The following is a 144,179-nucleotide window of genomic DNA, read 5'->3' as shown; positions in this document are numbered from 1 at the left end:
GGCGACAGAGGTCAGTTCACCTGGAGAAAATGGCCACTTTGACAGTTGGACTCTTATGGCATTGAAGTCCCTCCCCTCCCCAAACCCCGCCCTCCTCAGGCTCCATCCCCAAAACCTCCCACAGGTTGCGAAGAGGGTCCCTGAAACCCTAGGAAGCTACCCCAATTCAGCCTTCTAAAGTTGAGGAAACAGCATGCCATAGTTATATGACCCTGTAGTTTGGTTGGACCATCTACTGCCAATACTATGGATTCTTGCAGCTTGCCAGAAGTCAATGAACACATTAGTGTGTTGTTATTGGAATACAATGGTAAAAATTAAATGAACACAGTGGTAACAAGTTTCTGAAGGAGCTCTTATAAATCAGTGGGAAGACCCATGCGGGCACATCTAATTAGGCTTCTTCCTTTCTCAAATGATTATGAAATGAATCAGGCTGCATAAGGGCAAAGGAATCAGCGGCCATCTTGAGTTAAAATGCACTTCTTCGAAGACTAGAGGCCCATTAAATACATTCCCAAATTGACATGCAGAACAAACTGAACCACAGCAGAAGAAGAAGAAGAAGAAGAGGAGGAGGAGGAGGAGGAGGAGGAGGAGGAGGAGGAGTTGGTTTTTATATGCTGACTTTATCTACCAATTAAGGAGTTTGATTCCCCACTCTTCCACATTAGTGGCGGACTCTAATCTGGTAAACCAGCTTGGTTTCCCCACTCCTATACATGCAGCCTGCTGGGTGACCTTGGCGAATCACAGTTCTCTCCGAACTCTCTCAGCCCCACCTACCTCACAAGAAGGGAAGGCGATTGTAAGCCAGTTTGAGACTCCTTAAAGGTAGAGAAAATTGGGGTATAAAAATCAGCTCTTCTTCTATTCCGATTTGACTCTAAAATTGACTTACTGTTCAAATCCTTGAAAACCCATGTATTTTGCCTTTCTCTCATACCAGCTTTACCACTGGGAGGAAAATAAAACAGAATCATTTCACTTGAAGAGAAGACTAGTTTATTTTCTACAGTTAACACTGGGGAATCATGAAAATACAAAAGTACGTTTATTTTCTTGGTTGCTGTTTTTTAAGGCACATGTTAGACCAGATGGTCCTCCTCTCTCTGGGAAAAGTTTAGCGAAGGTCATTTTGCATATTTTCCAACACAACATGTTCAATAAGTTAAAAATTATACCCAATTTTCTCAAATTGTCAAACAAGGCTCTCTTGATAAGAAAGAAATTAATGTGTGTTTTCTGGACCTATTTTGAAGCTTTAGATTTGAAATGTTAGTTTGTAAGCAAACAACTTGTTTCCTTGGTAATGTTAAAGTTCGCAATGTCAGAATCCTTGTTTGTGGCAGTCACGGGAAGGAACTAGAAAAGATTCTTTAGTGTAAGGATGTGACCCTCACTGGCAACCAAGATCAAGTTAATTTGCTCCCATAGTATTCCCTATTACTATGTATGGGTGTGAAAGCTGGACATTGAAGAAAGCTGATAGGGAGAAAGTAGATTCCTTTGAAATGTGGTGTTGGAGGAGAGTGTTACGGATACCGCGGACTGCCCAAAAAAACAAATCAGTGGGTTATAGATTAAATCAAGCCTAAACTGACCCTAGAAACTAAAATGGCTAAATTGAGGCTATCGTACTTTGGTCACATTATGAGAAGTCAAGAGTCACTGGAAAAGACAAACATGCTAGGAAAAGTTGAGGGCAGCAGGAAAAGAGGAAGACCCAACAAGAGATGGATTGACTCTATAAAGGAAGCCACGACCCTCAGTTTGCATGATCTGAGCAAGGCTGTCAAGGATAGGATGTTTTGTAGGACATTGATTCAGAGTGAGTTGTAAGCGACTTGACGGCACTTAACACACACAAGGGGGAATTAAAGGTTCTGAATGCTCTCTGCTGCTGTTTTTAGGGATCAGGGTGACTGCAAAGTGCGCCATTGAGTCGCGGCCAACTAGGCATCCATCTAGATTAGCATCCACCACTCATGTGGGGGAGTGGGGAATCAAACTCCACTAGCACATTCCCTAGTATCTTCTGTTCTTTTTGTTCCTTCATGGTTCAGGATATAGGAGCACGGCAAATGGCCATTGCTTAAGCAATGTTTTGAACATACAGTATTTCTGAAAGCCAATTTCAGCTAAAGTGTATTGAGTGGGCATGCTTGAAATGCAAAATAAATGCACTTTAACTATACATTACAAAAAAACACCACAGGGAAATCCACAAAAAAAGGATGATTGAAACACAGTTTATACAATACAGAGCACTGTTCTAGGAGACATGGATGGAGTTAGCACATTATCTCTTGAACGCAAAACATTCACTTCATTGCCTTTTTAAAAATAGCACTCTAGCCGTCGAGGAAGCCTTTTATATGTTTCCACGCAACTCAACAGTAATGCTTTCTGTAGTCAAGTTGCATTTCTGTCAAGCATAAACTGTGAAACAGCCCAAATCAAACTATGACATTGCCTTAAAATGTGAGATTAGTACAAATAAAAGATTATGCTTATCTCACCTTGCCTTCTGGTTTTCACACCCCTGAATGGACAGTACTTGCATTTGTCCCTTTTTTCCTCTTCCTCCCACAAACTCCAGAACTGGACAAAATTAATAAAACCAGCCGATTTTCATAGAATCATAGAGTTGGAAGGGACCACCAGGGTCATCCAGTCCAACCCCCTGCACAATGCAGGAAATTCACAATTACCTCCCCACCCCCCACATCCCCAGTGACCCCTACTCCATGCCCAGAAGATGGCCAAGATGCCCTCTCTCTCATCATCTGCCTAAGGTCACAGAATCAGCATTGCTGACAGATGGCCATCTAGGCTCTGCTTAAAAACCTCCAGGGAAGGAGAGCTCACCACCTCTCGAGGAAGCCTGTTCCATTGAGGAACCACTCTAACTGTTAAAAAATTCTTCCTAATGTCTAGACGGAAACTCTTTTGATTTAATGCTTCGAGCCTTCCAAGTTGGCAGCTGTCCAAGTTGGCAGCCATCACCACATCCTGCGGCAGGGAGTTCCACAGTTTAACTATGTGTTATGTGTCCCACTTAGAGTGGGAGATCTCCAGCTAGTACCTGGAGGGTGGCAACCCTACTGCAATGCCCCTTTGCAACAGTCTAACTGGCACGTCCCGCTCAAGAACTTTACTTAGCATTCTACAGCTTTCTAAAAAAAAAGTCTGGCACAAACTCTATAATCCCTTCCAGTCACGTTAGAAAATGCACTCCGGGCTTGTCTGATATTTCACAACTGCGACTCCCTCCCGCTAAGCTCACTTGAACTTTAAAGCCTGTGGATAAGCCCCAGGAACCTCCTCGGAGTTTTAAAAGCCCGTCAGCACGTAGTTGGCACTGAACAGATGTCAAAACTCGAGCGGCAGCCCCGCCGCCATCTCTGGCGATGCACTTGACGCTCGCCTTGTATCCCCTCTGGTGGTTTCAAACACTATGTGGCAAGTGGCACAGAGCATCTTCCAAAAGACTGCAGATGGGCGAGAACAAGGGCTGGCGGCCGGCAGCTGTGCCGCCGGGGCAGAGAAAGTTGGCTTCTGGTGAAGCAGAACGCGTGGGAAAGTTAATGCTTGGGGCGCACCAGCAGGTTAGACTGATAACTGTCTGACCAGGTTGATAACTGCACACATCTTATATGGGAGATGTGTACAGCCCAGCATAACAACTTGAGACAATCTTACCAGATGTTTGTGTAATTGGTAATATATTATACAACCTATTACATGCCAGGTCTGTTTTATATTGTCTGTATATGTATATTTGTAGGACATTGATTCATAGGGTGGCCATGAGTCGGAAGCGACTTGACGGCACTTAACACACACATATGTAGATGTACGTGAAATGCGTTTTGCATGTGGTTATAGGTTTGGAAATGCCATTGTGCTGTTTTAAAGTTTTTAAACAGTTTTAATTTTGACATAGCGCTTCTAATAAATTATATTTGCATTATTTATATATGTATATTACCCCACCCAACCTTGGATACCCATCTTCTGTTTTCTAGGTTGGGTATTATTCCCCTCTTTTTTCTTCTAATACTGATAACCCCAGCCTTTTGAATTAAGAAGCCTGCATCTGACAGGCCTTCTCATAGCGTTGCATACTTATTTTTTCCCAAGACACTGAAGATATTTATGACTAATAACCAAGTACTTTTATACTTTATGCAAGTACTTATATACTTTATACTTTTATACTTTGTACTTTATGCAGCTGCGAAATATCAAACAAATCTGAAGTGCATTTTCTGATGTAACTGGGATAGAAGAAGAAGAAGAAGAAGAAGAAGAAGAAGAAGAAGAAGAAGAAGAAGAAGAAGAAGAAGAAGAAGAAGAAGAAGAAGAAGACTCCAACCATTCAGTCCTAGTATACAAGAATGAGAGCCAAGCATGGTTAGACTGGCATCCGGGACACCTGGGTTGGAATCCCTGCTCTGTCACAGAACCTCTCTGAGGAATCTTGGGCCAGTCACTCTTTCTCTCAGTCTCACCGACCTCACAGAGTTGTTGTGAGGGCAAAATGGAGAAGGGGAGAATGTTGTAAGCCACTTCAGGTCCACACTGGGGAGAAAGGTGGGTTATAAATGAAGTCAGATAGATAGATAGATAGATAGATAGATAGATAGATAGATAGATAGATAGATAGATAGATAGATAGATAGATAGATAGATAGATAGATAGATAGAGAGAGAGAGAGAGAGAGAGAGAGAGAGAGAGAGAGAGAGAGAGAGAGAGAGAGAGAGAGGGAGAGAGAGAGAGAGAGAGAGAGACTTCCCTCCCCAAGCCAAATATATAAAGTGTGAATGCTTTTTTAAATAACCCCCCTGTGCTTGACAAAACTGCAAGCACATCTTGTGGTTTTTTTTTTACTTTTTAAGCATTTCGACTCTACAAATTTAATTTCATCATGCATTATGCTGTTACGTCTTCAGATTTCATTACCCATTACAGTTGTGCACCTATATAAGTTATCTTGTAATGGCTTTTGGCTAGAGAAATGAAATTTGATTATTATTATTATTACGTAACCCATCGTGAAAGGGAAAAACAACAACTCATCTAACACACTGACATTTCTAAAATATATTTTATCTATGAGTGTGGCTATCCATATTCTGAATTCTGTCATAAAATTCACAAACTGATGATGTGAAGTCTAATTGCCAGACTTCTCATAGTTAATTTCTGAATTTTATGATAGAATTCAGAATATGGATAGCTGCACTCATAGATAGATACATTTACATATATATTCTATAATGCAAAGGGGCTCCTTTAGTTTATGCACCCTTTAGTTTATGCCCAGGGAAGACAGCAAACCCTATGGAAGAAGAAGAAGAAGAAGAAGAAGAAGAAGAAGAAGAAGAAGAAGAAGAAGAAGAAGAAGAAGAAGAAGAAGAAGAAAAGTTGGTTTTTAGATGGTGACTTTCTCTACCACTTAAGGGAGAATCAAACCAGTTTACAGTCTCCTTCCCTTCCTTTCCCCATAACAGACAACTTGTGAGGAAGGTTGGAGACCTCAAGGAGAAATGTGGCTAGCCCAAGGTCACTCAGAAGGCTTCATGTGGAAGAATGGGGAAACCAACCCAGTTCGTTGGTTTAGAGTCCACTGCTCATGAGGAGAAGCAGGGAATCAAACCCGGTTCTCCAGATTAGAGTCCACCGCTCTTAACCACTACACCACGCTGGCATACTATGATGACCCCACACCTTCCTATTCTCCCAATTGCCAGTAATCAGTATTTGGTGCTGAGTGGGAGAGAGAGGGATCACCTTACTTCTTGTTATTTTGCCAGAGGGTATTATGTGGACATGGTTTTTCTCCTTCTCCAGTCCCCGCCAGATTTTACCTTAGGGAGAAATAGGACACAGGCGGCTTCTTAAAGATAACAAAGTAAACAGGGAAATGCATTAAACAGTATTCACAAGATGTATTTGGAGGCAAGGCTGAATTGGAGGGGAAGCCCAAAACCGATATATCTCAATTTGAGTTTCTTCAGTTCTTAGGTTACAAGCTTAGTTCTGTTCCTCAGAACTCACATAGATTCAGTGTCACAGACTCTGTCCCCAGCCTAGCAGGAAGGAAGAGACTGTCAATCTCTATTCCCAGAGAACAGCAGAAGTATGAGGATTTACCCAAAAATCCCTCTTCCAGTTCTCACTGAACGACCCCACACCAGTGGCAGTAATCCTCCACACCACCCTACAACCGGAATAGCTCTGTCCCTGAGACTAATTCCCCTTTGTGACCTGAGAAAGGGCCCTTTCCCACCCAATCTCAATCCTGCCACTCCACAGGTTGTGTCTTCCACTAGCTCTGGCTGCACCGAACCCTTGGGTTCACAGAGTTGTTCACAGCTTCCTCTCACGCCAGTTTGAATGACTGCTTCCATTAAACTTCGTAAGAGTTTGATTGATTGATTTAAGATATTTATATCCTGTTTTTCTCCCTCATAGGGACCGAAAGTGGCTTAGAGCGCCATTCTCCTCTCCAATTCACACCCGTCCTGTGAGGGAGTTTAGGCTGAGAGAAACTGGCTGGCTCAAGGTCGCTCAGTGAATGTCCATGGCAGAGCTGGGATTCAAACCTGGATCTCCCAGATCCTAGTCTGACACTGTTGACATTGATGTTAATGAAAAACAATGTGCACGCTTTCCATTCCTAAAATATTGTGGGGGGGGGGGACTCTCCCACATGTCGCTTTTTTATTCCCAATTTCTCATCCAGAGGCCCCTCAAGACAGGTATAAAATGGCAAAAAATAAATATTGGGATTGTTTCCCTGCGGTTGAAGCACACCCCATAAGAATTTTCCTGTGTCACAACTACCCTCCAGTTGCACTTCGCTGGGGTTTAGGGCTGTTTTAGCTAGAATCTGGAAAATATGGGCAAAATGTGCGGGGAGAGCGAGGTGACCTCTGACGGGCGGATGAGGCCCGCAAAATCAAAAGGAAGCCCCGAAGCAGTCGGCGGGGGTGACAGCGGAGAAACATCCCTGCATAAAAGGCCTATGTTTGCCTAACATAGCATTCGTGAGATTGTTCAAGCCGGTTTGGTGGCTTTTGGCTTTGGACTGTGTGTACCTATGATCACTATCAGTACATTGTGGGATCATTTTGACCATCTTGACCATTTTGGCTAATGTGGCCACGTTGTCTTTTGTATATATTGTACATAGTTGCTGTTCAGTACCTCTTGTGTGTTTAGTCATATCTTTGCATGTTATCATATTGGTTAGTTAGTCATGTTCTATAGTATGATTCATTTTCTATAAACTCTGCATGTTTAAATATTGAGAGTGCTGTGATTTGTTTTGTTTTGAAGTTCCCATTACAGCACCGGGTGATTCTTATTTTTTACTACTTACCACCTGGAGGTTGGCAAGCCTATATTGTGTGGATTCCTGGTTTTGGATTTTGCTTTGGACCGACCCAGATACCTGCAACTTCTTTCTGATTTGAGTATAATATTATAGAAAATTGGGGCAAAATATTTTCTCCAACTTATAATTGGAAAGACAAGGAAGTAGTTACTATACATGGCAAGATCTCAGTACAAAAAAAAGAGGTTTTTTTTTTACAAGTTTTCATACCGGACTGTTCAAACAGGGTATGTACGTGCGAGAGAATTCGATCTGCTATGTAATCAAAACGGTTTCTCCCTCTCTCATACTTTTATTGTCAGACAGCTGCAGAGATACAGCATAGAAATCTACATGTGCCTAAGGTTTATTTTTACTTGAAATCTCAATTATTGCTGTTACTGCCAGAATAGGCATATAAAGATTTTGACTGTAAAAAGCAAAATCTTATACCTTGAAATGACGACACGCCAGCTGGAAAAGAAGGGCTGTTATAAGCAATAAACCTATCTTCATGCAAGTGCTTTGCTCAAAAGAAAACAGCAGAAGAGACTTTTGTGCTACATAAGCATCTTTCTTGTAAAAGATATCCCCAAACTCTTGTGCAGTATAACAGGAAGTTGGTAATGGGAAGTATGCTTCTGTGCCTAGGATTGTGTGTCTCGGGACAATACAGATGTCTAGGCTGCATTCACAAACTTTCATAAAAACCAGGAAGAATTGGATCTAGATGATGTGAAGAACTTCTTAGCCAATGAATGAAGAGCTCTTTTTGTTTCTTCCTTCCACTAGCCTCAGTGAATGCACAGTTCAGACAAAAACAGAACTAACCATTGATCTTGTAACCATGGTTCAGAGATTGGCAGTATGGCATCAGTCTGGGTTCTGTCCCCGCCCTAGGGTTGCCAGCACAACACATGAACACATGAAGCTGCCTTGTACTGAATCAGACCCCTGGTCCATCAAAGTCAGTATCGTCTACTCAGACCGACAGCGGGTCTCCAGGGTCTCAGGCAGAGGTCTTTCACAACACCTACTTGCCTGGTCCCTTTAACTGGAGATGCCGGGGATTGAACCTGGAACCTTCTGCATGCCATACTGATGTTCTACAGACTGAGCCACAGCCCCTCCCCTGGCAGCCGGTGGAAGATGCACTGTGAAAGGGGGGGAGACATCATCGATTGGAAACCCTATTGGGTGGGTGGGTGAGGGTTGCCAGATCCAGGTTGGGAAACTGCTGAAGATTGGAGGATGGAGCCTGGGGAAGATAGGGGCTTCAGTGGGGTACAATGCCATGGAGTCTACCCCTCCCAAAGCATCCATTTTCTCCAGGGGAACTGATCTCTGTAGTGTGGAGATTAGCTGTAATTCTGGGGGATCCCCATCTCCCACCTGGAAGCTGGCATCCCTACTAATTCATATGTGCATGACCCAGCCCATTGTCAGGTTAAGATTTCCTATGGTTCTTCAAAGCCAGATCACTAGGGGTGCCAACATCCAGGTACCAGCTGGAGATCTCCTGCTATTACAACTGATCTCCAGCCAACAGAAGAAGAAGAAGAGTTGGTTTTTATATACCAATTTTCTCCAACACTTAAGGAAAACTCAAACCGACTTACAATCACCTTCCCTTCCCCTCCCCACAACAGACACCCTGTGAGGTATGTGGGGAGGAGAGAGTGTGACTAGCCCAAGGTCACCCAGCTGGCTTCATGTGTAGGAGCGGGTCAACAAATCCAGTTCACCAGATTAGTCTCTGCCGCTCATGTGGAGGAGTGGGGAATCAAAGCCGGTTCTCCAGATCCGAGTCCACCGCTCCACACCACCCCTCTTAACTACTACACCACGGTAGATCTCCAGTTCTCCTGGAGAAAATGGCCACTTTGGCAATTGGACTTTATGGCGTTGAAGTCCCTCCCCTCCCCAAACCCCACCCTCTTCAGGCTCCGCCCCAAAAACCTCCCACCGGTGGTGAAGAGGGTTCTGCCATCCCTACAGATCACAGAATCCAGTGATCCAAGTTCAGGTAAGGCAGGCCAACCAAATGCCTGACTGTAGTAGTTAAAGCAATATACATTAAGAAAGGAAGGACCACTATAATACTCGTTTGCTCAGATTGGGCCCCAGTATATTCTAGGCTGTTCAAACAACATGTTGGAAAACACAGATCAAAGCCACCGAGAGGCAGAGGTCCTTAACCTGCTTTTAAAACATTTAACAAGTGTCAGTGCATAACATTGCTCGCAAACAAACAGAGTTTTGCTGAAGAGCCCCTGGAAATGTATCCTGCTGCTTTTATTTGAAAGATTAATTGCCCTTTTACGATATGTCAGTAGCAATACGATTTACGGCGTTTGTTCCACAGTGAAAACCCTGGGCGTTGAAGAAACAAGTGCTGTATTATTAAAAATTCAACACAGCCTTGTCCGGGGCACTTCCATACATGTCACTTCAAGTCCGTGCTGTCTTCTTTTTATGACCATCTTATGCTTCCCTGTTCTGTCCTGTGTTTATTACTGTCAATCTGATCCCCGGTGCACCGCAAAGTCCCTTTGCAGCAAACGGAACTTGTACTGACCGAGCCGTTTCAGCGAATGCCCATTTCCATTAGAAACTGTTTATGTATAGCTTAATATCTTGATTTTAGGGCCGCGTATTTTTTTTTTGTCATCGCGCTGCGTTGCTACGAACCGCAGAGACGACTTGAAATACTGTGCAGATGGTTATAGGGTACGGCTCTTCGTCACCTTGGCTACATCCGGCGTCCTCGATAAATTTAAGCACGGGTCTCCTGAAGTCTCCGAACGCTAATAAACGTTTCTCCCTTCCTTCTGGATTTATTTGTTTACACTACTTTAAATTACTCGAGATCATAAAGGATAAGCCCCTTCATCCTACATACAATGACCTTTCTGAATGAGTCTCTGACATCAAGGAATGCACGGCGGCATTTCAAATCTTTATGGCAGTGTCTGGCTGACTGTTCTTTCAACAGCTTGCTGGTTTCCTTATGATCTCTCTTTCGGCTCTGTTTCCTCAAATCCATTTATTTTCCCCCATCTATGCTATCTACCAAGGACATGTATGTTCAAAGCAAAAAACCTTTTCCCTTCTCCTTTTGACTGAGTGAAAGGGGGGTGGGGAGTATCAAATTATTTCACGATAGAAACCAAACTGCCGTCGGCACAGCAACGTGACGCAGTCAGAAAAGTTTGGTACGGTGGCACTTGAATTAAAGAACTTCTCAAAAGCAGACTTCTGTCGTGATTCATCCTATGCCTCCCCCTCGGTTCACCAGTCCCTTACATTTCCTCTACTGAAGAAAAGGCCACCTGTGAATGAGAAAACCCCCATTTTAGGCCTCGGTTACTCTATCTACAAGTTCGGCAAGGTTGTCACACAGGTCTATTGTAACAAAATGCAGAGCTGAAAGGGAAAGGCGGGTGAAATTGAGGAGTTCAGATTCAAAAGCAAATTGTATACCCCTGTGCTTGGACTCTGTGAGAACTGGAAATGCATCCGCTTTCCTTGAGGTTAATGCTGTTAAAGCTGTCAAGTGAGGAGATCGTCTTTTCTCTACTCTACCGTAAAAGTACTCCAGAGGTTTCCTTGACAGGTTTTGCTGGCTGATGGCTTGTAGCTAGGGTGGCCAACCTCCAGCTGGTGGCTGGAGATCTCATGAACACATGAAGCTGCCTTATACTGAATCAGACCCTTGGTCCATCAAAGTCAGTATTGTCTACTCAGACCGGCAGCAGCTCTCCAGGGTCTCAGGCAGAGGTCTTTCATGTCACCTACTTGCCTAGTCCCTTTAACTGGAGATGCTGGGGATGGAAGGGGGACCTTCTGCACGCCAAGCAGATGCTCTACCACTGATCCACAGCCCCTCTCCATGGCTCTCCAGGTTCTCAGGCAGAGGTCTTTCATGTCACCTACTTGCCTAGTCCCTTTAACCGGAGATGCCGGGGACTGAACCTGGGACCTTCTGCATGCCAAGCAGATGCTCTACCACTGAGCCATAGCTTCTCCCCACTGCAGGTAAAGCCAAGTCTGTGGTCCATCAACGTCTCACTGATACTGAGTTTCAAAATGGCAATGCTCTTAACTACTTTAAAAACCTCAGGTCATGGATAGTTATTCGGCCCCTTATCCAACCCCAATAACATCCCCAACATTAAGATGGGCCTTTTCTAAGACTCAATTTGATGCCCTTCCATCTGCTGTACTTTCAGGAAGATTTCTTCATTGCCCAAGAGAGACACATAAATGCTCTTGTTCCGTGGATACGGTGGAGACCCTAGCACATATTTTGCTCCATTGTGAACATTATGATGATGCCAGAAATCATTTAATTACTCCCCTCCTATCTCGATTTGTATGCTCTTACACCTCTGAGGCCTCCTTGGTAGAATATCTACTAGAAGATAGGGTGACTTATATTTCATATTCTGTAGCAAAATTTTGCTCTTATGTTTGCTGGAAACGGAAGGCACTTATGAAGAACAAAGGCCTTATGGGCAAACCTTCAGATTAATTAGTACGGACGAGATGCTGTAAGTGGAAGCAGTATAATTTTATCATAGGATGTATATTTTATATTTTATGCTGGCCTTTGGTTGTAATAAAATTAAAGAAGGAACCTCCAAGTGGTGGCTGGAGATCTCCCGCTATTAGAACTGATCTCCAGGCAACAGAGATCAGTTCACCTGGAGAAAATGGCTGCTTTGGAAGGTGGACTCTATGGCATTATGCCCCATTGAACTTCCTTCCCCTCCTCAAACCCCTCCCTCCTCAAGCTCCACCCCAAAATCTCCAGGTATTTCCCAAGCTGGAGCTGGCAACCCTATTTTGAGGTAATTCTGCTAAGGCCAGAACTTACCATTTTTTATCCAGTTCTTAGTAGGTATTTCCTCACCCCAATTGGGGGTAAGCCCAAGGACAATGTTTTAATTAACTCTAATGTTAAGCAATTGTTTACCATTAGTTCTATCAGAAAAACAAGTACGAAATGCTGATAGGGCCTTCTGCTATTCCCTTTTGACCTGACGGTATTTGGGATGCAAATACCAGCACCTGCGGTGGCTCGTTCAGAGCTGTACAAACACCATTTCGGCAGCGCTGCCTTCACACTACCCTTTAGTGCAAACAAACAACTAAATAAAACATATTGAAAACGACTGAGCGTCTTTAAAAATTAAAGGCGACAAAAAGCATGCATCAGAAACAGAGGCGTCAAGAGACCCTGCAGGAAAGTTGCTCAGTGGGGGGGGGGGATTCCTGATAGGTCAGAGAAAACGCAAATCACTAGAGATCAGTTTGGGAGGCCTAAGAGCCAAACTAGATGTTTTGGTGGTCAAGGGTCCATCCCATAATACCTAGAGGTTAGATGGCCATCTGTCAGCAATGCTGATTCTGTGACCTTAGGCAGATGATGAGAGGGCCATCTTGGCCATCTTCTGGTCACTAGGGGTGTGGAGGGGGGAGGTAGTTTGAATTTCCTGCATTGTGCAGGGGGTTGGACTTGATGGCCCTGGTGGTCCCTTCCAACTCTATGATTCTGTTATTCTAGTTTGGCCCTAAGTTGAGTGTGCTTGCGAAGTCATCCCTACCCCACACCAACCACCCTTTGTCAGTGACAGAGCGTATGTTTTGTTGGAAGAAAGTACCAGGTTCAATCCCTGGTCTCGGTGGAGCCTGAGGAGGGCGGGGTTTGGGGAGGGGAGGGACTTCAATGCCATAGAGTCCAATTGCCAAAGCGGCCATTTTCTCCAGGAGAACTGGAGAGCCAGCGTGGTATAGTGGTTAAGAGTGGTCGTTTGTCCTGTTGCCTCTCGGAAGCCCACAAACAAGACGACTGCAGCAGCATTGTCCTGCCTGTGTTCCACAGCACCTAATATATTCGACATGCTCCTCTGGTACTGGAGTGAATAGGAATGCATCATGACTAGTATCCATTTTGACTAATAGCCATGAATAGCCCTCTCCTCCATGAATATGTCCACTCCCCTCATAAAGCCTTCCAAGTTGGCAGCCACCACCACATCCTGGGGCAGGGAGTTCCACAATTTAACTATGTGTTGTGTCAAGAAATACTTCCTTTTGTCTGTTTTGAATCTCTCACCCTCCAGCTTCAGCAGATGACCCTGCATCCTAGTATTATGAGAGAGGGAGAAAAGCTTCTCCCTGTCCACTCTCCATACCATGCATAATTTTATAGACCTCTTATCATGTCTCCCCTTATCATATCTCTCCTACCAGGTTGTTCCTGGTATTGGGTCATTGTCAGCTGAGTTGGCATACATCCCACAGAAAGCTTGCTTACAAGCTAACTCTTTGTGATTCTCAGCTGCACTCTTTGGTCTGAAAAGTGTTGAATCTCCTGCAAGGGTGACGTTATCTGAAAGTTCCATCTCTGGCAATTGCTTGTTCACACAAGCAACTTATTGATCGCTACGACTGATGGGGGACGAGCAAGCATATTTTAACCAGCCTGATGAGTCTGCAGAAGATTATGGATTCGTACATTCTGCCTCTGTACTAGTTTTTTCCACAGTCATTCATCATTTAACAATATCAGGAAACTCTTATCTTGCAGGTAGGTGCTTTCAGTGTGTACTCTGAGCAGTCCCTTTAGGTGCAATACAGCGTAAGGCATGTGTAGTGAATGGACACAAAGCTGCCACTCAGGTGTATGTCAGATAGCCGATCCAGGTTATTTCTTGCGTGATGGCTGCCACGAACAAGACAACTGCAGCAGCAGCATCCTGCCTGTGTTCCACAGCCCCTAATATAATAGGCATGTTCTTCTGATAATGGAGAGAATAGGCGTGCATCATGGCAGGTTACATAAGAAAGCATAACAAAAAAAGCCCTGCTGAATCAGACCAAGGCCCACTTGGCTGCCAACTTGGAAGGCTTGAAGAGGGGAGTGGACATGATCATGGAGGAGAGGGGTATTCATGGCTTCTAGTTAAAATGGATACTAGTCGTGATGCATACCTATTCTCTCCAGGATCAGAGGAGCAGGCCTATTATCTTAGGTGCTGTGGAACACAGGCAGGATGGTGCTGCTGCAGTCGTCTTGTTTGTGGGCTTCCTGGAGGCACCTGGTTGGCCACTGTGTGAACAGACGGCTGGACTTGATGGGCCTTGGTCTGATCCAGCATGGGCTTTTCTTATGCTTTCTTATGTAACCTGCCAAGGCCCAAACCGGTTCACTCCCATGAGACTGCAGTTGATCTTCCAGGCCACAGCAATGCAAACAATACCAGGCCAACTATCTACAATCTGTAGTCAGGCAAAAAAAAAAAAGTGAAAAGTGAAACATGGTTCGGAATTACAGGAAAAAAAAATTTTATTTATTTATATATATATATATAAAACATAAAGCAAAAACAAAGAATAAAAAATGAACAATACAAAAGGATACTACAAATTATTACAAGTTCGTAATAACATAAAATTACAGGAATTACAGGAAAATTCTAAGATGGAGGCTGTTGCAGCTCCAGGCAGCTGTCAAAGAAGGCTGTTCTCAGGATTCCTGGGTTGTTTAAATTATTTGGGTCACAGATTTGTATTTCTGCTGTTCACATGCTGTAAATTAGGGGTGTGCACTGGAAACAATGTTGTTTTAATTACTTATCATAATTTAAGAAACTGGAATAAATATTCACAACTGATCTTGATGTTTAACCTCCTCAAACCCACTATTAAACACTATGGACTACCTTGGTAGTGGTAATCAAACTATCACGAACACATGAACACATGAAGCTGCCTTCTACTGAATCAGACATCAGGTGATGTGAAAGACCTCTACCATGAGACCCTGGAAAGCCGCTGCCAGTCTCAGCAGGCAATACTGACTTTGATGGACCAAGGGTCTGATTCAGCATAAGGCAGCTTCATGTGTTCATCAATATCCTCCAAAACATCCTATCCTTAACAGCCTTGCTCATATCTTGCAAACTGAGGGCCGTGGCTTCCTTTATAGCATCAATCCATCTCTTGTTGGGTCTTCCTCTGAAATGACAGAAGTCAAAATGAATATAGAAGTGAGCCAAGATTTTAAGTCTACCCTAATTGTGGATAGCATAATCAAATCATAATGAGGGTGCAGTGGTATTGCCCAAACACAAGGGTGCTGAATACATAAACTGTCTTTTTCATTAAAAAACTTCAAGAATGGCCAATGGCATTTGCTCAAACCTCAGGCAAGGCAAAAAACATATTGATCCAAGTAAAACAATCCAGTTTAATGAAGAAAAGCAATACAGACCTACTGGAACAGATAGAAAAATAAAACTCAACATATTTATGGTGATCCAATTATAACTTGGTTTGTCTGGGTTCACAGCAGCCCAGTATCTTAAAGGCTACATATCTGGAACCCCCAGAAGAAAATTGCCTCTGAGTGTTACAGCACGGCTACAAACTAGTCTTCTTTCTCCCCATCAGACATTTGTCACAGATGCTGGCATAGTTAGAATCATAGAGTTGGAAGGGACCACCAGGGTCATCTAGTCGAACCGCCTGCACAATGCAGAAAATTCACAACTACCTCCCCCCCACATACACACACACAGTGACCCCTACTCCATGCCCCCAGAAGATGACCAAGATGTCCTCCCTCTCATCATCTGCCTAAGGTCATAGAATCAGCATTGCTGACAGATGGCCATCTAGCCTCTGCTTAAAAACTTCCAGGGAAGGAGAGCTTACCACCTCCCAAGGAAGCCTGTTCTACTGAGGAACTACTCTGACTGTTAGAAAATTCTGCCTAATGTCAAGCCGGAAACTCTTTTGAATTGCAACACGTTGGTTCTGGTCCGACTTTCTGGGGCAACAGAAAACAACTCGGCACCCTCCTCTATATGACAGCCCTTCAAGAACTTGAAGATGGTTATCATATCCCCTCTCAGTCTTCTCATCTTCAGACTAAACATGCCCAGCTCCTTCAATCTTTCCTCATAGGACTTTCCTCATAGTTCAAAGAAAGTTCCAGGCCATCTCCTGCTTGACTACTCTTATACAATCATAAGGGTATCAATGAACAGAGAGGGACCGGTTGATGATCTCTGACCGATCCCAGACCTTTGTCTCAAGGTATTTCATTTTCCTGAATATAAGATGTAAGCACTCAGTGAGAAGCATAGATGAAACGAGAGCATGATATCAAAAGGAAAACTAACACGCAGCTCTATTCCTTGCCTCCGCGGTTCGTAAGCTTTCATAAGTCCCTGGGCTTCTTCTTCCCACCAGCACATTTCCCTTCTTTTTCTGTTTTCAACCTCCCTACCTCTTTAATTATGCTCTGCCCCATTCATACTCTCTCCACTTTTTTAATCCAAAGACATCGGACTCCTGGGCACGTAGCCATGGATTGTTCGAAATAGGGGGTAACTCAGAGGGCTTTGATTTAAGTAGGTGGAAGAGATTTGGGAAGTTAGAATCCTGTTAGGGACAAAGCTTGATTTTGTTGTGATGTAACAATGTATCTTTAAGACTGCTACTGATAGAAGAAGAAGAAGAAGAAGAAGAAGAAGAAGAAGAAGAAGAAGAAGAAGAAGAAGAAGAAGAAGAAGAAGAAGAAGAAGAAGAAGAAGGAGGAGGAGGAGGAGGAGGAGGAGGAGGAGGAGGAGGAGGAGGAGGAGGAGGAGAGAAGGAAAAGGAGAGTTGGTTTTTATATGCCAACTTTCTCTCTACTTAAGGAAGAATCAAACAGGCTTACAATCTCCTTCCCTCCCCCTCCCCACAACAGACACCCTGTAAGGTAGGTGGGACAGAGAGAGTTCTGAGAGAACTGTGACTGGCCCAAGGTCACCCAGCAGGCTTCATATGGAGGAACAGGGAATCAAACCTGGTTCTCCAGATCAGAGTATGCCGCTCTTAACCACCACACCACTGATGGTGGTCCTGAACCACAGACATTAAATACAAAAAGATATAACATTTGAGTGGGCCTACAGGGTTCTTTTACACTACATAGTAAATGGACAGATTTCACCTCAAATTTGTAAAAGAGTAAATCTGGTGGCATCTTTTCCTTTTATACATACAGCTATTAAGTTACTGCCAACAAGAGAAAAAGCGATAACCTTAAACGGAGGGCAACGTTCTTCTACTATTGTTTAACAGCACGACTGAAATAGAGTCTCTGTGCCTATGACAGAGAAGCCCTAACCCCAAGACTTAAATCCAGTATAATTATCTTTGGGTCGAAAGACGTCCTAGTATACAACCCCACTTGACAATTCTAGGTTGATAGGGACAACCTGACAAACGCTTTGGGGATTAGTTATAAATGCTCTGCATATGATTACCAAAGCCTGTGTCTAAGGAGACTGCCATTTTCCCAAAAGTGACTTCATTAGAAACAGAGACATAAATTGAACCATAATCATTCAACACTGGGAACGTTACAGCCTAATGCATTAGCAGTCCCGACGTATGCATGCTTTCTCACAACTAAGTCTAAGCCGCATAAATCTGTTGCCCATATTGTAACAGGCCAATTCCGTCTGGATATTTTTTTTCTAAGGAAATTAAAAAGAACGCTCCTGCAGTTTTGGCCAGGGAAACCAAAAACCCTGTTAATATATCCAGAGCCTCATGCAGTTGTATTTTTGTTCCATTCTTTTAACTGCTCCTAGAGGGAAGACACCTCCCTTGGCTGTTTTCTTGAGAGATTTATTCTCCTGCTAAGGTTGTTACTTTTTTACTGGCTCTGTTTCTATAGCACCCAGAAATACAGGATGCTTTTCCCGATATGTCTCTCTGTATCATGAACAATTTCTGTATGTTACACTTCTATATTTCAGTCCATTGTTGGAAATGGACAAGCAGAACTAGTACAGAAACCGGCAGCTCCTGCTCCAAAGGGAAAAACCATCCAAGAAAGTTGATGGAAACCAATCTCCCCCAAGAACATATTGCTGTGAGTGGACACACCAGGGCATGAGTAATATTCCCGCCTTTAGAAGCCACATCAGTATTCCTATGCTTGGGTAGGAAGGTGGACAGAATGGACTTCAGAGGTTGGGTGGACTGAGTCCAGGAAGCCTATCAACTGGAAGCCATACTGGAAGAGTGTCCGTTCCAATATTAGAAGCTTAGAAGCATATACATAACTTAGAAGAACAGAACTTCTTACTAAAACCATGTGGGGTGAAGGGTAAAAAGAATGGCTGTGACAGGTAAAAAGAATGGCTGCAATAGAAGAAGAAGAAGAAGAAGAAGAAGAAGAAGAAGAAGAAGAAGAAGAAGAAGAAGAAGAAGAAGAAGAAGAGGAGGAGGAGGAGGAGGAGGAGGAGGAGGAGGAGTTGGTTTTTATATGCCGACTTTCTCTACCACTTAAGGAAGCATCAAACCAGCTTACAGTCACCTTCCCTTCCTCTCCCCACAACAGCACTTCATCAGGTAGGTGGGGCTGAGAGAGCCTTTATAGAAGAAGAAGAAGAAGAAGAAGAAGAAGAAGAAGAAGAAGAAGAAGAAGAAGAAGAAGAGTTGGTTTTTATATGCTGACTTTCTCTACCACTTAAGGAAGAATCAAACCAGCTTACAATCACCTTCCCTTCCTCTCCCCACAACAGCACTTTGTCAGGTAGGTGGGGCTGAGAGAGCTCTAACAGAGGTGTAACTTGCCCAAGGTCACCCAGCTGGCTTTGTGTGTAGGAGTGGGGAAACAAACCCAGTTCACCAGATTAGCCTCCGCCACTCATGTGGAGGAATGGAGAATCAAACCCGGTTCTCCAGATCAGACTCCACCGCTCCAAACCACCGCTCTTAACCACAACACCACGCTGGCTCTAAGGTGCTCCTGGACTCGAATCTAGCTGTTCTACTGCAGACCGAAATGGCTACCCTCCAAAAGTTCTTAAGTATTTTATCCTAATTTTCGGAGAACAAATGTGTTTTACACTGAAACACGTGGAAATTGAAAGAAGGCTAGAGAAACACAGTCAGCACACGTGAAATAATTAGAATGATGGAAATGAATCAAAAATACAAAAGAATTCAATGAACTTAGGTCAAATACATATTACATTTTGCTGAACTTCGTTCTTTTAAGGTGGAGCTCTCGCGATGTAGCCAAGCTTCTGCAACCCACCGAGCGCAATTTCCTGTTGATATTTTCGGCACTGATTTTTAAACGACAGAACTGATAGAAGGAGAGAGAGTTAATATCAAGGAAAAGGAAGAGGAGCCAGTTATTCTAGCTGCCTGTGCCGAATGAATGCAAAGTGTCAGAATCTGACACGGTAGGCGTCTTTCTCTCTCTCTTTCTCTCGATGGCTGATTTCTTTATATATATTGTCAGTTTATGGATTCTGCCTCTGAAAGGTGTACTTAGAGTGTGAAGTGCTAGCAGGTAAACAGTTGTAGGTGGTAAGGGGGTGGGGTGGGAAGAGCCAGCTTTCCTTCTCAATCAGGGGTTGGCTTTCTTTGAGCCTTCAATCATTCACTTTGTGCTACGGGCTGTGAAATCTTCCTTACTGACTTCTATGAGCACCTAATTGAGCTGGGATTTTTCTCTGGAGGTGTCTAATGTTCTGTTCACACACAAACAGTCAGAAGCGTTTAGCTGAGAGAGTCTAGCAATTGCCCTTTTGAAGAGCCAAGGAGAAAAAGTTGATTTCCTCTGTTTTCCTCTTATACTGGGAAAAGGAAACAGCTGACCAGGTTACTTTCTTACAGTTCAGTAATTTGGGGAATGGCGTGAATGTCTGGCCCCGTTTTGGGGTGCTACAGATCATTGTCATGAGAAGAATTTGGTTGGAATAAAATGTTAAAATATTTTTATAAAAAACCCAGCAAACTAGACTCACGTGGATTTCATTGCATAAATTGGTCAGGACAAAAGAATTGCTGGCAGTACTTGTTTTAACAAATTAACAGAATACGCAACTACAGCAAAATTGACATATTTTATACTTAATAGGCCGATCACAGAATTTAGGGGGAAATGAATTTTTTTTTTTAATTATATACTGTAGCCTAGAAATTTGGAACAGAACGGAATCAAACTTAGATAAAAGAGCTTTAGGTAATAAGTAAGTAACAAATGTGCTAACTGATATGGAACGATATGTTATAAAAAAGAGCAATGTGATTTAATGAGGTTGACAATAGAATTGCAATTTTGAATGGCAAGTTTCATATATATTGTTATATTGAGTTTACGTATTCATGTTTTAATGTGTTTGTTAAAATAAAATGTTGTTTCCAAAAAGAAAAAAAGTGAATAAGGGAAGGTTGGAAAGATTTAGCTACAGCTGAGGAGCTAGCAGTGCTTTTCATAGACTAAAGGTAAAGGTCCCCTGTGCAAGCACCGGGTCATTCCTGACCCATGGGGTGACGACACACCCCAACATTTACTAGGCAGACTTTGTTTACAGGGTGGTTTTCCAGGGCCTTCCCCAGTCATCTTCCCTTTACCCCCAGCAAGCTGAGTACTCATTTGACTGATCTTGGAAGGATGGACGGCTGAGTCAACCTTGAGCTGGCTACCTGAAACCGACTTCCATCGGGATCGAACTCAGGTCGTGAGCAGAGCTTGGACAGCAGTACTGCAGCTTACCACACTGTGCCACGGGGCTCCTTAGGGGGCCAAAAAAAACCTGTAGCCTCCAACAGAATATTTGCTAAAAAAATGGCATGGTTGGGATGAAGGCCAAAGGCAGGTGGAGAGAAAGAGAGGGAGACAAGACAAAAGCAAAAGTATGTACATTTAAGGGTATCTATCACTGTAGTGATGGTTGTAATTCAGGGATACGTCCTTATAGGAAGTTAAAGGATGGGAGTTTCCAAATGATCCCTGCTGTCTAGGAGGGAGAATAGGGTTGCCAACCTCCAGGTGCTAGCAGGAGATCTCCCGCTATTACAACTGATCTCCAGCCGATAGAGATCAGTTCCCCTGGAGAAAATGGCTGATTTGGCTATTGGACTCTATGGCATTGAATTCCTTCCCTCCCCAAACCCCGCCCTCCTCAGGCTCCGCCCCAAAAACCTACCGCCGGTGGTGAAGAGGGACCTGGCAACCCTTCTCCCAACAGTACTCATGGTTAAAGTTCTTTCTAAAGGAAAGGAGACCTATTTAGAATGGCCAAACTGACACATGATAAGCTGTTTGTAGAGCATGATAGACTTGTTCATATTAGCAGCTCTGAGGATAAAATGGAGGCAAAGATAAATAAATTGCAGGTTACATTCTGGTGGAGATTTGTGAAAGAACAAACTGCTCTTCATGATAATCATTTATAAACTTGTCTCTCAGAAACCCAAGAAGCTGAACTGCCCCAGAGACGTCGAGAGGGCCCATCAGATTGAATTAACGCACCGAGCGTTTACATCTCCTGATCTCTGAAAAACGTTGGCTCTCAGACATCTTTCGCTGCATCGCTAACGGATCCAGCCAAGGCCCTGCTTTCAATCATCCAGACGCTCTGGGCATTGCAACTTTCGAAACTGCAATTACTGTGCACAGAAGGATGAAAATTTTTGGAGCGATGGAAACCTCTGTGCGTTGTCTGATTCAGAGAGGCACCAAACAAAGATACCTGCAAGACTAGCTGTTCAAATTGCCAGTTTGAAGCAAGTCATATCTAGCTGAGTTTTCAAGGCTCTAGGCTGCACCTAGCAAGGGGGAAACACATCCTAATAGCTGGGTACGTCGGGGGAAAGCGGGAACAATTAAACATATTTCCCAAATCCATTGCTTGCCACTTTTAAGAGATGGTGACGGCACAGCCGAATAAATCAGCCTTTGCTAGAGTTGCCAGCTCCGGGTTGGATACAAAGGGTTAACTTTCTTTTTACACACACCGGTTACACACCGGTTACACACCGGTAGCTATTTAGCAACTAGTAAATTTCATGGCTGGAACTGCTACACTTTGTATCCTTACCCTCTGAGGGACGTGCACTGGTTTTTTACCCTTCGTGGGATATACAATGTAACCTACAATTTGAAAATTAAATATGTAGAAATATATGAAGGATGCTGATTGTAAGTATATTTATTAAGATATTGCTTGTTGATTAACGTTGCGGAATTTATGAATTGTATACTATGATTGTGATTGTATATTTTACATTATTTATAATATAGGAAGGACTGAAGAAGAATCACTAAATAGCTAAGAATTTGAAACGGGCGTATCCTCCATAAACTGGTGGCTTCTATCTTACTACATGATATTTGCCTTCAAAGGAAGAATTTGTACTCATACCTGAGACAACCTTGAAAAATCACTCTTATTGTACATATGGACATTTATGGATGGCTTTTGTAGGTCTTTTGTGTACATTTTGTCTTGTGTTGTCTGTATATTCATGTAGTAGCTTATAAATAGTTTTGCACTTTGTTTAAATTGTTTTCGCTCCTGTTCTGATTTCCAAATCTCCAGATACGTGTACAGTGGTGTCTATTTTCTCCCCCACCACCTGGAGATTGGCAACCCTACCCTTTGTGTCGTTCCAGAGAGGCCAATACAGGGAAATGTCTGCTGATACTCAAATGGCAAGAAGTCAAGAATTAAGAGACTTATCAACTGTCCATGTAGTACTCAGGGAATATCAATACAACAGACTGATTTCAGTTTTATACCAGTTCAGTTCTCTTGGCTTCCTTGAAGGAATCCTGAGGATAGTAATTTTGTCTCTCAGTCATCCCTCCCTCCCTCTAAGATTGCCAACCTCCAGGATGGTGGCTGGAGGTCTCCTGGGATTACAGGAGATCTCCAGGTGACAGAGATCAGTTCACCTGGAGGTTGGCCCCTTCCTTCCCAAAACCCCACCCTCCTCAGTCTGCCCCCAAACCTCCCACCTGGGGTGAAGAGGGACCTGATAACCCTAGACTCACAAGAACTATAGCAGACCAACACTGAGCCAAACACACTGATCTCCATAGGTTTTGTGTGCAAGTTGAATTTATTGATCGTGGAATATGGTTTTGCTTGGCTCAGAATTTGAGTTGTTTATTTGAGTAATCCCAGTGAGCTAAATAGTTGAAGGGAGGAAGCAACAGTAGGAAGAAGCAGGTTGACAGGTTCGAAGATGTCAACCCGGCAAGTTGAGTTGAGAGCTTCAGTGTGGTCCAAGAATGCATTCAGGCAGGAAATGCAGCTTGAATATGCTGCTCACACTTCTAAAATACATAACAATCTCATACTTGGTATTCCTCATGAGTGTCTTTCATGTTGCCATTAAACGCTACAAAACACTTGAACTGCAGAAACCAGAGAGTACATTAGCCATCTCTGTAAGGAAGAGAACACTAAACACATTAATAATTGCAGGCCCCTTGCAATTTTATCTATGTTATGCAGACAGCTAGAAAGGCAAAGCACAATGAGGATGCCCCCTCTTGATCCAAAATGGATTATAATACGCCGACGACCCTTTATAAGCATCTGAATAATCAAACTGCTGTTGCACCATCAATAGCAAATGCCTTCAGGGGTCACTTTTATGATTAACAATGATGTTGCCCATTATCATTATTAATCACTTTCATAGAGCTTACTTCATCCCACTGGCTCTAGACTCCTGCAGCAAGAGAAAAGCAATTTGATTTAATCCTTAGTAGAATTTCAAGGATTTTAGTGGTGGCGGGGGCAGGAGGGGAATAGTTGACGGAACAGACAGGGCAGTAAGGCATCTCTCAATATGAAAGAAAAGCCCAGAATGCACCTGGGCAACTTACCCATCCTTAACTGATGGAGGCGGGGCATAAGTCCTATGTATTCGCCAAAGGAAGCCAATGAAAGGCAATTGCACGTGTGAAGTTGCTGAAACCAGGAATGGACTGGCGGGAAGACAAACCCGAAGGAACACAAGTGAAAAAAGTAGAACAGTTTGAACAGTCCAGAGAACAAAATTGCTCATGAAAACACAAGGAATCAGGAAACTTTCCAAGTGCCACCCAGTTGGTACAATGATTGGCAGAAAGTTGTGCTTTCTGTGCACAGGAATATCGAGCGAGATGATCCTATCGTTTGGATAATATCCCTGCTAAGCACTCTCTGCTTTCACTGATGCGTCCACCACCCACGGCTTGCAAAACTGAAACCAGAGAAAGAGCTGTCAGAACGATCTTTTTCACTGCTTCACTCGCCGTCCCCCCGCCAATGACTTAGATTCTTTGTGTTGATTATGCATGCCGTTTCTGACCATCATGGGTCGCCTCGCTCTCCCCCTGCCTTTCCCTGTGTTTCATCCGCATTTTGAAATTTGAGATAAAACAGGTCTCTGAAAATACGGGCAAAACACGGGGAAACACAGGGGGAGAGCGAGGCGACCTCTGACGGTCGGAAACGGCATTAGGGTGGCCAGGTCCCTCTTCACCACCGGTGGGAGGTTTTGGGGGTAGAGCCTGAGGAGGGCAGGGTTTAGGGAGGGACTTCAATGCCATAGAGACCTATTGCCAAAGTGACCCTTTTCTACAGGGTAGCTGATCTCTATTGGCTGGACATCAGTTGTAATAGCAGGAGATCAAACGCTAGTACCCGGAGGCTGGCAACCCTAAATGGCATGCATAATCAACACAAAGACCCGAAGTCGTTGGAGGGGTGACAGCGAGTGAAACAGCCATGCATAAAAGATCAATGACTGTCAGAAAGTTTCCAGCAGCTTCTAAACTCTGGGAATGACTCTTGTTGTGTTCAAAGCATTTACAAATGGCCCTGGCTCGGATCATATCTTGATTAGCGAAGCTCTGACTGCACATTCCTAACGGAAACATTCAAATCTCTGCTAATGAGCTACAGTTCTTCTCAAAAGTCTTTTTTCCTTTAGATTGGCTGGGGCTTTCAGCAAAGCTGGAAGGCCTTGGGAGTACTGCAGTTTTTCTGTCATATACAAACCTTCCGTTCCCTGAACCATCTGACAGACCGCCGGCTTGGCTTCAGGCTGGACTGAGAAAACAGTAGCTAAATAGCCCAAATTATGATTTTGCACTCCATAAATACCACGCAAAAGCACAAAACCTATGCCTATCAGGTGTTTTCATATGCTTTCCTCCTTAGTTTTTTCCTAAGAACAAAGACACTGTCCAGAATGGGGAGGGGCCTTGGCCCAGTGGTAGAGCATCTGCTTGGCACACAGAAGGTCCCAGGTTCAATCCCCGGCATCTCCAGTTAAAGGGACTAGGCGAGTAGGTGATGTGAAAGACCTTTGCCTGAGACCCTGGAGAATTGCTGCCAGTCTGAGTAGACAATACTGACTTCGCTGGACCCAGGGTCTGATTCAGTATAAGATAGCTTCATGTGTTCATGTGTTTAAGGGTTACTCCTGGTGCCAAATGCTCCCAACCTAAGCACCAATAATTAAAACAGCATTCCCATTAAGTTGAAAGTAATGCTACATTGTTTACTCTTGACATTTCTTCAATTAAGTTTCTCTAGCATTTGAGAGATATTAATACTAAGAGCCATCTTCATTTTTCTTGGCTCAGATGCAAATTAAAAATTCTGTTCTAAGTTACGGCCTCCCGTGTAGGATATTCTATGTCTAGCTTCAGATTCAATAGCTGCAATTTCATCCATAAAACGGTTATCATGAGAAGCCATCAAAAGCCCCGTTTCTCTTCCTTGGACGGGTTTCAATTTTTATTCCTTCTCTATCAGATATTATTATCCAGATGTTCTCTATGTGCATCGTTACTATACAGAAAACATAAGAATTTATGGGCCAGTTCAGGACTATTTGACAAATATTATTTCCATCTCAAATAGATAAATCAACCAAAGTGCTTTCAAAGAAAGGAAAGCGTCTCCCAGTGAGAAGCTAGATCTCTTGGAAGAACTTCCATACTTTGCTTTCGAGAAATTAAGTTGTTAACACTGCAAGAAGTTGTATCATGTCAAATTGTTCTCAAAACATGCTTTTCTTTTCAAACCTTTTTCTTACAACTGAGCTCCATTATGTGACAGTAAAGTAGCAAGCAATTTAAAAAAAAATACCTTGTGTAGTCACTAAAATTATTTCTAATACTGCTCCAAATACAGTAAAATTTTGTTATCCAGCACTCATGGGGAAAAGGTTTGCTGGTTATTCGAATGTGCCAGATACTGTACTTATACTTATTGATTTTGCCCATCCCCTTATTGCAGATATTTGGTGAATATACCAGTTTTGCCCAGTCATAGAAGCAGGATATTGAGTGCAGTACATCAATCCTCCAAAGAATTATATTGCAAAAAGTAAAACTTACATTTATTCACTTACATTCTGTTCACATTCAGCATAAGAACATAAGAAAAGCCCTGCTGGATGAGACCAAGGCCCATCAAGCCCAGCGGTCTGTTCACACACAGTGGCCAACCAGGTACCTCTAGGAAGCCCACAAGCAAGACGACTGCAGCAGCATTGTCCTGCATGGGTTCCACAGCACCCAATATAATAGGCCTGCTCCTCTGATCCTGGAGAGAATAGGTAAGCATCATGACTAGTATTCATTTTGACTAGTAGCCATGGGGAGCCCTCTCCTTCATGAACATGTCCACTCCCCATTGCCTCCTCCACAGGGGTTTAGCGCAGACCTTATTGCAGGAGGTGCAGTTCCAGAAAGTTATGCTAAATGCGGGTTCAGGAATTATCCGGAGCCCAAGTTGCTGACCCGTGCAGGGGGCGGCTGGAGAGGGCACTCGTGGAGGCGAGTCTGGGTGAGTCAGCCTGTACTGGGTGACGGTGAGTGCATCTCGCTTCCCTGAGTCTGATCGGGTGTCCATGCAATGGAGGCAGCTGGCTTTTCGCTACTGCGGCTGCGCAGGCTCTCGGGCGGGAACTTGCCTGACTGCCGTTTGCCTCCCTGCAGAAGCCCTTATTCAAGTGGGCCAATCAGGGAGAGCTTCGGGGAGGGGGGAGCGGCCAGCGGATCACGAGCCTGCAGACTTCACTCAGGTCCGCCACCCGGATACAAATTTGGCCCCCTCTTGCTTCCCTGCTGTTGTCCTCGCTCGCCTCCCAGCTCATCAACATCTCAGCTTGTCCCACCCTCCCTCCCTTTACCGGGCATCGTGGTTTGTTCTTTTTTTGCTCTTTGCATGTCACAACGTATTGGCGGTGTGTGCATGGGGCCGGATCCAGTTGCGGGGAAAAGCCGGTCTGTGTGCCCCTTTCCCCCATTCTGGGGATCCCCTTAAGGGATTTTGGGGGAAGCCTGGCAGGGGACATGCCCAGCTCGGGGGCTGTCGGGGCAGCCTCCCTCCAAGTGGCAGGGGAGTCACATAGTGGCTCATGTCCAAGTGATGGCCCGCATACTGCCATCCCAGGCTACTCCCAGCAGGCAGGCTGGGAGTAGGTGGTCCTCCCAGGCTACTCTCCAGCAGATGGGCTGAGAGTAGGAGGTATATCATCGGTCTGCAAATGGGCCAGCCGATGCTCTGGATCCTGCCCCTATGCTAAGCCAATGCCCTTACGCTGTAACCAATAAAAATTGTGGCCAATTTCATCCAGATACTTTGTCTGTGTTCTTATTTGCATCCTAGAGTTTTGGGTGAGTTGGATTCTTTGTAGCCGGCTCCAGCTGCTCCCCAATTAAGCACTGGGTCAGCAATTGCCTTCTAGCCAGCGTAGTGTAGTGGTTAAGAGCGGTGGTTTGAAGCAGTGGACTCTTATCTGGAGAACTGAATTTGATTTCCCCACTCTTCCACATAAGCAGTGGACGCTAATCTGGTGAACAGGGTTGTTTTCCCCACTCCTCCACATGAAGCCTGCTGGGTGACCTTGGGCTAGTCACAGCTTCTTAAAGCCCTCTCAGCTCCGCCTACCTCACAGGGTGTCTGTTGTGGAGAGAAGAAGGCAAGGTGATAATAAGCCGGTTCTTCTTCTTCTTCTTCTTCTTCTTCTTCTTCTTCTTCTTCCTTCTTCCTTCTTCCTCCTTCTTCTTCCTTCTTCTTCCTTCTTCTATCTTCTATCTTCTTCTTCTTCTTTGCCACCAATGCTCAGAAAGAAAGCCAGGCTCCTGTGGGGTGCCAACCCCAAAGCAATTGCTTGGGTGGTTGGGCCAGACTTAACCAGCCTGCCCGGAATAGTAGTTCTCACAGAAACCCAGGAGGCAGACTTCTCAGTTGTCAGGCAATTCTTACTTTTTGCCAATCTGTAAGGAAGCCTTCAGTGAAAAGAGTGAAGTGGGCCTTCTATTTCACTTCAGGGGGGAAAGGAACCGCCTCGGTTGTCAAGTGTTAGAGTTAGAAAGAAATGGGATACAAAACCCCTGGGTGATTGCTTTGTGCTTTTTGACAGGGGGCATAAGCCAAAAGGCAAAGTTATTTGGGTGGTATGTTGAGGGGACGACGACAGGTCTATTAGGCTGAAACAAACAAGTAATCAGAAGGAGAAAAGGGAACGCATTACTTTCTGGCCTTTTTATTAACTGGGATCTTATAAATTCCCAGGTGGCTGGACTGTTGGTTTCACCTGAAACACCCTCGCTGACAACACTTGACACTATGTCAGATCAACGGCTTTGTCACTTCCATTCCTGCCGCCATTTAACCCATAACTTCGGACACTTATTTAGTAAGAGATCATTCTCTCCTTAATAAAAAGGCCTACAGCTTTCTTCGAAAGAATCTTTGATCGCAGGCGCTAGGCACAAGGGTAGCACAAATTGGATCTTGACTCTGGGTTTTTTTTACCATCAAATCAGGTGTTTAATATATAGTTTATAACCATAAAACCTAGACATTTTCTTTGTTAAGATATAAAATCATTAAGCTATCGAGGCCAGCCCTTTAACAAAAATTAAGTGGAAGACAAACACATTCTGCCCTCTTTCTGGCATTTTCTCTTGCAATACTAACCCTAACTTTTCAAATTTTACTTCATACATTCACAGGGAATTTGCCCTATCCTTAGGGTTGCCAACCTCCAGGTATGTTGGAGATCTCCTGCTATTACAACTGATCTCCAGCCGATAGAGATCAGTTCCCCTGGAGAAAATGGCCGCTTTGGCAATAGGACTCTATGGCATTGAAGTCCCTCCCTTTCCCAAACCCCACCCTCCTCAGGCTCCATCTCAAAAACTCCCCGCTGGTTGTGAAGAGGGACCTGGCAACCCAACGTATCCTTTACATCTTCTCCCCCCCCCTTGCCCCTCTCAGACCATCACTCACCAGCCATCAATTGCCTTCCAAATGAAAAAAAACCCTTTCTCTTCCATACAGCCAGTCCCATTTGAGAGCCAGCATGATGTAGTGCTAGGTTTGCCAACCTCCAGGTAATGGCAGAAGATCTCCTGCTATTACAACTGATCTCCAGCCGATCTCCAGTTCACCTGATCTCCAGTTCACCTGGAGAAAATGGCCACTTTGGCCATTAGACTCTATGACATTTAAGTCCCTCCCCTCCCAAACCCTGCCCTCCTCAGGCTCCGCCCAAAAATCTCCCGCCGATAGCAAAGAGAGACCTGGCAACCCTATGTAGTGCAGGGGTCCCTGAACTTTTTGAGCCTGGGGGCACATTTCAAATTCTGACATGGCATGGTGGGTGCAGCAACAAAATGGCTCCCACAGGAGGCGGAGCCAGCCACAAAATGATTGCCAGGGCTTAACTTCAGTGACACAGTACAGATCTTCGTGTTGTGGTGGCACCTGCTGCCAAAGCAACATTAAAAAAATTTTGCACAGCCAATCAAACTTCCATTAGTCAATCAGAAGCCTTGCTGGGCAAAAGCCCTTCTTGGCCCCACCCACTTCCTAAAAATACTTGGCGTGCCAAGAAGAAGAAGAAGAAGAAGAGTTGGTTTTTATATGCCAACTTACTCTTAAGGAAGATTAAGGACGATTCCCCACTCCTCCATCCACATGTGTGGCGGATGCTAATCTGGAGAACTGGATTGGTTTCCCCACTCCTCCACGTGAAGCCAGCTGGGTGACCTTGGGCTAGTCACAGCTCTCTTAGAGCTCTCTCAGCCTCACCTACCTCACAGGGTGTCTGTAGTAGGGAGGGGAAGGGAAGGTGATTGTAAGCCGGTTTGATTCTCCCTTAAGTGACTGAGAAAGTCAGCATATAAAATCGAACTCTTCTTCTTCAGTTTTTCACTATATAGGTCAATTGTTCTTCTTCTCTCTTGCTGTAAGACTGCACAAACACAAAAATGGAGGTGGAACTATGCGTGTACCAGATAACATTCATGGGAGATACGAAGAGTGAGAAAATGCTTTTTTCCTCCTTCCTTAGTACCCTCAGCAATAAAAATAAAATAAAGGGCCGTTAGATTTAGAACACGCTTAATCAAAAAGGTTCCAAAAATTTACAAATGGAGATAGTTGAAAGTTAACCTGTTGGTGAAACGGGGCTCAACATATTGTAAAAGGATGGATCCCTTCAATGGGTAAACCAGGTTATTCAGCCATAAACTGCATTGTTATCATTCTAACCTAATTGAAATGATTGTAGTTAAATTAAAAGGTGTGGTTGACTGATTACACCTAAACACAAAAAGACCAACCTAACGTTTTTTCAATTAAGCAAGCACGTTCTGGTACAATACCATCCATAGACAAATGATGTAATTTAAGCAGAAATACGCTACTAATTCAGCTGGAAATATAAAACACTAGGGTTAGTGTGCCAGGGAGTTGCTTGTCATTTCTAATCTTTTTTTAAAAGGATGAAGATGGATAGAAGGAGAGAGGAAATGCTCCTCAAGGATACATAATGTTCTTCCTACCCAATCAGATAACAGAAAGGTGGATTCGTTCAGTTGTAAACATGGACTGCAGAAGGTAAAGATATGTTCACACCTAGAAGAAAATGTTACAAAAGCAAATGCAAACTTGAATCAAAGGTGAAGATACGGATCGCAACCCATCCAAGACAGAACTGTGTAGCAACCCAAATCTATGGTGCATGCGGCAATGAACACCCATATGTGTGATATAGGATTTCAATAGGCTGGCCAAGTGAAATACTCATCCATCTACAAAGTGGATCAAAGTCAGTCATTCCATTCTTCATTTACACCAATGACCTTTTCAAAACACTAACATCTGATGTTCCCATTCTATGATGCAAATCTGGCTTTATTGTAATCAAAGCCATTTCCAGCCCTTATGTTTAACTTAATTTCAGCTTAATTGCATTTAAATTAAAATGATACAGGCACTTAAGAAAATCTGAGCCTCTCCGAGTGATTTAAATGTAAGGTTTTTTTCCCCTTTCCCAATTCATTTGTAAATTAAAGCTGTTTTTTTCTTTTTATCTAGCAAAAAAAAAATGTTTCATTACACTTCACGACTATGCGTGTGATTCTTCACTGTCTTATCCTCCAAATCAAGACGAGTCGCTTGGAACCAGTGCGTCTTGACTGCTGAATGCTTCCAGCATCTGGATGCGCACACAGTGCCTTCCGCCTGCCAAGAACATGTCAAGAGACATGCATTACACAGTTCACAGGTCTAGGAGAGAAACACTTGCAAAGCATTAACCTCTCGAGCCTTTAAGCTCCTGCGTCAGTCATCCGACATGGGCAAGCTTGAGCAGTTCACTTTCTGGAAGATGGACTGGAGCTCAGTTTCTTGAGCCCCTCTGTGGAAAACTAAAGGGCTCCTCCAGCTTCAGTGGACTTAAACACTCTTAGCTTGGCTTCTTCCCACCTGATTTGTCTCTCTCTCTCGCTCTCTACATACAAGCAATTTTTCTGTGTCCTGCAGAAACTCTAGCTGTTCCATGTTATCTATAATTCCCTACCAAAGCTGTGAACACTAGACACATCTAAATTATGCCTCCGTTAGACCTGTAGAAGAAGGAGAAGAAGAAGGAGGAGGAGGAGAGTTGGTTTTTATATACCAACTTCCTCTACCACTTAAGGGAGAATCAAACTGGCTTACAATCACCTTCCCTTCCCCGGTCCACAACAGACACCCTGTGAGGTAGGTGAGGCTGAAAGCTCTAACAGAGCTGTTACTAGCCCAAGGTCACCCAGCTGGCTTCATGCATAGGAGTGGGGAAACAAATCCAGTTCACCAGATTAGCCTCCGCCCCACATGTGGAGGAGCGGGGAATCAAAGCCGGTTCTCCAGGTCAGAGTCCACCGCTCCAAACCACCACTCTTAACTACTACACCATGCTGGTTTGAGCCTAATGTAACCTTAAGGGCCTGAACTTTTATTTAGGGCCTAGGTCTCTTAGGCCTCAGTATCATCATCAAGCTGCAGCCAACTAATGGAGTTCCACCTGATGGGTTTTCAAGGCAAGAGATGAGCACAGATGCTTTGGCCTTTGCCGTCTTCTGCATATCTCTCCCATTCTTTCTTGGTGGTCTCCCATTCAAGTACTGACCCTCCTTAGCTTCCGAACTCTGACAAGATTGGTCTAGTCTGGGCTACTAGGGATGCTACAGGTACTGGTATGTCATTAATTGCTCAATAAAACATTCTCTCTGTAGCACACCTGTAATGTATTTAGTTGGTGCAAGGTAGGGCTGTCAATTCGGTTCGGTCCGAACTGAAAATCAACCGAATTTCCCCTGATTCGGTGATTTTCAGTTCGGACGGATCCGAACTCAAATCTGGCGGGCAACCGGGGGGGCCGAATTCAGCGAGTTCGGGAGTTCGTGAATAAATTCGGCCAATTCGGCCCCCCCTTCAGGGTAGCCCGCTGAAGGGAGGCGGGCTGTCATTGAAACTCATCTGCGCCTCCCGCCCGGGAGGCGCAGATGAGTTTCAATGACAGCCCGCCCCCCTTCAGGGTAGCCCGCAGAAGGTAGGCGGGCTGTCATTGAAACTCATCTGCGCCTCCCGCCCGGGAGGCGCAGATGAGTTTAAAGGGCAGCCGCGCCTCTCCAGCGGGCTCCGCTGAAGGGGGGCGGCTGTCCTTTAAACTCATCTGTGCCTCCCGGCCGGGAGGCGCAGATGAGTTTAAAGGGCAGCCCGCCCCCCTTCAGCGGAGCCCGCTGAAGGGGGGCGGGCTGCCCTTTAAACTCATCTGAGCCTCCCAGCTGGGAGGCTCAGATCAGTTTAAAGGGCCTCCGCGCCCCTTCAGGGATTCCCTGAAGGCGCGCTTCGGCCGAATTTTCCCCCGAACTCCGGATTCCCCCGAATTACCGGGGATCCGAAGCGGGGGAGTTCGGACTTCGGCACGTACCGAACCCACAAGGGTCAAATTCGGCCGAATCCGAACTGTACCGAATTTTTTTTTTTGACAGCCCTAGTGCAAGGACTATGCTGAACTGTTGAACTCAGCTGTGCTGAACTGTGTTGAGTTTGAGGCTCAGCTCCAGGCTCCATCATCTGTTTCTCCTATTGGACGGTGGACTTTGGCTGTCCAACCACGGACTGGGGTGGTGGCTCCAGAGGGTTGGGGACTGTATATAAGTTGGGGTGTTTGCAGTTAAGTTTGTTCTCTCTTCTGTGTTATGTGAATAAAGCGGTTGCTGTTGGAACTCTGCCTCCAGCCTTGTGTGTAACCTACAGTACACATACATAATAACACCTACCCACCCAGGAAAAATGCTCTGCTTAATATATAGGAATTTGCTTTCAAGTAAACCTGCTCAGGGCGAAACTGTAAAGCTTCTTGATTTGATGTCTTGGCACTTTGGGGATTTCCCTTCTTCACCATTTGGACTGAACCTTTGACCTTGGATGACCAAAGGTAACGTCCCAAGGCCTAACCAAGTTCCATTTTTAGAAAGTTGCAGTGGTAAGTGGATATTTTTGATAAATGGGTGTTGGGCCACCAGATCAGCACATTCAGCAGACTTAATCCTGACATCTTTCAGCTGAATCCATCATTTATTCGCTTGTCTAGTTGCCCAGATAACCACACAGCTTCAATCCTACAAAAACACGATGCAAAATCTACACATTCCTTTGTCCGTTTTTCAAATTAAAGTCCCCCCTCCCTTCAAATGACATTCATTAATATTGTGCGCCAATAGGCAATTTTTTTGGGGGGGGGGAAGCAGCTGGTAGCTTGTACGATGCAATTTTGGCAAGACTGTCCCTTTCGCTGTGGCCATTCTGCTGTACCACAACAAATTAAAATTGGATCAAGAGGTCAAACCTTCATGGATTCTAGCAAAGGGCCATAATTGTTCCGAGACATCTGTCTCTCTGCAGTCATTACCTGGATAAAACAGTGGCGCGTAACCCGGCGGGGACGAAACTGCTGCTTAAGATGCTTTGGAAGTGTCCTCCGGAGCGGTGACATTCAGAACCTCTGATTTAGCGGAATACGTTTTCAGTCCTGACAGTGCCCCGTAAAGGCAGAAGATCAGCCATTTACACCAGCAGTGACCTTTCAGGGTCGGAAAGGCAGAAAAGTACGTCATCAGCACAAAGGCCTTTTTAGTACCACGTCCGAATCTACAAGCCTTCTGCTTGATCGTCAGATGCGACTGTCTGCAAGGTAAAAGTCCTATTGTCAAGGCAAATTAAAATCTCTGCAAGACGACAGACGGAAGGCCGTCTCTTTTCAGGGGCAACATTTCAGAAGTCTTTCTATCGGCAATACCCTTTTGTGTTAAATTTATAACAGCTACGTTGTTCGGCAATGAGCGAGACTAAAAACCCCATGTATCACGTGAGCATTTTGACAAATGAGGCCTCTTTAGAACTGGCTTATCTCGGTCCTCTATGAACCATACAAATGGAGAATTATCAATTTTTTTCCAAAAAGTGTCTCCAAAAATATAACCCTATCTCCTTAATTTCTTGAAACATAATGCTGGATATCTCATACCAACAGAGAGAGAAGGCTGCCACCTACTGAAGCAAAGGAATCACTTATTTCAGAGAAAAGCTAGATTTGAGTCCAGTTGCACCTTAGAGACCAATAGGGTTGCCAGGTTGCCTCTTTGCCAACAGCGGGAGGTTTTTTGGGGTGGAGCCAGAGGAGGGTGGGGTTCGGGGAGGGACTTTGATGCCATAGAGTCCAGTTGCCAAAGTGGCCATTTTCTCCAGGCGAACTGAACTGTAGCAGCTGGAGATCAGTTGTAATAGCAGATCTCCAGCTAGTACCTCGAGGTTGGCAACCCTACTCTGCACCATTTTCCCTTCCAAATTCAACTTAGAAAACTTAAGCAGCCTTGTGTACTTAACACATATTCCTGTACCACAAGATCTTGTGTTGGTCTAAACTAGGGTTGCCAAGCTCCAGGTACCGGCTGGAGATCTCCTGCTATTACAACTGATCTCCAGCCATTAGAGATTAGTTCGCCTGGAGAAAATGGCCACTTTGGCAATTGGACAATATGGCACTGAAGTCACACCCCTCCTTGAACCCCACCCTCCTCAGGCTCCTCCCCAAAAACCTCCCACCGGTGATGAAGAGGGACCTGGCAACCCTAGTCTAAACCTGCAACCATAAGCTTACCAGTTCATTACATCTGAATATTTTCTGTCTGAACTAAATGCCATGGCTAAAAGCTAGCAGAATGGAACAATTGCCAGAATATAGCCTTAATAGTACCTTTTATTCTAATTCTATGTAGTTGCTTGATAAATCTGGATTTAAATATATTTGCCACCCAGAAATATGGTCTCGCATTTGCAGTACCTTCAGGCTTTCTGGGGTAGATGCTTCCAAGGAAGAGACAAGATATCTTTCAACAAGCTTAAAGCATTGTATGAATTTACACAGAAGCAGAACTGCAGTGCACTTAAGAGTACAATTTATAAAAACCAATACACCATTTCTGATTTAGTATCACAAAGCAAAATGTGCTGTAGCTGTGTCTCAGTGGCACAACATCTGCTTGAGGTGCAGAAGGTCCCAGGTTCAATCCCCGGCATCTCCAGCTAAAAGGTTGAGGTGGTAGGTGATGTGAAAGACCCCTGCCTGAGGCCCTGCAGAATCACCGCCAGTCTGAGCAGACAAATCTGACCTTGATAGACCAAGGGTCTGATTCAATATGACAGCTTCATGTGTTCAAAATACTAAAGAAAAACTTTTTTGTTAAGCAAAATGAGGTTTTGTATCACCAGCTGAGTTGCCAGCTTTGGGTAGGGAAATTCCTGGAGATTTAGGAGGTGGAGCCTGGAGAGGGTGGGGTTTGAAGAGGGGAGGGACCTCAGCAGGGTATAATGCCATAATGCAAGAGGGACCTGGCAACCCTACCTTGGAGGTCTATGTGCTGGATCTAGAGTTGAAGGGAAAAAAGGGGAATGAAACCCAACCTGAAAACAAAAGCTGGGTACCCGAGGTTGGATGAGAGGAAGATTTACAAATATAATTTATTGGAAGCGCTAAAATTCTTTAAAAGCATTAAAATAGCACAATGGCAAAACTTAGGTTGATATCTATAACCACAAACCCAAATGTGTTTCAGCCTCTAGGGCCTTCATCAGTGGTTAGTTAAAACCTTTTCTTAAGTTTGCACACATATATAGAAATACAATGATGTAAACAAATGCAAATACAAACAGTTTAAAACCCAACCCAACCAGGTAAGTGAATATGGTGTAAAGTTTATTCTCAATTATTCAAACAACTGGTATATTGGGTTGTTGTTGTAGTACTGGTTAGTATAAGTCTCTCGTATATTTTGTGTGCAGATATCAACCTGGTGAAGCAGAGGTTTTTTGGGAGGAGCCTGAGGAAGATGGGGTTTGGGGAGGGGACTTCAATGTCATAGTGTCCAATTGCCAAAGCAGCCTTTTTCTCCAGGTGAACTGATCTCTACCAACTGGGGATCAGTTGTAATAGCAAGAGATCGCCAGCTACTACCTGGAGGTTGGCAACCCTAGCTGGATCCCATCTGGTTCCGATGATTGTAATGTAATGTGCTTTATGCATGGCTGTCCCTGAAGACGGCTCTGAAGCTTCAGCTGGTATCAGACGAGGAGGCCAGATTGCAGACTGCAACCATAAGCTTACCAGTCTCCAATATGGGTCACGATATTTACTCCACTATGACCTGAGAGGGCGAGGAGATTGGAAAATATAGAATTAAAAAAAAAAAACAGGCAAAAGAAAGGGACCCAGGGGCTTTAAGGCAGTGATCCTGCCTTGGGGGGTCCCCGTTTGGCTAATGCTTTAATCCTAATGCATACATAAAAAGGTAAAGGTCCCCTGTGCAAGCATCGGGTCATTCCTGACCCATGGGGTGACATCACATCCTGTTGTTTCCTAGGCAGACTGTGTTTATGGGGTGGTTTGCCAGTGCCTTCCCCAGTCATCTTCCCTTTACCCCCAGCAAGCTGGGTACACATTTTACTGACCTCGGAAGGATGGAAGGCTGAGTCAACCTTGTGCCGGCTACCTGAAACCGACTTCCGTCGGGATCGAACTCAGGTCGTGAGCAGAGCTTGGACTGCAGTACTGCAGCTTACCACTCTGCACCACGGGGCTCCTAACGCATACATAGCATCATAATTAATGTGCTTCTCATTGCCAGTGAGGATATAATTGGATATACTGTTGGATTTGCTGAGATGCAGCGCAGAGGCAACCTGAAACAGTTAAAGAAGAAGACGAAGAGTTGGTTTTTATATGCCAACTTTCTCTACCACTTAAGGCAGAATCACACCGGCTTACAATCGCCTTCCCTTCCCCTCCCCATAAAAGACACCCTGTGAGGTAGGTGAGGCTGAGAGAACATGACTTGCCCAAGGTCACCCAGCTGGCTTCGTGTGTAGGAGTGGGGAAACAAATCTAGTTCACCAGATTAGCCTCCGCTGCTCATGTGGAGGAGTGGGGAATCGAACCCGGTTCTCCAGATCAGACTCCACTGCTCCAAACCACCGCTCTTAACCACTACACCATGCTGGCTCAAAGGTGAATTTGCAGCAATCCCTTATAACTTTATAGGAGGTCAGCCAGACTTTTAAAGAGATGCAGTTTGGCCATTAACTCTTGTAAGGGTTAGGCAAAACTGTTCTGCACTACAATTAAAAAAACTTAAAAACCAAGAATGGTTGATGTTATTTTATGCACCGTTTCACAATCCTGGCTTGTTCCTGAATGACACACAAAAAAAATTGTTCTTGAATTCCATCTCTGGAGGCAAGGACACATGAACACATGAAGCTGCCTTATACCAAATCAGAGTCAGCATTGTCTACTATTGTCCATCAAAGTCAGTATTGTCTACTCAGACCGGCAGTGGCTCGCCAGGGTCTCAGGCAGAGGTCTTTCACGTCATCTATTCACCTGGTTCCTTTAACTGGAGATGCCGGGGATTGAACCTGGGACCTTCTGCATGCTAAAGGAAGCTGGTGTGGGATCACGCGACAGAGGTGTCACAGTGCCAACTGGTGTTCCGCCATTGAGACAGGATCTGCTTTGTACAGAAGGAACATCAAGGCGCATAAAAATTGTTTCTGCTTTTGTTAGAAACTCCGGATGGAGTCGCCGCAGCTTGAAAAAAGGTCCACGAGGGAAATCGCATTCTACACGCGGGAAATCGCGTTCTACACAGCAGGGGGCTTTAATCAATTACAGTATTTAAGAAGTCGGCAAGGGAAGCATGTCCAGCTCAACAACATTGAAGGGTAAAAAGAGAGTTTTGCTAGAGCATATCTGAAATTTCCAGCTTTCTTTGCTAATGCGGATAACAAGATGGAAAGGGCCGTGGCACACAGAAAGGTATTAAATTGCTCCCTCCAGGAAACCAGGAAAGAGAAGCCTACTCCCCCTGGGCCTAGGAGGAGGAAAATACCAGAGACGGGGGAAATGCTCTCAGAACCGGTATTTAAAATACAACCACAAAAGATGATTCACAAACTTCTAGGAGGGTTTGATACTCAGGGAGGGAGAAATCTACCTGATCCATCACAACAGACTCTGGGAAGTCATAAGCAACCACTATTGCAAATAATAACCACCAACAAATCTCCTGGAATTTTCCAAGCCAGAGTTAGCAACCCTGCAGCAACCCCCCAAAACCGCACCGCTTTATCGGCCGGCAGAAAAACGAAGTGACAAATTGCCATCGGCAATTACTTCATAAATAAATGAAGTCAGTAAGTCAGTAAGTCTGCATTGGAGGCTGTGCGCCACGATATGTGGGTTTGTGGGCTGCATATATCCCCTGGCTGTATGTGCTCTACCCTGATCTAGCGTCTAGATGTGCTGAAGGGCAGAAGAGATATGAAATTGGAATGTGCCTGAATCTTAGCAGCATGACAGCAAGCAAGCTGCTCATTTATGTACGTCAAAAAAAATGCTGGTACTTTGCAAGATGTTCCTTCATGTCATAATTTGGGCCACCAGCCAGAGAAATATATATGGACTAAATTTCCTGTATGGCTCCTTCCCACTCTATGATTCTGTCCCTGTAGTCTAGAGATGAGTTGCAATTCCAAAAGAACTCCTGCCCCCGAGATTACCTGGAGGTTGGCAAGCCTACGTGACTGGAGAAATCAAAAGTTTCTGCGTTACCCCAGACTCTTGTGGCTTTTATAGAAATAATGGAAACTGTATATTGTTAGATTGATAATTTTCCCAACCGTGAAAGAGGGAGAGCAATTAATTCTCATCTGTTAAATAGCACTGAAGCTTTGCAGAAGATTAATTCCAGTAACAAAAAGACCCAGAGAGGGGAAGCTTGGCTGAGTTTACAGGAAACTTCCCATCATTTGGACAATATGAATGAAGGTAGCACTCGAGGGGGAACAAGAATAAATTCCAAAGAGTAATTTCCCACAGCTGACCACCTACATCAAGCGCCGAATGTGGCGATTCTTAGTTCATGCAGAAGGAAATAAACCTAAACTGGGGAACATTTTCAAGGCAAAAAGAACTTTATTATCCCACGTAAAGGTGGAAAAGGTGACCGTCGGCCCGCAGAGAATGAACAAATCGTCTGGAGCCTTCCTCAGTTGTTCATAATTTCTCAAAGAGCCAGCGTGGTGTAGTGGTTAAGAGCGGTGGTTTGGATCAGTGGACTCTGATCCGGAGAACCGGGTTTGATTCCCCACTCCTCCACATGAGCGACGGAGGCTAATCTGGTGAACTGGATTTGTTTCCTCACTCCTACACACGAAGCTGGGTGACCTTGTGCTAGTCACAGCTCTCTCAGCCCCACCTACCTCACAGGGTGTCTGTTGTGGGGAGGGGAAGGAAAGGTGATTGTAAGCCGGTTTGATTCTTCCTTAAGTGGTAGAGAAAGTCGGCATGTAAAAACCAACCCTTCTTCTTCACTCTTCCACATGAATGGCGGACTCTAATCTGGAGAACCTGGCATGATTCATCCCTCCTCCACATGAGTGGAGGCTAATCTGATAAACCGGGTTGGTTTCCCTACTCCTTCACATGAAGACAGCTGGGGCCAGTCACACACTCTCAGCCCCACACACCTCACAGGGTATTTGTTGTTGGGAGGGGAATGGAAGGTGATTTAAAGCCGATTTGATTCTTCCTTAAGTGGTAGAGAACGTCGGCATATAAAAACTAACTCCTCTTCTTCTCCTCCTCCTCCTTCTTCTCCTTCTTCTTCTTGGCTTGGGACTTTACCTCTAACATCTTCACTGCGCTTTTGGAGGCTTAATTAAAATTAGCAGAAACAACCTATATTGTGACTTCTTCTTCACTTATGGAAGGGAAAAACACCTACGACAATCCGTTATGAGTTCTACCTCTAAATATCAAGGTGCTTTCTCCCTCTGCCCCAGCATACAATTATCATCACAAAGGCCGCTAATGGTCCACTCGCCAAGAGGCAGCAGATGTACCACTCCTAATTGCAGTGGCTCCAATTCCAAACAAAACCTTCAAGTACCAGAGAGATAAATTGTTTGGCTTGGCGTTCCACTTCAGATTTCAGGAATAGGAATCCAAGCCGAGGCCCACTCGTTGGCGAGATTCAAGGTTAAATTGCTAACATTGAGATTAAATTGCTCAACGTCCCTAAACATCAACATGGTGGGGTTTGTTTTCTTTTTGTCTCATTGTGCTGTATCAATGTGATCCTCACAGATCCATCCTCTGCCTCTCCTCTTGGTATGATGCAAAGGGAGTTGCGCTTTCAGCAAGCAGACTCAAGACACAGGCCCACACGTACGTATGCCCTAAATCTACAAACTTATATTTATAACCAGGGTTGCCAGCCTCCAGGTAACAGCAGATCTCCTGCTATTACAACTGATCTCCAGCTGATAAGAGATCAGTTCCCCTGGAGAAAATGGCCGCTTTGGCCATTGGACTCTATGGCATTGAAGTCCCTTCCCTCCCCAAACCCCACCCTCCTCAGGCTCCACCCCAAAAACCTCCCACCAATGGGGAAGAGGGACTTGGCAACCCTATTTATAACTTTAAAATAGGCGTGACTTTGGCAGACTCATTTGTTCAAACTGGGGTAAACATTTAAGTGAGAGGCAAAAAGCTAGCATGGATGAAAGGAAAGGAAACTCCTTTCTGTCTATCACTTATTTCTAGGGATGCCAGCCCTGGGTTGGGAAATACCTGGAGATTTTGGGGGCAGAGCCTGAGGAGGGCGGGGTTTGGGGAGGAGAGGGACTTCAATGCCATAGAGTCCAATTGCCAAAGTGGCCATTTTCTCCAGGGGAACTGATCTCTATCGGCTGGAGATCAGTTGTAATAGCAGGAGATCTCCAGCCACCACCTGCAGGTTGGCAACCCTACTTATTTCCCCATACCCCCTTCCCACAAGCAGTCTTCTACCCCCCCCCCCTTACCAGCCAATAGCTGGCAACCGCAGGGGCCCTGGGAGGTGGGAACATGTGGGGGATCTCCATCACATTGAATGATATGATGTCATTTCTGGGCCAAACCCAGATGTGATGTCACACCGCTCTATGAACAGAAACTCTATGATCTTTCAGCTGAAGTATACTGTGGCGTGATGTCACTTCTGGGTTTGGCCTGGAAATGAAGTCAAGCCATCGACATAATGGGGTTTTTTTTCTATTATTTTTTTCCTCACCAGCCTAACAAGCCTGCTTTGGGGAGGCAAGCAATAAAAGGGTTTAGCACCCCTGAGAACCCCTTTTTTATATATTACATATTTATTTCCTTGATATCCCCACATACACACACACACGTTTCTCCCCAATGGGGACTACCAAAGCAGTTCGTATCATTTGTAGGGTTGGCAGGTCCCTCTTCATCACCAGCGGGAGGTTTTTGGGGTGGAGTCTGAGGAGGGTGGGGTTTGGGGAAGGACTTCAATGCCATAGAGTCCAATTGCCAAAGCGGCCATTTTCTCCAGGGGAACTGACCTCTATTGGCTGGTGATGAGTTGTAATAGCAGGAGATCTCCAGCTAGTTCCTGGCAGTTGGCAACCCTAATCCTTTGCCATTAGGAGAAACGGGTGAGAACAGAGATGGGCATAGGATTGGTCTGGAAGCCCCATTAACACAGAGATTTTTAAATGTCTTCAGTTACAGTCAGCATTTACAAAGCGATGCTGCAAAATTACCACCCTTTCCTTGAATACCAGAGTGCCTTGCCAGAGATACCTGCCTGACTTTGACAACTGATGACAGCTTAAGTATAAGCAAAGAAGGTATTTGTGCAGGATTCAGCTGGGGCTTTTGACAGATGGCAATTTGGGTGCAATTTCAGTGACATCTTAATTAGGAACATTTCTCATGTTAACCGAATGCAAAGGTTGCTAATTTATTAGGGGAAACCTACAATGGCCATGCTTTACTGTTTACGCAGTAGTAGCCATAGTAGGGGCTGAGGCAGGGACTCTGACAGAGAAAGAGAGACTAACAGTGCATTCCTAAGGAGAGTTACTCCAGTCCAAGCCCATTCATTTCAATGGGCTTAGACTGGAGTACAGTAACTCTCCTTAGAAATGCACTGTAAGAGACACGGTGGCCATTTATGCATGGCTGTTTCCACACGGTCACCCCACCAACTTCTTCGGGGCTTTGCTTTGATTATGCTGGCATTTTCTGAATGTTAGAGGTCGCCTCACTCTCCCTGGGCGTTTCTGCACATTTTGCCCATATTTTCTGGATTTGTATTTAGCAAGCATCTAGAAAATGCAGGGGAAGTGCGCAGGAACACGCGGGAAGAGCGAGGCGACCTCTGAGGTTGCGTTGGCGACCTCTGAGGTACTAGCTGGAGATCTCCTGCTATTAAAACTGATCTCCAGCTGATAGAGATAAGTTCACCTGGAGAAAATGGCCACTTTGGCAATTGGACTCTACGCATTGAAGTCCCTCCCCAAACCCTGCCCTCCTCAGGCTCTGCCCCAAAAACCTCCCGCCGGTGGTGAAGAGGGACCTGGCAACCCTACTCTGAGTGTTGGAAAATGCAAGCATAATCAAAGCCATTACCCCAATGTAGTTGGCGGGGTGCCGGCGAGGAAACAGCCGTTCTTAAATGGCCGGGGAGTTCATGGCACACCTGGGAATAGAACCGGACATTTCCTAGATGACTTTACGCACTCTAAGCCACTGTTTGGAGCCAGTTCCCAGTGTAACACTGTCTAACTTTCCCAGTTAAACACCACTGTAGGCACATAACTTCCCATCTAAGAAATATATTTTTGTCCTTAGCTACCGGCATCTTCAGGTCAGGTCAGGTCACACAGCAGACCTTCTCGATAACTATTTTTCAAGTCACTTCCATAAATTTGATCCTTTGGTATATAAAACCAGCCATGATACACGAACTGACGGAGGAAAATTAAAAGTGAGGGTTTTCTCTCTCTTTTATTAAAGGTTACGGTTTTGGTGCTAAACCACAGATTTTTAATTATCACCGCTGATCTTAGATTCTCCTCTGGGAGACTGGTACAGTTCATATCAGTGCCCTAGAACTTCTGTTGCCTTCAAGTACCCTCTACAAAGAATTTTTTTCCCCTCTTTTTGTTTTTTGGAAATATTTCTAGCCTGCCCAGGATGGGTTAGAAAGGCATAAAAGAATGAAATGGCAATAAAACAATGAGACTGTAAGCGTATGTTGAAAGCATGGACATTTGGCACTTTCAAATCATTTCCAGGACCATAGGGTGTGATCAGACAAAGATAAAAGGTTGTTTATTCTTAGTCCATTAACGCCCTATGATAAAATAGAACAACATTCTAAGTACCTTTGCTTCATAAAAGAATGAGAGGAAACAAAACACAGGGGGTCTGCAGAAGACAAGAGAGAGCCAGAAGGTCCACGTGACACACAGAGTGGTGAAAATGATCCTTCAATGAACACTTCTGCCCTGCTGAAATGCTTTCAGCAGCGTGGTGTATTGGTTAAGAGCGGTGGTTTGGAGTGGAGGACTCTGATCTGGAGAACCGGGTGGGATTCCCCACTCCTCCACATGAGCGGTGGAGGCTAACCTGGAGAACTGGGTTGGTTTCCCCACTCCTACACACAAAGACAGCTGGGTGACCTTGGGCAAGTTACAGCTGTTTTTTTGAGTGGGGGGGGGTTGATTGTGAGCCGCTTTGAGACTCCTTATGGTAGATAAAAGTGAGATAGAAAAACCAACTCTCTTCTTCTCTCTGTCAGGAGGTGAAGCTAAGCAAAAGTGTAACGAAGCCTGTTAAGTAACTAATCTAGGAAAAAAGCCATCTGTCCTTGTTAGCAGACACACACAAAAATCCTCCTGGACAATTTTCTTCTTAATCCAAGACCGCTGGCAGTGCTGGTGTCTTTGTAAGCTCAAAATGTGCTGTCAGTTTTCTAACTCTTGGTGTTTGAGGCTCCTTCAAGCCCAGCTTCGTAGCTGTGTATTTCATATCTTGCCTTTTTTCTTTCAAAACTATTTTCTGATTTTAGATTTGACAGCGTACAGAGCAACATTTCTGCTGCTTGCGTCACCCCGGAGGGTTCTAGCAAGCTCTTTGTAAAGCCCAGACATTGCTGTGGATATTTTTAGTTCAAACCCTTTTGAAATGTACCAAGCCTTTCGTTGCATCCTTCCTCTGCTGCCCTTCTGTGCAGCATGGAAGGACCCAAGATGCTCCAGGATTTCATGGATTATTACTTGGATTCCTTACAGTTCTCAAGGACTGTTGGTACGGACTTCACTATGATAGCCCGACACAAAGGAAGCAGATTGCTTCGTTTCCACATCCCTTCAGCATCTGTTTGTTTTTATGGTAGCAAGAAGAACAATGTTGGCATGTACACTCTTCTGTCCTACCAAGTCCAAGATCATGCTGGGCATGTCACAGTACTCAGGAGCATCACCAACCACGTTGCAGTTACAGGCAACCTCTGGAAGAGCCCAATCCAGTGAGCGGTTGCTGCAGTGTTCATACATTGCCTTGGGCTGTCTATCAGTGGAGGGGGGTTTGAACACTAAAGAAATTCCCAGAGATGTTGTGTGCGCCATCAAAGCAGCATCCACACAATCCATGGAAATCAAACTCCAGTTGAACAATCATGTCCTTTATACGAGTTTGTATGAAGTTTGCACACCAGTGAATCTTGGTGAATATTCAGTGAGTTGCTCTCTACCCAACGTAGATAATAGAATAGAATAGAATAGAATAGAATAGAATAGAATAGAATAATTTATTACAGTCAAACACCAGCAAAATTAGACAAGCTAACATAACAATTCAAGAAGAAGAAGAAGAAGAAGAGGAGGAGGAGGAAGAGGAAGAGGAAGAGGAAGAGGAAGAGGAGTTAGATTTTATATGCCATCTTTCTCTCCCTTTTAAAGAGAATCAAACCGGTTTACAATCTCCTTCCCTTCCTCTCCCCACAACAAACACCTTGTGATGTAGGTGGGGCTGTGAGAGTTCTCAGAGAACTGTAACTAGCCCAAGGTCACCCGGCATGCTGCATGTGGAGGAGTGGGGAAACCAACCTGGTTCACCAAATTAGACTCCACCGCTCATGTGGAGGAGTGGGGAATCAACCCGGTTCTCCAAATTAGAGTCCACCACTCTTAACCACTACACTACACTCTACAATAAAAGGTACAATAAAAAGTTTACAGTATAAAAAATATAAAAACTATACACTGAGTCAGAACTGTACCTCGGTAGACTCTGGTGGCTGCACAGAATCTTGCAACTGTGGTCCGAGGTTCCAGGCTCTAGGTCAGCCAGAAGAAGGGAGGTGTACCATTCCTCCAATCTTCCTGCAATTTGGGGGAGGATAGGCTGCATAAAAGTGTGTCTGAGGACATCGTATAGCGGGCGCGATGCTGCAGTACCTGTCCAGCTGCTTTGACTTGCTCAGTAGCAATATAAGCTGGTCATCTCTGATCACATCTGTGGTCCCATCAGAGAGATTCCAGAAAGACTCGATTTCACCTCTTTAATGATGTCACATTGGAGCCTTTGAGACATAATTACGATTAGCTCATTTTAAATATCACCACTCAGCCTTTTTCCTCTTTGTGTCAGCTACTTTCTAAGGCAAGCAGATGTTCGGAGAGTTCCTCCAGAAGGTCACACATGAACACATGAAGCTGCCTTATACTGAATCAGACCTTTGGTCCATCAAAGTCAGTATTGTCTACTCAGACTGGCAGCAGCTCTCCAGGGTCTCAAGCAGAGGTCTTTCACATCACCTAGTTGCCTGTTCCCTTTAACTGGAGATGCCGGGGATTGAACCTGGGACCTTCTGCATGCCAAGCAGATGCTCTACCACTGAGCCACAACCCCTCCCCAATAAAAATACCATTTTCTATGGTGGTCCTTTGCAATGCTTGACCTGTGAAACGGAGGGAGCACACAGAACAAACTGTAGCATGTTTATCTTTTGCCGTGATGTTCATTGTCCTCATTCTGCTCATTCAATTTATGTGTTTATCAATTCTTCTGAACCAGAATCTATTTTTATGGTATTAACCATACAGTGAGCAATGTCTTTTCCCCCTTACATTGTCCTGGAAGAATTTTTTTTTAATCCTTTTCTTTTGCATATAGATTTTTAATGCAAAAAAAAAAAAATCAGCACATGCTGCAAAAGAAGCTATTCTGTCACGATGATTATAGAACAAAAAATGAATGATACATTTTTGCAGTATTTAAGTGGCGCTGTCCTAGATTTTCCATCATAAGTGATGGAGTGTTATGTAAAGTATAGTTATATAGCTGCTGACAGTTTATAATTAAACACAAATGTAAAAAAACCCACACATAATCTTGTTCCTATATGTTTCCTTATAGGTAAGACTATGTATAGTTCCTGCTATTACATCTGATCTCTAGCCAATAGAGATCAGTTCACCTGGAGAAAATGGCTGCTTTGGCAATTGGACTCTATGGCATTGAAGTCCCTCCTGAAACCCCGCTCTCTTCAGGCTCCGCCCCAAAAATCTCCCGCTGGTGGCGAAGAGGGGCCTGGCAACCCTATGTGGAGGAGTGGGGAACCAAACCCAGTTCTCCAGATTAGAGTCCGCCACTCTCAACCACTACATCATGGCGGCTCTGAGCAGGGAGGATTTGACGCTTGTTTTCAGAGGAAATTATAGCGAGGAAAATGAAGCAGAGCCAGGGAGAGAGAAAACTGAGAGAAACCATTATGGTATGATTGTGAAGCCTTCCGGAGTCATAAAAAAGCCTCCCGTCAAGGTTTGGATTAAACCAGCAAAACGCCTTGCAAGCTTATGCCTCTTTTCTTCATCTTTGCCTTCCTACGGTTTAAGTAGCCTTCGTGCCCCATAAAACTGTCTACGAAAAAACATATTACAGCTAACTTCCTTCCCTATATAGTGATTCTCAAGGCTGCAGAGCCACGTTCAGGTAGCCTTGTTGCTGTTCGTGGTGAGAATTAAAAACATCTTGCTGTCCTTCCCCTCTTCTGCCCATCGCTCTCTGTCCTCACAGGGTAGCTCAAGATTTGATGAGGTTGTTTCCAGAGAAGGTGCAAGAAACAGGAACTCAGGAAGGCGGAGCCCTGTTGCTTAGCCAGGTGTCAATCAATCAGCAGGACTTCACCTTGTAACAAACAAACCTTGGCGAGAACTCATGAAACCCTCGAGAGAGGGGAACAAATGTTGTGGCGAGCATCCTAAAAACCTGAAAACATCTTTCTTTTTTTAAAGAAGAGCCTGTGATTCTTTTGAGCACCATTCCTCAATTTGTAGGGTTGCCAGGTCCCTCTTTGACATTGGTGGGAGGTTTTTGAGGCGGTTTTTAAACCCCAAAATACAAATGCATGTGGCTAAGGGACAATACTCATAGATTTAATTATGTACCAAAATTATAACTACCTATATATACTGACTGAAATACATCCAAAATAGCAATACACAACAATTCTACTGGCATAGAATCAAGAGTCCATATACAATCCTTGAGCTTGTTCTTCCATATGTTGTGGATATCTCTTCAGTGATGCAACACCTATAGACAATAAAACTATACATCATCTCTTCAGTATCGGTAGAAAAATGGCTATAAACAATCTCTTCAATACTAGATGGGTTGCCAGCTCCTGATCCGGTTTCGTCAAAATCTTCATCAGATCTTCACTTCAATCTCATTTGTCCAAAATGATACATAATCTAACAAACCCCTCATTCCATTTGTCTTGGGCACCCCAACATTTTGTCGTCCCCCCAGTGCCCCCTTCCTGGTGTCCCTGAACATCTCTTGCCTTGAAACCCTATGGGGTCACCATAAGTTGGCTGCAACTTGATGGCACTTTCTACCACCAATTGCAAACGAGTCTCTCAGTGAGACCCAGAGTGATTCCCATTGCTCTTGTCCAACCAAAATCCCTCATCATTTTTGGGTTGTCATTGCTACCTACAAACAGTGATTGTCTCAGGTTAGGAAACTGCCAGCTTTTCCCCAGCCTAAGGAGGAAGAGGAAGAGGAAGAAGAAGAGGAGGAGGAGGAGGAGGAGTTCGTTTTTATATGCCGACTTTCTCTACCACTTAAGGGAGAATCAAACCGGCTTACAAACATCTTCCCTTCCCCTTCCCACAACAGACACCCTGTGAGGAAGGTGGGGCTCAGAGAGCTCTAAGAGAGCTGTGACTAGCCCAAGGTCACCCAGCTGGCTTCATGTGGAGGAGTGGGGAAACAAATCCAGTTCACCAGATCAGAGTCCACTGCTCATGTAGAGGAGTGGGGAATCAAACTCGGTTCTCCAGATCAGAGTCCACCGCTTCAAACCACCGCTCTTAACCACGACACCATGCTGACTCTCACTGACAAGGCTGAAGCCATCCCTGTACTTACTGTTGTGGGGAGCAGTATCTAAAAAATCCAAATGTGGAAAGTCCTTGGGGCACTCAGTGGAAAGGTGCCTATTTAGAGACACCTTTTAAATCAGTAGGAATTTCCTTCAGTAGGTTAAAGGAATGAAGCTAACCACTCAAAACAAGAAATGCATTGTGGTGCGCTTGGTACCCTAATTGTGGAACATCGTCATCTTCCAAAAAGGGTAGTCAATACAGCAAAGAAGCAATTTCCAGAAGCTTTAAACTATATTAATAGCCTATATACCTGTCACACCTTTTTCACATTCTGCTTACATCTTGAATGAGGATCTTTGCCGTTACCGTATAAATCAGAAGAGGCATAAAGTCAGCAACGTGTGGTAGGACGTTGTTCCGGGAACGGGATGTGCGCAGTAAACTCAATTAAGGTGGCCTGTGAGTCACGATGGCCATTATCTCCAGAAAGCTGTTATCGCTGAATTAACTGGGTTAAAAATGCACACGGAATGGCCGCTTTGACCTATACTCTGAGAGCAATGAAATCCGAAGTTGAATACTGCATTCATACCACCTGGGCAGGCGAAGCTGATTTTTGCTCCATGTTCTCATTAGAAAAGGAACATGGTAGGCCAGAGCGACCTTCATCTCTCGCTGTTTAACGCTAGACCTTTTTGTACAATCCTGCAATAGACAGAGAGATTTTAGGCGGCAGTGGCCCAACTTGGCGATTTATTTATTTATCTACTTTCTTCATTTAAATCCCACCTTTCACCCCTATGCAGAGACAAGGTGGTATATGGTTAAGAGCAACGGGCTCTAATCTGGAGAATCAGGTTCAATTCCCCACTACTCCCACTTGGGGAGGGGCTGTGGCCCAGTGGTAGAGCATCTGCTTGGCATGCAGAAGGTCCCAGTTTCAATCCCTGGCATCTCCGGTTAAAGGGAGTAGGCAGGTAGGTAGAAGAAGAAGAAGAAATCTTTTTTATATGCCGACTTTCTCTACCTTTTTTAAGGAGAATTAACCGGCTTACAATCTCCTTCTCTTCCTCTCCCTACAACAGACACCTTGTAAGGTAGGTGGGGCTGAGAGAGTTCAGAGAGAACTGTGACTAGCCCAAGATCACCCAGCAGGCTTCATGTGGAGTGGGAAATCGAACGCGGTTCTCCAGATTAGAGTCCACCTTGGCTGCTGGCCAGAAGCGATAGGCAGGCATGGCCACCCGGGCTCTTTCTTTTCTTTCCCCCTCTGTCGGGGCCACTCAGCCTGGGGCAGCACCCCACGGCTAAGTCTGCCCCTGCTGCAAATCCCTGGAGGCATCTTGGGAGGTTCATTTCTCATCTTTGAATGCACGGGGACGTGGAGGAAATGATGCAAATATGCAGGCAGAACTCTGGCTAGGTCCAATGGGAGATCTGTGTGTGTTAAGTGCCGTCAAGTCACTTCCAACTCATGGTGACCCTATGAATCAAAATCCTCCAAAATGTCCTATCTTTGACAGCCTTGCTCGGGTCTTGCAAACTGAGGGCGGTGGCTTCCTTTATTGAGTCCATCCATCTCTTGTTGGGTCTTCCTCTCTTCCTGCTGCCCTCAACTTTTCCTAGCATGACTGTCTTTTCTAGTGACTCTTGTCTTCTCATAACATGACCAAAATACGATAGCTTCAGTTTAGTCATTTTAGCTTCTAGGGTCAGTTCAGGCTTGATTTGAACTAAAACCCACTGATTTGTTTTTTTGGCAGTCCAGGCTATCCATAACACTCTCCTCCAACACCACATTTCAAAGGAATCTACTTTCTTCCTACCAGCTTTCTTCAATGTCCGGCTTTCACACCCATACATAGTAATAGGGAATACAATGGCATGAATTAACCTGATCTTGGTGGCCAGCGACACATCCTTACACTTCAGAATCATTTCTAGCTCCTTCATGGCTGCCCTTCCCAGCCTCAACCTCCTTCTGATTTCTTGGCTGCAGGGAGATGTATCCCTGGCTAAAGTGGCGTGAAGCCAGTTTCTCCGCCGTCTGCTTAATCGGGGGGTGTAACTGCAGCAGAACAAGTTCTAATAACGGCGGCTTTTCCTTTGGATAAGCCAATCATCATCTTTGACCCTAGTTATCAGATTGCATAGCATAATAAAATTATGAATTATAGATTAATAGCTCCTCTTTGCCCTCAATTTTCTTATCAGGATGCCTTTCATTTTTTCTCTCTCCCGTGCACGTAGATGACAATCGGGTGATAAGTAAATGTGAGACGCAATAGAGAAGCGAATCTATATTTTCGCTTAGTGGTATTCTTTCCCCCTGCGTGATATGCAAAACCATATTTAACACTGAGAACCAACAATAAAGCTACCCTGTTGGTAATGAAAACCCCATGGCCCAGGAAATTATATGTTGCGAAACCATTCATTCTTCTCCCAACTAAATTGTAACCAAGGTCACTGTCCCCTTCAGGCCATATTTTGTCATCCCTTCCCATCTGTATCCCAGAGGTTTACTCACAGACTCGTACAATCCATCGCTTTTTCTCTGCTGTCCTCGTCACAGGACTATTATTCTCAGGATTTAGGGCCAAGCCACTACTGTCAATGGAGACAAAAGTGGTAGAAGATGATGATGATGATGATGATGATGATAAAGAAGAAGAATTGGTTTGTATACCCTGCTTTTCTCTACCTTTAAGGATCTCAAAGCAGCTTACAATTGCCTTGCCTTCCCCTCCCCACAACGGGCACCTTGTGAGGTAGGTGGGTCTGAGAGAGTTCGGAGAGAACTGTGACTAGCCCAAGGTCACCCAGCAGGCTTCATGTGGAGCAGTAGGGAATCAAACCCAGGTCTCCAGATTAGAGTCCACCGCTCTTAACCATTACACCATGCAGGCTCCAATTTCTCAGGCCAGTCACACACTCTCAGCCCAACCTATCTCACAGGGTTTTTATTGTGAGGATAAGACAGAGGGGAGAATTATGAAGAAGAACAGTTGGTTTTTATACTCCACTTTTCTCTACCTTAAGGAGTCTAAAAGTGACTTACGATCACCTTCCCTTCCCCTCCCCAGAACAGACACCTTGTGAGGTAGGTGGGGCTGAGAGAGTTCGGAGAGAACTGTGCCTAGCCCAAGGTCACCCAGCAGACTTCATGTGAAGGACACATGAACACCTGAAGCTGCCTTCTACTGAATCAGACCCTTGGTCCATCAAAGTCAGCATTGTGTACTCAGACCAGCAGCGGCTCTCCAGGGTCTCAGGCAGGGGTCTTTCACATCACCTTCTTATCATCATCATCATCATCATTATTATTATTCTGTGATCAGGTGTGCCTGCACCCACCCTAGGTTTGCCAGCACCTGGAGATTTTGGGGGTGGAGCCTGAGGAGGGTGGGGTTTGATGAGGGGAAGGACTTCAGTGGGGTATAGAGCCATAGAGTACACCTTCCAAAGCAGCCAGGTCCCTCTTCGCCACTGACGGGAGGTTTTTGGGGCAGAGCCTGAGGACAGCAGGATTTGGGAGGGGAGGGACTTCCATGCCATAGAGTCTAATTGTCAAAGCGGCCATTTTCTCTAGGGGAACTGATCTCTATCTGCTGGATATCAGTTGTAACAGCAGGAGATCTCCAGCTAGTTGCTGTTCCATTCAACACAGAACTAGCTATTATGCAGTCAGTGTTGAACCCTGATGAAGAAGCATTTTGAAACAGGATGAATACCGGATCCCTGTCTTTGATTTGATGGGTTTATGAACTTTCCTCTGCCTATGTTTTGATGAGTGGAAATGCTACCACCTTCTATTTGACAACTTGATTGTATCCTGGCAAGATTGTGAACAACACTGGACAAGTTTTGAAATCCTATAGCATCGTGTTGGACTCATGTTGTTTCCCTGTAGTGGATTAATAGGCTCATACCTGGTTGTTACACGATTGTACATTTTGTATGTTTGAATAGTTGGGTTTGTATTCTACTATTATTCTCATCATTACTACTGGTGTGTTTGTTAGCCTATTCTGCTGTTTGTTTGCCATAGTACCTGGAGGCTGGCAACCCGAGAAACAGGATACCAGACTAAATGGAGCCCCCAGTCTGGTCCAGCAGGGTTCCACTCATATTCAGATCCGGAATTAGTGATAAACCAGTTTTGACTCAGCCGCTAAGAGCTGGTAGTTATCACAGGATCCTGATTAACACAGACTTTAATAATTCAGAAGACGTTATGGATTTTTTTTTTGTTATTTGCCAGGTTTAATTAGAGGATTCATAGCTGGCATAATCTGCTCAGCCTCCTGTGGCTATCAGTGCCAGTCTGCAGCAGCAATGGGGAAATCAGATCAACAATGTAGCATACTAATGAAGGTGCATGGTACGGCAGACAGTGCTGGGGAAGGGCAGGATCATGACAGCGGGGAGGGGTGGGGGACAGTCAAGGAAAGTACCGTTCCTTTAATCACATCGTTTATGTGAGAACACGTAGGACTGGCTCCTTATTAATAATGGTCAGCAGCACCAATGGTACTGAGCGCTGGCTCTTATCTAATGCGACTTTAATCCGTCTGTGTTGACAGAGAGCCAAAGAAGAAGAAGAACAACAAGAAGAAGAAGAACAAGAACAAGAAGAACAAGAACAAGAGTTGGTTTTTATATGCTGACTTTCTCTACCACTTAAGAGAGACTTAAACCGGCTTACAATCACCTCCCCTTCCCCTCCCCACAACAGACACCCTGTGAGGTAGGTGAGGCTGAGAGTGTGTGACTAGCCCAAGGTCACCCAGCTGGCTTCATGTGTAAGAGTGGGGAAACAAATCCAGTTCACCAGATTAGCATCCGCCGCTCATGTGGAGGAATGAGGAATCAAACCCGGTTCTCCAGATCAGACTCCACCGCTCCAAATCACCACTCTTAACCACTACACCACGCTGGTTCTCAATGACTCCCAAGTTGCTTACATGGCTTTGTGTATTTTAGTTTCATTTTTTGCTTCATGTCTCCTCTTCAAATAAAGCTTAGCATCTTCTAAGGCCCCTATCACAGAGTAGGCATTAGCAGGGGGTAGGGTTGCCAATAGGGTTGCCAACCTTTAGGTAGTAGCTGGAGATCTCCTGCTATTACAACCGATAGAGAACAGTTCCCCTAGAGAAAATGGTCGCTTTGGCAATTGGCCTCTATGGCATTGAAGTCCCTCCCCTCCCCAAACCCTGTCCTCCTCAGGCTCCGCCCGAAAGACCTCCCGCCAGTGGCGAAGAAGGACCTGGCAACCCTAAGGATTGCCAACCACCAGGTGGGGCCTGGAGATTTCCTAGAATTACAAATGATCTCCAGTGACATATACAGATAGCCAAGTGTATCGTGCAGAAAATAAAAAAAATTCTTTAACCCTTAGAAGCTCCTTGATCCATTGATCTTGAGCAGCATAATTTTAAATCTAATGTTTGAGGAATATAAGGACTGAAATAAGTCTTGCCACTGACAATATAGCCTTGGGATCCCTGTCACTTAATTTAAAAGGCATTATGTCAGACACAGAGGCATTATATTTATATATTAAAAGGAGAGATATATAACGTGATCAGATCAACAATGAGAGAAACTCACTAGCCGCCGCACAGACTCAACTTTAATCTTTACAACTTTAAAAGCAAAACACACACTCCCGCAGAGGCGAGCGGGCACACACCCTCTGCAGAATGGGCGAAGCCCCCCCCCCTCAAACCAGTACGGCTCGGCTCAACCCCAAAAGGAAAAAAAACCAAGGAGGAGGAGGCGCAGCCCGGGTGCCAAGTGGCGAGAGACTCGCTAGCCACTGCACAGACTTAACTTTAAAACTTTAAAAGCAGAACACACACTCCCACAGAGGCGAGCGAGCACACACCCCTTGGCAGAACGGGCCCACAGAAACTGCTTCCCCCCCCACACACACAGAGACTCTGCTTCCCCCACACACACACACACAGACAGGAGAAAAGGTATAGAGAAAAAAAAACCCAAAATCAAACTGTTTAGATGTCTTCCAACAGGATCACGGAGGAGAAGTATATCTAATCCTATTCCGGTAAGCACCAGCAGCTCGGCCCAGTCAGGAATGGGATCTCTCAGCAGCACTGCCACCAAATTGGAAGGCAACGAATACAGTCAGGACGGGAGGGGAGGGACGGGAGTTTTTAGACTCTTCTCCTGGCCATTTCAAAAATGAGAATCCCTGCTGTTATTGGCCAGGAGAAGACCCAGCTTGGCCACCATTGGCCGCGGGAGAATGCTGCTTACTAACTGATGGTTATGCTGCTGATTCTGAGCCCCCAAATTTGCCAAATTTATTCGGCGCGCCCCGAACTCATCGGCTCATCGTTTTCCCGCCTTTTTAAAAATTCGGTTCCATTTGAACTGAAAATTGCCGAATCGGGGAAAATTCGGCTGTTTTTTGGTTCAGGACGAACCGAATTGACAGCCCTAGTTTACGGGGTGGTTTCCCATTGCCTTGCCCAGTTGTCTTCCCTTTACCCTCAGCAAGCTGGGCACTCCTTTTACTGACCTCAGAAGGATGGAAGGCTGAGTCAACCTTGAGTCAGCTACCTGAAACCCCCTTCTGTCGGGATCGAACTCAGGTTGTGAGCAGAGCTCGCGGGAACAAGCAGGGTATAAAAACCAACTCTTCTTCTTCTAGAAAATTAGCACTGCAGGTAGAGAGAGTGGGTAGGAACCTTTTACCCTACCAGCACCAGGAGGCAACATCAGGGGAAGGCCTTGGCCTCTAAGATTTTTTCTAAACATCACAACATCCAATGCAAAAATTGCATGTGTTGTGTTTATTCTTACCACTGATCAAGATAATGCATCCCGTAGTATTCCCCATTACTACATATGGGTGTGAACGTTGGACAAAGAAGAAAGCTGACAGGGAAAAAGTGGATTTATTGAAAACTGGAATAGAGAAGAATTTTATGGATACCTCAGACGGTCAAAAAGACAAATCTATGGGTTCTAGATCAAGTTTGAACTCTCCCTAGAAGCTAAAACGATTAAACTGAGGCTATCATACTTTGGTCACATCATGAGAAGACAAGAGACACTGGAAAAGACAATCATGATAGGAAAAGTTGGAGGAAGCAGGAAAAGAGGAAGACCCAACATGAGATGGATTGACTCTGTAAAGGAAGCCACGGCCCTCAGTTTGCAAGACCTGAACAAGGCTGTTAAAGATAGGATGTTTTAGAGGACTTTGATTCATAGGGTTGGGGTTGCCATAGAGCAGAAGCAACTCGACAGCACTTACATGCACAAGGTGTCTGTCTGTCCCTTTTTGTATCATCCGAAGAGTAACATCTCCTGACTTCGTCCCTCTATTAACCTGATTCTCCCCTCTCCACTGAGCTCAGCCAGCTGGAAATCCCCATGCATAAGGCAAAGCGCGGGACACAGAAGCTTGGTTTCTCTCACAGCAAGCAAATGGCCAATTACAAAGCAGCATGTCAAGGGACGGGGACAATATATAATACAAATAGATTTATTGGTTGTATTATTAGGTAGTGTTTAGCTCAACCCCTTTGGTTTTCCCTTGTATTGTGAATGAACATGAAAACAAGGAGAGAGAAGACCGGGATTCAAATACTTCCTGATTTGAGCTTGGAGACTGCTGGTGCATAGACTCCCAACAGGAAAGTGTGGGTCCAGCGAGCAACAGACCTCAGGTAAAACTCCCAGGCATAAACGACCATAATCTCTTGCCTTGAAAACCCTACTGGATCACCCTAAGTCAGCTGCAACTTGAAAACACTTTCCACCCTGAGTTGCATAGGCAGGCTTTAACCTCACAACTTCCGTCCCCCTCGTACCACAAAAAAGAGAACTCAGATGAAGATGCTTTAAAATATATGGCTCCTAACAACAAACAAAGCCTTGCCACCTTCTTGTTTTTCTTTCCCTTTAAATTAGTTGTTACAACACAGCCTGGGACACATCTGCATGTTTTTGGAGAAGCTTAAATAGCCTTCTCCTTTATGCATTATTTACAGAAGCCAGATGCCGCGGAGTGTGCAACTGCCTTTGGAAGGAAAGTAGCATTTCCAATTTAGCAACGTAATTTAAATGGAAATATCTAGGCCTACGCTCAGTCACTTTCTACCCCCACTAAAGAGTGAAACTACCCTTCCACAAACCTGTTATTGCTACAGTTTTGGGCTCCTGATTTGGACATGTGAGTGTGCTGCATCTCAAAAGCATATTTGACAATATGTTTAATAGTGTATATACCAACTCTGAAAACATTAAAAGAGAAGAAGGGCTGCGGGCCAGATAAGAGCTCTCAAGGGGCTGCATCTGGCCTGTGGGCCATATGTTTGACACCCCTGCCTTAGATTCTAGCAGAGACAGAGAAAGGAGCATAGAGTCATTGTTGTGATTTGGCTGAAGCACACTGAGGGAGCAGATGCGCTCTGTTTCTAAGATCTGGTGTGGCATTAATGAATGTGTTGACTCTTGCAAATGCCTCTAAGCCTCCACCTATATATGAAGAAGAAGAAGAAGAAAAAGAAGAAGAAGAAGAAGAGGAGGAGGAGGAGGAGGAGGAGGAGAAGGAGGAGGAGAAGGAGGAGGAAGAAGAGTTTGTTTTTATATGCCGACTTTCTCTCCCTTTTAAGGAGAATCAAACCAGCTTACAATCGTCTTCCCTTCCTCTCCCTACAACAGACACCTTGAAAGGCAGGTGAGGCTGAGAGAGTTCAGAGAGAACTGTCACTAGCCCAAGGTCACCCAGCTGGTTTCATGTGTAGGAGTGGGGAAACCAACCCGGTTCACCAGATAAGAGTCCACAGCTCATGTGGAGGAGCAGGGAATCAAACCCCTCTTAACCGCTACACCACACTGGCTCTTCACCAGTCAAAGATCAGCTTTTCAGGGGTTCATCAAAAGAGTGAAATTTGGAATTTCCAATGTCCTTATGGCAGAGCCAACCCCCTCTCAAGGTTCTCAATTATGTATTTATTTTTGGATTTATATCCCGTTCTATTCCGTCCAAAGCAGGATTCAGAGCAGCTAACATCATAAAACATCTTATTACAATACAATTCCCCATTACATCGCTATACAATAAATACAGTATTAACAGTTAAAACCTACAATTCTAAAAACTGACTCTAAAACCTGATGGCACCCATTACGCTGGCACAAGGGTCAGCAGCCAGCCTGGGGGAGAGGTAATCAGGAACACCCAATACCAAACGTCCCAGGAACAATGTCAAACTTTGACTTCCTTCCATCAGTCCACCACACTGCCTAGGAGGCTGCTTCTTTCAGGTTTCAGCTCTGAAAAGGGGAGGGGTTTGAGCTTCACCGCTGCCCTCATTTCCCCTGACTTCCTCCTCCACTGCCTGTAGCAAAGAATGGCCTCTCATCATCTGCCTCTCAGGCTAGAGTTGCCTGCTCCAGGTTGGGAAATACCTGGGGATTTTGGGGGTGGAGTCTGAAGAAGGCGGGGTTTGGAGAGGGGAGGGACGTCAATGCCATAGTGACCAATTGTCAAAGTGGCCTACACTGATTTCTATTGGCTGGAGATCAGTTGTAATAGCGGGAGATCTCCAGCTACAGTACCACCTAGAGGTTGGCAACCCTATCTCAGGTTGATACACAAATCAGAGTGTGAAGGAGCTTTCCCCTTCTTTCCTGGGTACCCAAAGCACCAGAGTGAATGTCTATTTTTTCAAATTAAAATGAACACATCGTCAAAGACAGCTAACATCTGTACTTCACCATGATCATTTCATTTCAGTATTTCCCTCTCAATTGAAATGATTCTCCCTGTCAGAGCCTGGCTGGAGAGAAATGCTTGAGCGCTAGAGTCAGACATCAAATGGGGCAGAACTTGACTGGAGCACTTGGGTTTATAACGGTTCAGCTTGGTTTCTTTACACGAGAAAGGGAGGGGTTGTCTCCCAACACTTCCACTGTTTACTACGTTTCGATTATGTCTCTTATTAAAAGACCCAAGCCAAGCATCAACAGGAAAACTACCTGCTACGTGGATTGAGGTAGGCACGGTATTATGAAAATCTAAACACCAGCCATCAATCATCAATCCAAAGGGAGACTGCAACCAAGAAATCAGAAGGTGGTTGAGACTGGGAAGGGCAGCCATGAAGAAGCTAGAAAAGATTATTGAGGGTAAGGATGTGTTGCTGGCGACCAAGATCCAGTTAATTCATACGATGGTATTCCCCATTACTATGTATGGGTGTGAAAGTTGGACAATTAAGAAAGCTGACAAAAAGAATGTGGATTCCTCTGAAATGTGGTGTTGGAGGAGAGTTTTACAGATTCTGTAAAAAAAAGACAAATAAGTAAGATCTAGATCAAATCAATCCTGAACTCTCTCTAGAAGCTAAAATGACTAAACTCAGGCTACCGTACTTTGGGAAGCCAGCGTGGTTAGCCATACTAATCGCAATAGCAATGTCACATTGATGTAATATGTTTAAGTGTACAAAGGGCTTGAATTCTCTGTCAACCTCTGCAGACATGAAGGTGCCATTCCGCTCATGTGTTGTGGGAGCCCTCCAGCCATGTGTAGCACAATACACATAACCCTGAAATGTGGTGGCACAATACTCATGACCCTGAAACATGTGAATTAGTCAACATGTGGATTTTTTTGTGTGGGCCCAACATCCATTCACACAAACCAGAACCCTGATTTTTTCCAGCGTTCTGGTTTGTGTGAGTGAAAGCTGGATCTGCATGGAAACCCACATTGCCCTATTCACATGTTAAGAGATTGGGCATATCGGTTGTATTGTGGTGACCCACAGGCTCCACGATACATGAATGGAATGCCACCACAACATCTGCAAAGGTTATCATCAATTACAATTGTACCATACAATAAGCCTCATATTTCTAAGAGAGTAATCGGAGACAGTGGTCATTTATGCTTGGGTACTTTCACTCATGTTCACCCCCCATCTGTCTCGGTTGTTTCTTGGAGTTATGCATGAGTTTTCCCTCAATTAGAGATGACCTTGTGCCAGCCCTCACAAATCCTGGGACTTCCTGTCCCTCTTTTAACTCAATTCTTCCCTCTCCCCTGAGCTTAGCCCTGGTGAAATCCCCATGCATAAGGCAAATCTCGAGACACGGAAGCTTGGTTTCTTTCACAGCCAATTACAAAGCAGTGTGTAAAGAGGTGGGGATTCAAATGCTTCCTGCTTCCTGGGAGCTCTTTTTGAGCAGAAGAAAGGCTTTTTAAAAGCGAGGCTTGGATTTCTCTCCCCACCCTTACAGATTGCTCTGTTTTTTGTTCTTAAAATGCTTTTTTATGCATCAATTGGGTTTTTGGGGGGGATTTTCTCTCACAGTAAGCTCTACCAAGTTAGCCAATTACAAGGCAGCATTTAAAGGGTTGGGGACTTGATTTGAGCTTGGAGGCTTCTGGTGTGCAGATTCCCAACAGGAAAGTGTGGGTCCAGCGAGCAACGAACCTCAGATAAAACTCCCATGCATAAGCGACCAGTGACTTACCTCAATCTGCTCACTCATTCCATGGTCGAGCTGAAATCTCATCTGGTCGCTCATGCTCTTTGTCTCACTAGTTCCAGCACTGTGTAAGCAGGTTCCCTTTGGAAATATAAAGCCAACAAAAGAATTCATTTCTGTCCCTCTGCAGAAATCATGAAGAGCCCTTCAAAGGCAACACTGAGAGAAATGGCAACGAATATCAAAAGAGACTGGTTAGAGAATCCAACTGAAGATACCAGATCTCTCGCTAAGTCCTGCTCAGGTGCTTTCAACTGGCAGACAATGGCTTTTATGGCTGTCACCATGTTTACTCAGAAATTATTTGACACACACATACACGATCTCAGCTATGACCATTAGAGCTTTTCAAGTGTTTAACATAACAGCCATGAGCTTTCAAAAGAAAAGCAGCAATCAAAAAACCTTTTATCGTGTGTTATACGGAAATGTATCAATTGACCAGACCTCAGACAATCTGAAGTTAATTTCAGCCATCTACTGTGCAAACCTTTCAAAAGATAATCAACAGTTGTTTCACCACTTGAAAGCTGTAAAATTAAGAGACGGCTTTTTTGCTTCAACAAAAAAATAGGATTCCCCCCTCTCCCCCCCCCCGTTTATGTATTTAAGCTATTTGCAATTTCCTTTTTGTTCCCCAGCGGCCACAAAAGAGTTCAAAAGGCACAGAGCAGTAACAAATACCAGCAAAGCAGCCATGGTAAAATCACCGACACAACAAAATACTAATTCCCAGGCAATAAATACACCACAGTAAAATCCATTCAAAATATGATCTTGGATAGCACCTTTTCCATTCCTGGGTCAAAGTAAATCAGGAAATTCAAAGAATACTGAAAGTTAAATTTCCATTAGACCCAAAGACAATGCTTTTCGTGGCAATTACTCCAGTGGCAGTTGAAAAAAACAAAGACTTGCCTTAGCAGAGTTGGCTAAGCTGACAAACATTGTCAATAAAAGACCGATGAAAGAATTTTGAGCCAATTGGAAACTATATTATGAATATGTGACGAATCAACCATCATGAAATAAGCCCATAGAAGGGAAGTTTTGGTTATTACATCTAGATACTCAGTAGCTTATTAACTGTATCTGATTAAAGTGGAAAGCAGTGATATGTTTTGATTTAATATTATTCGTGTACAATTAATTATTTGCTAGACATTATAGCAGATGATACAGTAGTTGATATAATTCAAAGTATTAATAATGAAGTTTTACATGGTTGATTTTGTATGAAGGAGATATAATACTATAGAATGTAGTACTCTTTCTCATAGGGATGCAAATAAAGATCTTGTTGTAAATATGTTTTAGATAAGAAGAAGAAGAAGAGTTGTTTTTTATATGCCGACTTTCTTTACCATTTAAGGAAGAATCAAATCATCTTCCCTTCCCATCCCCACGACAGACACCCTGTGAGGTAGGTGGGGCTGAGAGAGCTCTAAGAAAGCTGTAACTTGCCCAAGGTCACCCAGCTGGCTTCATGTATAAGAGTGGGGAAACAAATCCAGTTCACCAGATTAGCCTCCGCCACTCATGTGGAGGAGTGGGGAATCAAACCCGGTTTTCCAGATTAGAGTCTACTTCTACAAACCACCATTCTTAACCACTACACTACAGACACACTCATGAATATGGAGTGTATGTTGTAGTGTTGTGTGTGTTTTGTATTATGTTTGTTATGTTTGAAATGAAATTTTAAAAAATTATTTTTTTAAAAAACAACAACAACAACATATGATCTCATTATTTGAACAGTACCAGTTCTGATGTTTAAATACAGTAGGCGATGTTCATTCAAATGAAGCAGTGGCAAGCTGAGACATTTTAAATTATCTTTGGGGATAAGCCACAACTCGGCATCTCCAGTCAAGCAGGTGATGTGAAAAACCGCATCCTGAGGCCCAGGAGAGCAGCTGCCAGTTACAGTAGACCATTCTGAGCTTGATAGACCACTGGTCTGACTTGGGATGAAGCCCTTCATATTTTTGTTCTTCTGATCTTGTTTACTTTACTGGAGTACCTGCAGCATCTTCTGGTGGAATTGTGAACTTTAGCCGAGGCTAGCCTGATCTCATCCGATCTCAGAAGTTAGAGAATCCAACTGACAAGACCAGATCACTTGCTAAGCCCTGTGTAGGTCCTGTCATCCTGCAGACCATGGCTTTTATGGCTAAGCAGGGAGGGAAAGGAAGGTGAATGTAAGCCAGTTTAAGTCTTCCTTAAGTGGTAGAGAAAGTCGGCATATAAAAGCCAACTCTTCTTCTTCTTCTTCGGAATCTGACTGAAGAATAAGCTCAGGCTTCAATCTATTTGTTGAAGAATTCATTGAACTTACGGTTCACCACATGCTTGTACTGATTGCCCCTAAAAGAATCAATGTTCTTTCATTATCTGGAAGCACCAGACATCTTCTTGACAAACTCATTCAATAATAAATTGAAGCCGTTCTTCAGTATGTGGGGGTGTTTAAGATTTTGGCACTTCGCTTTTAGACTTTTTTTGAAACAAATATGAAGATGCTTTTTAACCCTGCTGAACTGCAAACTGCATTTTAAATAGCAAGGGTTTCTCATCATGCCAAGTTTGTACTAAGTAACTATATATATGCAGAGGGGCACTAATGTTGAAGTTTAAGAGCTTTCACCTGGGGAAGCTGAACACATACATGAACACATGAAGCTGCCTTATACTGAACCAGACCCTTGGTCCATCAACATCAGTATTGTCTACTCAGACGGGCAGCGGCTCTCCAGGGTCTCAGGCAGAGGTCTTTCACATCACCTACTTGCCTAGTCCCTTTAACTGGAGATGCCAGGGACTGAACCTGGGACCTTCTGCATGCCAAGCAGATGCTCGACCACTGAGCCACAGCTCCTCACCAGGCTCTCCAGGGTCTCAGGCAGAGGTCTTTCACATCACCTACTGCCTAGTCCTTTTAACTGGAGATGTCAGGGATTGAACCTGGGGCCTTCTGCACAACAAGCAGAGGCTCCCCTACCACTGAGCCACAGCCCCTCCCCTAACTGGAAATGTCTGCATGCCGTGTGCACTAAGCTAAGATGCCTACTGAAAGAGAGGGCTTTTCTATACTGCCCCAGTGGCTCTTATGCCGTCATTTTTGGCAACATCACACCTTTCCATGTTGAGACTGCTTTATTTTTGGGGGAAATTATTTTTTGGAAAATTACGTTGTTGATTTATACTTAGACTTGTACGTTGACATCATATGTATTGTACTATAGTATAGAATTTTGTGGTTTGGAAACACGGCCTTGCATTTTAAAGTTGTTATAATTTATTTGTGGACATTGGTTCTGTGATTTTGTTCTCAGTTACACTATACGGCACGGACAATTGGTTGTTTATTAACCACCAGGAGGTTGGCAGCCCTACATAGACTCCACCCACTGAGGCAGCCATTTTCACCCGGGGAACTGTTATTTTGACTGCAGATCCAGAAGTAATTCCAGGTGAACTCCAGCCCCCATCTTCAGAGGTTGGCAACCTTAGGCCTGAGGAAAGTCAACCTGTTTACTAAGAGTATATGTTTAGTTTCAGGAATGCATGAACACATGAAGCTGCCTTCTATTGAATCAGACCCTTGGTCCATCAAAGTCAGTATTGTCTACTCAGACTGGCAGCAGCTCTCCAGGCTCTCAGGTAGAGGTCTTTCACATCACCTACTTACCTAGTCCCTTTTAACTGGAGATGCTGGGGATTGAACCTGGGACCTTCTGCATATCAAGCAGAGGCTCTACCACTGAGCCACACCCCCTCACCAATGGTTCATCGATTTGCTAGGGAGTGCTGTGGACAGTGCTGGGACCTTCTTGAACATATAAACACATGAAGCTGCCTTATACTGAATCAGACCCTTGGTCCATCAAAGTCAGTATTGTCTACTCTGACCAGCAACGGCTCTCCAGGATCTCAGGCAGAGGTCTTTCACATCACCTACCTGCCTAGTCCCTTTAACTGGAGATTCTGGAGATTGAACCTGGGACCTTCTGCAGGCCAAGCAGATGCTCTACCACTGAGCCACGGCCCCTCCCCTTAAGGAACACATGCAGAATCATAGAGTTGGAAGGGACCAAGTCCAGCCCCCTGCACAATGCAGGAAATTCACAACTACCTCCCCCCTCCACACCCCTAGTGGCCAGAAGATGGCCAAGATGCCCTCCCTCTCATCATCTGCCTAAGGTAATAGAATCAGCATTGCTGACAGATGGCCATCTAGCCTCTGCTTAAAAACCTCCAGGGAAGGAGAGCTTGCCACCTCCCGAGGAAGCCTGTTCCACTGAGGAACCGCTCTGTTAGAAAATTCTTCCTAATGTCTAGACAGAAACTCTTTTGATTTAATTTCAACCCGTTGGTTCTGGTCCAACCTTCTGGGACAACAGAAAACAACTCGGCACCCTCCTCTGTATGACAGCCCTTCAAGTACTTGAAGATGGTTATCATATCCCCTCTCAGTCTTCTCCTCTTCAGACTAAACATTCCCAGCTCCTTCAATCTTTTCTCATAGGACTTTCCTCATAGTTCATAGAAAGTTCCAGGCCATCTCCTGCTTGACTCCTCTTATACAATCATAAGGGTGGGCCTTACCTTTCGCAGCTCTGGCATAGATGACACTTGGGGAAGCGACAGTGAGCCAATCTCCACACAGCTGGTAGCACACACAGCAGGATCTAGCTGGTTCGTCGCCTTAACCTTGCTTTTCCATCCCTAAATTAATCTAACCACCTAACCCTGTGAACCCTAACACACTCAAAGATCCTTTTGAAACCATCAGTTTCAAAGCCTACGAGAGAAGCAGGGACCATTTGTCTTATTAACTGGGATGTCAAAGACCAGGGTATGTCATTAAACTGCCTAATTCGACATTATGCAAATAATTCCACAGCTCACAAAAACAATGCAAAGGGGGGGGGGACGACCAAATTGGTAAACACATTAATGGCTGTCTGGTTTCTTAATAATCTTCTGTTTACATCCGAGCCGACACTTAGCAACATTTAGTTCTCCTTGGTTTCACAAGAGTCTGTGTTTAGCCAAGTAACTTCGAGATGCATCACGCAGAGCCGCAGAGTTATTTTCCTTGTTCTTTACTGGTTTTTCAGCCATTATCTTGAGTGTAATTGCATTCTGCGTTCCTTCCTCCAATGTTATACGTTAAAACCAGACAATATTCATGTGCCTGAAATAAGAAACATCTGCCGATCCAAACTCTGCCATAGGGACAAACTAAGAATTTGCCATGGGGGTATGAAAGTGATAAGACAGCCTGCTCAACTTAACCAGTAAGAGAACTATAGCCCACTTTGGTGCACTGAAACTTTGCAGTAATGTGGCTTTTGTACTCTGACTTAAGGATCTAACTTACCCAAAGGCTTACATTGCATATTTCAAGCATATAATACACTTCTTTTTTTACCCTCACCAAATGCTCTAAAGGAACTTTAGTCTCCACGGTATTGTGTGTGTGTTAAGTGCCGTCAAGTCACTTCCGACTCATGGTGACCCTATGAATCAATGTCCTCCAAAATGTCCTATCTTTGACAGCCTTGCTCAGATCTTGCAAACTGAGGGCTGTGGCTTCCTTTATTGAGTCCATCCATCTCTTGTTGGGTCTTCCTCTTTTCCTGCTGAACTCAACTTTTCCTAGCATGACTGTCTTTTCCAGTGACTCTTGTCTTCTCATAATGTGACCAAAATACGATAGCCTCAGTTTAGTCATTTTAGCTTCTAGGGTCAGATCAGGCTTGATTTGGTCTATAACCCATTGATTTGTTTTTTTTGGCATTCCACAGAATCCGTAACACTCTCCTCCAACACGTTTCAAAAGAACCTATATTTCAAAGGAATCCTCGGTATTATGGATTGTTAATTGTTGATCAAGAAACATGGGATAGGAAAAAATGATCTCCATCATGGTGTACTGGTTAGGAGCTGTGGACTCTAATCTGGAGAACAGGGTTCGATTCCCCATTCCTCCATATGAACAGCGGACTCTAATCTGGAGAACCAGGTTTGTTTTCTCCACTCCTCCACATGAAGCCTGCTGGGTGACCTTGGGCTAGTCACAGTTCTCCCTGAACTGTCTCAACCTCACCCACCTCAGCCATTGAATGATTTCAAGTTAGGGCAAGCAATGAGAGAGCTACCGTTGTGAATGACACCAAACTACTGTGAAATTCCAAATAGACTGAATGGTTTCTTCAGAAAGATTACGGTGAATGGCAAACAAGGCTCAAAAGGGTGAAGAGATAAACTTTGGGTCAAGATAAACAGGCCACAAAAACATTTTAAATGATGTTTTGTTTTAGTTTAAATCGTTCATTATATGAATTTTAACTGTATAACATTGTTGTAAGCCGCTCTGAGCCTGACCTGTTGAGATAGAGCAGTCTAAAAATCTAATAAATAATAATAATAACAATTATCTCCTCTTATAGAAAGTTAAGAGTAACTTCTGATTAAGAATAAACTTTTGATTATAAAGAAAAAAAGTGGTCTCGATCTATCTTTACCTGGGGACTTCAATTATGAAATATGGACTCCCGCAAAATCTTTTGCTTTGATGAGAAATGAATAAGATGCAATTAAAATGAGCTATGCACATCTCAGCCTTTGTTGTATATTGGGGAAAAAGTATAATTTAAAGTATAATTGCTGTAGGTTTGTTTTCTTAAGAATAGGGATTTAAAATTCTACAAATGCAGTAAAGCGGTATTTGTACAAGTGGCCCGGGGCAGAATCTAAAAGAAGGAGCAACAGACAATTTATTCAAATTACCTTGTAATTTTACCAGCTCTCGTATTTTTTTTTTTTTAGCTCTCTTTGTATCTCTCATTGTATTTTAACATTTTCAACATGTAAAACTATCTTCCTTCTGATTGACATTGCCGCACTTACTGGTAATTCTCACTTGTAATACCTCAATTATGCCACGCAGAAGCAAGATTTCTATTTCAACCCCTCTCGCCACACAACCGCAGGGCAGGACGACACTTACCATCAATGCAATTTGTACATTAAACACTCAAACACAATTCTGCAATTTCCTACCGTCAATAGGCTGACAGAGCGAGTCGAGTCAAACAGAGGTCTCCTTTTGCATTGCAGAAGAGATCCTGTCCCCCGCAACTCTCTATGGTATGGGATTGCATGTATGCATGGCACATGGATCGAGCTGTCATGTTGGCCAGGTGTTAAGGGAATGAGTTTTCTTCAAGTAAAATTCAGCATGGTGTAGTTGTTAAGAGTGTTGGTTTGGAGTGGTGGACTCTGACCTGGAGAACCGGCTTTGATTCCCCGTTCCTCCACATGTGCAGCGGAGGCTAATCTGGTGAACTGGATTTGTTTCCCCACTCCTATGCATGAAGCCAGCTGTTAGAGCTTTCAGCCCCACCTACCTCACAGGGTGTCTGTTGTGGGGAGGGGAGGTGATTGTAAGCTGGTTTGACTCTTCCTTTAGTGGTAGAGAAAGTCAGCATATAAAAACCAACCCTTCTTCTTCTTTTCCTTCTTCTGCCAGATATGTTGTTATTCTCAGCTCAGTGAATACCAGTTGTCAGCAATTTGGGGAGAGCAGCTCTCCCCGCTCTGGCCATTAGGAACTCAGCACCATTTCACAGGAATGGGAAGGAGAAATTTGGTTCATCTTCCAAAAAACTTTTTCAGGATAGTGCCTTGATTGATTGAAAGAGGTCAGCTGATCAGTGGCCTACGTTTCCTATAAATGTAGATTATCCTCATCGGTGTCACTTGTTTGGTTTTTTTTCCAGCTCCCTTTTCCTTTGATACTCTTGCCTTTTGCCTCTGCTGTGTTATTTATCCATTGCATTTCCTTTGGATTAGAGTAATAGAATCATAGAAACATAAGAGTTGGAAGGGACCACCAGTGTCATCTAGTCCAACCTTGTGCACAGTGCAGGAAATTCACAATGAACTCCCTCCCAAACACCCAGTGACCCCTGCTTCACACCCAGAAGATGCCAAAAAACCTCCAGGATCCCTGGCCAATTTGGCCTGGAGTAAAACTGCTCATGCTGCTTGAATCTGAATTGTATGTACCATTGTGTCAAGAACTTAACACCCATATAGTAAGAAGTGAATCAATAAGTGAATCTAGGAAGTTAGCTTTGTTGTTTTTATGTACTTTTAACCCTTACTGGAACTGTATTGTTTTTAAACCCCCTTTTTTATAATAAAGCTTATTTAGCTTTATGTGTTTGTTGCTGTGAATTGACGACCCTAACATAGGGTAATCTCAAAGTACTTTACTAAAGGAGGTTCTTGTTCCAGCATCTCGGGCTGAGACAGGGGAACAATTCATGCAGAATGAGGCATGGCAGCCTTGAAACCATGTGGGCTTTTCTTTTTTAAAGTTGACTATTGGCTGTGTTGTACCTGGTCCCCTCACTAGTTCTAAACTTCTGAAATCCTTTCTTGGACCCTCCCAAAAGCCCAGGTACTCCTCAAGAGGGTCTTCCTCATATCTATACAGACTTGTAAAGATAAATGTGTGTAAGTAATGATGTGATCAATGTGACCCGCATGTCTGGAGCTTCCATACGTTGAGAGGACAAAGAATCAGACTGTGGGTGAAGCTGAGTTGCTATTACCCCATTCTTTGACACAATTTGGGTTTAGGATGTGTGAAGAACGTGTTTGTATTTATCAATTCAGGCAGAACTGGTTACCCCTTTAAGAATTTACACCTGGGAACATATGAAGTCTGTGCGTGGGGGGAAGTGTTAATAGCCATCAAATCACTTCTGACTTACTGCGACCCGAGGAATTAACGACCTCCAAAATGTCCTATCATTAACAACCTCGCTCAGGTCTTGCAAAGTGAGGGCTGTGGCTTCCTTGATTGAGTCAATCCATCTCATGTTGGGTCTTCCTCTTTTCCTGCCGCCTTCAACTTTTCCCAACGCTATTGTCTTTTCCAACGACTATGTACATCTGCAATTAGCACATGAACACTGGGTGTTTCCACATGAAACGACAGTGCACATTTTAGTACACGCCCCAGTGCAATTTGCCAGCGGAGCACTGTTTTGACAACTTTCTATTACCGCTTAGCCGGTCTAATTGGATCTCCAAATGTTAACTGCAGTTTTGGTCAGCTCCCGTGAGCTGCAATTGGAAGGCCTTGTCTAGTTGGGATGTAGCAAGGCGGTCTTGCGAGCCCAAGACCACGGAGGCCCAATCCTACTTGAGAGTTGCCAGAATTGACTACGGTTGCAATCCTAACACTACTTTCCTAGAAATAAGCCCCACTGAACAGACCTGAGTAGACCAGGCTAGGATTGCTCTCTAAGCAATCAGGAAGCAGTCAGGTCTTCTTAAGCTCTCGTTTTTTATACATCCAGTCTTTTACCGATGGTGAGAGGTCTGGAGATCAAGTCCTATGAGGAAAGGTTGAAGGAGCTGGGTTTAGCCTGGAGAGGAGAAGACTGAGAGGTGATATAATAACCATCTTCAAATACTTGAAGGGCTGTCATATAAAGGACAGTGCCGAGTTGTTTTCTGTTGCTCCAGAAGGTCGGACCAGAACCAACGGGTTGAAATTAAATCAAAAGAGTTTCCATCTAGACATTAGGAAGAACTTTCTAACAGTGAGAGTGGTTCCTCAGTGGAACAGGCTTCCTCGAGATGGTAAGCTCTCCTTCTCTGGGGGTTTCTGAGCAGAGGCTAGATGGCCATCTATCAGCAATGCTGATTCTATGACCGTAGGCAGATCATGAGAGGAAGGGCATCTTGGCCATCTTCTGGCATGGAGTAAGGGTCACTGGGGGTGTGCGGCGGGGGAGGTAGTTTTGAATTTCCAGCATTGTGCAGGGAGTTGGACTAGATGACTCTGGTGGTCCCTTCCAACTCTATGATTCCATCAAATTTTGCATTCAAAACTTGCCAGTTTGACTTGTTCAATAAGCAAAGTGGAGGTCGCTACCAAGTGGTAAAAGACAAATCAAGGACAACGTACAGCTTGGCGGCTTTTATTGATGGCAGTATTAACAATGGTTTTCTTTTGTATGTAAAAACTTCATCAAACTAACTTAAAAAAAATGTCTCTGGTGGGTATGTTCTGCACTCCCTGTTCATACCGGCCTTCTTTATCAAGTCCCATACTTCAGGGGGAAAAACCAGACCTCTTGACCACTGAGGAGAACAAGGAGAACTTTCGCCACAACGGATAGCCTAAGGAAAATAACCAAAGATAACAAAATATAAAGATTAACAATGGAAGGTGGGCTCTGCATGCAACAAGGTAATCAAACAGTGAACGTGCCCTAGAGCAAACACTTGGGGGACCGATGGTGGAACGAGATGTTTATAGTGCTGAGAAATAACCAGTTGAAAAAATGAGTACTTCTTCCTTATATAACTTTTATCTTTATGAACCAAGTGCAAATTTACAGCAGATTTTTTAGGTATCATGTTACTAAGAAGAGGAAAGACTTATTAGCGAACAAGGCCGCTAACTTGCTAGCAACCTCTTAATGGCTGCCCCCTCACTATATGGAGAAACCATCTGCATTCCCGTTGGTAGTCTAGCATTCACAATGCAAGAGGACAATTTTGGTTCTAAGGAAGGCTCCCATCGGAATGGAATGGAAACTATCAAAGCCACATTCCTCTGACATCCTTTACTCTTGTCATACATTAAACCAGTCAACATTCTTGACCCTTTTACTCAGGGCGAAAACGCATGGTCGCTTTATCCTCCTTTAATCCCTGTTTTAGCCAGGATCGAACGCACATTAGGCGAAACGCATGTGTTCGATCCTGGCTGAATCCTGGTTGAAACAGGGATTAAAAGAGGATAAAGTGACCATGCGTTTTCGCCCTCAGTGTTTCTTTTGGAAGGCTTGGAAGGCTTTAAGAGGGGAGTGGACATATTCATGGAGGAAAGGGGTATTCATAGCTATTAGTTAAAATATTCCTCAGGGATTGCACATTTTAAAACCATGTGGCATGTTCAATGGTGATGAAGAGTTTAATAGAATCGAAATGGATTTCTGCACCTCCAACAGTGGCATCTGGCCAGGCATGTAGCCAGCGAGCCAGAGAGTGAGGAGGATGTCTTTCCCATCTCCATCTCAAGACACTGTGCCTCAGTTCACTCTGGGAACGCCTGGCATAGAGTCAAGCGCATTTAGTTAAAACACATTCTAAGAAAAATAAAATGCATTCCAACGTTTATTCCACAGCTAGCAAATTAAGGGGCTCAAAACCCAGTTTCTAGTTTCTAGGCAACCATACCAATCTAGAGAATTCCAAGTAAATTCTACTGAATTATGTCTTAAGTAGCTTTTTTTTTTTTAAAGGAACTTACTTCCCCCACCCAAACGTTCCATGTGTATTGGCAGCCTTTACCTTTGACTTCCTGGTTGTCAGTTCCTAGCTCTTGGAGGCTGATAAAACTGTTGAGTGGGCCGCGTCGACCGCCGTGGTTGTCCGTCCCCACCTCTGCGGAACTCCAAAGTTTGTTCGTAAGCTATTTCTTCTTCCTCCTGCAGGTAAACAATACAGGTTTTTTTTTTTTTTACAGCATATACTGCTGGACTGATACACCAACAAGGAAGTCCGGGGCTTTATGTGGAGGCACGCAATGGCAAACCGCCTGTTTTCATGTCTTGCCTTGACCTGGATGGCCCAGACTAGCTCGAACTCATCAGATCTCAGAAGCTAAGTGGGGTCAGCCCTGGTTAGTAATGGATGGGAGTCCACCAACACAGCCAGCTTACACAAATGTACTGCTGCATCCGCTGCTCCTAGTCACGTTCCAGTGCATCTTGGGAGAGTCAAAGAAAGGAAATCTGGTTTTGGTGGTAGAAGTCAGACTGTCAGACCCAAAGCCTAGGTACACACTTTCACCATAAGGATGGATGTTACTTTTGTTTAGAACCCCCCTTTTTGCATATATAATGTCTCAACAATTCTGAGAAATGTTATCAGGTCATCTTCCTGAGAAAAGAGAAAGGGGCTCTCTTCAGCGTGATGTAATGGTTAAGAGCGGCGGACTCCCACTCCCACACATGAGGCCACCTACCTCACCAGGTGTCTGCTGTGGGGAGGGGAAGGGAAGGTCAGTCGTAAGCTGCTTTGAGACTCCTTAAAGGTAGAGAAAATCAGGGTATAAAAACCAACTCTTCTTCTTCTTCGTAATGCTTCCCTGGATCTGAAGAAATCCACAGGAAGTTTTTCCACCCCTGTATCCCCTTGTGCGTTTCATTTGAGGGAGGGGAAGCACCCCACTCAGGAATTCACCTTTTTGGGGGGAATTGTTACAGAAAGAAACTGTACACGGTAAGTGGCTGTTCTCTGGAGACATTGTTCAGGAACATGCAGGTGACCATGTTTCAAAGGGGTAGAGCTGGGCTACTTCTCTATGCCCCCTGCCCCCCAAAAATGCAACTGGGGACAAATCTCACCCCCCACAAATTGGTAAACAGTTTTAACCATATTGGCATTCCAATATCCAATGTGCATGGCCCTCATTTCATTTGCCATTGAGGACAAGCCTTGACCTTTCCATGCATGAGTTCCTTTAGGTCATCTGATGTATTTCGATTTAAGCAGGTCAAGGGTCCTCAGAGGATTAAACTACTCGCAAGCGTGACGGTCTGCCAACGTGACGTGCTGTGGGGAAATCAAGCAGGAGCCCTGCGAGTCACGCATTGGTTACCGACTCTCCGAGGCTTCTCGCTAGAGGTGGTGGACTGCAGGCCCTCCGAATTAGCACCACTTCCCACAGTCTTCCAGTTCCCAAGCAACAGACAAACCCAGAAAAAATAATAATCTTGTGCTCAGGGCCGGATTAAGACCTTTAGAGGCCCTATGCACTTAAAAGATCTTGCTGCCCCCATATATATGTAAAAAAAACCATAACAATTAATATTAAATTATTTCATAATTTTTTCAAAAAATTAAAAATAACATATTGAGCCTAGTTCGATTAGTGTGATTATTCTCAGTTCCCACTTTTTCTTCATCCTTATTATTATTATTTTTTAAAGAGTAAAAATTGTGATGTTCAGGGGTTTTTTTGAGTCACCTTATGTATGTCATTTGTTTTCATTTATTGTGGGGTCCCCTTTTTGTGGGGTTCAGCAGAACCATTTGCTGTTTTGCACCATGGTGAATCCGGCAATGGAAAATGTCTGTGGTCCCCTTCTAGGGTTGCCAACCTCCAGGTACTAGCTGGAGATCTCACGCTATTGCAACTGATCTCCAGCCGATAGAGATCGGTTCCCCTGGAGAAAATGGCTGCTTTGGCAACTGGACTCGATGGCATTGAAGTCCCTCTCCTCCCCAAACCCCTCCCTCCTCAGGCTCCGCCCCAAAAACCTCCCGCTGGTAGTGAAGAGGAACATGGCAACCCTACCCACTTCCCTTAATGCCCTAAGCAGGGGCTTATTTTGCTTAATGGTTTATCCAGCCCTCCTTATGCCTCAACTCGATAACAAAGCTCCCAGTTACGCTGTGCTCCCTGTATCTCGCAAATAGCCGCTGAGGACAAGAGCCAGGATAACCCCTTCCTGCCACTAAACTGCTGCCAAGACCACTTAATGTACTTGACAGTTCTTGGACTTTAGGTGCCCGACAACTTGGAAATTATGGTATTTGCTCTGTTGCCCTCGTTCTCAATCAGGAATATGGGTTACCCTGTAATTTCAGGACACTTATACTAGCATTCAGCCATAAAGAACTATTTTTTTTAACTTGCTACCGACTTTGGTTCAAGGGGAAGGGCACAGAGCAGGTTTTGAACCATCCTTCAACTTGAGAGGACACATAGACACATTATCAGAACCTCAAAATATGCACATTACGTCTACTGGCACATTATGTTTAGCTATGCGATGTTCAAGATCTCCCCATTCTACAATTTTTCGTTTCCTTCTGTAGTTGTTGCGTGTTGGTTATCCAGCTGGTGACCATCTTCAGGAGGCCAGGGACGTGTGCCCCACATCAGGCAGCTATATTTCAAGTCCTCTCCATGGATGTCTTCACTCTCAAATGGGAGGGGATTTTGTAAATTAGGTGTCCACACAATCAGTTGTTCACACGCTCAGTATAGTACCCAGATCTATGTGTGGCAAAGGGGGGAGAGGACAAGCTTAAGTCTCTGAACTGAGCCTGAGCTTTCTAAAATAAAACGAGCAGCATAACTCTTCATTAAACTCAGTATGCCACAAATGCACTACCAAGATTCACATACCACAGTTTGTCATTTAATGAGTGTGGGGAACCCATCTCCAAGCAGAAAGTGAAAACGACCACTTCCATGGAAAACTATAGTAATTTGTCCATCCAAATCATGAAGAATGGTTTGTTGTTTACACTCGAAGAAGAACTCTGCACAAGTTCTGAATTCTGCTTTGAAGGGCATGTGTGTGTGCCATCAAGTCACAGCTGACTTGTGGTGACCCCGTAGGGTTTTCAAGGCAAGAGACGTTCAGAGGTGGTTGGCCATTGCCTGCCTCCGCGAGGGCTGAGAGTGCAGAGAGAACTGTGACAGGCCCAAGGTCACCCAGCAGGCTTCATGTGGAGGAGTGGGGAATCGAACCTGGTTCTCCAGATTAGAGTCCGCCGCTCTTAACCACACCACGCATAGGACCCTAGTTTTCTATTCAGATGCAACAACCACCAATGACATGCTACAGAAGTCTTAGATTTTTTTATCGAAACGTCATGAGAAGGCAGGGATGCCTGATGTTGAGTAAGCATCTTCCATTCAGCTAGGACGAACCTTTAATCACTTGAACATGCAGTTCTGGAAGGCCATGGACCTTATTTGTACCGTATGCATCACATGTTAATGTTGTGGGCATGAGAATGTGGGCGAGAAATCAAACCTACTTTCCATGATCTCATTACATGTGAAAACTAATTTAAGACGTGAAAACACCCACTGTAGTCTCAGTTTTTCGCCATCTTTATAATGACAGGTGTCCCCAATGCTTCTGAGCCTGTGGGCACCTTGGGAATTCTGATACAGCGTGGTAGGCGAAGTCACAACATGGCTGCCCCAAAGTAGGTGCCACAGGAGACAGAGAATGGCTGCCGCGGGTTGCCTCCAGTCACACAATGAAGATCCTTGTCTTGGGGTGGGAGCTGCTATCAAAGCAACTTTTAAAAAACAAATCTGCACTGCCAATCAAATCTCAAATGGCTACGGTTGCCAGGTCCCTCTTCTCAACCAGCGGGTGATTTTGGGGGCGAAGGGTAGGGTTTGGGGAGGGGAGGGACTTCAATGCCATAGAGTTCAATTGCGAAAGCAGCCATTTTTCGCCCGGTGATCTGATCTCTATCGGCTGGAGATCAGTTAAATTAGCAGGAGATGTCCTGCTACTACCTGGCAGTTGGCAACCCTACCAATGGCCAATCAGAAGCCTTGCTGGGAAAAAGCCCCACCCGGCCTCTCCTACTTTCTAAAATCCCTTGGCTGGTGTCAGGAAAAGTGTTGGCAAGGACCCTGTACTAAGTGAAAGCACATGCGATGAGTAGGGTTGCCAACCTCCAGGTAATAGCTGGAGATCTCCTGCCATTACAACTAATCTCCAGCCGATAGAGATCAGTTCACCTGGATAAAATGGCCACTTTGGCAATTGGACTCTAGGGCATTGAAGTCCCTCCCCTCCCCAAACCCTGCCCTCCACAGGCTCTGCCCCAAAAACCTCATGCCCATGGTGAAGAGGGACCTGGCAACCCTAGCGATGAGGGAAAGTAATGTAGATATACCTGCCAATATATTTCATGCACACTCAGACGGTTTGCTATGGCAGTCAGACTCCTTGTTCACATAATTTATGGAACAAGCAAACAGAGATAAGCTAAACAACATCCGAAACAGCAAGGATAGTATTTTAAAAACCCTGCATCTATTTTTAACTCCAAAGCCAAATTGACTTGATACAACACAAAGCGTCTAGAAGATTTGCCACCTTTACTCTTCTAATAGCTTCTGAAAAGCCAGTGTGCTATTTCACCAGATGTTACATATGCAATTCCAACAGCTATCACCTAGGAATGCGAATTTAAATTTAAAATTGATTTTTAGGCCTCCCATCTGCTTCCTTCCATTTATTTTAATGCAGCCTCCTACAAGGAGGATTAAAACCAAAGAAGATAAATGACAAATGGGGGGGGGGGGAAGAGTGGGAGAAGAAAGATGGGACATAAGGGGACTGATGCTGGATGTTTATCTGCTGTGTGGGGCTAGTCTCTGGAGCACAGATTGGGAACTGCTGGGATAGAAAATTCCTGAGAAAACCCAAGATCAGAGATAAGGACCAAGTGTTGCCAGGTCCTCCATGACCACAGGTGGGGGATGGGGGGGGTAGGGTTGCAAGGTTGGGAAACTCCTGGAGATTTGGGGATGGATCCTGGGGAGGACAGGGACCTCAGTGGGGTACAAGGCCATAGAGTCCACCCTCCAAAGCATCCATTTTCTCCAGGGGAACTGACTTCTCTAGTCTGGAGATGAGCTGTAATTCCGGGGGATCCCCAGGTCCCACCTGGAGGCTGGTATCTTTATTGGGACCCCAGTTTCAGTAGATATCCTCCCAGATTTATCAAGAAAGGGTAATCCAGAACTTTGAATACTGCTACTGAGATGTTTAGTGTGGACTTTAGGAACGTTCTGTCCTTGTTAGTGAAGGCGTGCTGGTACAGGCTACAGAGGAATGTGGATGGCTACATAAGAACATAAGAAAGGTCCTGCTGGATCAGACCAAGGCCCATCAAGTCCAGCTGTCTGTTCATACAGTGGCCAACCAGGTGCCTCTAGGAAGCCCCCAAACAAGACGACTGCAGCAGCACCATCCTGCCTGTGTTCCACAGCACCTAATATAGTAGGCATGCTCCTCTGATCCTGGAGAGAATAGGTATGCATCATGACTAGTATCCATTTTAACTAGTAGCCATGAATACCCCTCTCCTCCGTGAACATGTCCACTCCCCTCTTAAAGCCTTCCAAGTTGGCAGCCATCACCACATCCTGGGGCAGGGAGTACCACAATTTAACTGTTTGTTGTGTCAAGAAATATTTCCTTTTACCAGCTTCGAATCTCTCACCCTCCAGCTCTTCATCAGTACAATTATGGGACTACAGTTTAAAACGGCCATTTAGTTTAGACCATCTCCCAAGACTGAAAGCTAACCAAAAGACCTTTTGACCGGATTATATTTTCAAAGGCATCCATCAATGGATGAAGGTGTACTCAGTCTGTTTAGGAAAATATTGGGTTGAAAAGGACAGTGGGTTAAATTTGCTCTTTTAGCGGGGACTGGAGCTAACTGATGAGGTGATTTCCATGGCATTACACTCTTTCTATTACCACAGAGCCTATCTCAATAGATGAAGCTCTCGCATTTAATTAACACCGTTTGAATGCCGCTTCTCCAGTATATGATCGTATGAAATATCAGGGCTCTTAGTTTCAAGATGACAGGCCCTGGCTTCGTTCATCCGCCAACAATGAGTTACAACTCCAATAATTAAGGAGAAGAAGAAGACTTTCTCTCCCACTTAAGGGAGAATCAAGCCAGCTTACAATCACCTTCCCCTCCCCACAACAGACACCCTGTGAGGTAGGTGGGGCTCAGAGAGCTCTAACAGAGCTGTGACTAGCCCAAGGTCACCCAGCTGGCTTCATGTACAGGAGTGGCTCCGGTTCACCAGATTAGAGTCCGCCGCTAACGTGGAGGAGTGGGGCATCAAACCCGGTCCCCCGGATTAGAGTCCACCGCTCTTAACCACTACACCACACTGGCTCTCAAAGGACTGAGGGAAGAAGCGCTCCGCCTCCCCCGGTCATGTGCATATTTAGGCAGTGAAGACTGGCCCAGTAGGGGAGAGGGAGCATTACTAGCGCTATAGAAAGTGCTAGAAGAGAAGAGCGTTCTAGAAAAATCTCTGCGTGCATGCCCAGTCCCATGTGGGACTGCACAGAAGCCACGACGATGAATATGAAGACTCCAGAGTCCAGTCCCTCCATTCACATTTGCAGAGCATTATGCCAGATGACATCGGGACGATTTGTCCCAGAGCAGATGCAGTCGCCTTCACAATAGTCCTTGGCAAATTTCTCATATTGTCCCTTTCAGCATTTACAAAAATCCTTTACTAAAAAATGGAAAATAAAAGTGATGCAAGGGATGAGTGATCTTCCTTAATGACTCCTACCTCATCTGACTGACGATGGGGAATTTGGTACCCTACACCTTACCTTCAGACTACTTGCCTAAGCGGCAGTGACCCTATACCAGAGGTCCCCAATGTGGTGCTCCCTGGTGCCATGAACCTGCCTAATATTTTTGGAAAGTGGGTGGGGCCAGTTGGGGCTTTTGCCCAGCAAAGCTCCTGACTGGCTGGTTGCGTGGTTGGCTCTGCCTCCTGTGGCAGCCATTGTGTTGTGGTCATTGTGTGTCTGTGATGATGAAGAAGATGATGAAGAAGAAGAATTGGTTTTTATATGCCAACTTTCTCTACCTTTTAAGGAGACTCAAACTGGCTTACAATCACCTTCCCTTCCTCTCCCCACAACAGACACCTTGTGAGGTAGTTGGGGCTGAGTTTGGAGAGAACTATGACTAGCCTGTAATTTTTTTTTTACTTTGTTGAATTTCACAATGGGTTGGTTGCACGTAGAAAATAGCAGCCACTTAAACAATACACACTCACAGCACACTTATTCATTGCAACATTCTTTTTCTTTCACAACTCTAGCTCTGGCAGCCAGTCAAGGCAATAAAATTCTGGTTAACCCGCAAACTCCACACTAGCCGGTAGCTCTAAGTCTATTCCATTTTGATGACCATTCAAACACCCACCACCATTTCAACATTAAAAATAAGGGACATTATAGCGTAAAAATGAGGGACATTACCGAACTCCTGTAATATAGCTATTCTCACATCAAGCATCACTACCCGAGCATACAGACATATTGATGAAGCCTGCTTATTATACTGATTTAGCCTGTCTTCCGCTGTTTTTTAAAGCAGAATGCATTAGTAAACAGCCTGTAATTTTTTTTTTTTTTACTTTGTTGAATTTCACAATGGGTTGGTTGCACGTAGAGAATAGCTGTCACTTACAACACATTCGGCAGTATTAACCCTTGATAGACTGGAAGGAGGAAGAATAAACAGAAATGAAAAGGTACTGCGATTTGGGGGTCATGGGTGTGCGTTTGCGAATGTGAAGGCTCGTTTCCTCTCTTCCTCCTTCCGAAAAGTGTTTCACAAATCTGGGAAAGGTACAGGAGCAGCCTGGAACTCAAGCAACTCATACTAATAAAATCAATGCACAACGTCAAATTTACTCTAAAAGACAAAATAAGGAGAATAAAACTGCTGGTATCATACTGCACTTGTACAAATCTATGGTGAGACCACACTTGGAACACTGTGTACAGTTCTGGTCATCACACCTAAAAAAGGATATTGCAGAGCTTGAGAAGGTGCAGAGAAGAACAACCAAAATGATCAGGGGACTACAGCAACTGCCCTATGAGGAGTGGTTAAAACTCTTAGGGCTGTTTAGCTTGGAAAGAAGGAAGTTAAGGGGAGACATGATAGAGGTCTATATAATTATGCATGGTATGGAGAGACTTTCCACAACTTTACACAACGGATAGTTAAATGGTGGGACTCCCTGCCCCAAAATGTGGTGATGGCTGCCAACTTGGAAGGCTTTAAGAGGGAAGTGGACATGTTCATGGAAGAGAGGAGTTTTCATGGCTACTAGTAAAAATGGATACTACTCATGAGGCACACCTATTCTCTCCAGGATCAGAGGAGCATGCCAAATATATCATGTGCTTTGGAGCACAGGCATGATGGTGCTGCTGCAGTCGTCTTGCTTGTGGGCTTCCTAGAGGCACCTGGTTGGCCACTGTGTAACGAGACTGCTGGACTTGATGGGCCTTGGCCTCATCCAGCAGGGCTTTTCTTATGTTCTTGTGACACAGTGGGTATAATGATCGCTTGTACCAGAAAAAGCAATGACAGACTTACAGTCAAGTTTCTTTCTATTTTAGTGGCAGGATAGCATACAGGAAAAGGATTAACTGACTCAGGGTCAAACTTGCACCCGCTTCGATAGAGGAGTAGTTCCAAGGTCTTGGAACAAGCCCAAAAAATATCTGTAACTCAGTTGCAAGTGCACGGTCATGGTAAAGTGTACAGACAGCAGACAGACTCAACACAAGGCAAGAAGCAAAAACAGACACAAAATTTGGAACAGTCTAATCAAATGAGAAACAACACAGGGAGGGGCCGTGGCTCAGTGGAAGAGCATCTGCTCGACATGCAGAACGTCCCAGGTTCAATTCCAGGCATCACCAGCTGAAAGAGTTGGGTAGCAGGTGATGTGAAAGAAGAAGAAGAACTGGGTTTTATATGCCGACTTTCTCTACCACTTAAGGGAGAATCAAACCGGCTTACAATCACCTTCCCTTCCCCTCCCCACAACAGACACCCTGTGAGGTACGTGGGACTGAGAGAGCTCTAAGAGAGCTGTGACTAGCCCAAGGTCACCCAGCTGGCTTCATGAGGAGGAGTGGGGAAACCAACCTGGTTCACCAGATTAGCTTCTGCCGCTCATGTGGAGGAGTGGGGAATCAAGCCCAGTTCTCCAGATTAGAGTCCACTGCTCCAAACCACCGCTCTTAACCACTACACCATACTGGCTCTCCTCTACTTGAGACCCTGGATAGCTGCCACCAGTCTAAGTAGGCAAGATGGACCAATAGTCGGATTCAGTATACGGCAGCTTCATGTGTTCAATATAACCCTGACTTCACATACTGTGGACTGCACCAAAGCAAAAATTGCCACCCCACCCCACGTCCTGTATAAAGTTGACCCTCAGTTGGGTAAATCAACTTACAGCCCTACCAGTAAACAAAAAGGAACTTCATGCTTAGCAACTTTGCTTTCTTGCTGAACAGCGGCTTCCCCACATCCTAGATCAGGGGTCTCCAACATGGCGCCTGTGGACACCTTGGTCCCTACTGAGACCTTTCCTGGAGCTCACCAAGTGTTTTAGAAACTGAGCAGGGCCAGGTGGGGCCTTTGCCTAGTGGGGTTTTTGATTGGCCATTGAAAATGTGATTGGGTGTGCAGATGTTTGTAAAGAGTAGCTTCAGCAGCAGCTGTCTCCACAGCACAAAGACCTTCATTGAAGTAAACCTGTGTGTATGCAAGAAAATGTTATAAAACAATACATTCATTCAAAAAAGAATCCTTTTAAGCAGACCTTTTGCCTGAAACACTGAAGAGTTAGAATCAGAGAATCATAGAGTTGGAAGGGGGCCACACAGGCCATCGAGTCCCACCTCCCTACTCAATGCAGGATCAGCCTAGAGCATCCCTGACAAGTGTTTGTCCAGCCTCAGCTTAAAGACTCCCAGTGAGGGGGAGCTCCCTACCTTCCTAGGTAGCCGATTCCACTATCAAACAAATCTTATTTTTTTAAAAAAAATTCCCCCTAATATCCAGCTGGTAACTTTCCACCTGCAATTTAAACCCATTATTGCGCCTTGGCCATATAAACAATCTGTGGCGCAATATTTCACATGCCTAACTGTACCCCAACAACAGAGAGCATATATGCTCGCTAGATTAAATGTATTACCACCTGCATTACTATATGGAAGACTTAATAAAGTTCCATATCTGGATCGGGTCTGTCCATGTGGAGAAGGCAACATAGAAACAGTTTCACATATCCTCCTTAAGTGTCCGCTGTACGATAGGGGCCGTTCCAACCTCATAGACCCGTTACTTGCTGATAGGGAATGGTTACCCACCAATTCAAAGGTGTCCTACCTTATGACCACGCAGGATCCAACAATTATTGACTTGGTGGCAAGGGTTTTTTTTGGCTTGTAATTAAAGAACGGGATTGCTACTCTGCACCATATAATGGTTAACTCAGGATTAAATAATCAAGTAACCAATATAGGGGGATTTGTATGTTCTTATAAAAATGATTTTATAGTAAACTTTACCATATACCTGCATACTTCATACCATGATCTTACTGTAAACTCCACTGTACGTTTTCCCTTTTAATGCCAATAAAGCCTTTCGTATTCATAAACCCCATTATTGCGAGTCCTGTCCTCTGCTGCCAACAGGAAGAGCTCCCTGCCCACCTCTAAGTGACAGCCCTTCAAATACTTCAAGAGAGCAATCCTGTCCCCCCTCAACCTCCTCTTCTCCAGACTAAGCATTCCCAACTCCCTCAGCCTTTCCTCACAGGGCTTGATCTCCAGACACCCTGATTATCCTGGTTGCTTTCCTCTGCACCCGCTCCATTCTGTCCACATCCTTTTGAAGTGAGGCCTCCAGAACTGCACACAATACTCCAGGTGCGGCCTGACCAACGCAGCGTACAACGAAACTATGACATCTTGTGATTTGGATGTTATGCCTCAAAATTACATTAGCCATTTTTGTCACTGCATCACACTGGCTGCTCATATTTAACTTACACTCCGCCTGAACCCTGCGAACTTGTTCACACACACTGCTACCTAGAGGTACATCCCCCACCCAGTATGCATGCCCCTCACTTTTGTTAGCCAGAGGCAGTTACTATTAGAGTTATGGACCGTCAGTACTTCTGTCTGCACAATCTTAGGAAGGACCGTAGCCAGAAGGACATTTTTGCTCAGGCTTATTCACCCACTCGATTCTCTTGCCATCTGAGGAAGACCTTCTAGAAGAATATGTGAATCCTTTTTATAAAGGTCAACATAAGAAACCAGCCCTTAAACTCTGATTGCTATAGCTCCACCTCCATGCAGTCCACGGGAGTCACTCCTGATCCAAATGTGGGTCCTTGAGAGAACAGCGCACAGGAGTAATTGCCAACGATTGGGTCCAAAGTGCCACCATATTCAAGAACCAGGGTGTACTCAGCTAGAGTGGTACAGTCGGGGTCATGGCTGACCGAAAAAGGCTCAGACTTGAGTGACTCAAGCATATACTTTGGACACCAGTGGGTAAAGAGTACATCAGTTGCATTAGCCTGCCGGTCAAGAAAGTGAGAGAAATCACCCTTCACAACGGCTTTTGTTTTAAAGACAGAACCTCTCTTGAGAGACACCCAAGTCTGATGAAGAGAACAAGCTTTGATACTCACACTGCTGATTCTGATCCAACTGTCAATTGGATCACTGGAGGTCATGCAAGAGATAACAAGATATTTGGGCTCTCAGCCCAGGACCACAGAGCCGTGTGGGATCACTTACAGAGTCTCAAAGAGTTGGAAGAGGCCATACGGGCCATCTAGTCCAACCCCCTACTTAATGTAGGATCAGTCTAAAGCTCGACTTCAGTCTCGACTTCAATTGTTATGAGGGCCAGAAATGACATAAATGTGACTAGGTTGGGCCGTGTCATGCGTCACCAGCCCAGATTGGAACTGGGGGGGGGGGGGGCTGCCTTGCGGGCCAGACAAGAGCTACGGGGAGGGGCTGTGGCTCAGTGGTAGAGCATCTGCTTTCGCATGCAGAAGGTCCCAGGTTCAATCCCCAGTATCTCCAGTTAAAGGGACTAGGCAAGTAGGTGAGGTGAAAGACCTCTGCCTGAGACTCTGGAGAGCCGCTGCCGGTCTGAGTAGACAAAACTGACTTTGATGGACCAAGGGTCTGATTCAGTAGAAGGCAGCTTCATGTGTTCATGAGCTCTCAAGGGGCCAGATTTGGCCCTCGGGCCTTATGTTTGACAGCCCTGGCCTAAAGCATCCCACACAATTGTTCATCCAGTCTCAGCTTGAAGACTGCCAGTGAGCAGGAGCTCACCACCTCCCTAGGCAGCCAATTCCACCGCCGAACTACTCTTACTATAAAAAAAAAAAATGTTTCCTAATGTCCAGCCGGTACCTTTCTGCCAGCTGGATATTAGGATTCTTTTTACAGTAAGAGTAATACAGCAACTTTTCAAGACTATGGTAAATTTTCAGTTTGCAGACAAAGAGTAATATTGAAGTATCTATTACAATTTTATCCCACACTTCCTCCAAGGAGTTTGGAATAGTGCAGGTAGTTCTTTCTGCCGCATTTATCAACTCAACAACCCTGTGAGTCAGGCTGAGAGAAAATGACTTGCCGAAGGGCACCCGGTTTTATGTGACAGCAGAGATTTGATCTGGACGGCCCAGAGTGGCCTGATCTCATCAGCTAAGCAGGGCAGGCCCTGGTTAGTACTTGGAGGAAAGACCACCAAATGGAAGCCCTAATGGGAGAGGAATCGAGCTCTGCGGCAGAATACTGTCCGGTGCACACGGAGCTCGTTCAAGGCATCCAAGCCAGAAAGTGTGCAAACGGTTGACAGATGCAAGAGGTATGCAACAATGGTGCCTATTACTGTAGGTGCTTGAATGCTTCTGAAGTGCTAACAGAACCCATCCCAGTCTAAAATAAAACCAATGTTGAAATTCTGCCTCTAGAAGGAAAGCCAAATGGTCAGGAGGTCACCGGGGAAGAGGAACAGGCGGGTTGCGACAACGGTACTAGATGCTGACAATTGTGTGTGTGTTAAGTGCCGTCAAGTCGCTTCCAACTCATGGCGACCCTATGAATCAATGTCCTCCAAAATGTCCTATTTTTGACAGCCTTGCTCAGATCTTGCAAATTGAGGGCCGTGGCTTCCTTTATGGAGTCAATCCATCTCTTGTTGGGTCTTCCTGTTTTCCTGCTGCCCTCAACTTTTCCTAGCATTACTTTTTTTCCTAGTGACTCTTGTCTTCTCATAATGTGACCAAAATACAATAGCCTCAGTTTAGTCATTTTAGCTTCTAGGGTCAGTTCAGGCTTGATTTAATCTATAACCCACTGATTTGGGGTTCTTTTGGCGGTCCAGGGTATCCGCAACACTCTTCTTCAACACCACATTTCAAAGGAATCTACTTTCTTCCTATCTTCAATGTCCAGCTTTCACACCCATACATAGTAAGAGGGAATATGATGGCATAAATTAATCTTGGTGGCCAGTGACACAGCCTTACACTTCAGAACCTTTTCTGACAATTACGTGGCCTTTAGAAAGATGGACTTCCCGAAATTTGAGAAACACGTGCAACAGTTCAGGTTTCGTTATCGTGTGTTTATTTTACATTTCTACAGAACAGACTTAATCTGAAGTCTCCGAACAATGCATGCTTTTTCCATTTTAAATGTTGAAGGAGGAAAAAAAAAGTTTATTTCTCTGATGGCATTTTATTTGGTGGCTGGTTTGTTGCATCAATCATATACCTTTATTTTGTGATCGCCGCTACATTTAGCAAAACAGCAGATTACATATATATATATATTTAAAGTCAAGTTGATATAGTCAAGTTTAAACAATCCTTACACAGTGGGAAGTGCGAGCTTTTAAAATCTAAATTAATTTTCCTCTGGCAATTAGTGAGCCTACTTGGCAAGGGCTAACTGAAAACCTCGCATCTATTGCTTTTTTATGACCGATGTAGCCCTTTCATTTATTTTGTGTTCTGAAAAGCACTAACTGCAGTAAAACTAGGCCGCTGTGATCCTACCAAAAGCTTTGGTGTTAGTCAATGTATGCGATTTCGCTGTCAAGAAGCAAGCGACAGTGAAGAACCTTGAGTTAGATCCGTACCAAGATTCAAAACCCGTACAGCTCCCAAAGAATTAAGACCTTTTGTCAATTTCTGACAAAAGGTGAATTACTCGATCCCAGGAAAGGCAAGCAAAACCGCGGTCAGCCACTTGGACTGTTCGCTTGCAGGCAAAACCGAAAAATGCAACGAAAGAAAAGGGAATTTCTTCTACTGGTCACCGCTTTCAGAGTGTATGGGATGCCTAATGCAACAAGTAATTTACGCATTTGTACCGTATCTAAAATCCTAAGCGCACACTTTTAGATCTGGTTGCTGTTTTTTCTTGAGTTTAGCTAATGGAACTACATGCCGCTACAGGATGGGTAACGTGAAGCAACAGAAGCATCAGCTATTGAACGCCAAGCCACCGATGTCAAAATGAACCCTTATCAGACTGCATATCCATTTCTGAATGACTGCTATAACCATCTCCTAGTCTGTCAAATCTCTGCCTTTTCATCACTCCCCTGAATGTTACTATAATCCACTGCAACTTGTTTCTGTTCTGGCTCTGTCTGCTGCACTTCCTAAAGACGCTACAAACAGATGCGCGTACGCATGTCCGCGGCGTTGCAAGGAAGAACAGGGGCTAGGACTGGAACGGCTACAGCGGCGAAGGCAAGCCAAAGGCAGGGGGGAGTTTTGAGGGTGAGACGTCACCATTTGGCCACGACTGGATTAACACTGCACTGATCAGAACAAGACCTATCTCAACAACACTTTGATACCAAATAAGAACCATCGTGCTGGGTGGATTCCTGCAGCCCTTCTCTGGAAATAATCAGAAATGACATGATCAAATAAAGCCTATCTTCTGGATGTCTGAAAGAATGTGTGGATTCTTGATGGGGTGCAAAGTGCATTGGGACCTTAATCTCTGGAGAGCGGCAGGGGTATCATCCCAGACCACACCAGGGCCTATTGAGCTTCGCAGCATGCCCTGAAACCCTTCCCCATGGCCCTTGAAACTGTGGTGCTGAACGCCGTGCTGCTGACTCACAGAACTATCCAACAAGCTGGGAATCTTCAGCAAAGTTCATCCCGGCTTCCGGCATCCCTTGAAGCTGCCGACAGCGTGCGTTGCAGTGCCAGAGCCTCAAACCCTGTTTCTGGGAGCATCCGCCACTGGTCCCCCTTATCGACAATGAAGAGCACACGACAGGCTGCGTCGGGACCTGTGCCGAGCCCCAGATCAGGCAGGGCCCCAGAGTGTCTGGGAACCGATTTGAAATGCGCCAGTGGAGGCAAGACTCCAGATATCTGATCTGCAAACACCCCCCTCCTGTTATACAGTTTGCCCCGCCCCTAGCAAGAGATGCCTCCAGTACGCTCTAGGAGAGCGAATGCCATTCTGTGTCCAAGTCCTCCATCTGCCTATGTATGGTTGAAACAGTACTAGAGAGACAGTAGAACCGTTTGGAATCTATCAGATGTTGCCACCTAGTCTCCGTTGCCTTAGTCCCTCTCTCTTTCCCTCCATCTTGGTATCAAGACTGCTTCTTCTCTGCCTGTTGCATGATGCCCAAACAAACGAGTTTTGCATCATCTACCATAAAAAGGCCGAGAGCCAGCAAAGATGGGGGCACGATCAGGAATAATTTGTTATTATCTTCATCACCACAGTCGACAGGAGCAGAGGGTGCTTCCAAAGGGGGGGGGGGGCGAAAGCTGCTCAATTTACTTAGTCCTTGCGCCATTAATCAGGACCTTGGCAGTCATTAATCAAGGTACTTTTAGACATAAAAGGACCCTGCTGCTTTAACAGTCCTGCCAACTGAGACCTAGGCACGCAGAATTGTTTGAATTCTCAAACAAAAGGGTCTTCAATCACAACAGCTCAGTACAGGCCGGCTGGAGTTTCCATGAAAAATCCTAGCTCAGTGAGGTAAATAATTCTGCTTCCAACATACCTCTATCCTATCCTGAAACTTGGGAATGTTCCCAACGATCCGTCTCCTCACCTTCCACCCACCAATCCAGCAGCATATCTATCAGCTCACCTGGATCCTCTTCCCAATCTTCCAGCCCAGAAAACGAATAATTTGTTTTCAATCCTTGTGCCCTATACCTGAGGCCAAAACCTACCCCAAAGTGAGTGATTCTGTGAACTTCCTTTGGGCACACAGTATGTACTTCCTTGTTTCTCAACCCGGACAGCTCCTTGGGGTGTTGGCAGCGGATGCTTGGTGTATTTCACTTGCGTGCATGCCCTGCCTCAACATACTCTCCGGGGTCAAGTATGCCCCCCAGCCATACTACTGCCCTTCCCCCTTTTGGATTATCCCTTGCTTGGATGTGTGAATCTCTTTGCTTCCTGCTCAAATGACTGGGTATAAGCCCTTTCTTCAGTCTCTTGTTCCAAGCTCTTTAGTCTCTTTTCCCCTCATCCTCTTTATATGTTGTATGGTATGTGTGTGTGGTGGGGCTTCTAGTCCTGAGCATTATTGCTGTATGCTTGTTATTATTGTGACTTAGTTAATTATTTCCCTCCATAAGTTCTCTGATTTCATCATATTCAGGGTCTCCGTACTTCTTCCAAACTTGCAGTAGGAGCTCTGTCAAAAGGTCCCTTCATAGTCCTTGGAGTTTGTCATTGCCCAGATTAGGCGCATTCCCTTAAACCAGCAGCTTGTACAAGTGACAGGTAGTAGGAGCTTTTCTTCCTTGCGCTCAGGCTACTATAGTATGTTGGGACCAAACTGGCAACCGGGGACAGTCACACAAACAGACGCCTCGAGTATATGTGCGTTCCTGACCCCATATGAAAACAGAGAAGCACATAAGCAGGGGTTCTGGTAATTGCTACTCGGACTGTGGTAATAAGTCATAATATTGGTAGAGACAAACTGAGTTCTTAAAAAAAAAATTCTGCTGGGCTGCCAAAATACACGCAAAATAGTTCTGAACTTAATGTTAAAAGACGCAAAGGTCAATTTGAATGTTCACTCTTAAGCACAGGGCTACATGAAACACCTGATTTTGTAGACAGCTCCATTAAAACAAAGTGCAAGTTTAAAGAAGCTGATTACAAAATCTTGTTCCGCAGCCATTTGCCATACTCAGACAGAGCTTGGCGCTTTGCCATGAAATCAGCTCATGAAATCTTTCAGGAGGGCGTTCCTATGAAGCACTTTAGGTTTTTGATTATTATACCCAGGCAATATAGCATTTGTAAAGCAATAAGCACAAGTAAAACAACTGTAGAAACATTTTAGCTGTACATACAGAGATTTAAAAAAACCTTTGGGATTTAAATCTTATGAATTCATTACACCCTAAATGTAAACAAAGCCATATGGAAGCAGTCACTTTGAATCCTTAATTTGATACAACAGGGTAAATTTAAAAAGTATACCATCAGTTTCTCATATAAACATTACTTGGCTAACAACTCAACGAATATATTGCCCAAACAATTGTACATTATTTTTTTTATTACATGAGTGTAAGACCCCCATGCATCTTTTAAGGCATTGTTATAGATGGATATGTAATAAAGAAGGTCTTAAGTCAGTTCTAGAATTCTTTTCTTCAAGCTTTTACTTCAAAACCGTTTGCGCGATTACCAGTCCTCTGTTTATGGCTTCATTGTTCGCAAGAACTATGCACTTTATCTCTTTGTATACAATTTATTGTCACGTACCCAGGTGTCAGCTTGAATGGGCCTGATGTTGCTTAGTAACACCTCTTCATAGTTTCCATAATCACAGAACTTAACAACTGCGGTCGTCCCAGAGGAATGAAGAGCTTCAATTTCTGCCCGATAAAACTGGAAGAGACAACATCTTTTAGGGACGGATGCCTCTCGACTGCAAGCAAACAATACCATGCTACCAACAATCAGTGCATGAACCGTGAAATAGATTTAGAAAATTTGACAACATCCCCCCAAAACCGCATATAACTTATAACAAGCATGCAAATGATAAGAGAATACTCCTCCCCCAAGTAGGAAATAAGCAGATCATGTCAGAGATCCAACAGTTCCTCTTTTAGAATATCTTTTATCCAAGTGATCTCCTGTACAGTGAAAGATTTTATCCGTAGATACATTAACAACCATTTTTAATGACATGAGCTAATGCTGCCTTTATTTTTAGGCTCTATATTACTATTTTAGACTGCCCAGATCTGGATGGCCCAGGCTAGCTTTACCACGTTAGGTCTCAGAAGCTAGCACGATTGGTCCTGGCTAGTAGTTGGATGGGAATTCCAAGGAATACCAGGGTCACTACGCAGAGGCAGGCAATGGCAAACCACCTCCGTTCACCTCTTGCCTTGACCCGGACGGGCCAGGCTAGCCTGATCTTCGTCAGATCTCCGAAGCCAAGCAGGGTCAGCCCTGGTTGGTATTTGGATGGAAGGCCTCCAAGGAATACCAGGGTCGCTATGCAGAGGCAGGCAATGGCAAACCATTTCTGTTGGTCTCTTGCCTTGAAAACCCTACTGGGTTGCCATAAGTCAGCTGCAACTTGATGGCATTTCACACACACATTTTAGACTGGCCTTGAACTACAGAATAAAAAAAGAAGATTCTAGAGAGCTGCTCATTCTCCCTCTCAAACATCTTACATTTCCTTCACTACTGAAAGATATTGTTAACGGTTTCTAGGTGAATGTATTATTTATTTAGATATTTATATACCCCCTTTCCTCCCTAATGGAGACAACAAAGCAGCTTATATCGTTCTCCCCTCCTCTTCGTTTTCACAACCACCAATTTGTGAATTAGATGATGCTGAGAAAGCGTTATTGGCCAAAGGACACCCAGTGAAGAAGGTATTGACTCCTGGGTCGCCCAGAACCTAGTCTGACACTATCGCATCATATCTGCAGGAACGTCTCTTCTGGTAAACTCCTGCTAACACTTTACTGGTGGTCCCCGACCCAAAGAGTGTCTGGCTGTCTTCAACTAGGGCCGGCGCTTTTTCCGCCCCTGGCCCCCAGCCTGGTGGAACTCCGTTTCTAGCAAGACCAGGGCCCTGTGGGACCTTAAAGGTTTCCGCAGGGCCTGTAAGATGGAGATATTCCACCAGGTCTATAGCTGAGGGCAGCAACAAGTTATCATCCTCCCTCCCCCCTCCATGCTGTCATCAACTTACATTTGGAGGCCCTGACTGCTCCTCCAGGCCCACTATGGCTCTATTCTCTTGTGAGGAGCGCCACTTGTTTCAACTATTCAACTGATTAGTAATTGGGAACTGTTGTTTTTTTTATATTTTTAAAGTTTTTTTTAATGATTTTATCATATTGTATGTTGTTTGATAATGTTAGCTGCCCCGAAACTGGCCTTGGCTGGGGATACAGGGCAGGATAAAAATCGATAACTAAATAAATAATCATTGCACTACTTGTTGAAGACAAAGGATAAGCTAAACTGCTCTCAGCCTCATTCTGTTTTTAGAGGAAGCCAAATGGCTGCACATCTTCCTCCGAGCTAACCAGCATCAGTGAGACATTTGAATTACTAAATAGGACCCCCCACACACACCTGATGTACACCTATCATGCCGATTACATCTAAAAAGAAAGAGTTGGTTTTTATATGCCGATTTTATCTACCTTTTAAGGAGACTCAAACCGGCTTACAATCATCTTCCCTTCCTCTCCCCGCAACAGGCCCTTGTGAGGTAAGTGAGGCTGAGAGAGTTCGGAGAGAACTGTGACTAGCCCAAGGTCACCCAGCTGGCTTCATGTGTAGGAGTGGGGAAACTAATCCGGTTCACCATAGTCCGCCGCTCATGTGGAGGAGTGGGGAATCAAACCTGGTTCTCCAGATTAGAGTCTACTGCTCTTAACCACTACATCCTGAACACCCAGCATTATAGGGATAATAAATTTTGTTAGTTGGACACATTCCAGTTCCTCAGCACTATTCGCTTTCAAAGCAGGATAAGGAGACGTAAAACCAAAGAGAAATTCAACTTTCAAAGAATGTCCATTTTCCCAACAACCACACTGAGCAGTGGTTCATTCTTGGAACAAAATACCATTTATGCTACTTTTGTTTTGAATAGGACATACCTTGTTATCTTCCCAGTAAAGGGCAAAGCATTCGTCCCCTGGCTGCCAGCTTTTTCCATACTCCCCCGAACTACATGGTTCCAACATTTTCTCTGGCTTAATGGGCCCCGATCTCTTCTTGGGACCAGTATCGTAATACATTTTAACGTCAAATGATGTAGCCATGTTGGGTGTAGGCAATTTAATAGGTCCAACCCTCCTTCCTTTCTGAAAATGTTCCATATCGCCATTTGGTACAGAACTAAAACGATCAGTTCTAACAGGGTTTTGATACTCCACGTTCATACCAAAGTGCTGCTCGTTTTTTAAGGTGGCCAATGTTTCGTTGGTCAGCATTAGTGTTTTCCTATCATAGAAACTGTCGGGCTGATGCAGCTGATTTTCCCTACTTCTGGGTTTCTGGTTGTTGTTTTCGGGTGCATCTTGAACAACCGGGTTGTCTTTCATTTCCATGAACGACGCCACTTTCCCTTGTCTGTTCTGCAGCGGGTTGTCCCTCCGCTTGAAATGAAAGTCACCCGGGTGGACAGCTGTCGGGTACACAAGATCTTTTTGAGGATAAAGCCTATCACACTTATTTCTCTCTTCAGTCCATTGGTCAGGGCCCAAGGAATTTTGCCTTTCGGAAGTTTTGGCTCTTAACAGCCCGCTCCCTTCCCCAACGTGCCTCAAACTCTGACTCTCTCTCTGAAAACGAGGGGGCTTCTCATTCCTCGGCTGTCTCTCATTTCGAGGAGCATGTCTCTGATGGTTATAACCTTTTATGCCATTTTGCTCAGTGTTCAGCGCTCGGTACTGTCCCTGATGCGGCGATGATATCTGCGACTTTGGTTCTAGAAAAACAAAAACGCAAGCCAATTAGTGGCACAACTAATTTGCATCAAATGAGGGCAGTTAAAGCATTCGAGGCATTTAATCAGGAAACAAAAACGAGGTTATCCATCTGGCGCAGAAATAACGTGTGGAGGTTAAAGTTCTGCTCTGGCTCACAACTGGTACAAAACGGCCATTTGCAAAGAAAATTGGGGAGGAGGGGAAACTCTTAATACATGTGATCAAGCCATGAAGCAAGGCAATTGACTGTCTGTATGAAAAACGTTAACAAGACATGTAAGAAACTACTGAAATCCCAGTTGGCAGTAACTGGAATATTTTCATAGTTACAAGAGTTAAAACAAGTGGGATGTAAATCCAACCAAAGTTATGCACTTTATAATAGGTTTGGTATTCAGGTCAACTAACCCTTTACATGACAGCGTTTAAAAATTCCCAAATATTATTTATTTTTAATATTTATATGCCAGCTGCATGGTAAAATTACTCAAGAAAGGAAGCCACAGCCTTCATTTTGCAAGACCTAAGCAAGGCTGTTAATGGTAGGATGTTTTGGAGATGATTAATTCGGAGGGCGGCATAAATCAGAAGTGACTTAACAGGACATAACACACACACACACGATAAAAGAAATGGTTTTTATACCCCGCTTTTCTCTACCGAAAGGAGTCTCAAAGAGGCTTGTGAGGTAGGTGGGGCTGAGAGACTTCTCAGAGAACTGTGACTAGCCCAAGGTCACCCAGCTGGCTTCATGTGTAGTGGGGAATCAAACCCGGTTCTCCAGATTAGAGTCCACTGCTCTTAACAACGACACCATGCTGGCTCTCAAAGCAGGTATTGCACTAGTTGGTGAAACACACCATTATCCCCACATCAGGTCCCAACCTGATTTCCCACCACGTTTTCATTCAGAGTTCTTCCATGAACGTACTACACTTGAAATGATGCCTCAATGCCTTCTGGCCCATACATAACGGATAACCATAGTTCAACCGAGATCAAACACTTTCCCAGTACTCTGGCCGATACCTCTCATGCTAGCATCTTGGAATCCCGGGGTCACTCTCCAGCCAAAATTAAGCATTTAGGACATCCGAGTGATGACACACTGGGTTGCACATTTAGACCTCCCTTCAGCTATTATGGTAGGAATAATTCTGGGGGAAACGGCCTGGAAAACATTTCCGTCCCTTCGCCGAACTGCAGACAGGAACACTTTCGTTTTTTGCCTGGTAGTTTAAAATGACAAGCATTTCCCCTTTGAAGCTGTCGATCTTTTATTTAGGTTAGCACAAACCCGGGAGCATGAAATCATCACGCTGAACTAAAGGAAGCCACAAAAATTCACTGGGCTGGAAACATTTCATGATGGTTAACAAAATCAATGTTTGTTTAAAGGGTGAGAGATTTCCAAGTCCAAAATCACTCCCAGATAGTCTGTTTGAAATTGGCGCAAATTGGTAGCTGAAGTTTTTAATTTTTAATTTTATGTTGCAGTTTTATAGACTGTATTTGGTTTTATATATGGTATGTATATCTGACTGATGTGAGCCGCTCTGAGCCCGGCCTAGGCTGGGATAGAGGGGGGAAGAAATTTTTTTAAAAAACACACACACGGTAGGATAGGGGACTTATATTGACTCACTGACCTGCCAGAATCAAAACTGAATCAAATGTGCCTATATGTGCACAATCTGAATTAGTAACACTGGTTTGGGAAAGCCACCCAAATCAAGAGACCTGGAGTACTCCAGACTTCCAACGCTGACCTCCGATGCAATTCAATAAAGCAGCCTAAATATCTAATCTGAGAACAAAACAGCTGCTACCCAAAGCAACGTGCGCGTCTACGTACAATTACATTTCAGTTCACTGTAAGAACATGGCATTCAATTAATAATAAAGTTAACAAGGGAGTACTTATCTTAAAATCAATAAAACTAATTCAAGCACTGTTAAGGGCTTACCCAATTAGAAACTGGGAGCTGATTTGAACATCTGGAACAGGCTCTACATAATATGGAGAAGAGGTTTGTTGATTGACTTTTATTTCTCTCCTCCCCCGCCCCACTAATTCCATCCTCCCTCCCTCTGTTTGCTCTACCCCCCCAATTGTTTGCCATGACCAAACTGACAAGTAATGGGTGGCTGACAGCCAAAACAAAAGTCAAGGGGCACCCTCTCTGCTGTCTTTAAGGTGCCCCTTGACAACTGTTTTGTTTTACTACAACGGACTAACGCGGTGACCCCTCTGGAACTGCTGTTAGGCGGCAAACCCTCCAAAAACCACAATTTGCAAAGCTCACGGCAAACCACAGCTGCATCAACTCTGCTAATAACCAGAGTTGATGCAGCTGAGGCAAACCACGGCTTGAGCAAACGAGGAAAGGGAGAAAGGAATCTGCGCATGAGAGCAGAGAAAGGCACAGGACGGGGAGGAGCTGTGGCTCAGTGGTAGAGCATCTGCTCGGCATGCAGAAGGTCCCTGGTTCAATCCCCGGCATCTCCAGTTAAAGGGACTGGGGAAGTAGGTGATGTGAAAGACCTCTACCTGAGACCCTGGAGAGCTGCTGCCGGTCTGACTAGACAATACTGACTTTGATGGACCAAGGGTCTGATTCAGTAGAAGGCAGCTTCATGTTCATGTTTAATTGGTTCTCGTCCAAACCACGTCTGGTTACATGAGAACAACGTGAGTCTTAGAAGCTAAAATGATACATCAGGGGCGATGAGGATGATCAGGGGCCTGGAGACCAAGCCCTATGAGGAAAAGCTGAGGGAGTTGGGAATGTTTAGTCTGGAGAAGAGGAGGTTGAAGGGGGACAGGATTGTTCTCTTTCATTTGAAGGGCTTTCACTTAGAGGAGGGCAGGGAGCTGTTCCTGTTGGATGTGTGTGTGTGTAAAGTGCCGTCAAGTCGCAGCCGACTTACAGCGAACCCTTTTTGGGGTTTTCATGGCAAGAGACTAACAGAAGTGGTTTGCCAGTGCCTTCCTCTGCACAGCAACCCTGGTATTCCTTGGTGGTCTCCCATCCAAATACTAACCAGAGCTGACCCTGCTTAGCTTCTGAGATCTGACGAGATCAGACTAGCCTGTTGGATAGGACTCGCAATAATGGGTTTAAATTTAGGGCGGAAAGGTACTGGCTGGATATTAGGGAAAAATTTTTTTACAGTAAGAGTTGTTCGACAGTGGAATCAGCTACCTAGGGAGGTGGTGAGCTCCCCCTCAGTGGCAATCTTCAAGCAACAGCTGAACAATCACTTGTCAGGGATACTCTAGGCTGATCCTGCATTAAGCAGGGGGTTGGACTAGATGGCCTATATGGCCCCTTACAACTCTATGATTCTATGATACAGATGGGAGAATGTGTGCATTGTACTGCAGTATCTACATAGTTTCTCCTCCACTCCCACGAAGTTCATGAAGGAATTAGAGCCTATTTCATCCCACCTTTTATTGTTACCCATAGTTGGCCCATGTCTCAGAGCATACCCTTTTGTGAACTTCCAACGGATCCAGCGGAGGTTCTAGCGCCCCCAAGCGTTCAAAAGCTAGTCCAAGGCAGGGCCTGCACATGTGCAGTCTCAATGCGGAACTGCACGGGAGACCGATGATGAACTAGGGCACTGTTAATCGATCTTACATGTATTACAATCCAAAGATATTATGGGTGTTCGCACCGATCAACAATGCCAAAAAGGCATGAATATGGAACAACTGTAAGGGGAAAGGCAAGCAAGCCGTATTTATAAGCTTTGTGCGCCTACCCCAGCAGTGTATCATAGAATCATAGAGTTGGAAGGGACCACCAGGGTCATCTAGTCTAACCCCCTGCCCAATGCAGGAATTTCACAATTACCTCCTCCACACACACACACACACACACACACACACAGTGACCCCTACTCCATGCCCAGAAGATGGCCAAGATGCCCTCCCTCTCATAAACTGCCTCTCACGAACTGCCTAAGGTCACAGAATCAGCATTGCTGACAGATGGCCATCTAGCCGCTGCTTAAAAACCTTGAGGGAAGGAGCACTTAACACCTCCCGAGGAAGCCTGTTCCACTGAGGAACCGCTCTAACTGTTAGGAAATTCTTCCTAATGTCTAGACGGAAACTCTTTTGATTCAATTTCAACCCGTTGGTTCTGGTCCGACCTTCTGGGGCAACAGAAAACAACTCGGCACCCTACTCTATATGACAGCCCTTCAAGTACTTGAACATGGTTATCATATCCCCTCTGTCTTCTCCTCTTCAGGCTGAACATATACAGCTCCTTCAACCTGTGTCCGAGCACATGTAATGGCATTATCACAGTGAAATTTGTTAACACTCTCCTATAACAAGCACGTGTCTCCAGCCTGCGTTTCAGGAAGTAATGAAAACATAACCGTGGTACTTTCCCATAGCAACATCTCTCAAAACAGCACGCACACAAAAAGTAGCTAAAGAGCACATTTTAATGGGATTTATCATGACCTCAAGTTACTAAAAAAAAAAAAAAGCTAACAAAGGCAATTCTTTAAACCTTTCACAACCAGAACAAAAGAGGAAGAAGCGGTTAGCCTTGTAATAATTATGAAGTGCTAACCACAGCCGACGGCCACAGGGGGAAGGCTCAATCTTTTTACTTCAAGCAAGCCAAACAGTTTCAATAACATCAGTTACAAACATATACACACACTGCTTTCATTGCGGCAGTCAGCAGGCTAGAAGTTCACAGAATTATGCGGGACCTTACGGGGGCCATCTAATCCAGAGGTGTGGATCTCAATTGTTACGAGGGCCAGATATGACATAAATGTCACTTGGTCGGGCTGGACCACGGCTCGCCAGCCCAGATTGGAGGGGGGGTGGCTGCCTCAGCTGGCTCGGGGGTGCGGATATTTGACACCCCTGATCTAATCCAACCTCGTGCTCAATGCAGGAAATCCAAACAAGGGCCAGGGCTTTTTCTGCCCTGGCCCCTACCTGGTGGAATAGCCTCTCTAGTGAGACCAGGGCCCTGTGGGTCCTCAAAGGGTTCCGCAGGACCTGTAAAACTGAGCTATTCCGCCGGGCTTATGGTTCCTCCTTCCAAAAACGCTGGCATCCCCAACCCTCCAATCTTCCACTTCTGATTCCTCCCTCTTACCATCTATGCGGGCCTGTCCACCTGTTTGCCCCACTGTAGCTCTACGCTACGATATGGAAGGGCGCCATTTGGTTTTTATGTTAATCGGATACTTTATATTAGGATTTTACAGGGCTGTTTTAATCGTGTTTTAGATGTTTTATGCTATTTTAATTGCACGTTGGAATGTTGCGTGAGTCGTTCTGAGCCCAGCCTTTGGCTGGGGAGGGCAGCCAAATTGAAATAAATAAATAAATAAATGACCGATCACGACCGATGGCTTTCCAACCTGTTACAAAGACCTGCAAATAGGGATATTCCATCAGCCTGCCGGCCAACTGGTTCTGCAGTTGAACCCCTTTATGAAGTTTCTCCCAACCTTACACTGAATCTACCCTCATGGAACTTAAACCAATTAAATGTAAATATTGCCTTCTGAAAGAACAGAGAGCAACTGTCCCCCCCTCTTCTATGTAACGGCCCTTGAGAGATCCAATGGGCACAATCATGTCCTCCAGGTTGAAAACACCCAGTTCCTTCCATTTGTCTTCCAGATCCCAGACTATCTTAAATGTCTTTTGCTGAGCCAGCACACAAACATACCCAGCCTGACATGGACTTGATTTTGCCCTGAAAGCCAAATATCTATTTGGGCACAACACCTTTCATCCTTATGTAGCCTCTTGCCAACTTTGAGACAGTGAAGAATAAAATCCAAAAGTCCATCACTTCCATAATTTGTTCTATCCTCTCCAGGACGAAGAACTTTGCACAAAACCAAGCAATGTGTCGAAGGCAGGAAGGAAGGGAAGGAATACTAACATTTTACTTCTCCTGCCAGTGAGATCCCACAAGATCACTTATTATCTTCCAACCGTTTCCCTCAACTTGCAGAACCTCACAAGGTTTGCACGACAGGAAGGCAGTACAGAAATTGAAAATAAATAGGTTTTATTTGTTTGTTGATTAAATCTTTGATCTAAACACACAGATACTACTTAATGCTCTCCAAACTATTTCTCATTCAGCTCACCTTAAGGCAATCCAATTGTTGTTTAGCATCTAGCAATGAAGCATATGTTGCAATTACCTATAATCAACCATTACTCAGCCTTTGGTGAAAATATATCGTGGCTCGTTATTTATAGAAGCACTTGAAAAATACTAGGTACTACATGCTAAGAAACTGTAGAAGGATGACCCACCCACACAGTATCTTTATGAAGCAGATCAGTGGAGTTTCTCCAATGCAAGTCCTGACTGTTCAAACGTGCTGAAGGATAGCTTCAACAGAAGCCAAAATTTATCAGTCATGAGTTACTGAACTATCTTAACAGTTTCACAGCTTAAACATCTGCTTCCTTGGGTTACAATTTTGGGATGAGAAGGGTGTTTCTGTGCCATCTTGTGTCCAGCTGCTGCAACAATCAATATTTCCCCCTATTTCTTCCCTCGCCACTCCAGAACTCTGAGACCATGTTCAAGCTACAGGATCGGGCAATATATTAACCTTCTTTCTTTCTTCCTCTAACTTCTCTGTCTTTGTCAGCTTTCCCCTCCACTCTCCCCCGTTCCAGCTGCCCTCTTCTTCCAAGGGGACGGGCCGTGGCTCAGTGGCAGAACACCTGCTTGGCATGCAGAAGGTCCCAGGTTCACTCCTTGGCATCTCTGGTTGAAAGGCCCAGGTGGTAGGTGATATGAAAGACCCCTGCCTGAGACCCTGGAGAGCCACTGCCATTCTGAGTAGACAGTACTGACCTTGACGGACCAAGGGTCTGATTCAGTATAAGGCAGCCAAGAGAAACCTTAGCCCCATACCTTGTTCCTCCACACCCACAACATCCTCCTCTCCAGCCAGCTTCTTCTCTCTCCCCTTCTCCTGGACACCACACAGACAACCCTCTTGTGTAGGCTTTGTTTTGGACTACCTGTGGGTTAATGCATCTAGTCAATAAGGACGGCTGCCACCAGGAGTTGGTTTAAACTGCCTGTTGATATTTTATAGCTTCTGCATCTATGCTTTTCTCGCTTCTTCTATCAGTGTGTGTCTGTTCAATAAAGATCAAACCTAGCACTATTCAAAGTTGCCGTTTCTCTCTGTCCTTTCTCACAATCGCACCTTAAATATCACCGCAAGACTGTGCCCATCTATACATGGACTAAGATCCCTGGCGCCAAGGTCTGGGACCTACACACGTGGAGGATCTTACATGCAAGGATCAATACTGCATAGACAACAACAGTGCTTCCATAGTTGGAATCCACTAGATCCCTTCCAGTCCCCCACAAAGCGAATTCCATTTCTGACCCAAGCTCCTCCTGAAACCTCCCAGCCCTTTACATACCTTCTACTGAGAGAGTACCCATTTTAGACTCCAGGAAGTCAAACAACGTGCTCGGAGCTGAAGGCCGGGCACTCCCCATCTCCTCTTCATCTTCCGGTCGGCTCCGGCCTCTACCTTTTCCTTTCCCTGGAGATAAGCCACATAAACGAATGAGACATGGGAAAATAAACTGAACCTAGAAGATGGAAGCAATTAAAAATGTTCTTACAATTCAACCCCCAAACTACATTTCTTTATCCAGGAAATGACAAGATATACCGTTAGAGTCCCCATTATTCAAGGACGAAACATGTACCAGGCACTCGAATGCTGGGAGAATTCTTCTACTTAGTACTGTCAATGACATCTATATTAAAGTCATCATCTCGGGGTGAAACGGGGCCTTACAAAAATTGCAAACCCGGTTAGAGATAATCACAACAATACTAAGTGTTAAAAAGACTATTATCTTCCTCCCAGAAAGAAAGTTTTAATCTATTTACCATTGTCACTAATCTGCCACAGCGCACTCAAAAATGATGGCATTTGTAGCCCACTTGACAAAACCAAAATGTTTGCACCGGATTTTCAGTTCAAAACAAAATAATATATATCAGTGGACACGGAATCTAGCATATGAGAGGCTTCATCTGGAGCTGCATGAAAGAGCTTTGGGCCTGTTGTAACCATTCACCCCTCCCTCAAAGCTCCCTTCATCAGATACAAAACTTTTGATTCTTGAAACCTCACACCCCAAAAATCTTGTTGATAGCTAAGGTGCTAAAAAAAAAGGTAAAGGTCCCCTGTGCAAGCACCGGGTCATTCCTGACCCATGGGGTGACGTCACATCCCGACGTTTACTAGGCAGACTTTGTTTGCGGGGTGATTTGCCAGTGCCTTCCCCATGCTAAGGTGCTACTGGACTTGAATCTAGCTGTTCTACTGCAACGAAACACAGCTAACTTCTGAAATTATCTTCGTGGATGGAATAAGACTCACTTCCTTTTGTTAAAATCATAGTTCTTTAGTCATGGCTAGTGAGCTTCTGCTCACACGGACAGCGACTGCTTCTCCTCTAGTCCAACATTCAACGTTTGTCAAACAAAATAAGCTTGCGGTTTCTGTTACACCTGGTAATGTGCATCTCTCTCCTCTGTGCACGTTCTCTTGGCCAGGTTTCCTCCTTCCATGCTCTCCTCTGACTTGCCGTTTCCTCCAACCCTCTAGACCAGGGGTGTCAAAACATAAAGCCCATGGGCCAGATCTGGCCCCTTGAGAGCTCTTATCATGCCTGTGAGCCAGCCGAGGCAGGCGCCCACCCACCCCCAGTCCCGAGCTGGGCTGGCAAGGCCTGGCCTGGCCGAGGGACATTTATGTCATATCTGGCCCACTTAACAAATGAGTTCGACACCCCTGATCTAGACCCACATTCCTTTGCAAGCATTCATTTCCCAGACCCTCCTGGCTACCTCCTCAGACTCTCGCCACTACCTTTCCAAGGCTCTAGTTTCTTCTCACTGCTGCTGTCTACCCTTCCTGCTGAAGGATATTAACAGTCCAGCCATCTGCCTTCTATCCCTCTGTGATATTCAGCAGTGTCTAGAGATGTGAAGTCCCCGGGGGGGAATGGAAAAATTCGGAGAAAAAAAGATGTGTTTTTTCCCAAGGCCTTTTTCCCCAATGAAAATTTTTGAAATTTTGAGTGCCGAAAAAAAAAACTCCCATGAAGTTTTTGCTCTTTTAGAATGAGCAAAATGCTTGTAAAGACAATGTGGGCATGCAGTAGACGTACAAAGCTGTTCAATTCAAGATGCACTTCTGCTCCTAGGATACCTAGTCTTCACAAAGGGGAGCATGCAGGACTTTCATTGCTTCTCAGCTGTTGCATGCCCTCTGTTGTGCTTCTGACCTGACTCTTTCCTTTGTGGTTGACCTTGTCACCTCCCTCCTCAAACCACTGTGACACATATACCCACAAAATGGGTAACAAAGTAGCTTATTGCCCTACCTTGGTGGAGGGGAAAAAGATGAGAAGGAGGTGGGGCAGAAATTGCACCAAAGCCTCAGAGGAAATTCTGAAAGATTTACTGAGAACTGAGCTTTCCTTAACCAGTAGCCATAGAGGGAAGAAAAAAGCACCTAGCTGGAACTAAGGTACAGGTGGTAAGGTAGCGTCAGCTTGCAACTTTCTCTCAAGTATAGGGTATATTTGCAATTTTTCCTTGTAGAGAACTAAGGCATTTATAACTTTTAAATTCCATAAATGTGTCAAATATTGCAATTTTATATGCTGTTAGTTACGAATGATGCAAGTTAAACCATTAAAGCAGTAAAATTTGTTTGATAAAGCAGTAAGTGTTGCATGTACTTCAATTTCTGACAAAGGGAACATTGACTCTCAAAAGGTTATAGTCCTCAAAATTTTGTTGGTACCTCAAATCTAGCTGTTCTACTGGAGACCAACAAGGTTACCCTCTGAAACTCCTAGAATTTCCATTCCTCTCGCCCCAAATTGGGATATCCTCCCCGCACCCGTTTCTGGAAATTTTACATCTCTGGCAGTATCAGCCATTCAAGAGGCTTCACAAACACTGTGCGAGCATGTTGTGATACAGATCCAAAACATTTTTCTGTACACACAGATGGCCGCACAAATTTATTCACAGGAAGCCAAGTGAACCATGTTTTGCAGCAATTCAAAAGACTCTTGTTTCTGGTGCAAACACTACTTTTAAATGATAATCTTAAATGATCAGTTGTACCTCGAAGAGGTGGCCCTTGAACATTTATTGGTTTATTGCTGTTCAGAAGGAAGTTCAACGAAGCTTCAAGGTTGTTGCCATTATCCATAAGCGCCTGCCTGGCCGCCTCCTTGCTGAAGCCCATTTCTGTTATGTGTTTGAGAGCCTTTTCATCAACCTGCAAAATGCGAACAGGAGTCAACCAGAGGGTACGGTGTACTTCATATAAATGTTCGGCTTTAAAAATTGAACAGCATTAAAGCTTTTACAGATATATTTCTTTCACTAGTAATAAGGAAGACTCTCTTGTTGAACTGTGAATCCTTCTCATGAAAGTCACAGCTTCGTACACGTGATGGGAACATGCAAATTACCTTCATCTTGGCCATACAGGAACACCCTAATTCATCCTTAGTTAAGACATCACAGCAAACCTTTGTGGGACTCCATGCATATATTTTTTTAAAGAAGGACATGGCACAGTATTTTGTGCAAACATTAAAAACCTAAGACTGATGGCTTCTACACCATTGTCCGAGGCAAGGCACTTTAAGTTTTAGCATGACCTGACCCTCCGAATACAAGATGGGGTTACAAAATAAATCGATGTTTTATTAATGTTAAACTGACCTCCCTGAATAGAGAAGACTGCATCCCTGGCCCTTTCATATGGAAAAATATTCAACAGAGTTGGCAGCTGCAAATTCTTAAAGAGGAACCATCTGGGTCATGTACACAGGTTCCCTGTCACCTATGAGTCTCAGAATTGAATGAACCAAGATTTGTCTCCCGGTCTCCTCATACTAAGACTGGAAGGCAATTCTATCATGCTCACGCTACATACGAAGTCAGCGAAGCAGATTTCAAACTCCACTAGAACCTGAAGTGGGAAACACTGGACACAGAGTTATCTGCCCACAGCACATCCCCAACATGACATGCACCGGTGCACAAGCCGGCACAGCCTAATATAAGCACAACCAACACTGAAACAGAGTGTTCAGCTACTTTAGGTACTTCAGGCAAGCAATGGTATTTTACTTCAGGCACAATTTCAGGATGCTTGTTGTACAGCGATGGTACGGGAACAGATGTGACCATCGGTATCTGCGGCTAAAACTTCTGGGTACCAGAATGTAGCTTGCCTAACCAATTACTGATTCTCGAGCAATTTTGGAGCAAAAGGTTCAGTTCCTCTTAGAGGACTCTGACCCTCAGTGTACTTATTTTGTTGCTTGTTTTTTGAAGGCTGCAGAGAAGGCTCGAAGGGAAGTGTTTTTAGAGTTGGGTCTTATTTAGGTTTTACGGTTTTATTATTGAAGACCTCGGTCTAAGAATAGGGAGGGAGGGAGGGAGAGGGAGGGAGAGAGAGAGAGAGAGAGAGAAAGAGAGAGAGAAAGAGAGAGAGAAAGAGAGAGAGAAAGAGAGAAAGAGAGAGAAAGAGAGAAAGAGAGAGAGAGAGAAAGAGAGAGAGAGAAAGAGAGAGAGAGAGAAAGAGAGAAAGGAAGGAAAGAAGGAAGGAAAGAAGGAAGGAAGGAAGGAAGGAAGGAAGGAAGGAAGGAAGGAAGGAAGGAAGGAAGGAAGGAAGGAAGGAAGGAAGGAAGGAAGGAAGGAAGGAAGGAAGGAAGGAAGGAAGGAAGGAAAGAAAGAAAGAAAGAAAGAAAGAAAGAAAGAAAGAAAGAAAGAAAGAAAGAAAGAAAGAAAGAGGGAGGGAGGGAGGGAGGGAGGGAGAAAGAAAGGTCATTATGGAGGACCTAATTCCAAGTTAGGCGCGGTACGGCAGGTACGGTAAAGCCAGGCACTTCCCATACTAGTTCTACCTGCCTAAGCGTACCTTAAAATAAATAGATTTAAGAAGCTCTATTGTACAGAACCAGCATGGTGTATTGGTTAAAGTGTTGAACTAGGACCTGGGAAACCCAGGTTCGAATCCCCACTCTGCCATGGAAACTTGGTGGGTGACCTTGGGCCATTCGCACACTCTCAGCCTCGACCCTGGCTAGTGTTTGGATGGGAGACCTCCAAGGAATACCAGGGGTGTGAGGCAGAGGCAGGCAATGGCAAACCACCCCTGAACGTCCCTTGCCTTGAAAACCCTCCAAGGTTGCCATAAATCAGCTGTGACTTGATGGCAATATATGTGTGTGTGTGTGTGTGTGTATGTGTATAGTAACCTTGCCCTGAATTAATCAAGGTAAGGCAGATGTGAGTTAAGTCCTGATGAAAAATGTCTGGTACAGATGAAAAGACAGCCCCATGCAAAGAACATTACAGAGCATGGAACACTGATAAAAAGCACTACGTTCCAGAGACCACCAGAGCCTCCACCCATAGGCCACCCATTACCCTCCCCTGCCCCACCCCCAGTTATGAACCCCCTCCGAGACAGGCCGATTCCTCAATCCTGATATCTGCTATTCCACCCTTTGCTATGACTGCATCCTAGAACAGCTCGTACCTGCCAGAAATTTTGTTAGTCTTTAAGGTGCTACTGGACTCTGGCTCTTTTCTACATCTACTTATGGTGGGCTCTTCAGAATTCAGCTTAGAGGACACCGAGCGCGTGTCATGAGTGCCTTAGTTCCTGCAACCTTGCGGTGAACCCTGAGTACTCAGCTATTAATTTTCCATCATCTTCTCTTGCTGAGACAGGACTGAGCAGAAAATAATGATTTTTATGAAGGGGTAAAGTATTGTGGGAGACACCGGAGCACCTGGACTGCATGTTGGCGAGGTCACGTATCACCAGTCTCCTTTTCAGACATATGTGCAATCTACTCAGTTCTGACTCCTAATTCTTTCTGATCTCCAGGGCTAAAAAGTAACACTTTATGCTTCCTCTCTCCGTATTCTCAAGAGCCCTCTTGTTCTTAAACGATTGCTTTCCCAGAGGCCTCCGCTGAGCTGCTCCTTCATAAATATTTTAGAGCTGAGCTTTATTCATACCTAATGCAGCTTGCTCAGCGTTTTCTCCACCGCGTGTGTGCACATGACTTCTGAACGGCTAACTCGTAGGAAGCGACAGGAGCAAGAAGCTGATTGGCGCTATGGCTTGCTGTAGTACAAGCTTATTCTTTAGATACCTGAATGCTCCCTGTCGTTTATCTACCCTTGGGGGGGAGGGGAAAGCCAAGAAGAGACACAACAAGGTCTGCTACAATCTTCCATCAAGACATTAGGAATAATTTTCTAACAGTCACAGCGGTTCCTCAGTGGAACACGCTTCCTCAGGAGGTGGTAAGCGCTCCTTCCCTGGAGGTTTTTACATAGAGGCTAGATGGCCATCTGTCAGCAATGCTGATTCTACGACCTTAGGCAGATCATGAGAGGGAGGGCAACTTGAGCATCTTTGGGCATGGAGTAAGGGACACTGGGGGTGTGGGGGGGGGGAGCCAGTGTGGTGTAGTGGTTAAGAGCGGTGGTTTGGAGCGGTGGAGTCTGATCTGGAGAACCGGGTTTGATTCTCCACTCCTCCACATGAGCAGCGGAATCTAATCTGGTGAACTGGATTTGTTTCCCCGCTCCTACACACGAAGCCAGCTGGGTGACCTTGGGCCAGTTACAGTTCCATTAAGAGCTCTCTCAGCCCCACCTACCTCACAGGGTGTCTGTTGTGGGGAGGGGAAGGGAAGGTGATTGTAAGCCGGTTTGAGTCTCCCTTAAGTGGTAGAGAAAGTAAGCATATAAACAACCAACTCTTCTTCTAGTTGTGAATTTCCTGCATTGTGCAGGGGGTTGGACTAGATGACCCTGGTGGTACCTTCCAACTCTATGATTCTCTCTAGTATCAGAGGAGCATGCCTAATACATTAGGTGCTCTGGGACACAGGCAGGACAATGCTGCTGCAGTTGTCTTGTTTGTGGGCTTCCTAGGGGCACCTGGTTGGCAGCTGTGGGAACAGACTGCTCGGCTTGATGAGCCTTGGTCTGATCAAGCAGGGCCTTTCTCATGTCCTTATGCTCCTTTTCTTATGAATATGGCATGGGGAGGCCATTGGGCAAGTTACAAAGCTGAAGTGAAAAACGGGATGCCTGAGACCACATTTCAAGTACATGGTTGGGACGAGACTTCCTAGGTCAGGATTACTATGACACTATAGCAGTATTCATTCCTTGTAGTGCAAAAAAGAGCCCCGTGGCACAGAGTGCCAAGCTGCAGTACTGCAGTCAAAAGCTCTGCTCGCGACCTGAGTTCGATCCCGACGGAAGTCTGTTTCAGGTAGCCAGCTCGAGGTTGACTCAGCCGTCCATCCTTCCGAGGTTGGTAAAATGAGTACCCGGCTTGCTGGGGGTTAAGGGACGATGACTGGGGAAGGCACTGGCAAACCACCCCGTAAACAAGGTCTGCCTAGTAAATGTCGGGATTTGATGTCACCCCATGGGTCAGGAATGACCCGGTGCTTGCACAGGGGACTACCTTTACCTTAAGAGAGTCAGCGTGGTGTAGTAGTTAAGAGAGGCGGACTCTGATCTGGAGAACCGGGTTTGATTCCCCGCTCCTCCTCATGAAGCCTGCTGGGTGGCCTTGGGCCAGTCTAAGCTCTCGCAGAACTCTCTCAGCCCATGCAGAGGCAGGCAATGGCAAACCACCTCTGAAGGTCTCTTGCCTTGAAAACCCTACGGGGTCGCCATAAGCCAGCTGTGATTTGACGTCACACACACACAGTACGAAAAAAAGGGGGCATTTTTTTGGTATACTGAAGTTCAGGCCCCGAGCCTTACCAGTTCTCGATAGACGCCTTCGTTTTTCCCCTCTGATTTTGTCCTCTCTTTCTGGAACACTTCCCTGCTCCGGTTCCCTCCCGTACTCACAATGAGATTGCTCCTAGAACTGCCGCCACCGCCACCAAATGTCTTAGTCTGCAGAGAAGGAGGGGGGGAAAAAACTGATAATGAAGTTCTGTTAAGCTTAACAACTAAAATGCTCGAAAAGGTGACCAGTACCAGCTTCAACTAAGCTGACCCCAAAAGTAAATTCTGGCCTTTACTGTGCCAATTAAGAAAGGTTCCATGTAGGAAACACATACATACAACTAACTCTATATGCCGGTATAACCAGCAGTCTTTTGAACTCCTTCAAACACTTAGGTGGATTAAGAACAGTAAGAATAGTAAGTTACCCAAGCGTTCGTCAAGGTAAAAGAACTTGAGTTCATACCGAAAGGAAAGTTTCTATTCTGTGTAGGAAACACATACCAGCCAAAGTAAGCCCCCACCCCAAAAAAGCTGATGTGGTTTTGTGGTGCATATTAAGCAATCTGCTTCTCTGTCTTTTTGGCTTTTCTATTAATCCGGATATTTAGACAACATGTTAACAGAAAGCAAGCAAACACTTTCACGTTTTCCAGTAAAGACCAAATGGCCATCACCTATGATGGAAATGCACATGCTTAAGCTGGGCTATTTCTTCCGTCCTTTCATCAGTTCCCCATAATCATCTGCTAATCCCCCTTTCCCCCTCCTTTAAGTAAATCCATGCAAGACCATAGGCAATATTTTATTTATTTATTTTATCTTTATTTATCCCGCCCTTCTCTCAGCCGGAGCCGGTTCCAGAGTGGCTCACAACAGCGAAAACAGATCATGATGGTAGAAAAGAGAAAGAGACCAGTAGCACCTTAAAGACTAACAAAATTTCTGGCAGGGTATGAGCTTTCCACTTGACTGTCCGCTTGCTGCTAAGATGCACATCCCTGGCAATATGAATTACAACTAATAATGAAGCTCAAGACAATGCATTCTCTGGCACTTAATAGAGCTCTGGGATTCCTGTCTCACTGCCAATGCTGATTTCTCCACACCTGCTACCCACCTCTGCATATCACACCTAATCCAATCACGCCTGTTAAGGTCACTGGAAAAGACAGTCATGCTGGGAAAAGTTGAGGGCAGCAGGAAAAGAGGAAGACCCAAGAAGAGATGGATTGACTCAATAAAGGAAGCCACGGCCCTCAATTTGCAAGACCTGAGCAGGGCTGTTAACGATAGGACATTTTGGAGGACTTTAATTCGTAGGGTTGCCATGAGTCGGAAGCAACTTGACAGCACTTAACACACACACACACACACACACACACACACACAAGGCCATTTACTTGCTTCTGACATGTGCGTTGCCATTATGTGTCTAAATTCACTTGTCCCTACTTCAGGATAGATGGAATCATATCCTAGCTGTATCTGAAGAAGCGAGCTGTGGCTCACGAAAGCTCACACCCTGCCAGAAACTTTGATAGTCTTTAAGGTGCTGTTGGACTCTGGCTCTTTTCTATAGCATAAAAACATAGCATTATCTTCATAAGTGTTGACTTCTCATGCTAAACAACTACAGGGGAGAACTACAGGGAGAAAAGACACCCAGAAATTAACAGTTGCGGCTTCCAGCAGAGTTACAGCCTATCCTATCTATATATCACACAAACTCAAAGGTTAATGTCAAAAAGCCGCCACGCTCCATTCTAACCTCTTTGCTCTTGGCCACCTCTGCGATGGCTGCCGTACGCTGTTTCTCGAACTCGTCGTCTCCCACGGGCTTGGCCACGCTTGCCGTTTGCAGGGTTTTTCTCTGGTCCAGCTCCCGACTGTCCACTTGCTGCTGAGATGCGCATCTCTGGCGATATGAAGAAGCACCAAAACAAAAATTGGCAAGGCGACCACACATTTCCCTCCCTCTCTTTTTTTTAAATTGTTTTATTAGTTTTATAATATGATAGGGATACAGAAGGGGAAAAGGGAATGGGTAAAATAAGAGGGAATCTGTCTTGCCATAAGGAAAAACATATCATAGGCATACACATCTTAGAGGATAATCAAGCAGACAGGATTTTTTTTACTTTCTGTTGTTCGGGCTAGATTATACATACGTTCAAAAAACAGACACCCTCTACATCTAACCTTTAACCTATTACAGTGGGCATAGCATTTCCTACTTTAAACTTAAAATTACATTGTTATTTTATAGTATCAGGTTTCTATGTTTGTTTCCTCTCTTTATGGTTGATTTGCTTCCAGGGTACAAACACAAGAAAAGAGGGCCGCCCCAAACCAAAACGAAGACCAAAAAACAAAACAAAACATAAAATCAATTGGTGCAAGGGAGAAGTATTTCATAATTAAATTGCCCCTACGTGTTTTGCACATGCTTACTCAGGGGGATCCTTCTTAACTCAAACGTCCCAAGCAAGCAAAGAAACAACAACAACAACAATAAAGGAAACAACCGAGAGTTCCACAATTGAACTATGTGTTGTGTGAAGAAATACTTCCTTTTATCTGTTTTGAATCTCTCACCCTCCAGCTTCAGAAGATGACCCCGCATTCTGGTATTATGAGAGTGGGAGAAAAGCTTCTCCCTGTCCACTCTCCACAACAAAAAAGGAAAGCTATGGTTGTAGGGACCGTATCATTTCAGTCTCGTTCCATCTACGCTGGCTTCCGGTTTGCTTCTGGGCTCAATTCAAGGTGTTGGTATTGACCTTTAAAGTCCCGTACGGTCCGGGACCAACATACCTTAAAGACCACCTCCTCCCATATGAACCCACACATACGCTCCAGTCCTCTTCGGAGGCCCTGCTTCAAATGGCACCACCATCTGAAGCTAGACGGTTGGCGACCCAAGAAAGGGCCTTCTCAGTCACGGACCCCAAAATGTTGGAATGCCCTCTCTAAGGAGATTCATCCATCTCCCTCTATCAGTGTCTATCACCAGCAGGTGAAGACTTATTTTGTTTTGTTTGGTATACCCTCAGTAATGGCTACTGTCCTTCTTAGTTTGGGTGCTGTTTATGTGTTTTTATTGAATTGTTGTATAATTTTAAATGCATTTTAATGGTTCAAATGTTTCAATGTGGTTTTTTTTTTTAATGTTCGCCACCTTGGGTGGAAAAGCAGCATAAAAAACGTGTTAAATGAATAAATAAACCAAATCCTAGCTCAATCGCATTTAGCCTCAGTGTGTACAAATAGCTGAAACTTCAAACTGAGGTTCACATCACTGGATTTTTAGAAACTGCCCATCATTCCAGACCTTATAAACAATAGTCATGGCTTGAAAAGCAAGAGTACAGGTTGAATATCCCTTATCCAAAAATCCGATATCCAATGTCCAAAAGTGCCCGCAAAGGGTAATAAAATGGCACGTGTGCAGGCCGGTCGGGCCAATGGCAGGTTCCCCACGATGCCCCTTGCACAAAAATTATTTAAAATATTGTATAAAATTACAGTCAGGCTGTGTTCATGGGTGTATATAAAACGTAAATTAATTTTGTGTTTAGACTTCGGTCCCATCCTCAAGATATTTCATTATGTATATGCAAATATTCCAAAATCTGAAATGATCTAAAATCCGAAACACTTCTGGTCCCAGCCATTTCGGACAAGGGATACTCAGCCTGTACTTAAAGAAAAAACCCCAAAAAACCCTAACATACCTGCCCAAAAGGAACGAAGGGAGGCGGTCCACCTTCTGTTCCTATGTTACTTCTGTTGTGTTTCGATAAGCTCTGTAAAACGAAACCAGGTGTTCATTAGATGGTGGCAGCCTGGTAGCAACTACCCAATTCCACAGCAGGAGATCAGGGGTGCGACATCTTCTTAGCACTGCTTCCATCTACCAACTTAATGACCAACCAACAGCGATCAAGAGATTGTGATATCATATTTTCATAGGATCATGAATTCTCTCAACCACTCTTGTACCTACATACGGAATCTGTCATTCCCCACTAGATGTCTACTTAAAGTCTGAAGTTCATTCCTATCTAAGGGACAAAGAATAAAGCCAACACTAAATTAAATAAACTACAAACTGAGATTTTTGTGATCGTTCACGTAGCGCTACTCTATAGTTAACCTATATAGAACAAATTCCCCAAATTTTCCCCGAAGCTCCTTTGGAAATAGAAAGGATTTTCAGTGAAATTAAGCAGCCGATCACACAGGCCCCAGAGAAATTATACAGAAATGACAAATACATCAGATAAAGAGGCTCTTCTCAAGGTTCATATGCTACTCATCCCGTAGGAAAGCAAGTTCACTGCAACTTAAGTTATTACTAGTCATAATGACACAGCACAGCTAATTGTGCTGACTCAACGTATCCACATAATCATCAATTTTAAGACACCCAATGAACCACTGGCAACGTTCCACTAAAGGTAGGGGGAAAGCGTGTTACCTCACCCTTTGCAACTCCCACTTTTCTATAAGATGTTCCACTTCGCCTCCAAGAACCACCGTGTTGCTGTCATCCAGGAGGAGGAAGCCATTTTTCACCTCCACGACTCCCAACAGTTTAATTTTTGTTCCAGGGGGAGTGTTTAGACTGAAAGCAGAAATGGAAAGTCTGCTTGTTTGTTGCCAAATCAATCGAACAAAATAATAAACTGTCTTGTTTTCTCTTATGTTACCTGCATTCAGTAACAACTCATTTATTACCCACTGCAGATTCAATAACTTGTCAAAAGTGTAGCTTCTTTATAGCAAATAGAAAACAATGTATTTAAATGCCGGATAATGTAACAAGCTCTGTTAGATATCATCTTAAAGAATTCACTGGAATAACACATAAGATCTATCTGAATATTAAAGCACAGACAGCAACCGCCGAGTGACAAATAGTCCAACATCGCTTTTTGCAAGCAGAATTGCCAGAATACGCCGCTTGTAACAAGTGCATCCGTTAGTCCGTGGCAAAAATCTGTAAATACAGAATGCAGTTTTGAGGAAGTGGTATGTACAAAACTTCACTTAAGGTACTAGATACCAACTGTTATTCTCATCTGTCAAGAAAAATCCACTTCCAGTTGCTCCAAAAATCACTTTGATTCAGAGAAGTCATAGAATCAGAGCTGGAAGGGACCACCAGGGTCATCTAGTCCAGCCCCCTGCACAATGCAGGAAATTCACAACTACCTCCCCCACACACCCACAGTGACCCCTACTCCATGCTCAGAAGATGGCCCAGATGCCCTCCCTCTCATCTGCCTAAGGTCATAGAATCAGCATTGCTGACAGGCGGCCATCTAGCCTTTGCTTAAAAACCTCCGGGGAAGGAAAGCTCACCACCTCCCGAGGAAGCCTGTTCCACTGAGGAACCGCTCTAACTGTTAGAAAATTCATCCTGATGTCTAGACGGAAACTCCTTTGATTTAATTTCAACCCGTTGGTTCTGGTCTGACCTTCTGGATCAACAGAAAACAACTCAGCACCATCCTCTATATGACAGTCATAAGGCCCAACAAGATGACATCTTCAAGTCTACCCCAGGGGTGCGACATTTTGTAGCAGCGAGTTCCCACCGGGAACTCCTTTTAACAGCGCCGCAGGGGGGCTTGATTCTGGTCGCGACCACTGTGGCACGGAGGGAAGAGGGGCTCTTGAGGGTCCTTCATGGTTAAGAGAACACTAAGCTGTCTCTATGGTCTCTCCCCAGGGGGGTCACGCATGTGATAGCCACCACTGTAGTATAAATAAAAGTCTCCAACACTAAAACTGCAGCAAGCTCTTCCAGTGAGGGCAAAATGAATTGCAACGTTTCCGTGACGAATTCCAGCAACACTATTGTACGTCTGAGCTTCCAGTTTCTCTTCTCTAGCAAACAGTTTTAGGAACCATCTCCACGTCCGTTCTCTTCAGAGCTCACCGGCACACCGATTCAGTATCAGTTAATGCCAGTTCCTATTCTAGTAGCCTCTATGCAGAATCCCATTTATTTTGCTAACTGATTTCACATGTAGAACTCCCTCGGCCCGCCAGGTATGTTCTCAACTGTTTTCCAGTGTCAAATTTCATCTCGTTAAAGGTGTCCTATAAACACGTTGCACAGTTAACTAAAGAAGAGCTCTAACTATATTTCCTTTTCTTCCTTTGCTTCCCCCTGTTCTTAGACCGAGGGCTTGAACAATAAAACCGTAAAACTTAAATAAGACCCATCTCTAAAAACACGCTCCCTTCGGCTCTTCTCTGCAGCCTCCAAAAAAAGGAGTTAACAAATTAAGTACACTGTGGGTCAGAGTCCTCTAAGAGGAACTGAACCTTTTGCTCCAAAGTTACTCGAGAAAACGCAGACCATTGGTTGAAACATGCTATAATCCATTTTAGCTTAAATTGGTACACGTAAGGACAGTGCAAAAGGGTATGTACCAAGGAGGCCACTGATTGAAGAGGGCAGGGACATAGCCAGTCTGAAAAAGGGATCCTTCGCATACTGCCCAGCAAAACCATTGAAAAGGGGCAATTAAATCTTGAATGCATAAAGATTCTACATAATTTTGGACTAACCAGAGAATCCAGATAGGAAGGAAGATTATCCTTAGATAACAGGCCCAGGGCAAGCGGAGAACATGTCCTCCGAGCACTGAAATGAGTTATACTATTATACTATAGTTGCTTTTAATATATAGCACCATAAAGCTTTCTGTTTATTTAGAAATGTTAATACTATTAAAACATCCCTGCATTTCAAGCAAAGAAACCTAGCACTGCTACATAATGGGAAGGTTTTTTTTGTTTTTTTTTAATGCATTCTTAGGGGGGGGATTTTTCGGGAGCAGAGAATGTGAAATGTTTCTTCCACGCAGGAAAATTTCTTCACCAGTTTCTTCTTCACAAGTTCTTCAATTCACACGTGTCTTGGATACATTCACCTGTATTGCGAGACATGTGATATCCAAAGCAATTCAAAAGCCAAAATCGGCATTATTTACCTTATTTTCGACATGTAATTATACTCTACTGCAGTGCAGCTTGTGTGCCCGTCCGTCATCTGCAAACGCAGCATTCTGGGAGCAGCCTGAGATTCTTCATTATCCTTTGGTGCAGCTATATTGCGTATTTTTTGGATCTGGAGGACGCAGGGGCCTTCTAGCTGTGAATATGAAGAACAAAATGGTTTTTAATTATAATTAGCCTTTGAAAGTTTGAGGGAAGGTTGCTTTTTTGCTGTAGCCACAGACGTCGGTGCCCGGCAAGCAAGCATTTATGTATTAAAAACATACACACAGTTTTCAGCTACAACCTCTCAGGTTTTCTCATTACCAGAATACCACTTTATCTAGCAAAGCTATGCCATCCTCCTTAGAAACTTCGCAGGACCAAGAACGATTGATTTTGCAAAGCGGTAACATGTTCCAATGTTTGGCAACTACCACAGCTTGGGAACTTTCAAAAGGTCAGAGTTTTACTTCTAGGATCTAAGAAGCTCACTCCCTGACAGGAATTTTGTTAGCTTCTAAGGTCGTACTGGACTCTTGCTTTTTTCTACTACTGTGGACACAGCTACCTATCAGGTTCTACAATCTAAGTTGGTTACAGCACTCTACCTCCAAGTACAGCCAGTGTGGTGTCGTGGTTAAGAGCGGTGGTTTGCAGTGGTGGACTCTTGATCTGGAGAACCGGGTTTGATTCCCCACTCCTCCGTGTGAGCGGCGGAGGCTAATCTGGTGAACTGGATTTGTTTCCCCACTCCTACAGATGAAGCCAGCTGGGTAACCTTGGGCTAGTCACACACTCTCAGCCCCACCTACCTCACTGGGTGTCTGTTGTGGCGAGGGGAAGGGAAGGTGATTGTAAGCTGGTTTGATTCTCCCTTAAGTGGTAGAGAAAGTAAGCATATAAAAAACCAACTCTTCTTCTAGTTGTGAATTTCCTGCATTGTGCAGGGGGTTGGACTAGATGACCCTGGTGGTCCCTTCCAACTCTATGATTCTATGAAAGAAGCTTTCTGAAGAGCACGGTTGGCGTATGGAAGCACACCAGAAGATGTGGTGCAGAGTATGAAGGCCCTATGCTGTAAAGGGTGTTCAAGGTAATAACGAGCACCGACTAAAGGAGGCTAAAACTTGGTTCTATAAACTGTTTACAACACCGCCAAACACGCTTTCATTTCAGTCTGGGAAACAGAAGTTGCTGTTCTATCCCATTGCCACAAGTGGACAACAGCTGACTTTTGGGCTGGGTTATCTTTGACCAGTTCCTGTACAAGCAGTTTGAGACTTGGGGCTTTTCCCTTGAACTGCAGCTTGCCACGCAGCAAACTGTTTCGAAACTCTGGAGGCCTCCCAAAGCAAACTGTTCAAAGGCAAAAACTCAGGCCAGAACGCACGGACAGACCATTGGAGGGGTTGCGGCTCAGCGGGAGAACATCTGCATGGCGTGCAGAAGGTCCCAGGTTCAATCCTTGGCATCTCCAGACCAAAGGATCAGGTAAGGTGATGTGAAAGACCTTCACCTAAAACCCTGGAGAGCTGCTGCCTGTCTGAGTTGAAAATACTGACCTTGATTGACCAATGGTCTGAGTCAGTAGAAGGCATGTGTCAGAAAAGATACTTCTCTGAATTGCTGCTTTTTCAACTCCATCGATTGCAGTTCAGTACTACACAGTTTCCCTAAAATGGCAGCTTGGCTCCAATCTCCAGCCTCCCCCTTTGGCCCCAGCCTGCCTTCTTTCTTCCCCATTACTGACTCATCTAGGAATTTTTGGTTCAGTCTGCTGACCCCACACAAATACAACCACTGTCCTGATGCACCTGCTTTCTGTTTGCCATTACACTGAGAGCCTTATCAAACAGCAGTTTTTCAGCGCACACACCTGTCTTCATCACGGCTGCTTCAGAATTCATAACACATCCATGCAATAGATTATCACCACCACCACCATCAACAGCTGACTCCAGTGTCTAAAACCAAAAAATAGTTTCAGGGGGTAGCCGAACCAGTCTGCAGTAGAAAAAAAAACCTGCCCTGATATGGACGGCCCAGGCTAGCTTGAATTCATAAGATCTTGGAAGCTAAGCAGGGCTGGCCCTGGTTAGTACTTGGATGGAAGGACCATCAAGGAAGTCCAAGGTCACTACACAGAGGCAAGCAATGGCAAACAACCTCTGAGCAACTCTCGCCTTGAAAACCCTACGGAGTCATCATAAGCCGGCTGTGACTTAGCGGCTCTTTCCATCACCAACAAAAGAACAATCTTCATGTCCAGTAGTACCTTAGAGTCCAACAAAATTTTCAAGGGTGTAAGAGTCACTGGAAAAGGCAATCATGCTAGGAAAAGCGGAAAGCAGCAGGAAAAGAGGAAGACCCAACGAGAGATGGATTGACTCTATAAAGGAAGCCACAGCCCTCAGTTTGCAAGACCTGAGCAAGGGTGTTAAGGATAGGACGTTTTGGAGGACACTGATTCATGGGGTCGCCATGAGTTGGAAGCGACTTAACGGCACTTAACACATAACACACACATAAGCATTTGTGAGTCAAAGTGCACTTTGTCACCTATCGTATCTAACAAGATGAGCTTTGACAGGTGAAAGATCATATATCCTTGAAAATATTGCTGTCTTAAAGGCACTACTGGACTCAAATTTTCATGTAAAACCAGAGGGTCATTTGATCTGGATTATACCCTTAACGCACAGTAACAGCTCATTAAAAAAAAAAAAAAACCACCCCTCACATTTTAATGATTCATTAAAAATAACTGCAGTAAAGTTCCAAAGATGGCCAGCACTAGCTGATGGCTGCACAATTTGACAAAATAATCCAACAGTAGAATGCACAGAAATGTACTAACTGCATTTAGCTGGAGTTCAGTCTAAATTTGGTGTAAAGATTTGGAAACGTGTCAGATTTCCTTTCTAACTGTAACAATAACAATAGTTTCTACAGATGAGCTATTTTAATCCTATTTGCAGTAATATATTGCATTACAGAGCATGTACAACAAGCATTTTTCTCCAAAGGTAATTGCACACAGCCATCTTGTGGCTGAAGACTGTAAGACATTCTTCTAAGATCCGGCTTAGAATCTATCCTTATCCCACCAATTCTGCTGTGCGGAGGGGGGGAAATGTAGTACACGTTGTGGACTTAGCAGGCAACCAATTCTTGTGCAGTCCCACAAAAAACCAACAACAACAACTCTATATCCAAAACTCTTTGTTCAGCAAAGCAATAACACATGAAGCTGCCTTATACTGAATCAGACCCTTGGTCCATCAAAGTCAGTATTGTCTACTCAGACCGGCAGTGGCTCTCCAGGGTCTCAGGCTGAGGTCTTTCACATCACCTACTCGCCTAGCCCCTTTAACTGGAGATGCCGGGAACTGAACCTGGGACCTTCTGCATGCCAAGCAGAGGCTCTACCCGAGCCACAGCCCCTCTCCAAAGAATTCTTGAACACATGAAGCTGCCTCATACTGAATGAGACCCTTGGTCCATCAAAGTCAGTATTGTCTACTCTGACCAGCAGCAGCTCTCCAGGGTCTCAGGCAGAGGTCTTTCACGTCACCTCCTTGCCTAGTCCCTTTAACTGGAGCTGCCGGGGATTGAACCTGGGACCTTCTGCATGCCAAGCAGATGCTCTACCACTGAGCTACAGCCCTTCACCTAACATACCGGGGCAAAGAAGAAAAAGGATCCCTTAAACGTCTCGAACTGATCAAGAAGCTTTTTTTCACTCAAATCTAACCACAAGTTGGCAGTTGGGTTGAATGTCTCTATTATGTGCATTGTGCACACAGTCCTTTAACAACCTGCACATTTGTCATTATTTCAGACCACTAAAGCCCGTTGTCAGTTACAGTGCATTTCTAAGGAGAGTTACTCCAGTATATGCCCATTCATTTCAATTGGCTTAGACTGGAGTAACTCTCCTTAGGAATGCACTGCCGGTGAATCATTATAGTAGTCTTACAATGGATCTGTGACATGTCTGGCCTCTAGATTAGGAAACAGCCAATAGTTACAGCACCTTGTCAGGTATCCAAGTTGGACCAACTTTGTGAACGAGGAAGATGCAAACTACTGACCAAGTACCATTGAGAGGCAGTAACTGTTGACTATTTTGCCATTTTACCCACTGTCTGAGGACACCCTGTGTCAACATAGTCTGTTTATATGTTAACGTTACCTACACTTCCTGACAAAGGGAGCTAAACGCATACCCCCAAAAAACCTTGCCGGTCTCTAAGGTTCTACTGGTCGCAAATCTAGCTGCTCTACTGCAGACCAACACAGCTACCCTCAGAAATTACCCACACCAAGTATCCAGCTTTACATTTATTTATTTTATTAAATGTACATCCCGCCCTCCCCAGCAGAAAAATCCGGGCTCAGGCTTTTAGATTTATAGTTTCTATAAGGTACTTTCTAAGAGCCCCGCAGCGCAGAGTGGTAAGCTGCAATACCACAGTCAAAGCTCTGCTCATGACATGATTTCGATCCCGACGGAAGTCGGTTTCGGGTAGCCAGATCAAAGGATGATTCAGACCTTCCGAGGTTGGTAAAATGAGTACCTAGCTTGCTGGGGGTAAAGTGTAGATGACTGGGGAAGGCCATGGCAAACCACCCAGTAAACATAGTCTGCCTAGGAAACGTCGGGATGTTACGTCACCCCATGGGTCAGTATGGCCCAGTGCTTGCACCTTTACCTTTTAAAAGTACTTTCTATAAAGTGCTATAAAGGACTTTCTATAAGTCTCAGGACAAAGTATTTCCCCAAAGGACTTCAGCAGGGGGAGATGCAAACCAAGGCAACATGCAAGCCATTTTCAGCCTTTCCAAGTCCCGCGTTGTCCCTTTGCCATGTTCCATTTCCCCAATGCAAGACATGAAGAACCTGGCAGATGTCCAGACGAGTGGCGGAGAGGAAGAGACCATTACCACTGCAGGGCTAGATGTATGCTGGCAGAAACAGGGTGACCGTAAGGCAAAGCTGCAAACGATATTTTTACCTTTTCCACTTTTCCACCGTTGATGTCACTTGGAAGGAACTTCTTGCCGATGGCTCTTAAATCCGTCTGGAGTTAAAAAAAAGATTATATTTGAGTACTGGTTTCCAATACCGATGTCCTTTGTGGGGGAGAGGGAAATGCAATATTGAAATAATTGGGTGTCATGCTCTTCCACACTGGGGCACATTAATAGTACATCGCCAGTAATAAAGTGGGTGTTATCGAGCCTTCGTTCCTCTCACAGTCAAATCTGTTGCAGCATTTTAATCAGGTTCGCATTTTTACGCAACTTAAAAGCGTGCTCCAGAATTTAATTATGCTCTAAGTAACACTCATCTAATAATGCTGGAACCAATCACAAAAGATGGATTGTCTTTGAGTCAAGTCTGCAAGTAGCCGCTTCTTTGAAATAAAGCAACAACCAAAAAGGTAAATACCAGCCGGGAATACGCTTGCATATTGACGCTGGTCTCTGGTTCAAGTTTTGGCTCAGATATGGATCCGCTGGATAATACGCCACAATGAATTCCTGTAAGAATTACTTGGGTAATTATGAGAAGCGCTGCAGACATTAGTGATCGGAATATGGAAACAGATGGTCATATCCAGTGCTCAGTATGCACTTTGTTCAAAAAAAGGAAAATAATTTACTTTGAAACATTACGTACCTCTCTATTTTCTGCATTTAACAACACTGCGGCAGAAGCAATTACCTCCCCTCGCACCCCTGAACGAAACAGCTATTATAGCACTATCACAGAATTTATTAAGATACTGCATCTGCTTAATCTATTACACAAACTTTCAAATATAACAAATAGTATACAGAAGTATGCAAGACATACTTAAAAGACATATTAAAGAATAATCCTGTATAAACCTACCAAGTAACTGCTTTATTTCACACTATCTTTGCGAAATTTCTCTCAACAGAAGCCAATTTTCATGATCCCGTTTGGTTTTTCAACCTGACAAATACTTCTTCCCTTTAATAAAGCTGACCTTTATACATCTATCTGTGCTACCACTGTGGCCATAAAACAAGGTGATAAATAACTGCCCAGATGTAGTTTGTCTAGTGAAACTGCATGTAGATTTTTTAGATTTTTAAAACTCTCTGTCCATGGATCTTCACCATTTGGTTTCTTTTAAGAACCAACACAACTTTGTAACTACTCAAACAGAAATGTTTTGGTTTCCGTATTTATTTCCCGGGTAAATGGACAGAGGAGCACCTACTACGTTTTTCACTACATAGACCAGGGGTGTCAAACATGCGGCCCCTCCGGCACACGAGGTGAGGCAGCCAGCCCCACTCCCCCTCCCTTTATGGGTTCCCTGGGGCCTTGGTGGCCCCGCTTGCCTAGCCATCTCCCCCGTCCTTTCCAGGTGCAGCGAGGCCTCTTGGGCCTCGCGTGCCCTCCCTTCTACCCACCCCCTGCCGCTTGCTGGGTGCAGCCAGGCCCTGCGGGCCTGGAGCGTCCTCCCACCACCACCCGTCCGGAGTCCCCGTCCGGAGGCCTGGTCTACCACTATGAAAGCCAATGGGTAGACCTGGCCTCCGGCCAAGTCCCCATCGGGAGGCCAAGTCTACAGCCATGAAAGCCAATAGGTAGACCGGAGGCCAGGTCTACCCACTGGCTTTCATGGTGGTAGACCTGGCCTCCCGATGGGGACTTCCTTTTTTTCCCCCTGTGGAGGCCAGGTCTACCCTCCGGAGGCCAGATCTACCCAGTGGTTGGGTAGACGGTAGACCTGACCTCCGGAGGCCCATGCAAGCCAATGGGTAGACCTGGCCTCCGGTTCTCTTTCAGGCCATGACTGGTATTTATGGTATTTATTTATTTGTTTGTTATGCATAGTCGGCCCAACCAAGAGACATTTATGTTATATCCGGCCCTCCTCACAAATGAGTTCGACACCCCCGATATAGACTATTCTTCTTCTTGCTTGTTATGTTTTATTTTTTAGTAATGATTTAAAAATAACGTGGAATGTTTGAGAGGCATCCTATATAATTTTTTGATTAAACACACCAATTCCCGCCACAATCGGTTAGAATTTATAAAAAACAGTTCCTGGAAATTTCCCAGCTATTACCTACATTAAGTGCAATCAGGATAATATCGTTTATGTTGACTTTGTCAGACGAGTTCGTGCACGCATCAATCCCTTCATCAGATAGGTACCTACCGAAAGAAAACATGTACGTTTAGTACAACAAAGAAACATCCCCTTCATCCGTCATCTACAATATGAGCCCCCAACCTTTTTTGATCCTGCGGGCACACTTGGAATTCTGACAGTGTGGCAGGCTAAGCCCCAAAATGGCTGCCCCAAAATGGCTACTGCAGAGGTTGCAGCCAGCCACAAAAGGGCTGCCACAGCTTTCCTTTAGTCACACAGTGAAGATCCTTATGCTGTTGCGGCAGCTGCTGCCAAAGGTACGTTTTTAAAAATCTGCACGGCCAATCAAATCTCAATGGCCAATCAGAAGACTTACTAGGCAAAATCCCCACCTGGCCACACCCACTTTCTAAAAACATGTGACAGGCACCAGGAAAGTGTCAGTGGGTAATATGGCACCCACAGCACCACACTGGGGATTCCTGCTCTTCAGCAATATGGAATCAAATAATTTTAAAGTTCTGCAAAAGCATACCGCTGTACTAAGGTCTCATAATACTAGAACACGGGGTCTCACCTGCAGAAGCTGGAGGGTGAGAGATTCAAAACTGATAAAAGGAAGTCTTTCTTCACACAACCCATGGTTAAATGGTGGAACTCCCTGCCCCAGGATGTGGTGATGGCAGCCAACTTGGAAGGCTTTAGGAGGGGAGTGGACATGTTCATGGAGGAAAGGGGGTATTCATGGCTACTAGTCAAAATGGATACTAGTAATCATGATGCATACCTATTCTCTCCATGATCAGAGGAGCATGCCTATTATATTAGGTGCTTTGGAACACAGGCAGGATGGTGCTGCTGCAGTCTCGCTTGTGGGCTTCCTAGAGGCACCTGGTTGGCCACTGTGTGAACAGACTGCTGGACTTGATGGATCTTGGTCTGATCCAGCACACTCCTCTGATCCTGGAGATACCAAAGCGGCTAAGTAAGTCCTAACAACTCTGTCCGGTTGATGGGAAAGGGCTTTATTCCTTTGTGCCCCTCCCAATTTATGTTTATTGTCTGATATTTGCCACACTACATGAGTCTCGTTTTATTTTATTTTAATTACTTGTTAATCTTCTGGAGCTGATTCTGTATTGAAATAAAATTTTGACTGACTGAACCTCCTTGCGGACCACAAAACTAACCTTAAAGCAGCGAACCCAAAGCCTATACGCTCGCTACCTGTAGAACACATGGAGGCTGAGGGGAAAGTTTGTACCTCAAAACGAACCTAGGCCCTAAAGTATCTCAGGAAGCTGTGTGTGTCCCCTTGGCAGGAGAGGAAAAAAAAGGCTTGTCACAGTCCCTCAAAGCAAGTCTTTTGCGGCACATCAAGAGCAGTAAAACAAAGCCCATGAGACCCACATAATTTTGAACTTTCATTATGTGTTTCAGGTAAGCATCTTCTCTTCCTTCTCCCCCTCCCGCTCCGACAATTGCTCTTTTAAAGGTTACCGGTGAATATGTACCTGTTGGAAACAATTATTCTGCAACTTCTCTACGAAAACCAGCATAGCAAATCCAAGCTTTTCATTATGCACAAAGGCTTATTTCCTTTAACTTCGGCACAGTTTTACATACACATTTGACATCGTGTTTACTGAAGCCCTTGATGCTGCACAGGTAAGACGCAGCTGACACATACACTTCTGTTTGTTTGCCCCCACACGCTTACAGAAAATAAAATTATAACACCTACTTTTTTTATGCGCTTTCACTTGAAACTTTGGCTATCAAGTGCATCTGAACCGGGTCGGTAAACTAAACTGCAATGCATTATGCTGCAAAGATAACCCCAATCCAGTTATTACGAGGAGACTGAGCATGAATCTCTTAATCCTCTAGAACCGCCAGACCGCCAGATCGCAGCTGCTATGCAACTCGGCTCCTGGACATTACAACTAAGCTAAGGAAAGCTTGGAATAAAGAAACTTGGCACAAATGTAAGCCTTTGCCTCGGGGAATCCTTGCTGATTGAAACCATCCGCGAGAGGCTGGGCTGCTTCACGTGCAGACGCTCTGCACTGAGACAGAACAAACTCAATGATTCTAAAATTACGCATTCATGCGCGCACACACTATGACTTTCTATTTCACGTACTAAGGCATGCAGCTGTGCTTCAAAGCATCAGAGTTATACAGCTGCTGCCTCCTTCACCATCTCCAAGCCTACTTATTCCCTAACTAATGTTTCCAACAATTTAACTTTGGGATGTTGTTCTGGAGCAACTCAGGAGTTTGAAGCCGATCCAAGTCCAACTAGGTGACTCAGCCATATCCAATCCCTCAGGTGGTGGAACCACCTGACAACCATAGGCCTCACCAGGCCACAACACCACTTCCCTGAAACAGTGAGTGGGTGCCATGTTGAACACATGAATCTACCCAGTAGGAGCTTGATAAAGCTTTGGGTTTTCTCCTTGGAACTGCAGCAACAGATGTCCGGGTCATGCATTTGATAAACCCCCATAAACACATGAACACGTGAAGCTGCCTTCTACTGAATCAGACCCTTGGTCCATCGAAGTCAGTATTGTCTACTCAGACCGGCAGCGGCTCTCCAGGGTCTCAGGCGGAGGTCTTTCACATCACCAACTTGTCTAGTCCCTTTAACTGGCGCTGCCGGGGATTGAACCTGGGACCTTCTGAATGCCAAGCAGATGCTCTACAAACTGAGCGACAGTTTGTGTTATTTATGGTCCTCCTTTCTTGCTAAGACGAGTGTGTGTGTGTGTTTATATATATATATATATATATATATATATATATATATATATATATATATATATATATATACACACACACACACACACACACACACACACACACACACACACACACACACACACAGCCATCAAGTCACAGCTGACTTATGGCGACCCCGTAGGGTTTTCAAGGCAAGAGACGTTTGGAGGTGGTTTTGCCATTGCCTGCCTCCACATCACGACCCTGGCATTCCTTGGTGGTCTCCCATCCAAACACTTGCCAAGGTCAAAGCTAAGAGTATGTGACTGGCCCAAGATTATTCAGCAAGCTACCATGGCGGAGTGGGGATTCGAACCGTGGTTTCCCGGATCCCAGGCTGACACCTAAACCATCAACACCTCAACCACTACGCCACACCGGTCCTCTATATAGTGTAAGCCAAATAAAATCAACAAGATGGGACATCCATCCAGTAAACAATGCAACAGGGTTTGGACTACGGGAACCTGAAAACAAACAGAGATCTAAAGCGGAGCTGGAACAAAGCATAAGTGTTTACACGTGTCGGGGAATGGTGCTCTGAAGAGCCACAAGTACACATGAACACATGAAACTGCCTTATACTGAATCAGACCCTTGGTCCATCAAAGTCAGTATTGTCTACTCAGACCGGCAGCGGCTCTCCAGGGTCTCAGGCAGAGGGTCTTTCCCATCACCTACTTGCCTAATCCCTTTAACTGGAGCTGCCGGGGATTGAACCTGAGGACTTCTTCATGTCAAGCAGAAGCTCTACCACTGAGCCACAATCCCTCCCCAAAGTAACATGTCAAACAGCCACATGTGGCACCTGATTCCACTGAGTGACCCCAAGCTGGTTCTATTGTGTCTGTATGAGGCTGTTTGTTCAAATAACACTCTTTCCCCCCTCTGCTTACTACAATTTATGTTTCCTGTTTTCAAATGTTTTCTCCCCCGGCCTCTCAAGATGACAAAAACTAATGTATGGCTACTAACAAAGCATGGTGTACAGCAGTTTGAGTCACGTTCTCTCTGGCAACTGGGTATACCAGCGCTCCATGCTAAAATTTTGTTTGCAAAAAAATAATAAAATTAAAGAATGTATACTTTTAAATGCCATGAATATACCAAGCACAACTTTCTACGCCAAGTTATAAGTGACACATTTTATATTAAAGCAGTTTAAAAAGTTTAGGTTTACTAAGAAAGTCGTTACTTCATGTATGTTTAACAACTTTTCTAGAGGTTTTGAAAAAAAGAAAGACACACTCCCCCCGCCTCCCCCACCCAATGGCTTCACAATACCTGGAAATTTATTCTACATCCAGCTGTCCCTTAAGCATCATTTAATAAGCATCTTTTAATAACCTGCCTACAACCAAAACGATAAACCAAGTGTCAATTTTCCTTCTCCCACTTGAAATTCAACATGAATTCTAATCTGTCATTTGCATTAGTAGCCACAGGCAGAACTGTGAGGCTACGCGTGGCATTCATCCGTATCTGTCATTCTGGTTCCCCACTCCAGTCACTTTAAAGCAAATCGCAAACTGTCTTGAGCCAACTGACGGAAGAGGCTAGGCCAAACCCTAGAACTACTCCCAATATTAATCTGGCAAAGCAGAACACACCTAACAGCCTTATACTGATTGGTCCACCAAGGTCAGTATTGTCTAGTGCAGTGGTTCCCAACCTTTTTTTGACCAGGGACCACTAGGACTTTTTTGTTCGGTGCAGGGACCCCAAGGTTCAAAATTAAAATTCTGATAATTTGAAAATAAACTTTAATCATAACTGTTAGTTAAACATTAAACTTAGAATAAAATTTGAATATATATTTTTATAATAGAGAACTTTTAATTGAAAATATTAATGTATTATGGGTTTATAACTTTGTTTTGTGGACCTTAATTTAGTTCTCGTGGACCCCTTGGGGGTCCACGGACCCCTGGTTGGGAACCAGTGGTCTAGTGAGACTGGCAGCAGCTCTCTAGGGTCTCAAGAAGAAGAAGAGTTGGTTTTTATATGCCAACTTTCTCTCCCACTTAAGGAAGAATCAAACCGGCTTACAATCACCTTCCCTCCCCCTCCCCAAAACAGGCACCTTGTGAAGTAGGTGAGGCTGAGAGAGCTCTAAGACAGCTGTGACTAGCCCAAGGTCACCCAGCTGGCTTCATGTGTAGGAGTGGGGAAACCAACCTGGTTCACCAGATTAGCATCCGCCACTCATGTGGAGTGGAGAATCAAACCCGGTTCTCCAGATCAGAGTCCACAGCTCCAAACCACCGCCCTTAACCAGTACACCACGCTGGCTCTCGGGCAGAGGTCTTTCACATCACCTACTACCCGATCCTTTCCACTGGGGATTGAACCTAGGACCTTATGTGTGCAAAGCAGATGCTCTACCACTGAGCCCTGGGCCCCTCCCTTCTGATTAGCAAACACAGTAAAATAACCTTAAGCGTCAATATGGCTTCTCAAATTGAAAAGTGACGTTACACAAGCCTGCGGCTGGAAACCGTTTTGAACAATGTGAAGTAAGAGCAGACACTTAGCAAGAATATGATGCCACGCCGTGAACACATGGCAGAGCATAGCTATATGCTGTGCTGACGTCCTCCGTGAAATCCGAAAGCAGGCAAGCTCCAACTAGCAAGCGCTGAACGGGCCTATTTAATAGAATCTCAAAAATGTTAGGATGTACAACTACAGAGTTGCCACTGGGTGGAACTATTGCTTCGTCGCAGATTCTTGCTCGCCTTAAAACAAACCCTTGCTTTAAAACCAGGGGACCGTTTCCAAAGATAATTTTCACAGCTGGTTCTACGTCTAATACCAATTTTACAAAGTGGTGTGTTTGCTAAATAACTAGAAATCTTAGCAACTTGTTTGATTTTATCAAGCTACTTTGACCCCCCCCCCATCTAGTATCTCACTAAGTTCACCAATTTAAGAAGCGGGAAAGCTGAAAGAGACCTGAAAGTAGGTTCATACAATCCACTGCTATTATATATTTTTTTCAGGTAATTAACCGTTTATTTACCAATATATGGTTGAACAAAGGGCAAACAGGCTTCGTTTCAAAATACTATAAAACAGTAAACAACAAAATCAAATAACAATGGAAATTGCAGCAAAAACACACAAAGCTAAGCCTACAGCAACAGGAAAAGGAAAAAAAAACTAAAAAGGCAGGAGCCCTACAACAGCCAGACACTACAACTGGTTTAAACAATCCAAGCAATTCGGTTCTGGCCCGGGGGGACGGACGGACAGGCAAACCACAAGGAAGGTTCCAGCATGAAATGGACTGACGCTGCTGATGAACCATGGCACTTTCAAAGCTCATGTGAACGTACAGTCAGAATAATCAAATCCTATGGTCAAATAGAACCCACAACTGCTGTATCCACTATGCTCTCTTATGGTGTGGGATTCATTACAAAATTCAAGGACTAGACTGCTGCCATTATATTGATCCACAAGGCACTAAACTGTGTACCACACTGTGATTCTCAAAGACACTGACCAGCAATACAGGGTAACAAGAGAAAGATCCAGGAAGGGACCGAGTTTCTCACATTACTTGTGCCTTCACGGTTTAGCAATTTCTTGAGACGAATAAGATGGCCAGAGCAGAGGAAGTAAAACCGACAGTTCGTTAGTGAAAGCAGGAAGATGGCCTTGTATTCCCTTCCTAATGCAAGTCAGGGCAGGTGCCTTTGAATATCCTTTGGAGGGGTTTTCAAAAGAATTTTCAAAAGAAATCAGTCCCAGAACCAAGAAGGACCAAGAGGAAAAGAAGAAAAGCAGAGGTTGGCAACTGGGGAACAATCCATGCACAGGTTCATACAGGGAAAGGTTTAGGGGAAAGGCCGTAGCTCAGTGGTAGAGCATCTGCTTGGCATGCAGAAGGTCCCAGGTTCAATCCCTGGCACTTCCAGTTAAAGGGACTAGGAAGTAAGTGATGTGAAAGACCTCCGCCTGAGACCCTGGAGAGCCACTGCTGGTCTGAGTAGACAATACTGACTTTGATGGAGCGGACCAAGGATCTGGTACAGTATAAGGCAGCTTCACGTGTTCATGTGTTGTTCAATTGTTTGACAAAGTTTCCTTCCCAAGTTACTCTTCTGAGCTTCCAGTTCCTTACAAAATTGTCTCTTCTGGCTTAACAGCTACAATCCCCCACTCTTCCACATGAGCGGCAGAGGCTAATCTGGTGGACTGAATTTATTTCCCCACTCCTACACACGAAGCCAGCTGGGTGACCTTGGGCAAGTCACAGTTCTCTTAGAGCTCTCTCAGCCCCACCTATCTCACAAGGTGTCTGTTGTGGGGAGGGGAAGGGAAGGTGACTGTAAGCTGGTTTTATTCTGCCTTAAGTGGTAGAGAAGGTCGGTATATAAAAACCAACTCTTATTATTATTATTATTATTAAAGTCGCTGTTTGTAGTTCTATACAGGACCTGAAAAACGGAGTAGTTCCGCAGGGCCTGTGAAACGGGGCTATTCCGCCAGGCCTATAATTGAGGACAGCTGCAAGAAGATCCATCTTTACTGGCCTCCCCATCCCGCCCCCATCTTGAAATCTGGGGGGCTGATCTGCTGACATTTGTCGCTGTGGCACCTAGGGTTAGTTATGGCCATCTGAGTAGTTTTAATGGTTTTAATGATTATGGTTTTCAGGATGTACTGTATTTACATATTGGATGTACTTATGTTTTAATTGTTGTTATCCGCCCTGAGAATGGCTCGCTGGGGATGAGGGTGGGTTATAAATTTGAAAAAATAAATAAATAAAATATACAAAGTCTCCGAAAACTTTACAAGTTTTCGGATGACTACTAACCCGAACCAACGAGGAAAGTCACATCTGTCAGACAAAATGAAACAGCCAAGAGAGACATGGCTTAATTATCATCAACTTGAATATAGCTAGGAAGTAATCTGCACTGTTTAAAACCGCCATTGGACGACTAAAGCAATGTTTCCGCAGCCGCATTTCAAGGCCGCTTAATCGCCAGTCAAATGGAGGAAGGAGGGAAGATGGTCTTTGTATCAATACATTTTTCCTCCCATCAATCTCCATTTCTAGACATTATGCAGAAAATGAACTCCATATTGCCCCTCAGGCATGTGATAAAACGGGCCAGTGAACAATTCTCTCATCAGGCTTCCAAAAAGTTGCCAGGAATATAAATTGTCAGCGATGCCCATAAAAGACCGACTCGGCCCTGCTACGGAGGGCAAAAGCGAAGCGAGAGCCGATAAGTCGTGCTAGAGCAGGCGCTGAGGGGGAGCCCTGTAAGGAAAAGGCGAGCTGAAATGTTCTCGTCCATTTAACTCGCTTTTCCCTGTTCAGCACTCTCAACTCTTAAGACAGGGATGCCGAACTCCATTGTTAGGAGGGCCGGATATGACATAAATGTAACTTGGTTGGGCTGGGCCATGCCTCGCCAGCCCAGATCGAGAGGGGGGGTGTGAGGGGCTGCCTCGCAGACTGCAGAAGAGCTCTCAAGGGGCGGATCCAGCCCACGGGCTTTATGTTTGACACCCCTGCCTTAAGAAGCAGCAGCAGCTATTTTAACCAATTCCCATTCTTATGGCATCTTCCAATCTCACGATTTCCACACCCCCCCCCCCCATGCAGAACCTCCGAATGCCAGCATAGCCTTTTGGGGTCCGTGAAGGGCTGCTGAGGAAAGGGGAAAATGGGGAACTATCTACTTCTGGTGAGCTGGTAGGATCCAATACAACATGCAAACTAGTTTTATTTTACTAAGTACAGGTACAGATTTATTGTATATAGCCAAAGGCCGTTACAATCATGCAGACAAAATCAAATCAAAGCCCCATCTGGCCCCATCTACTTTCTATAAACACTTGGCAGGCCCCATGGTGCTATGGGAAGGACTCTGGTGACCCTTTTTGCTTTTAATCAAAAGAAGAACCCTTTCCCTAAGCGGTGCAATTAACCCCAAAGTTGCAGAGTCTTCCAGCGCACTAATGGCTAATGCATACGCAAAACTCACACATGCCCCTTGGGCAAGGACTGCATCCATTTTGATGTTGCAAGGGGATGCATGAGATTCTATCTAGCTGCTTCTCCCGACCCCTTTTAGAATATTTTTCTCAAACGGACCGTGCCACCAGCATTCAGAAACAGAAAGGGAAACACTTTCAAGGCTCTTCATTCTTTCAGTGAAGGATGAAGTTATTTATTCTTCGACGCGTGGAGGAAGAGCAACAGCTACAACCACTTCACAGCTCCAACAAGCCAGAATGAGAATAAGGTACACAGAATGTATTATTTATACTGCAGCAGCAAACAGTTATTTGCGGTAAGTAGATTCCAAATATTTTGCAACCTGAAGATGGACAGTAACAAAGAAAAATCATGCAAGAAAGGAACAGGATAGGTCAAGCAGAAGAAAAAGCTTTAATCTCAGTTTATTGTTGAAGGCTTTCACGGTCATAGTTCATTGGTTCTTGTAGGTTATCCAGGCTGTGTGACCGTGGTCTTGGTATTTTCTTTCCTGATGTTTCGCCAGCAGCTGTGGCAGGCATCTTCAGAGGAGTAACACTGAAGAACAGTGTCTCTAAATCTCAATTGTTTAATCTCAATTGTTTGCTTGGTATGGAAATAAACGTTTTACAAAGTCTGATCCATTTATATGACTTTGCTACCACTGTAAACAAGGAGGATTACAGCAACTCACAACTTCTCACAATATAATAGAAAATGTAAGAAAAACAGGGTGGATAAAAATCAATGATTTAAAAAAATAATCAGACTGGAATAGATCTGCACAAGGAGCTAAGTGTGAGGAGGGAGGAGCAAGCAGTAAAAATGAAAGTGAAACCTTCTGAGCAGACTATTCTATAAATCTTGGGATTACTGCCTGCTTCTGTGTAGCAACCCTGGACCCCTTTGCTGGTCTCCCATCCAAATACTAGCTTCCAAGTGAGCTTCCAAGATCTGATGAGATCCCAAGAGCCTGGGCTATCCAGGTGAGGGGGACTCTCCCCTTAGTAAAACAGTTAAGAAGAAGAAGAGTTGGTTTTTATATGCCAACTTTCTCTACCACTTAAGGGAGATTCAAACCGGCTTACAATCACCTTCCCCTCCCCTCCCCTCTCCACAACAGACACCCTGTGAGGTGGGGCTGAGAAAGCTCTAACAGCTGTGACTTCCCCAAGGTCACCCAGTTGGCTTTGTGGGTAGGAGTGGGGAAACAAATCCAGTTCACCAGATTAGCCTCCGGAGCTCAGGTGGAGGAGTGGGGAATCGAACCAGGTCTCCAGATGAGACTCCACCGCTCCAAACCACAGCTCTTAACCACTATACCATGCAAACTGGATCAGTAACATCTTACCTCTGGTCCTTTTCCATGGTCATTGTCAAGTGGGATGGAATGCTTAGAATCAGTTTTGATGTTCATCTCGCCTAACCATAGTAAAACTTGGGAGAATATTTCTAATAAAATTTACCTCTCTTAGGTAACCCACTTCTGGATATGGAGGGGAAAGGGCCAGAAGTGGAGAATAGAGAGAAAAAGGTCAAAAGGAAGAAATGGAGCTGAGAAAAACAAAGCATTTCAAAATATTAGAATTCCCTGAGTAAACCATTTGGTTTTGAATAAATTTTACCTCACTTTGACTGCTCACAATACTTTTGTGAAGTCACAAGGCATCGAGCAACCATAAAGTCTATAAAGCCTCAGGCAAGCTTCTACTTCGCAAGCTTCTGCCAAGGCTTTGATGGCACTCCGCTATATTTTGATAAAGTAAATTCGCTGTTACAGCTCTGCTATTTTGGGCAGCATAGCGATCTTTGCATCAGGCAGCAAAGGAAGGAGCCGACCTACGGATAAATGACACACGCGCATCTTTCTTGGCCCTCTAAAAACACAAAAAAGTTGGAGAACCGCAGCATACTAACGCCAACTCAAAACATTCAGTTAATTCCCCAAATCTGCAACCTCAACGCTTCACGGAACCAAATCTTCTAAACAGAGTTTGGAAAGAAAATAAATGAGACAAACATAAGCATGCACACCCCAATCCCTTCTGAAAGTATTTTTGTGTGTGTGTGCTTCACAGAAGTCACAAAACTGCATCTCACGCAACGCTAGCGCAAGTCAAAGGCAGCTTAAGAACTGGCAGCTAGATCAGGGATGCTTGCAACCACGCCCAGAGACACCTTCCCTGGTTCGCACCAAGGGTTTTTTGGATGTGGGTGGGGCCTGGCAGGGCTCCTGTCCAGCAGGGCTTGCGATTGGCCACTGAAGATGACCTTGGCTGTACAAATTTAAAAATAACATTGTTTGGGTGGCAGCTGTCACGATGGTGTCAGGTTTTTTTCTCTCTCATTCTTCTTTTCCAGTTTAAGAATATAAGAAAGGCCCTGCTGGATCAGACCGAGGCCCATCAAGTCCAGCAGTCTGTTCACACAGTGGTCAACCAGGTGCCTCTAGGAAGCCCCCAAACAAGACGACTGCAGCACCCTCCTGCCTGTGTTCAAAAGCACCTAATATAATAGGCATGCTCTTCTGATCCTGGAGAGAATAGGTATGCATCATGTTTAGTATCCATTCTGACTAGTAGCCATGAATAGCCCTCTCCTCCATGAACATGTCCACTCCCCTCTTAAAGCCTTCCAAGTTGGCAGCCATCACCACATCCTGGGGAAGGGAGTCCCACAATTTAATTATGCGCTGTGTAAAAAAAAATTTCCTTTTATCAGTTTTGAATCTCTCACCCTCCAGCTTCTGCAGATGACCCCGTGTTCTAGTATTATGAGACCTTAGTACAGTGATAAGTTTTTGCAGAACTTTAAAATTATTTGATTCCATATTGCTGTAGAGCAGGAATCCCCAACGTGGTGCTGTGGGTGCAGGGAGTTCCACAATTTAACTATGTGTTGTATTAAGATTGACCTTAAAATAGAACATTTCCTCAAAGCTGAGAAATGGTTATCAGGCAAAGGATCATTTCACTATTAAATTAGTAAATTTACTGTTTTATCTAGTATGAAGTGTGTGGGAAGGGCAATTTTGACCTCTGATTTTACGGCTCTTCTGATAAAACAGAAATTACCCCCTAACACCTATTAACATATAACCTCCATGAAAAGACTGCACTTAACAGAAACACTGGAAACTTAGGAAGCGACAAATTGAGAAGTTCTATAATTTCTCATAATTTTTTATATTTGAAGTCAGCAGCCAAGGAATTGGCTTGTTTAAACTGGCTTCTGATTTACATTCACACAAACTCTTTCCTGGCCCCTCAGACTCGCCAGGTCATTATGCTAAAAATGAGATTCCAGAGCAGGCCAAAAAACAAATCTGTACCACTCTCTGTACAGCATTCCCGCCAGAACCCAGATAAACCACACACAAAAACCTCACGAAGGGAAAAACCCACGACGACAAGGAGAGAAGCCAGGAGCGAACCTCTCACTCAGCAGCAGAAAAAGAACTGGGGGAAAGGGGGCGTCACCCAGCAATAGCGCATTTTTCAGACGGGAAAACATGCGTATGCGCGTCAGGCCCCCAATCTAGTCTTAAGAAGCTAGAAAGAATCCTCTCCGAGGCAGGCCTGCCCCCCAATGGGGGACTGCACAGAAGACCGAAGACGAACCTAGATTCTAGATCAGGAAATCCTACCACCTCGGCTCCCCAGTCCACAATGCTCAGAACTCCTTTGCATGATTCCTTCCTTCCTAGTCCCTTTGTACTACCCCTATCAAACTAATGCAAGCCAGCAATCAGCTGGATGCCGCTGTGCAGACGTCAAATGCAGATGGTAGGTTGTGCATCTAAACAGAGCAGTGATTCCCAAACTTTTTGGTTCACCAGACTCAACCCCAGCACCCCCTACCCTATCCTATAAAAAGCATTATTCAAAATAGGGGTTTGCATGACTCACTGAAGAAGATAATAACAATAAAATTTCAAAACAGTAACAATTAATTGCACATCTCTTCAAAATCAAATTACAACTTTTTAAATTGAAATGTATGTAACAAAACTGATGAACTTGATCCAGTGGTACCAGCTCTTCAAAGTCTGGGGGGAAAATTCCACCAAATTTGCCAGCATGTTGCCATAGTTCGATCTATTGTAAATTAGTGAACAACACAGTTGAAGGGGCCCATCTTTAGCACCCCCCCTGCTGCCCCCTTGCCTCTTAGTGCCCCTTAGGTGGTGGTACTGCCCACTTTGGGAACCACTGAACTAGAGGAATTATATTATACTGGATGGGGTAGCATTACCCCTTCAAGAGAGGGTTTGCTCTGTAGTTAGTGAACCGTGTTAAGAGAACCTCCAAAAAGTACTGACGTCACCAAGATCTTTCTCCAACTGATTCAGCAGCTTCTTCCCCTCCCGGAGAGAGGACAACCTGGCAGATTAGTCACACTTCACTAACGTCCACCCCGCTCCCCCCCCCCCCCGGCTATGGCCATGGGCCATTCTGCTTGCTGTACCAATGGGGAGAGAACAGTTACCCTCACCCCCATACACAACCAAACCACCTTTCAACTTGTCTCATCTTCGCCATTAACTGCTCTAAGGAATAAGCACGAGCAGCTCTCCCAATCAACGAGAAATTTTACTGCCATTTGTAAAGATGATCTAATCCCCCTAACAGGCTCCTCTAAAGGTGACCAGAACAACCATAGGTGGAACCGTTCTCTCACCACCGGTGATGTTGTGTCACATATCTAGAGCTCAATATGACACTGTTAACGCTCACACTAATCAACCATGTGCCCCTTTCCATTCATGACTATTATTCAAACTTTCTTCTGAAATAATATGACAGTACCCAGATTAGAAGTGCTAAGGGGAGACATGATAGAGGTCTATAAAATTATGCATAGTTTGGAGAGAGTGGACAGGGAGACGTTTTTCTCTCCAGGATCAAAGGAGCATGCCGAATATATTAGGTGCTGCGGAACACAGGCAGGATGGTGCTGCTGCAGTTGTCTTGTTTGTGGGCTTCCTGGAGGCACCTGGTTGGCCACTGTGTGAACAGACTGATGGACTTGATGGGCCCGGGTCTGATCCAGTATGGCTTTTCTTATGTTCTTAATCAGAAAACCAAACTGCTTGGTTTCCGAGCTACTTATAAATGCGAGAAGACCAGTTACTTCAGCGCTACTTAAGAAGAAAACATATTTTTGACGTGTCAAAATTACCAAATATATTTCCCCCCAGAACTTTTACCCCACCTTTTGCTCCACTGATGATCCAAGGTGGCATACAGAGCTAAAAACAAACAAACATAATAAGCTATAAAATATCCGCACCTGATCCAAAACCAGACATCAGAACACACAAAGCACTACAGACAGTATAACATAATAGCTACCCATTAGAACAGTTTACTATACTCAGTGATGCGGGGTGAAATTTTCCCCAACGCAGTATTTTTCCGTGGGAGGTTTTCCACTCTGCATATGTAAATCTAGTTTGTTTAACTACAGTTGTCAGGACTGTTGCGCTGCAAATCAATCATGTTAGATGGGCTAAATGAAGGATTATGAAGCACAGGCAAACTCCAGTGCTTGTATGCTACGCGTCTCTTCTTTTGCCAACTTTGTTTAAATTATTTATTTAAATCTGCATTGGAAAATTTTCCCATTCGAATTCCCCAGAAAACCTAGACTACTGACTATGCTTAGCTGGCCTGAAAAACCTTTTGGGGGGGGGGGGGAAATCAGCTTTACACAGCTGGAAAACTCTTTCATGGAATACTGTTTCATAAAGATGGGGCAGCCACTGAAAAGTCCAAAGCCGACCTAACTCTGCACGTAGGAAGAAGTCAGCACTATGGGCAAGTGATGATCCATAAGCAAACCAAAAGGTAAAACTGATTACCAGCAGAAGCAGGCCTTAGGCAGATCATGAGAGGGAGGGCACCTTGGCCATCTTCTGGGCATGGAGCAGGGGGTCACCAGGTGTGTGGGGGGAGGTAGATTGGAATTTCCTGCATTGTGCAGGGGGTTGGACTAGGTGGCCCTGGTGGCCCCTTCCAACTCTACGATTCTAGTATGTTCAGTATGGTTTGTTTGTGTGTGCATCAGATTCATACCTATAAAGCATCCTTTTCCAATGATCCTGTACATGCAGCAACCAACAGAAACATGAAGCCATCCAAACATCTGATACTACAACATCGCTAGCAGACAAGACTGAACAGATATCGACAAGTGAATTAAATTGCCAGAAGTTCATCTGGGATTATTAGAATAATTAAGCTGAAACGTCTGGTGGCATGCAACATGACACTTGATTCGTTACTTGTTCCAGCTTCCAGACAAAAATACACATGTTTTGAAATGGTGCTCTTTGAGCATCTGTCAAGATGCAGATAGAACATAAGAACATAAGAAAAGCCCTGCTGGATCAGACCAAGGCCCATCAAGTCCAGCAGTCTGTTCACACAGTGGCCAACCAGGTGCCTCTAGGAAGCCCACAAACAAGACCACTGCAGCTGCATTCTCCTGCCTGTGTACCACAGCACCCAATATATTCGGCATGCTCCTCTGATCCTGGAGAGAATAGGTAAACATTATCATTATCCCTTTTGGACGTGATAGTTCTGCTTTTCTCTGGTACACTATGTAAAAGACATCTTGGTTCCATACTTCTTTTGGCTATGTTAGCTACATTTGTTTACACACATTAAGACCTATTGATCCTTCAACAAGTTTCCAAATTTTCCCCTTAACAGCTAGCGTCAAGTAACCTTGTTGTGTACGAATGGAAAGTTTAACAGTCAGCCTCAAAGCTCAACCCAAAAATTATTTTGAAACGTTCCTGTTAATATACATATGCTTTCCTACAAATCACAGTGGGTAGCCGTGTTAGTCTGTTTGCAGTAGTCAAAAAGGGCAAGAGTCCAGTAGCACCTTAAAGACTAACAAAAATATTTTCTGGTAGGGTATGAGCTTTCGTGAGCCACAGCTCACTTCTTCAGTAGTCAAAAAGGGCAAGAGTCCAGTAACACCTTAAAGACTAACAAAAATATTTTCTGGTAGGGTATGAGCTTTCGTGAGCCACAGCTCACTTCTTCAGATACCATCTGAAGAAGTGAGCTGTGGCTCACGAAAGCTCATACCCTACCAGAAAATATTTTTGTTAGTCTTTAAGGTGCTACTGGACTCTTGCCCTTTTTGACTACTTTCCTACAAAGTTAGTAAACATACAAATCAAGCTTGCTTATCTGAACATTTCACTCTTATTTATATAGTTGTACCCCACTGTTCTCCTGTTATATTATTCATGTCACTGAGGGGTAACCTCCTGCGAATATCCAGCAACAAGAGTAGTGTTTAGGCGTCATCTGTAGTTTTATAGTTTTAAGTTGGGATTTTATTGTTTTAAATTTAGATTTTGTGGTTAATTTTAGTATTTTTGTATTAATGCTTTTGTATGTTACACGCCCTGAGCTGGCTTCGGCCAGGGAGGGCAGGCTATAAATCACACAATAAATTAAAAAAAAAAAACCAAAATCATTCTTCCCTTCTTCATTTTATACTAACAACCACCCTGCAAGGTAGTTTAGGTAGTGATGGTATGACTGGTTCAAAGTAACTTGGCACGCTTCCACGGCAGAGTGGGGATACTGTCATCTTAGAGGGATTGCAGAAAGCAAAAATTCCCACCCAAAAGTCCAACAAGCAAGCTCTACTTAAGTTCCTTCTTGTAGGGAGCAACAGGAAGCAGAAGCAACACGTTAAGAAGCACTGTGCTAAAAAGAATCTACAAAACTTATATATATATACAAATAAGCAAACGTGTGGACACGCAGAAATTTATCTAAGATACGGTCTTTACTGGCAGCAAAGCGAGGTGGTACAATGGGCTGTGCCCTGACCTGGATGGCTCAGGCTAGCCTGACCTCCTCAGATCTGAGAAGCTAAGCAAGTCGTCCCTGGTTAGTACTTGGGAGACCACCAAGGAAGTCCAGGGTTGTTACGCAGAGGCAGGCAATGGCAAACCACCTCTGGACATTTCTTCCCTTGAAAACCTTACAGAGTCGCCATAAATTGGCTGTGACTTGATGACATTTTCCTCCACCGCCAACTGTGCATGGCCCACACCTGGAAAGCCCAGCCTAGCTCAATCTCATCAGATCTCAGAAGCTACGTAGGGTCAACCCTGGTAAGAACATGGATGGGAGACCACCATGGAAGACCAGGGTTGCTACACAGAAACAGGCAATGAAACCACTTCTCAAAGTCTCTTGCCTTGAAAACCCTACAGGATAGCCATATGTTGGCTGTGACGTGATGGCACTTTTCACCACCAGAACAGGCTGTATCCCTTCAGACTGTGGGCAGAGAGAATCACATACCACCAACGCCACCCCGTTAAAACTAGTACATCCGGGGGGAAAGTTGGAGCCTAACCTGTGACACGCTGGGCGAAGGGAATTCCACTTACTGAGAACCAACAATACATGGGAATTTGGGGAAATGCCATTCTTCCCCAGCACGCTTCATGCCCACCACATGTCTACACCAGGCCTAGGAGAGTAACTTGTGCTAGCTTTTTCTACCAAGTTTACAGAAATCCACCCAGGTCAGATTATAATAATCTTCAAGTACTTGAAGGACTGTCATATAGAGGAAGGTGCTGAGTTGTTTTCTGTTGCCCCAGAAGGTCGGACCAGAACCAACGGGTTGAAATTAAATCAAAAGAGTTTCCGTCTAAACATTAGGAAGAACTTTCTAATAGAGCGGTTCCTCAGTGGAACAGGCTTCCTCGGGAGGTGGTAAGTGCTCCTTCCCTGGAGGTTTTTAACCAGAGGCTAGATGGCCATCTGACAGCAATGCTGATCCTGTGAAATTAGGCAGATCATGAGAGGGAGGGCATCTTGGCCATCTTGTGGGCATGTTGTAGGGGTCACTGGGGGTGAATGGGGGAGGTAGTTGTGAATTTCCTGCATTGTGCAGGGGTTGCACTAAATGACCCTGGTGGTCCCTTCCAACTCTATGATTCTAAGTCCAACTTGCTGTTACTCTCAGCAAAACAAAGCTGCTCATTACAGCACACATCGTGTAAGAATTTGGTTGTAACCTTCCTCAGGGAAGACATCAAGTTTTCTACCCCACACACACATGCACACACAGAAGAGCCCAAGGTACACGTTACAGGAAATCTACGTACCATCTGTATCCAGTGGACAGATGATGTCTCTTTGCAGGTGTGCAGACTAATCCTTATATGTCGACAACGGAATGTGCAACTTCTCCCATTTATACAAGCCCCCTTTCCCCTCTAGGGTTACCAGCTCCAGGGTGGAAAATTCCTGGAGATTTTTGGGGGGGGGCCTGGGAAGGGCAGGGTTTGGGGAGGGAAGAGACCTCAGGTATAACGGCACAGAGGCCACCCTCTGAAGGAGCCATTTCCTCCAAGGGGAATTGATCTCCTTAGTCTGGAGATCACCAGTAATTTCAGGAGATTTCCAGGCCCCACCAGAAGGACGGCAACCCTTCACCTTTCCGTGTAACTGGGGCCACCGAGGATTTGTGTGGTAAGGTATTGTCAAGGATTTACAAACAGCAGTTCAGTAAAACAAGTGCCATAGACAGGAAACTTATCTGCCAACCCCTACCTCATTTCTAAAGTGAACACACGTGGATCGGCTCCCTTTCATCAAGAAGCACACATGCCATCACTCTAATGTGTGTACGCACATATATCGCGTATAAGACTCTTCTTCATCATCTTCTCCAGGCGACACAGATCAGTTCCCCCTGGAGAAATCGGCCGCTTTGGAAGGTGGCCTCCATGGCATTATGTACCACTGCAGCCCCTCCCCCAAACCCTGCCCTCTTCAGGCTCCACCCCCAAAACCTCCAGGTATTTCCCAACCTGGAGCTGGAGACCCTTCACACGTCTCATGTCAAGAGAGTTCTGGCAACCAGCTTCTTTTGAAGCCCTGGAATCAGAGGGGGCCGCAAATATCCTAATATCCACATATTTTGTTCAAAACATAACCACAAGAAGGTCATACGTAGGTCCAGGTACTTACCCCACCCCCCAACCCAGAGCTGGCAACCCTAGCACATGCCACGCAAAACTCCAGGGGTGTCATGAGAACACGCAGACATGTATGTTAGGCGCCCCCCCCTCAAGAAAAAATTGATAAAAAGGATAGAGTCGTTTGCCAATATAGTTTTGCTGCTGCAAGAATTACAATAGCCAAAGTTTGGAAGCAAGTAAATAAACCTTCAATCAGTGACTGGAGAGAGAAATTATGGATTTATAGGAGGATGGCCAAATTAACAGAATTCCTACATGGAAAAGATATGGAAGAATTTTAAAAAAACATGTTTGAAGGCCGTCACATATTGGGATAAACGGGCAAAAATGGATTTTACTACATTAGTTAACGAGTTATAGAAATAAGTTTAACTTTTTTTTTTTAATTTTATTTTACTGTTAACAATGTAATTTTTCAAACTGTTTAGACACTTCTCCGGAAGCCTGGTGATGGGGTCACTTTTTTGGAGGAGGGTGGGTTCAAAAGGATATTATGAATTTTGATTATATTAGGTAGATTATATAATTGACATTCTTTTGTATTTTCTTTTTATTATTGTATTAGTTAGTTTTGTTTTATGTGTTTGCTATAAAAATTATATATATATATGTGTGTGTGTGTGTGTGTGTATATATATACGTATGTGTGTGTGTGTGTATATACACACACACACACACACATATATATATACACACACACACACATATATATATACACACACACACACACACATATATAATTTTTATAGCAAATATATGTGTGTGTATGTATATGTGTGTGTGTGTGTGTGTGTGTATGTATATATATATATGTGTGTGTGTGTGTGTGTGTGTGTGTGTATATACACACACACACACACATATAAAAAGAAGGTCATACGTAGGTCCAGGTACTTAACCCCCCCCCACGCAGAGCTGGCAACCCTAGCACGTGCCACGCAAAACTCCAGGGGTGTCGTGTGAACACGCAGACACGTATGTTAGGCGGGCCTCCCCCCCCCCCCAAGAGGCTGGAACCGGGGGAGGTTTGTGGACGGAGGGGCCTGGGGGAGGGGGGGGCTGAGGCCGCCCCTCCCCCTCCCAGGCCCCGCAGGCCCCTCCCCCCTCCTCAAGAGGCAGGCCTCGCGCCCCTCCCCCCCCCACCCGCCCTCACTCACCAGCCCGCCTCGGAGAGCGCCGCCGCCGCCGCCCCCTCGGCCATCGCCCCGCTCCCCACGCCCGGCGGGCCCCGCCTCGCCAGACACGGGTGCGGAGAGGAACGTGAGGACACGCCGGGCCGCGAGACAGGGCCCCGGACAGGCGGGCGGCGCGGAGGAGGCCTCGGCCCCGCCCCTTCCGCTTGCCCCCGCGAACGCCACCGGAAACTGGGGGGGCGAGGCGAACGGACGCTCCCCCGCCGCCGACCATAGAGTCTCCGCTCTCGCTTTCCCTGGCTCTCTCCTGCCGCCTGTGGACAGAGGTGTGAACTGCAGGCAAGGGCGGGAAAGAGGGCCCGGCGAGCATGCGCGGAACAGCCCGCCGAGGCTGGGCGGCTCAGGGCGAAGGGCTGAAAGGGGCGCAGCGACCACCCTGCAAATCCGTTTTCAGGCGGGCCGGCGGTGGGGGGAATCTCTCGTGCCTCTTGCATTGGCCCTCCCCTCCCCAAAAGAGGCTGCTCTTTACGAAAATAATGAATGAATGAATGAATGAATGAATGCCTGCTACCTATTAAAGGACTTTTTTTTGAGGGGGGTGGAGGGAATGCATTGTCCAGGACCCTCCAAATCCTGGCAAGGAAATGCCTCTTGCACTTGGCCCTCCCCCTGCCCAAAAGAGGGTACTCTTTACGAAAGTAAGGGGTTAATAAGTAAAAACAGTTAAAATAAATGAACACTTGCTACTTATTAAAGAAAGTTTTTTTTAGGGAGGGGGGGGAATGCATTTGGCCACCACCACCACCCCCAAATCCTGCAACCGGCCCTGGCAAGGGAGTGCCTCTTGCAGTTGGCTGTTCTCTCCCCAAAAGAGGCTACTCTTTATGAAAAGGTAAAGGTAGACCCCTGTGCAAGCACCGGGTCATTCCTGACCCATGGGGTGATGTCACATCCCAACGTTTCCTAGGCAGACCTTGTTTATGGGGTGGTTTGCCAGTGCCTTCCCCAGTCATCTTCCCTTTACCCCCAGCAAGCTGGGTCCTTATTTTACCCACCTCGGAACGATGGAAGGCTGAGTCAACCTTCAGCCGGCTACCTGAAACCAACTTCCATTGGGATCGAACTCAGGTTGTGAGCAGAGCTTGGACTGCAATACTGCAGCTTACCACTCTGCGCCACTCTTATGAAAATAAGGGAATAGTAAATAATAAAAAAAGGTAATGAACGCTTGCTACCTATTAAAGAAAGATTTTTTTGGGGGGATGCATTTGCCCAGGACCCCCACAAAACCTGGAACTGCCCCTGGCAAGGAAGTCCTGGATCACTACACAGAAGCAGGCAATGGCAAACCACCTCTGAATGTCTCTCACCTTGCAAACCCTTATGGGGTCGCCATAAGCCAGATGCAACTTGACAGCAACAGGACTGGGTGGATCAGAGTTTGGTGGCTGCATAAGATTGCCAAGTCCCTCTTCCCCACCAGCAGGAGATTTATGGGGCGGAGCCTGAGGAGGGTGGGGTTTAGGGAGGGGAGGGACTTCAATGCCATAGAGTCCAACTGCCAAAGCGGCAATTTTCTCCAGGTGAACCGATCTCTGTCGGCTGGAGATCAGTTGTAACAGCAGGAGATATCCAGCTAGTACCTGGAGGTTGTAAGGAAGCAAACACAGGAGTGAAAATGTATCACAAAGTGCAAAATATAATATGATACAAGCTACATAACATCAAAAACAGGACCATTGACAG

At 44.8% G+C, this 144,179-nt stretch overlaps 1 protein-coding gene across 1 annotated transcript; it reads right to left on the bottom strand.

Moving 5' to 3' along the window:
• Positions 1-72,297: 72,297 nt before the first annotated feature.
• Positions 72,298-142,474, bottom strand: TDRD3 (tudor domain containing 3). Its single transcript, XM_056862190.1, has 13 exons — positions 142,458-142,474; positions 122,445-122,529; positions 120,341-120,406; positions 115,316-115,476; positions 112,791-112,932; positions 112,040-112,111; positions 110,074-110,220; positions 108,333-108,470; positions 103,632-103,788; positions 100,891-101,016; positions 92,592-93,424; positions 90,211-90,336; positions 72,298-72,435 (listed from the first exon to the last, which is right to left on the bottom strand). Exons 4-13 carry the CDS (start codon positions 115,387-115,389, stop codon positions 72,316-72,318), a joined length of 1,935 nt encoding a protein of 644 aa, XP_056718168.1. The 5' UTR covers positions 115,390-115,476; positions 120,341-120,406; positions 122,445-122,529; positions 142,458-142,474; the 3' UTR covers positions 72,298-72,315.
• Between the last annotated feature and the right edge of the window lie 1,705 nt (positions 142,475-144,179).

Source organism: Euleptes europaea, chromosome 16 (assembly GCF_029931775.1).
Source record: "Euleptes europaea isolate rEulEur1 chromosome 16, rEulEur1.hap1, whole genome shotgun sequence".
Lineage (NCBI taxonomy): Eukaryota > Metazoa > Chordata > Lepidosauria > Squamata > Sphaerodactylidae > Euleptes > Euleptes europaea.
Note: the sequence above shows the minus strand (reverse complement) of the source record. Positions and strands in the feature narration are given on the sequence as shown.

Coding starts and splice junctions, on each gene's coding strand:
- TDRD3 (XM_056862190.1), bottom strand. CDS start 115,389: ATGCTGCGTTTGCAGATGACGGACGGGCACACAAGCTGCACTGCAGTA. Junction 110,221..112,039: donor CCTTCGTTCCTTTTGGGCAG/GTATGTTAGGGT, acceptor TCATATCGCCAG/AGATGCGCATCTCAGCAGCA. Junction 93,425..100,890: donor GGGTACTCTCTCAGTAGAAG/GTATGTAAAGGG, acceptor TTGTTTTTCTAG/AACCAAAGTCGCAGATATCA.